At 55.6% G+C, this 113,748-nt stretch overlaps 2 protein-coding genes and 1 non-coding gene across 4 annotated transcripts; 1 reads left to right on the top strand and 2 right to left on the bottom strand.

Annotated features, from left to right (window-relative positions):
- Positions 1-29,442: 29,442 nt before the first annotated feature.
- COMP (cartilage oligomeric matrix protein) lies at positions 29,443-37,000 on the top strand. Its single transcript, XM_047096028.1, has 19 exons — positions 29,443-29,521; positions 29,765-29,850; positions 30,258-30,309; positions 30,768-30,937; positions 31,628-31,765; positions 32,024-32,098; positions 32,193-32,351; positions 32,450-32,554; positions 32,642-32,749; positions 32,978-33,137; positions 33,712-33,830; positions 34,020-34,072; positions 34,176-34,357; positions 34,522-34,700; positions 34,814-34,862; positions 35,157-35,353; positions 35,974-36,146; positions 36,571-36,710; positions 36,796-37,000. Exons 1-19 carry the CDS (start codon positions 29,443-29,445, stop codon positions 36,840-36,842), a joined length of 2,271 nt encoding a protein of 756 aa, XP_046951984.1. The 3' UTR covers positions 36,843-37,000.
- A 5,408-nt stretch (positions 37,001-42,408) lies between these two features.
- On the bottom strand, positions 42,409-113,500 carry CRTC1 (CREB regulated transcription coactivator 1). Of its 2 annotated transcripts, XM_047096063.1 has the most exons (15): positions 113,375-113,500; positions 71,728-71,844; positions 70,487-70,534; positions 68,823-68,960; positions 67,760-67,821; positions 65,834-65,928; positions 63,741-63,826; positions 59,794-59,834; positions 59,086-59,306; positions 54,247-54,380; positions 50,718-51,029; positions 48,455-48,559; positions 45,332-45,418; positions 44,532-44,712; positions 42,409-43,156 (listed from the first exon to the last, which is right to left on the bottom strand). In XM_047096063.1, exons 1-15 carry the CDS (start codon positions 113,498-113,500, stop codon positions 42,945-42,947), a joined length of 1,965 nt encoding a protein of 654 aa, XP_046952019.1. In that variant the 3' UTR covers positions 42,409-42,944. The 2 variants fall into 2 exon arrangements, with proteins under 2 accessions (XP_046952019.1, XP_046952020.1); XM_047096064.1 differs by lacking the exon at positions 70,487-70,534.
- Positions 63,452-63,553, bottom strand: LOC124525212 (U6 spliceosomal RNA). Its single transcript, XR_006965433.1, has one exon. It is a non-coding gene; the product is annotated as a U6 spliceosomal RNA (small nuclear RNA).
- Positions 113,501-113,748: the final 248 nt, after the last annotated feature.

Below are 113,748 nucleotides of genomic sequence, written 5' to 3'. Positions count from 1 at the left end.
ATCATGGAGGCTGGCCCAGGGCAAAGGTGGTTGCTGCTGCTTTTTAGGACAGTAATCATCATAACAATAATGTTAATATATTAGCTATACTAACGTTATAATGCTATATTGCAATTATTAATTACATTAGTTATAATTACATAATTGTAATCGTTATTCAGAGGTAGTATATGGCAAAGTTGATCGGGAGCACTTGCTCTGGGGTGAAATCCAGACCGAGACACCTTCTGGCTGTGTGACTTTGTACAAGTGACTTCAACTCTCTGAGCCTAGAGTTTCCTCCCTGGGGAAAGGTTAAATACTATCCATTATGATAGGATGAAGAGGAGCCCCGGGCTGGCTCAGTCGGTGGAGCCTCCGAATCTTGATCTCTGGGTTGTAAGTTTAAGTCCCACGTTGGGTGTAGAGATTGCTTAAAAATAGAAACTTTAAAACATATAATAAAGCAGATGGGATGAAAACTACATTAAGGAAAATTCCACATGGACAGGGATTGGCTTTGTTCACATCACACAGTCTTCCCCAAGGGGATAATAATAACCCACACATGGGTGCTAAGTAAAAGTTTGTCCCAGGCTCAGCTACTGGTTTATGAACTTAACTCCAAGCTTCAGCTTCCTTTTCTATATAGTATCTCAGAGAACCTCCCCACCTCCAATTCCCTATTTGTCCCGAGATTCTGGGGCTCTCTAAATGCTTGAAGTCAGTTCATAGGGCTCCTGGTTTGCACAGCTACACTAAAGTTCCTGATCCTGAATGGTTCTTCATTTTCCAGTACTCCTGTCACTACATGATAAGAGGTTCCTTTTTCTTTCTTTACATCTTTTCTGGCCTCCTACCATGCACTAAAATGTGGGAATACAGAAATTGAATAATTAGGTCCCCTCTCCAGGAAGACACAGTTGAAGAGGAAATCCCAACAAGCCAATGGATGGTTTCAATAAAACATAAAGCCCTCTTTGGAAAATATCCAATTGAATTGGTAGAAGCATTTAAGACCAATCTGGTAACACCCATCAGAGTTTTAAACACATCCCCTCCCCCTCGTCCTTTGACCTAGCAATTCCACTTCTAAGGATTTCCTCTTATTTTCTACATACAGTCACATCTGCAAAATGACATTTGGATGGTACACTAAAACATTAACACAAAAGAAGTTGGTAATGGAGGAATTGGTGGAGGGAGAGACACAGACGCATAAAGAGCCAATAGCCACATGGCAGAAATAAGTACTTATCGGTAATTATTTAAATGTAAATGGATTAAACTTTTCGCTAAAAGGGCAGAGATTATCAGATGGATTTTTTTAAAATGATCCAGGGGTGCCTAGGTGACTCAATTGGTTAAGCGTCTGACTTTGGCTCAGGTCATGATCTCGCGGTTCGTGAGTTCGAGTCCCACATCAGGTTCTCTGCTGTTGGCACAGGGCCTGCTTCAGATTCTCTGTCTCCATTTCTCTCTATCCTTCACTGCGCATGCAAGCTTGTGCGCACGCGCTCTCTCCCTCTCTCTCAAAAATAAACATTAAACACATTTAAAAAAAATGATCCAACTATATGCTGTCTACAAGAGACCCACTTTAGGGGTACCTGGGTGGTTCAGTCGGTTAAGCCTCTGACATCGGCTCAGGTCATGATCTCACGGTTCATGAGTTCGAGCCCAGTGTTGGGCTCTGTGCTGACAGCTGTCAGCCCTGGAGCCTGCTTCTAATTCTGTCTCTCTCTCTCTCTCTCTCTCTCTCTCTCTCTCTCTCTCTTTGCCCCTTCTCCGCTCACGCTCTCTCTTTCTCTCAAAAATAAACATTAAAAGAAATTTTTAAAAAAAGAAACTCACTTTAGATTCAAAGACACAAATAGGTTGAAAGTAGAGGGATGGAGAAAGTCCACGCAAACAACAACCAAAATCGAGCTGGATTGGCTATACTAATATCAGATAAAATAAATGTTAAGATTAAAATTGTTACTCAAGACAAAGAGCACCATATAATGATAAAAGTTTCCATCTATTAGGAAGATATAACTATAAACATATATGGACTTAACAACAAAGTCCCAAAACGCATAAGCAAAATGTGATAAAGTTGAAAGGAGAAATAAACAATGTAACAGTCTCTATGGCTTAGAGAAAAGTCAAAGGCTTACCAGAGGTTAGAATGTTAGAGTGGATTGTAATTTAAGACAATCCTCAGAGGGTCCAGAGGACACACCTTCCACTGGGACTTTGAGAAGTGAATTTGCAGGGAGGTGGGGGAGGGGCCCAGCGTCCTTGAACTCTCTGATCACTCATTTCTGCAGACCAGAACTTACAGTGGTGACTGCTGCCACTGAATTGAGAAACCTAAATGAAATGAGAGTAACTGGACTCTAGTGGTAGGGGCCAAGTGGTGGCACTCAACCACCAAAGGCAAGGCAGGTATGGTTACCATAATGGATAGCAGAGTCAAAGCAGCCATGAGAAAAGTCTGACCCACAGACTATTCTGTGGCTTTAGCTAGCTGATCATTCTACTCCCAGAAGTGAAATAAATGTGAAGCTTACTCAATTCTTATTTGCTCTGTACAAGCAGAAGAGTTCTAGATCAAGTGAACAAAAGTCCATCTTGAATCATAAAAAACAGAGTCGCAGCCCCTCAATCAACTTCCAGACTTGAGCCAGTTCACAAACCCAAGTCCTTTGAATGAAGGGGAGGCTGGGTCACCTTGAGGAAGGACTCCAGCACACTAGTGAAAATTTATACTGTTCATCTTTCTCTCAGCCTTCCACCACAGGACCTCTGGCCCTTACCAGGGTGACTGTGCATTGGGGAAAAGGCAATAATCAGACCTTTCAGGGATTACGGGACGTTGGCTCTGAACTGACATTAGTTCCAGGAGACCCGAAATGTCACTGTTGTCCACCAGTCAGAGTGGCCCTCCATAGGCCCTTATGGAGGTGAGATATGGGTTCAGTGGTCCCCAAAACCATCCTGTGGCTCTTCACCTGGTTCTGGAATGCACAACTGGAATGCACACTTAGCAGCTGGCAGAATCTTCATATCTGTTCCCTGATCTGTGGAGTAAGGGCTCTTATGGGGGGAATAGCAGAGGGAAAGCCGCTGGAACTGCTTCTACCTAAGAAAATGGTAAACCAAAGCAATACTGCATTCTTGCAATTCCAGAGATTAGTGCTGCCACCAAGGACTTGAAAGAGGCAGGGGTGGTGATTCTCACTACATTCCCATTCCACTCTCCTCCATGGCTTGTGCAGACGACAGATGGAGCTTGGAGAATGACCGTAGATTATTGCAAGCTTAACCAGGTGGTAACTCTAATTGTAGCTGCTCTACCAAAGTGGTTTCATCGCTTAAGCAAATTAACACCCTCCCCTGGTACCTGGTACGCAGCTATTGGGCTGGTAAATGCCTTTTTCTCCAGCCCTGTCCATAGGGCCCCCCAGAAGTAGTTTGCTTTCAGCTGGCGAAGCCAGCCATACACCTTCACTTTCCTATCTCAGGGGTGTAGCAACTCTCCAGCCTTATGTCATAATTTAGGTATCAGGAATCTCGATCGTCTTTCCCTTCCACGAGATACCACACCAGGCCATTACACTGATAGCGTTATGTAGATTGAGCCTTGTGAGTAAGAAGGAGAAAACGCTCTACACTTATTGGTAAGACAGTTGCATGTCAGGAGATGGGAAATAAATCTGACAAAATTTCAGGGACCCTCTCTCTCTGTAAAGCTTCTAGGGGTGCAGCGGTGTGGGGAACGTCGAGACTCCCCTTCTAAGGCGAATGATAAGGTGTTGCATCTGGCCCCTACCACAAGCCAAAAAGAAGCACCATGTCCAGTGGGCCTCCGTGATTTTGGAGGCAACCGATTCCTCCTTTGGGTGGCCCACTCCGGCCTGGGTGACTCAAAAAACTGAGTTTTAAGTGAGGCCCAGAACAAGAGAGAAACCTAAATGACGGCCCCAAAAGTTGCCCTGCCACTTGAGCCATGAGATCCAGCCATCTCGATCATGCTGGAAGAGGCAGCGGCCGATAGAATTTGCTGTAAGCAAATCGCAGTGCAGGCCCTTAGGATTTGAGGGAGAGGCCTGCCGTCCTCTGCTGATAGCTACTCTCCTTTTGTGAAACTGCTGTAGGCCTGCTACCGGGCCTTAGTAGAGACTGAATGCTTCACCATGGAGCCACCAAGTTACCATGTGACCTGAGCAGCCCAGCATGAACTATATATTGTCTGACACATCAACCTGTAAAGGTGGATGTACACGGCAGCCCTCCACCATCATATGGGAGTGGTATATACACGATCTGGCCCAAGCCGACCCCAAAGGCACAAGTAAACGCCACAAAGAAGCAGCCGGTTGGGGCACCTGGGTGGCTCAGTCAGCTAAGCGCCCGACTCTTGGTTTCAGCTCAGGTCATGATCTCATGGTTCATGGGTTTGAGCCCCGTGTCGGGATCTGCGCTGACAGCACGGAGACTGCTTGGAGTCTGCTTGGAGTCCCTTCCCCACTCACTCTAAGTAAATAAATAAATAATAGGGGCGCCTGGGTGGCTCAGTCGGTTAAGCATCCAACTTCAGCTCAGGTCATGATCTCCTACTCCGTGAGTTCGAGCCCCGGGTCGGGCTCTGTGCTGACCGCTCGGAGCCTGGAGCCTGCTTCAGATTCTGTGTCTCCCCTCTCTCTGACCCTCCCATGCTCATGCTCTCTGTCTCAAAAATAAATAAAAACATTAAAAAAGGTTTTTAATAAATAAATAAATAAGTAAATAAACTTAAAAAAAAAAAAGTGGCCCAAATGCCCCTGCTCCCCACCTCTGCTATATGGTCTCCTCTCGCCTGTAGCTGTATCTACGGCCTCATATGAAGTTTATTATGATCAGCTGGCAGACCAAGTGATATCGGGTCTGGATTATACAATTTGCAGGCACCACCTAAAGGGGACAGCTGCAACACTACCGTCCCTCTGGGACATCCCTTAAGGACAATGGTGAAGGGCAGTCTGCCCAGTGGCAAGACTTCAAGCAGTGTACTTAGTTGCTCATTTTGCTTGGAAGGAGAAAAGGCCAAACATGCAATTTTATGCTGATTTATGGGCTGTGCGAATGGTTTGTTTGGATGGTCAGAGAATTGGAAGGAAGACAATCGGAAAATCGGTGACAAAGAAATCTGGGAAAGAGGTATGTTAATAGGCCTCTTTGGACAGGGGACATGTGAAGATATTTACGTCCCACGTGAATGTTTACCAAAGGGTGACCTCAGCAGAGGAGGCTTTTATTTTGTTTTAAATGTTTATTTATTTGAGAGAGAGAGAGAGAGCAGGGGAGGGGCAGAAAGAGAGAGAGGGAAAGAGATTCCTAAGCAGGTTCCACAATGTCAGCACAGAGACTGACGCAGGGCTCGATCTCATGAACCGTGAGATGGCGACCCGAGCGGAAATCAAGAGTCAGATGCTTAACTGACTGAGTCACCCAGGAGCCCCAGCAGAGGAGGATTTTAATAATCAAGTGGATAGGATTATGCCTGTTCTGTGGATACCAGGCAGCCTCCTTCCCCAGCCACCCCTGCCCATTATTCAGTGGGCTCATGAACCATGTGGCCATGTGGCAGGAATGGAGGTTATATATGGGCTCAACATGAACTTCCACTCACCAAGGCCGATCTGGCTTTAGCCACCGCTGAGTGTCCCATCTGCCAGTAGCAGAGACCAACGCTGAGCCCCCGATATGGCACCATTCCCCGAGGTCATCAGCCAGCTACCTCGTGGTAGGTTGATTACAATGGTTCCATTATGGAAAAAGGAGCATTTTGTCCTTACTGGAATGATACTTACTCTGGATACGGAATTGCTTTCCCTGCATGCAACGCTTCTGCCAAAACTACCATCTGTGGACTTAACAGAATGCCTTATCCACCATCATGGTGTTCCACACAGCATTGCTTCTGACCAAGGAACTCACTTGCCACGTACAAAGTGCAGCGATGGACCCATGTGGACGAAATTCGTTGTTTTTTCCCATGCTCCCCACCACCGTGGAACAGCTGGTTTGACAGAGCAGTAGTGGAACAGCCATTTGAAGACTTGGCGGGGGGGGGGGGGGGTTGCTAGCAAGGTAGCAATACATTTCCGGGCTGGGGCACGGTTCTCCAGGAGGTTGCATGTGCTCTGAATCATCGCCCAGTATGCGGTGCTGCTTTTCCCACAGGCAGGATTCACGGATCTGGGAATCAAGGGGCGGAGATGGGAGTGGCACCACACATTTTCACCCCCGGTGTCACCCTCACAAAGTTTTTGCTTCCTGTCCCCATGACCTTCCGCTCTCCTGGCCTAGAGGTCTTCATTTCTCTTTTTTCTCTTAATGTTTATTTCTTTATTTTGAGAGAGAGAGTAGGGGAGGGACAGACAGAGAGAGACAGAGAATCCCAAGCAAGCTCCGTGCTGTCAGTCCAGAGCCTGACGCGGGGCTCGAACTCAGGAACTGCGAGCTCATGACCTTGAGCCGAAGTCGCAAGCTCAACTGACTGAGCCACCCAGGTGCCCCTAGAGGTCTTCATTTCAAAGGGAGGAATGCTTAGACTGGGAGAAACGACAATGATTCCACTGAACTTGAAGTTAAGATGACCACCCAGCCACTTGGGGTTCCCCGTGCCTTGGAGTTAATAGGTGAAGAAGGGAGTTACTCTCCTGGCTGGGTTATTGATCCTGACCACCAAGGGGAACTGGCCAGCTACCTCACAATGCAGGTAAGGAAGAGTGTATATGGCATGTAGGAGATCGCTGAAGTTTTCTCTAAGTATGACCATGCCCTTAGGATCACCATGAAGGTCAATGGAAAATTACAACAACGCAATTCAGCCAAGACTACTAATGGCCCAGACCTTTGAGGAATGATTTGGCTCATCCCATGAAGTAAAGAACCATGCCCACTCAGGTGCTTGCTGAGAACAAAGGGAATATGGGATGGGTGGTGGAAGAAGGTAGTATATACCAGCTATGGCCACATGACCAGTTATAGAGATGAGGACTGTCATTGTCATGAGTATTTCTAACTTCTTTTGTTCCGCATGTGTGTGTATAATGTATACAGCAAATATCTTTGTTTTCTTCCTTATCTCCTCATCACGGGATGTGATGTATTGACTTTATATCATAGTATTTAAGTATGGTTAGCTTTGCGTCATAGTAATCAACTTACAAGATATCGAGGTCAAGAATAAACATCCCCCAAAGACTTTGCATTCTTTCTGGAGAAAGGATTAGTTCATTCTCAGTTGTACTCAGGAGAATTGTATCATGTTTTGTGGTAACAGCCCAAGCAGACGAAGATAGCACCCTTCTTGAAAATCAACGGATCACGAACTTCAGGCTTTATTTCTGGATTCCCCAGCCTATTGCATTAATATATTTGTTTGTTCTCATGCTAGTACCCCTCCATCCTGATTACCATGGTTTTTTAGTAATTTCCAAAATCAGGAAGTGTGAGTCCTCCAATTGTTTTCAAGGTTGTTTTCTGGAGGAGAAATGTCTATTCAAGTCCTTCGTCTCTTTTAAATTATTTATATTTTTATTAGCATTGTAAGAGTTCTTTCTGTATTCTGGATACAAGTCCCTTGTCAGACGTGTGCTTTGCAAATGTTTTCTCCCAGTCTGTGGCTTGTCTTTTTTCACTCTCCTGACGGTATTTGTCATAGCAGAAATGTTTTAAATTTTGGTAAAGTCTACCCTACCTGTTTTCTGTTTTGTTGACTGTGCTTTTTATAACCAACTAAGGGACTATTGCCTCATCCAAGGTCACAGATATCCAAGGTCTATATGGTAGGGGTCCAACCTCATTCTTTTGCATGTGGACATCCGGATGTCCCAGCACCATTTGTTGAAAAGATTGTTCTTTCCCCACTGAATTGTCTTGGCACCCTTGTCAATGTTTTTTTTTTAGTTTTTTTTTAGTTTTTTTTTAGTTTTTTTAAGTATGTGCCATGCAATATTTGGAATACGCTTAGGCTACAAAAATTATCATACGTTCATCGGAAATTCAGATTTGCCCTGGGCGTCCTGTATTTGTATTTGCTGAATCTGGCAACTCTACACTGGCATCTAGTGGGTAGAGGCCAGGGATGCTACTAAGTGTCCTACAACCCACAGGTCAGTCCCCTCAACCTCAACATGAAATCTGGCCCCAAATGTGAAAAGTGCTATTCTCCTGCTGTGAAACAAACATGGGGACAGCATCGCCTGATGACCAGCGAGTTGGTGGCACTGGCCTGTTTTTCCGGGAGTGGAAACCGAGGCTCAGAGCAGTGAAACACACTGCTTTTGAAATCCAACGCTAGGGGAGTTGGGGGTGGGATTTGCCTGGATAGTCTTAAAAATGGTCCAGGAGAAATTGGCCCAGAAGGGAACCATGAGGCGTTTCAAAGGGGCTGGGTATCCCCCTTGCTGCAGGCATCTCAGATTTGAAGGACTCAATCTCCAAGGAGCCCACCCCACCCCCCACCAGGCACTCAGATTGAGAAGGTTCTGGATGGTCCCAGATACCTGCATTGTTAACACTGACCCCTCTGCGCCACCCCCCCCCCACAGCCGAGGGCTTTTTTTTTTTTTTTTTTTAGGATGTCACATGAAAAGGATGAGAAAAAATAATGCTTGGTTTGGCCATATTCTCATCACTGGGAGTTCTGCGACCACTTTTGTTGACTTGGTTACTAGTTGTTTAAAAATCTAACAAGTGGGGCGGCTGGGTGGCTCAGTCGGTTAAGTGGCTGACTTCGGCTCAGGTCATGATCTCACGGTTCGTGAATTCAAGCCCTGCATCAGGCTCTGTGCTGATGGCTCAGAGCCTGGAGCCTGTTTCAGATTCTGTGACTCCCTCTCTCTCTGACCCTCCCCCGTTCATGCTCTGTCTCTCTCTGTCTCAAAAATAAATAAACGTTAAAAAGAATTTTTTTAAAAAATAAAAATCTAACAAGCGAAGGATGCCTGGGTGGCTCAATCGGCAAGCGTCCGACTTCAGCTCAGGGCATGATCTTGCAGTTCATGAGTTTGAGCCCCGCATCGGGCACCACACTGACAGTGCAGAACCCGCTTGGGATTCTCTCTCTCTCTGCCCCTGCCCCGCTTGTGTGCACATCCTCTCTCTCTCTCTCTCTCTCAATAATAAATAAACTTAAAAAAAAAACCTCAAACAAGCAAAAATTAACATTTGCTTCCTATAATAGGTTGAATGGTGTTCCCCCAAAAGATATGGCCAAGTCCTGCCCCCCCAGGACCTATATGGATGTGACCTTATTTGGACAAAGGGCCCTTGCAGACCTCCTTAAGTGAAGGACCTCTAGAGGAGATCGTCCTGGATTTAGGGTAGGTCCTGACTCCAATGACAACTGTCCATATGAGAGACAGAAGAAGAGACACACATAGCGAGAAGGTCATGTGGACACAGAGGCGGAGTTTGGAATGATGGGACCACAAGCCGGAGAATACCTGGGGCCCCCACAGGCTGGAAGAGACCAGGAAGCATCCTCTGGCTTTGTCAGGAGCACGGCCCTGCTGACACCATGAGAGGATAAATTCATGGCCTAAAAGCCACCCAGTCTGGCGTGACTTGTTACAGCAGCCCCAGAAAACTAATACCCCCACCAGGTACCCTTCATCTAGAACCCTCCATTCAACTTATGCTCTCTTGGGAGGGGGGGGCGGGTAACTCTATGTGTTACTACAAATGCATGTCCATTTTTAGCTGGATTGTGTTTAACTTTATAAAGGTCATCGTGCTATCTGTGATCTTAGGGACACTTACTCTTTCTCACGTGGTGATTCTATTTCTGAGCTGTGGCCATGTTGGTGCCCATTTCTCAAGGCTTCTGATGGCTTTCTGGTCTCCTCTGATCAGCATTGAGCCATGTTTGCCCAGCTGTGGACACCTCCAACATATCCAGCAACTTCTCTCGGCCAAATTGCAGGGCAGGTGAATATTCCACTGGAAGAGGGGGAACCGGCTCCTGGTTCAGCAAGGCCACCGTAACACCAGCAACCCCTTCCGGCCCCATCTGTGAGGTTCCCCAGGACCCCCATTCTCACCACGCTGGGTATCATCTCACTTGGTCATTTTTTCCAAACAGCTGGATGCGAAGTGGTATCTCACTGAGATATTCAGGTTATTCTGACGCAACTTTTTAAAAGATTGAATTGACAAAATTCACATAACATAAACTTTACCGCCTTAGCAATTCTAAAGTGGACAATTCAGTGGCATTTAGTGCATTCATGACGTTGTGCAACCATCGGCTCTATCCAGTTCCAGAACATTTTCGTCACTTTAAAAGGAAACCCTGGGCCTTTCATGCAACTTTCAAGTAAAGCTAAGCAGCTGTTCAATTGGCATTCAATCTTTGTTTGTTTTTCCTATTTGGGAGAAAACCAGGTTTGTGTGTATGAGACAGAGGGTCCCTGACTGTGAAAGTAGCATATTCTTTTTTTAATTTTAATTTTAATAGTTTAAAATTTGTTTGTTTATTTTGAGAGACAGAAAGCGAGCGGACATGTGAGCAGGGGAGGGGCAGAGAGAGAGAGAGAGAGAGAGAGGAAGAGAGAGAATCCCAAGCAGGCTCCACGCTGTCAGCACAGAGCCCAATTCGGGGCTCGATCACACACACTTTGAGATCACAACCTGAGCTGAAATCAGGAGTCGGACACTCAGCCGACAGCCACCCAGACGCCCCTAAAAGTCATTCTCAGTATATTCTTTTTTTTTTTAATTTTTAAAAAATGTTTCTTTACTTTTTTTTTTTTAATTTTTTTTTCAACGTTTATTTTTATTTTTGGGACAGAGAGAGACAGAGCATGAACGGGGGAGGGGCAGAGAGAGAGGGAGACACAGAATCGGAAGCAGGCTCCAGGCTCTGAGCCATCAGCCCAGAGCCCGACGCGGGGCTCGAACTCACGGACCGCGAGATCGTGACCTGGCTGAAGTCGGACGCTTAACCGACTGCGCCACCCAGGTGCCCCTGTTTCTTTACTTTTGAGGGAGAGACAGAGCACGAGCAGGGGAGGAGCAGAGAGAGAGGGAGACACAGAATCTGAAACAGGCTCCAGGCTCCGAGCTGTCAGCACAGAGCCCGACGCGGGGCTCAAACTCACAGACCGCGAGATCATGACCTGAGCTGAAGTTGGACGCTTAACCTTCGACTAAACCACCCGGGTGCCTCCATTGTCAGCATATTCTTGATGCTGAGAAAGAAAGAAAAAATCAGACAACACAGAAGAGTGGAATATAAAACCACCTGGAGCCTCACAACCCAGGACACGAGGTCGACCCTGATCTCCTGCCCGGACGGTAACATGAAAAAAGCTGACAGGAGGAAGTGATGGCAAGGATGAGGAGAAACCGGAACTCTCTGGCACACGGGCTGCTAGAAACGCAAAACGGCCCAGTGGCTTGAAAAGGCAGGTTGGCAATTTCCGCAAAAGGTAGTGACGGACCCACCACGGGGCTCGACTCTTCCCTCCTTGGTGTCTCCCTGACAGAAACGAAAGCGGGTGCCCATCAGAGATCTGGGACATGAATGCTCACAGCATCGTCCCCTATGGGAACAAGCCCAATGTCCGTCATCCGGGCAATGGATGAACCACAATGAACTAGGGACACTCACCACAGCGCAGATGTGCCTTCAGGGCATTACGCAGAATGAAAGAAGCCAGACCCAAAAGGTCACGTACTGCAAGGTTCCGTTTATTTGCCATCATAGAAAGTGGAACGTCGGGGCGCCTGGGTGGCGCAGTCGGTTGAGCGTCCGACTTCAGCCAGGTCACGATCTCGCGGTCCGTGAGTTCGAGCCCCGCGTCAGGCTCTGGGCTGATGGCTCGGAGCCTGGAGCCTGTTTCCGATTCTGTGTCTCCCTCTCTCTGCCCCTCCCCCGTTCGTGCTCTGTCTCTCTCTGTCCCCAAAAGAAATAAACGTTGAAAAAAAAAATTTTTTTTAAAGAAAAAAAAAAAAGAAAAAAGAAAGTGGAACGTGATGTCAACTGCCAGAAAACAGATCAGAGGTGGCCCGAGGAGAGGCGAGAGAGAGGCACGACAAAGGGCAGGAGGGAACGCTCGGGAGTGACGGCTGGGTTCACTGTCTTCGCCACGGGGACAGCTACGCCAAATGCATCAGATCGTTCACTTTGGCCACGGAGGGCAGCCCGTCGGTGAGCTAGCTAGAGCAGGCCCGGATTCACATCCCTGCCCCGCCACTGGCTTGCTGTGTGTGTGACGTCTCTCCCATGTCTCCGCCTCCCGATGCCTCACCTGTGAAATGGGATTCTAGTGGCCCCAACACCCCACGGAGTATAACTTAGGGCAGCACCTAGCCCGCAGCCATCAAGCACTGGCCCGTGGCGAATGCTCGGCTCTGCTTTGCTTTGTCCACATTTTAACAACTCATCATTGAAATTTAAAAAAAAAAAAAAGTCATTTCAGACCATGCCAAAGTCCCATCGGGTTTCCACCACAGGTGCGTATGGTGTCTCTCTCTCTCTTGACCCCTGGCTGGGTCCCCCCCGTAGGTCTTGGCCAGTCCGGGCCCATCCCACTTGGTGACTTAAGCCAGCGTGGGCTGCACTCCTGAATCCACCCGTCAGTCCCGAATTCAGAGCTCTGCCCCACATCCTGGTCCAGCCCCTCCTCGAGTTCCCTGCCAGCCTGCGAGTCCAGGAAACTGGAATTCTTCTCTCGCACCAAGAGAGGTCCCTCAAGGGTAAGCAGCGGCCGTGGCCACAGGGAAGTTCCACAGCTCTGGAGGAAGGCTACTTGGGATTGCAGCCGCCAGCCTTTTTTGCAACCCCCTCTCGTTGGGGTCCCGGCTTCCGCAGTTGTGGCCCTCACCCTGCCCTTGCTGAGATGGGGCCAGCTCCAGGAAACCTGGACCCCAATTAGGGCCCCCCCAAGAACAGTGGGCTCTTGTGGGTTTCTGTGGGCGCCCCTCTGGGGCCCCATTCTTGCTTCAAAGGAGTTCTTTGTGGAACATGGGTGTGTGGCCAAGGCCCCAGCGATGCTGGTGGGGAAAAGAAAAATAGACATGTGTGTGTATTTTATAGCTCTTCTCTGCTCCCTGAACGGCCTCTTTGAAGGTGACGATGGGTCACAGCAGGCCTCGGGTGGGAGGACAGCTGGCGGCCACCTTGATTCTAATTTGACCATACGTTGCTTTTTTAGGGGATGTGCTGGGGTGTCTGGAGAGGTGGGTTTTGGCTTGGCCTCGAAGCTCGGTTCCCACAGAGACTCAAGGCTCCGATTGTGGGTGGCAAGGCTCCGAGGAGGAAAGGCCGTCCCTGGGGACCCCCTTCGAGCCTCGCACGAGGCTGCAGGCTGGGAAATGTCTGGGCTGGGATTCCACTGTGGCCATTTTAGAAGGTGTTGGGGTGGGAAATTAGCCCCTTCTCGTGGGCCCCGACGGCATGTCACTGCCACCGGTCCCCAGAGAGCTGTGTGGCCTCTTCTAGCAGAGAGATGGATAAGCAGGGTCCTCAGAAGCCAGGAGCTGGTGTATTGTGTTTGAGGGGTTACCAAACGAATCAAAAGGAAAACGGACCACATCACACCCACTAGGACGATCATCATCTAAAGCGGAAAAGACCCAGCGTTGCCTCCCGGAAGTTTGTCTGTTGGTTGGTCGGTTTTAACATTTATTTATTTTTCAGAGACAGAGAGAGACAGAGCACGAGTGGGGGAGGGGCAGGGAGAGAGGGAGACACAGAATCGGAAGCAGGGTCCGGGCTCTGCGCCGTCAGCACAGAGCCCGACGAGGGGCTCGAAGTCACGAACGGTTAGATCATAACCAGAGCCGAACTCGGACGCTCGACCGGCTGAGCCACCCGGGCGCCCCTGAATCTTCTGCTTTAAAATGGTGAATTCTGGGGCGCCTGGGTGGCTCAGTCGGTCGAGTGTCCGACTTCGGCTCAGGTCACGATCTCACAGTTCGTGGGTTCGAGCTCCGCATCGGGCTCTGGGCCGACAGCTCAGAGCCCGGAGCCTGCTTTGGATTCTGTGTCTCCCTCTCTCTCTGCCCCTCCCCACTCACGCTTTGTCTCACTCTGTTTCTCAAAACGAAATAAATGTAAAATGAAAAAAAAATTGTAATGGTGAATTGGATGTTATGTAAATATCATCTCGACAAAAAGAGGACAGAGAGTGCTCGGAGAATCGATAAGGTGTTACCTGCAGGATATGTTGTAAGTGAAAAAAGAGTCACGGAGCATGCCGGAATAGAGGAAGTGACCCCCCCCCCCCGCGAACCCCATGTGCGCAGAGGTGTGAGACGTGGACACGGGTCATTCCGAGAATGGATGATGTCTGTGGAAGGACCTTATATCCAGATGCACCTAGAAGGGAGTAGATGTGCTAGAGGTTTGTGGGAGCTGATGGAGGCTGGCAGGGCCATCAGACCACTCAGCTGCCACCCCGAGAAGGAGGGGAGGAAGGGAGGTGGGGAGAAGCTTGGGGTGGGAGCCATGAGAAGGTTCAGGCCAGGTTGAAGGAGTGCTCCTATTCCGGCCCTGCTCTCTGTCGCTGATAAGCAGGACTATTCCAGAAGCAGTGGTAGCCGGATCATCATTGTAAGCGGGAGTGCCTCCTGCTGACCTATGCGTCGCCCATTTCTGCCCCATGACCCCTCCGTTCATGAGCCTCTCACGTGACAAATGATAAAGGCAGCCAACATCACCTGGCTGAGTCATGTGGTCTGTGTGGTTGCTCCGAGCCCCTTCCTGGTGGATGCTTTCCGGAAGGTGTTGACGCTGATACGAAAATCCTCACACCTGGTCCAGTCCCGTTCGCCCGTGGATGCCTCTACCCCTGACTTCCGTGTCTCTGTCCTTTTCCTTATGGCCCCGGCCCAGGAATCCATGTAAGCTCTCATCCTAGGTCACCTCCCCCTCCCACAAAGTGGGGGGCTCAGGGGCTCCCTCACAGATCTGCTTACAGGGAAGGGTGCCTTTCCACTGTCCTTCAGGCCCCCCTGCACGAGGCTGGACAGCAGCCACTGGCTTGTGCCTATGTGCTCAGAGCAGGCTCCAGGCTCTGAACTGTCAGCACAGGGCCCGACGTGGGGCTCAAACCCACAAACCGCGAGATCATGACCTGAGCCAAAGGCAGACGCTTAACCGACTGAGCCACCCAGACGCCCCTCAATTTTTTAATTTTTATTTATTTATTTTTTTAATGTGTATTTATTTTTGACAGAGAGAGAGAGACCGAGTATGAGTGGGGGAGGAGCAGAGAGAGAGGAAGACACAGAATCTGAAGCAGGCCCCAGGCTCCGAGCTGTCAACACAGAGCCCGACGCGGGGCTCGAACTCACAGACTGCGAGGTCATGACCTGAGCCGAAGTCGGACGCTCAACCGACTGACCCACCCAGGCGCCCCTCAGTTTTTTAATTTTAAAGGCTGCTCAAGGAACCAGCCCTTTGTTCCAGCAATACCTGAAGGCAAGCCCCGTCTCCCAGCCTCTGGGAGGCCTCCCAGCCTTTGGGGGGTGTAGGAGCGAAACTTCAAGAAGCATCCCTTAGCAAACCCAGATGGGTTTCACAAGGACCAAGCCCTCCCTTCTGCCAGCTTTTTGCTCATTTCTCTGTCTATGAAGCCCACTTCCCTGTTCCCCCATTCTCCCTGTGAAAGCCAAATTGATGTTGAGGTCATGCCACACTGGGCCCTTTTCTTACTGCAAGAGTATGTCCTGACTTTAGCTAGGGTCTGGCTTCATCTTGGACAAGAGGGAAACTTCAGTTTTGCCCTTGAGACCTTTCAGCTTACTGGATGAGGCCCACCCCAATTCCTTAGGGCCAACTGGTGTGGATGTTAATCACGTCTACCAAAATGTCTCCACGGCGACACCCAGGCCGGTGTTGACGACTTAACAGCTTAGCCACGTTGAGATGTAACAATGTCCATTGCACTGTCTTGGGATCATCAAAGGGCTCTGGCAGGATGAGTCCCTTCTTCTTCTTCTTTTTTTTTAAAGTTTATTTTATTTATTTTGAGAGAGAGAGAGTGAGAGAGAGAGAGAGAGGGAGAGCACAAGTGAGGAAGGGAAAGAGAAAGGGGGGAGAGAGAATCCCAAGCAGGCTCCGCACTGTCAGCGCTGAGACCTATGTGCGGCTCAAAGTCCTGAACCATGAGATCATGGCCTTAGCTGAGATCAAGAGTCAGATGCTTAAGAGCCACCCAGGAGTCCCAGGACGGGTCCCTCTTGTTCCCACTGTGTCCCCAGCACCTGACAGGGACCGGTGCACAGCGGGAGAATAGCAGGTGTTTGTTGAGTGAATACACAATGGAAAATATAGCAGCTCCCGCCTTTAGCCCAAGCCTCTAGGGAATTGTTCCCCAGTCTGGGGGACAGGGGTGAGGGGGGTTTGCTTAGCTGGAGAATCTGCAGAACCTGGGCCTCCGAGGAGGGCAAAGGAGGGCGGGTGGGGGTCTGAGCCACTCTGCAGAAGGAACAGTGGGGTGACAAGGCCTTTCCACTCTGCGGTCAGACTCCTGGCCTCGAGAGCCATAAAACAGCCCTGCTTGGGCTGGAAACATTTTCCTTTAATATGTTCCTGGAGGCGTTGGCAGGGCCTGTAAGGAAAATTCCAGGGGAATAAGGAGAGAGGTCTTCAGCATCCACTGAGGGCTGAGAGGTGGTGGCTAGACCCGGGGCTTTGGGGGGACCCAACTGGCCTGAGGGGAGTCCAAGGGACCCCGGGCAGAGCCAGGCAGCTGTCAGTGCGTTATCTGGGTTCTGGGAGGATCCCTCGGACTGACGGACCTCCCTGAGCCTTGTGGTGGCGGCGACGGCGGGTGGCCTCACCGGTCGGAGACAGCTTTCCGCAGGAATTTGCATAAGGCTGTTTGGAGATGTTCTCAGCAAGCATGAGCATGTTGAACCCACAGGGTGCTGAGGTCTGGGGAGGGAGCCTCCCAGGGCCCGGCACAGGGCCACGGGGGTACGGGTCTTATGTGCCTTCTGCTCATTCACCTCCTATGGCTCCCCACTGCCCGGGGATGGAATCCAGACACCGTCATTCCGCGTGCTGCCCGACCACCCGGCTCCACTACCCCAGGTGAGCTGGGCCCCACCAGATCCAAGAACGCCTCCTTGTTCTCTGTCACCTCCAGGCCTCTGCTCACACTGACGCCTACCACCCCAAGCACCCTCTGTGGCCTCTGACCTGGCTTACCCTTACCCTTCCTTCAACTGGAGCTTACAGGTGCCTCTTCCTGGCCCCCCACGGCTACCTGTGTATTCCCCATCACAGCTGCACCCACCCTGGCAAGTACTGAGAGCAGTTCTTGGTTATAAATCCTGGGGTGTTGCTGCGGGGAGTGAGGGGACCTCGGAGGGGTAGATGCCTCTCCAACTTTGTCATTGGGACCGGTATGTCCCTTTGTGCCCAGGAAGACACAACCCCACCTACAACGTGCCAGGCACAACGGGATGCACTTGGGCGGGGCCGGTGGGGGGGGGGATGGTAAAACACAGTGTGTGTCGGCATGAACATACAAAGATGACAATTTCAAAGACTGGAGAGTATTTGGAAGAAAGTTGGGTGGTGGTATTTATGCGCAGGGGTTGGGGGAGACCTCCTGAGGTGGTAACATTTAAGCTAAGATTTGAAGGATGATAGGAAAGTATCTTGTAAACATAGAGGATGAGCATTCCAGATAGAAAGGATGACTGGCTCGTGGGGCCCCGGGGCAGGAAAGGGCTCTCGAGCTGGAGGAACAGGGAGGGGGCTGGTATGGCTGGAGCAGAGTGAGTGAAGGCGGAGGAGACAGGCCAGAGGGATGGGCTGAGGCCACGTCACGTGGGGCCTTGCAGGCCACAGAGAGAACGTGGGTTTTATTCTGAGAGAAATGGGGAACCATGAAGGGTGTGTGAGCGGGAGGGAAACACGATCCGATTCATGATTTTGAGACATTCCCTGTGGCTGCTTTGGGGAGGAGGCTGGGGCAGCGTCCAGGCAGGAGTCAGGAGGGCAGACACCGGGGCCGGACGGCAGAGGAGGAGAAGCGGTTGGATTTGTGTATTTTGGAAGCCGAGGGGACAAGAGCTATTGAAGTACTGGACAGAGGGGGCCAGGGAGGAGTCTCAGACGCCACCCAGGTCTCAGGCCCAGCACCGAGTGAATGGTGGGGTCGCTGCCTGAGACAGGAAGACTTGGAGAGGTGACGTCAGGGACCAACAGCCCCACCTTGGCCGTGAGCTTGTGGTGTCTGGTTGGACCCATGTGCCTGGGCTGGCTGGCCAGACTCCAGATGGAACCGTGGGCTTTGCAGGCAAAGAATGGCCTTTGATGTCTGGGCCTGGATGGCGTCCACCGGGGAGAAGCAGGCAGGGGGCACGGGCCAAGCCCTTTACGCCCAACTTTTGTTCAAGCAGGCGGGGCCCGCCCCGGGCCCTTTTATTCCAGCTGGAAACCGGGACCAAATTGAAAAGTCCAGATGTGGAGTTGGACGCAGTCCCGTGACCGTGCGGTCTGGGGAGGCCCAGCGGCCAGGCGTCCAGTGGGTCAGGCCTCCGTGTGGCCTCGCTGGCCACCGCCCGGCCGGGTGTGGGGGGCAGGATGGCTTCGCCTTGAGTCTCTGGCTGCAACAAAGGTTAAAAAAATAATCACCAGCCCCGAGACCTCGCCCCTCCCGTCATCAACCCCAGCGCCAGGTGGAAAATCGGGCCCCGGGACCCCCGCCAGCCCACAAGGCTTGAGACTTGCCCAGGGGCCTGTTCAGGAGCAAGGGCAGGGGTCAAGAGGGCAGAAAGCTGGATCCCAGTCTTTCTGTACCCATGAGAGGTGATTCAGTTTTCCATCTGGAAAATGGGGCATTGTTCTAGAACCACATCATCCTCAAGTTCTGAAACACCTACTGTGCACTAAGCCCGGGGCCAAGTGCTGGGGACTTGAATGTTGGACAAGCCAAGGCCACTTCTGCCCTCACAGCTTCCTAGGTGGGCTGTGGAGGATTCGTTGGGGCACCTGGGGGGCTCAGTCGGTTGAGCGTCCGACTTGGGCTCAGGTCATGATCTCAGGATTCGTGGGTTCGGGCCCCATGTCGGGCTCTGTGCTGACAGCTCAGAGCCTGGAGCCTGCTTTGGATTCTGTGTACCCACCCCCCCCCCCCCGACCCCTCTCTGCCCCTCCCCCACCTCTCAAAAATAAATAAACATTAAAAAAAAATTTTTTTTAAGATGAAGGATTTGCTGGACAAGGGCTGTCACACCCTTGGGACTTGGTTGTTCCATCTCTATGATAGGGATAAGAATAGCCGTCAGTCACCTCTGAGAGCCACCATTATTCCTGGGACAGCTTCTTCTCGCTGGACTGTGTATGACCCAGCTTGGAGCACCACGGTCAAGACCCCCATGGTCCCAAATGTTCCAGGCCAAGGGGGCAAGTTGACTGTTGAAAATCAGGTCTTCTGCGGTGCCCGGCTGGCTCAGTCAGTGAGCACGTGACTCCTGATCTCGGGGTTGTGAGTCCGAGTCCCATGTTAGTTATAACGATTACTTAATTTTTTTTTTTAATTTTTAATGCTTATTTACTTCGAGAGAGACACAGACAGAGCGTGAGCGGGCAAGGAGCAGAGAGAGAGGGAGACACAGAATCCGAAGCAGGCTCCAGGCTCCGAGCTGTCAGTACAGAGCCCGACGCGGGGCTCGAACTCACGGACCGTGAGATCATGACCTGAGCCGAAGTCAGACGCTTAACCGACTGAGCCACCCAGGCGCCCCAAAGCTAATTTTTTTTAAAAGGGCGGGGTGGGGTGGGGGTGGAAGGTAGAGATTGGAATCAGATCCGCCTCGTGTTGACTGTGTGGTCCTGGGCAAGTGTCTTACCCTCTCTGGGCTCCCTGCCTCCCTCCCTCCCAGCTCTGGATCATGGTCACCAACCTGATCTTAATGATTCCCTTCAATTGCACATTTTCCCATTTCAGCCCTTTGGGGCTTGAGGCAGGGCTGGGAGCAAGGGAGCCAAACATCATTTGAGCTGCCTTGGAACTGGTCATGGTGTGAGAAGGCCCCTCCTGTGGGCTCCTCCACTATTCGCCAGCCATTGGGAAATAACAGGCTGGCGGTGCAGCCGTTCTGGGCGAAGCCCGTTTCCGGTGATGTTCAAGGTTGCCTGGTACCCGGGAGAGGTCAAGAGGCCACCAGAGCAGGGAAGGGCCTTGACGGGGCCTGGAGCCGCCCTCGGCGGCACCCTTCCGGCACCCTTCCTGGGTCAGATCTGGGACTGTCCCCCTTCCCAAGGGCAGAGGGAGGTGGAGGACGACTTGGCACACCGCCAGGGTCGTCCCCATTAAAGCAGGTCAATCTTGGGACGCCTGGGTGGCGCAGTCGGTTGGGCGTCCGACTTCAGCCAGGTCACGATCTCGCGGTCCGTGAGTTCGAGCCCCGCGTCAGGCTCTGGGCCGATGGCTCAGAGCCTGGAGCCTGTTTCCGATTCTGTGTCTCCCTCTCTCTGCCCCTCCCCCGTTCATGCTCTGTCTCTCTCTGTCCCAAAAATAAATAAACGTTGAATAAAGCAGGTCAATCCTAACAGCTTGGGATCCAGAAAGCCCACGGAGGCAAGAGTGAGGGGTGGGGGATCCAGTCTCTACCGTTTGCCTACTCAGAGTGGCGCCCAGGAGGGGCTCACCGCCACCCCTAGGAACACGCACTCACACCTAGAGAGGCCGGCTCAGCCCAGACCACAGTGATTGGCTCGGGGAGGGGCATGGGACGCGAGCTGGGCCAATGAGAGTCAGCCCTGAGACCCGCTGGGCCTATCAGAGGAAAGATGCTCTGTTTCCTCTAGACCTTGGCTGGGACCAATGTAAGCCTGGCCCACCTTGCTGCCCCAAGGGGCCTGAAGAGCACCGACCAGGGAGGTGCAAATCAGAGCGACGAGGAGATACCACCTCACACCCGCTAGGATGGCCATAATCACAAGCCTGAAAGCGAGTGTTGGCAAGGAAGTGGATAAACTGGAACCCTCGCGAATGGCTGGCGGGGCTCGTCAAGTGGCGCGGCCACCGTGGAAAATAGTGCGGCAGCTCCTCAGAAAATTAAGCATCGCGTTGTAGAACCCAGGAAATCTCACGCTCAGGCAGGAGACTCAAGAGAACTGAAAACAGGTATCCAAACAAAACTTTGCACAGACACGTTCCGGGCATTCGTTATTCGCAATCGCAAAAAAAAAAAAAAAAAAAAAAAAAAAAAAAAAAGGTCCAACAAACCCAGACGTCCGTCAGCTGGAGAATGGATAAACAAAACGCGTCTATGCGGATGATCTCGCGGTCTATGCGGCCGATCAAATGCTATTTAGGCATAAAAAGGAATGAGGCTCTGATACCTGCCGCAACACGGATGAACCTTGAGGACGCGCTCAGTGAGAGAAGCCAGACACAAAAGGACACATGTTGTATGATTCTGTTTATAGGAAATGTCTAGAACAGGCAAATCCATAGGGACAGAAAACAGATTAGCGGTTGCCAGGGGCTGGGAGAGGGGTATGGGGGGAGGGGTGCCTGCTAATGGGTACCAGGTTTCCTTTTGGGAGGAAATGAAAATGTTCTGAAATAGATAGAAGGGATTATCGCATGGCATCGTAGAGGTACGAAAACCCACTAAATTGTACACTTTAGAACGTCGAAATGATACATTTTACGTCATGTGTATTTTACCACAATTCTTTTTTTTTTTTTTTTTTTTTAAGGAAGAAGAAGGCAGCTGGCAGAGAGATCCTGGAGGCTTCGTTTGGGGCTCTAGATCCAGCCATGCCTGAAGGCAGCCCTGCCGTTGAGGTAAGGCAGCAAGAAATGGGCTCTCTCTCTGCCTAAAACTTGGCGTTTCAGAAAGTCGGCTGTGTTTGTTCTTGCCCACGTCCCCATCGTGAGGAGAAGAGCCTCACCGAAGGTGCTGGGGGCCTCAGGAAGGGCCAAACCCCACTCCCTGGCCCTCTGCTGTCCCATCTATAAGAGGAGAGGGGGCAAGGTCCCGCCATGCCAGCAACAACAGGTCCCAGTATGGACTCACTATGGGGATGTTTCGTTGCCCATCACAGGCCTGTGAGCAAGATGTTCTGAGCTCAGCGAAGGGAAGAAATGGAGGAGGCCCACGTTCCTGACTTCCATGCGGTGCCACTTTTGGAAGCAGACTGCTGGGGCCTCAGGAGGAGGGTGGCTGGGGCCCCAAGAGGCAGCCCGGCTAGGTGCTGATGAGCTCGCACCTAGCCTCTGATAGCTGTGGGTTCAAGTCTTGGCTCCGGCCCTCTGTGATCCTGGTCCTGCGGTTTCTACTTCTGGGCCTCAGTTTCCCCTCTCCAAAACAGACTGGCTGTTCTGGGTATCAGGTGCAGCGTCTGCTGGGTGCATAGCTGCTGTCTCAGGGGAGCTCATTAATACATGGATGTGCCTGGTGGAATCCGAGCTGGGCTAGGACTGCTGGCATGGGCAGAGGCGGGTGCTGGGGGGGGGAAGGAGGGGGGACAGCTTACCAGTTTACTGCCACCCGGAGGGGGATGAAGCCAGGGTACAGGGTACAGCCTCCCCTCCATGCCGTGTTGCTGTTGGCTTCCGAAAGGATATGGATGTAGAAGTCACTCCTTGACTCTTTTTCCACTTGTTGCCCAGCACTCAGCGTTCCGGCGCGCCTGGCCGGAGGCTGGCACTGTTTCTGGGCACCTGGACAGCCTCACTTGGCCCTGAGACCAAGGCCTGAGCCGTCACTGAGTGGCGGCTGGCGGGCTCCGGGCGTCGGCAGTGGCGTGGCCCTTCTCTCCTGTGGCTGCTCCAGAGCTGGGGAAAAAAGGGCCTCGGAGCTCCCGTGGCCTCCCGGGGCATCCTTGGGCAGCCGACAGGTGAGGGTATGGCCAAGAGGGAGGTTCTGTTAGGGTCAACTCGGAGACTCCATCCTGTGGCACCTCAGATGTGGGATGCCCCAGTGCCATGTCTCAGCCTCCCTGGGGTCCCGTGGCTTCCTAGAGCTCTGTGTTTTCATTGAATGGTAGCCACGTCACCCTAGGTCTGTGGCTCCGCACCATCATAGCCCCGTGGCTCGAGGGTCCCCACGATCCTACGGCTTTAGCAGACTGTGGTCCCACGGCCCCATCAACCCATGCTGTTATGACTTCGTCCCTCCTTAGTTCTGTGTTTCCTTGTTCTGTGGTCCATGACTCTTGGATTATTTGCAACTTCATGGCTCTAGGAAAAGGTGAGTTATTCAACCCAGTGGGAAATAGACTCAGGAAGCCTCAAGGGGTGGGTGTTCCAGTGACCCCCCCCCCACTTAGCACCATGTGGACCAACAGCAACACTGACATCACCCCTTTTCCAGAGGGCTCCATGTGCTTGTCACCGTTCTACAACTCCCGCTCAGAGTATGCTGACGGTTGCTATGGTCTGGCCGTTCCTGGAGGGTTTTATTAAACCTCAGTCTCCCTCTGTGGCGCAGGAATATGGACACACAGAGAGCCTGGTCTGGCCTAAAGGAGTGACCTTTAAGTCAGGGTAAGTAGGGGTCAGCCAGGTAAAGAGCCAGGTAAAGGAAGAGTGCTCCAGGCAGAAGGCACAGCCTATGCAAAGGTCCTGAGGTGGGGAAAAGCCTAAAAGTAAGAGGCACAGAGAGGCAGCCAGTGAGGCTGGGCTGAAGGCTAACTGTTCACCTCCCCCTTTGTCTCATGTAAGGCAAAGGGGGCAGAGAATGGACAAAAAGCTCCTACTGTGTGCTTCAATTTCATTCTCTCATTGACTCATAGTGATCTCTGAATGGGGTGGCCACAGAGCCAGAGAGGTTCCCGGGGGTCCAGCCCGCCAGCCACCCACCGACCCATCCAACTATTCACCCACCCACCCACCTATCCACTCACTCCTCCATGCATCTGCCCACCCATCTGTCTGGCAATCCATCCATCCACCCAGTCATTCCATCCAACCATCCATCCATCTACTCATCTACCCGCCCATCCACTCATCATCCTTCTATCTGTCCACCCATCCATCCATCTATCCATCCTTCCATCCATCCACCTATTCACCCGTGGACTGCAAACATGGCTCATGGCTCTGTCCCTGCGCAGGGACACCACACCCCTTCCTGTGTTCCAGCCCTCCTCCCCCTCCACTGCTCCCTCACCCCTCTGTTCCAGCCACGCCTGCCTCCTCCGTGAACCTCCAGTCCATCAGGCTCGTCCCACCTCTGGGCTTTTGCCTCTGCTGTGCCCTCTGCTGGGTGCCCCTCATCAGCCGGAACCCATTCATCTGCCCTGGTCTTGGCACCAACATCGCCCCACGGTGGCTTCCCTGACCCCTAGGCTCCATTTCCTCTGGCCCAGCCGGCTCCTACCTCTGTGTGGCAAGCGCTCCGGGCCACTGTATGCACTTGTCCACCCTCAAGGCCGCCCACCTCGGGGCTGAGAATCGGAGAGCACCTCCTCCCTGTTGGCTACGAGGCAAAGGGTCTGTATGGTGGATGAAATTATTTGCTTTCACCCCACTGATCGATAATCATTTATTTGGCCCCCATTGTGTGCCAGTCTTCCCACACTGGGGCTGGGGCTCCTCCCCTCCCAATAACCTCCCTCCCCAACTGGCCCATGCCCTGGTCTGGGCCTCTGCCTGCCAGGCAGCTGGTGAGTAAACACACCCCGCCCTCGGCCTCCTGCCCCATCCATCACTGACCTGAACAAGGGCCTCCTGTTAATGAGCTGGGGTGGGGGCCAGAGAGGGGCAGGAGGACGGGGAATGAAGAATCAGGATCAGGGCTCTGGTTCCTGTGCTCCCTGCTGCCCACCCACCCATCGTCCCCAGACAGCTGCAGAACTCTGGGTGGGGGACCCTCTCCCTACAGCCTTCACGGGGAGGGGAGCGTGTGACTTCCTTCTCTGAGCATCCAGTGCCCAAATCGAGGCGACAGGACAAACCTGCCTCTCTGAGCCTCCGTTTGCCCATCTGTAGAGTGGGGGCATTAATGACTGCCACCGTGGAAAAGTCTTCACTTTTTATGGAGTAACTTACTCACTTCTGGTGACGACCCTAAGATGTGGGGGGCTCTTGTCCCCCCATCTCATCTGGGTTTTTACTGCTCCTGTTAAAGTGTGCAAAACTTTAGGTATTTCCATTCTCCACTTCATTAAACAGAGAGAGAGAGAGAGAGAGAGAGAGAACAAAACTTGTGTAGTTAGCCACACAGGCGGTCTCTCTCCCCGTAACACAGACACAGGTTTGTTTTACTATTACCTACAAAACTCTCATTAAATGTCAGAGGAAAGGAGAGAAGGGCGGGGGGTCATTTGCCCCTTCCACAGCTATCTCTGGAAACTTATGAAAATAATGCCTGTATAATTTCATTCTCTAAAATCAATACCCATTGAATGCCGCCATTGGTAAATTCCAGTAGGTTCTTAGTAACGCTCTTTCTCTCTTGTAGCAACTCTTCAGTACGCTGGCTGACCTTGAGACTTAAAAATTTACATTATAATAAGCGTTTGAATGTGGCTCTTCTCCCTCTCCCCCCCCCCGCGTCCCCCCCCAAAAAAGGAAAGGAAAAAGAAGGAACTGAGGCACAGGCAAGTTAAGCAACCTGCCTCAGGCCTCACAGCAGAGCTGGGGTATGAAACTCAGGGTCCCCATGCCAGAGAACAGGACCTTCATCACTGTGCCCTGCTGCCCCCTATGGTGATGAGTTCCTGCCTCCCGGGGCTGGGAAAGGGGGAGCAGAAAGGGGAACCCCACAAAAGTGGTATGGCAAGGCTTTTGAACGTTTGGCACCTGCTCAATAAAATTGTAGCCACTATATTTATTGTTGTCTCCTTTCTCTATCGTCACCTTCCTGGGAACCTGGGATGGTATGGGGACAGGGTTGGGGCAGATGGAAAGTGGGAGTGTAGGCAGGGCTTCTTGAAGTTCACAGTGTGAGTCAGGGTGGGTCTGCCCGACTCCAGTGCCTGGATGTCCCCCTGGCGCCCATTCCCGCGCCCCCAACTCCTTGGTCCTTCTGGAGAGATGGGTCCAGTGGGGCCGTCCGAGGCAGGCTGGGTCAGGCTCCTCAGTTATGGATGTAGCAGTGGCCAAATGGCTTCCCTCACTGCCCTGATGAATTCCCCAGACCCTGGGCCTGTGGCCGGGCCCGCCCAGGGCAGGGCAGCTGCCTTCCCGACATACTTTCCCTCTGGATTCACGAGGAGAGGCGGCTGGGTGAGCTGGGGGCGCCCGCATGTCTCCTGGCCCGGCAAACCCCTGCCAGGAAGGGCCCCGGGGCCCCATCACACAGGCACCAGCCCCTCTGCCCCAGCCTGGCCAGGCTCCCGGAACCACTGGGTCTGGTGTGATGGGAAGGGGAGCTGGCTGGGGCGCCAGCCAAAGAAAGGCTCGGGCCAGGAGGTCCTGGGCAGCAGAATCTTCACAGCTAATGAGGGGCCTGGGCCAGCATTTCTCGTCTGGATTCTGTGGCCAAGGGCAATGAGGGGGGTGTGAAGGCCTTAGGGGTCCCGCCTTCCCCAGTTCTAATTCCTGCTGTGTGACCTCGAGCTGTCTCGTCTCTTTTCTACGGAAAATGTGAATAAGGACAATTTGAGGTATAAGTGACAGTGTGTAAGTCCCATATTGTATGGCAAGGCTAATACCGCAGCCAGACGTCGGGCACCCGGTAGCTCATTCAATTCTCTCAACACCGATCGCTCCCGTTTTCTAAGCGAGGCACAGAGGGATCACGCAACCTGCCCGAAGTCACACAGCAAGGCTGTGCCCAGCCAACGTTTGAACCTAGACCACGTGTCCCCCAAGTCTGTCCTAAAGTACAGTGGTGGCAGTTACAACTATTATTAATAGTAATGATGTTCCACTAATGATAAGGAATAAGAACACGATATGCTAATCCTAGTAGGTAACTTCACAGCTCGCCAGCCCCTTCTCTCTCTGAACCGGGAGATCCCCAGGCTGTGAGAAACAGAACAAAACACAGACAATCCCGGGGCGCCCGGGGGGCTCAGTCGGTTACGCGTCCAACTTCGGCTCAGGTCGTGATCTCACGGTTCGTGAGTTCGAGCCCCACATCGGGCTCTGTGCTGACAGCTCAGAGCCTGCTTCAGATTCTGTGTCTCCCTCTCTCTCTGCTCCTCCCCAGCTTGGACTCTCTCTCTCTCTCTCAAAAATAAACACTGAACACACACACACACACACACACACACACACACATATATACACACAATCCCAGTTCCCAGAGTCAGGGCATCCCAACCTTCTCTGCCAAGAATGGCCTGCCAGGGGTCCCAGACGGCTGTCTTTCAGCCAGCCGCCAGCCCCTGAGCCCTGCCCAGGAAGAGCAGGGAGGGCTTCACGGAAGAGGGGGCATCAGAGCCCAGACTTGAAGGATGGAAGAAGGAGCCCATCTGTAATGTGAGGCTGTGTGTGGTGTGCATGAGAGAAGGAGCCACTGCCGGACGGGGGATCTCAGGGTTGGTGAGATCCAGGAGGTAGGAGCACGAACCCAGACTGCTCGTCCCTGGGCCCCTGTTGTTTGATCTGCAGGCTGGGACATCCTCAGGACCTCTGCCTTTGCCGTTCCCCCTGCCCGGAATGCCCTTCCCCGCATTTCCCCGTGGCCTGGCCATGAACAAGGCCACGTGTGTCCAAGTCTCAGCCCCGTGCCCAGCCTGTGGCAGGGGCCTGGTTTCCATGTGCTCTTGTCTCAGCTGCATGAGGCGCACACAAGCCCACAGGCCCCGCCGGAGTTTGTGGTTTTCCCAAGAATTCCAGTGCCGGCCGGGAGCGGCCCCCAGGTGTGCTGGACGCCAAGGAAAACAGGAGGTGAGCTCATGGCCCGGCTGCAGGCAGCAGGCAAGGTGGGCACTGTCAGGGCACAGGCTTCGCTAGAAATGCCCAGGTTGGGGCTGACTGTTCCCACCCAGCCTCCCCACCAGGCCCGCTCCTCCTCCCTCACCCTCTGTGGCTCCCTATTGCCCTTGAGGACAGCCTGAGCTCCACACCACTGGCACTGCATCTCCTGACCCCCAACATCTCTCCACCCTGAGATCATTCCTGGTAACAGACCAGACTCCTCTCTGTCTCGGAATCTTCACATATTCTGTTCTACCTGGAATGCCTACCATCATTTTTTTTTTTTTTTTTTTTTTTTGCCTGGCCATGTTCTCCTCACCTTCCTGGTCCCAGTTTAGCATTCCCTCCTCCTCTGAGAAGCCTACCCAGATTCCCCCCCCACACCGGGCTGGGTCCAGCACCCTGTTGGAGCTCCCACTGCTCTCCGTGTATCCCCATCACAGCTCTGGCCCCTTTGGGTGATTATGCAAGCGGCCTCCCCACCAACGTGGGCTCCCCTAGAGGAAGGGGCCCCCTCTGGCTTGTTCGTCCTGTGTCAAGAGTCCAGCGCAGGACGTGACACACGGTAGGTGTTCAATGTGTGTTTGCAGAGTAAGTAGATGTGTCTGAAACGCCCCCCTTCCCCAAGCCACACGTGCTTCACTATGTCAGAACTGTCTTCACTTCGCTCTGCTGATCTGAGTCCTTCTTTTCCTTTAGGCTTCCCTTCCACCTCCTCCTCTGGGAAGCCCTTGGTGACTTCTCTGGAAACTCCCAGGAGAACAGACCGGGCTATGACCCTGCTCTGATTTCACCCTTGCCCCTTGCGGTGGCCTTGGGCTAGCCACTTCCCCTCTCTGGGCCTCAGTGTTCTGATCCATACGACAGAGGCTTTGAGCACTTGGAAAGCGGGTGGAGAGGGTTAACTCCAGAAAGTCGAAGTGTTTTGTAGCTCAGGAGCGAGGCTGAGCTGGGAGGGACGATTTTCCTGATTAGAAGTAATTTTTATTTTTATTACAGGCTGTTCCCACAGCAGCTGGAGCGGAGCTCGGAAGGTATGGCGAAGTCTCCGCAAACAGAAGTCCTGGCCACCCCCCTCAGACCTCCTCCAGCTGGAGCCCTTTAATTTGCGCACTCCTCTGCTGGGGATGGAAACAGGCACAGAGAGATGTCATTTGCCTCATTTTGAAGCAAGTGAAGAGGGAGTGGAGGGCCAGTCGGCCTGACTGAAAGCAGAGTCGGGGGTGGGGGTCCTAACTTTTAGCGTCTCTTGACTGGTTCCCCAGGTGTGAGCTGAGGGGAGCCGCTGTACGGATTGCTTCGTACTCAGGTCCCAATCTTGGCATACAGCAGGCACTCAATAGAGAAGTGAGAGAGAGGGCTGGAGGGTGGTCCCACTGGACTCCCTGCCCTATCGACCCCTACCCCGGCTCCCCGTGACTCAGTTTCCCCGCCGTGTCCGGGTTCAGCAACACCGGGCGGGGCCTCGAACGCAGAGGCCAGCGCCATCTGTTTACCTTGCGGCTGGACGCTGGGCAGGGCCGCGGGTGGGCCGTCCCCGGAGCCGGCTGAGCCGCCGGGATAAATACGCCCCGCGGGCCTCGTGGGCAGCAGAGAGCGAGCTGCAGTCCAGCTCCCCGCCGCCGCCATGGTTCCTGCCGCCGCCTGCGTTCTCCTGCTCACCCTGGCAGCCCTCCGTGCGTCGGGCCAGGGCCAGATACAGATAGGTAAGCCGCCCCGTCCCCCACGCGTGGCCTCGACCCCCAACCGTACCGGAGGACCCGTGAGGCCTGGGGTCGCGGCTTCTTGGGGGCTCAGGGACTGCTCGTCGGGGCATGCAGGTCGGAGAAACCAGGCAGCAGGGCGGACGCTCAAGGAATGAGGGAGTCCCAGGGCCCTGCCGCGGTAAGGACTGGTGTGGCGGGGGTCCCCAAACCCCGACGCCCCACCAGCGCCCCCTGTCGGCGCAGGTGCAGATCTGGGCCCGCAGATGCTTCGGGAACTTCAGGAAACCAACGCGGCTCTGCAGGATGTGCGGGAGCTGTTGCGGCAGCAGGTGCGGACCGGGGTGGGGGGGGGGGACGGGGAGTGCGGAGGAGGGGAGTGAGACCTGGAAGAGGAGGAGAGGCAGGGGGATGGGAGAAGGAGGTGCCGGTGGAGATGGAGAGGATCGTGGGTACCAAGGTCCAGGGAGGAAGTTGTAGAAAAGAGGGAGAAGGGAGTCCCAGGGGTAGAAGGTTCCGCGGGAGATGACAGGGGTCTGGGGGGGGGGGGCGGGGAAGGGAGTCCCAAGGAAGGAAGAGAGGTGCTGGGAGGATAGGGAGTCCGAGGGGGTGGAGGGAGGGTCCGAGGGGAGTGGGTGGGTCTGTGGGAAGGGAGTCTGGGGGAGGGGAGAGGAGACTCAAGGGAGGAAAAGAGGGATGGGGCCTCGCTGACTTCACCCCGTCTCCCCCTGCACCGCAGGTCAAGGAGATCACGTTTCTGAAAAACACAGTGATGGAGTGTGACGCGTGCGGTGAGCACAGCTGGGGCGGCAGAGGCGCGGCAGGCGGGGAGATCGAGAAGAGTTGGGGAGACAAAGACGGAGACAGCGAAGGAAAGACCGGGAGGAAAAGGGACAGGAAGAGACGGAGGCTGCCAGATGGAGAGATTGGATGAGGGATGGAGAGAGACGAACAAGGAGGGGGAGACAGAGACTATGGGAAGGGAGAGGGGGACACACGAAAAGAAGCAGAGGCCGTGCGAGAGATGGAGGGAGATGCAGAGACGCTCTGGGAGAAGCAGAAAACTGACGCGCGCGGAGATGCACAGACTGGAAAAGCCTAGCGGGCTTGGAGCGGGGTCCGGGGCGGGGTCGCAGAAAGCCCGGGATCTCGCCACGCCCCCAGGGGCGGCCCTCCAGGAAGGGGCGTGCTCCTGATAGACTCCGCCCCCGGGGCTGGGCCCTGACCAGCCCCACTTCACCACCCGCAGGGATGCAGCCAGCGCGCACCCCAGGCCTGAGCGTGCGGCCCCTCTCCCAGTGCGCGCCCGGCTTCTGCTACCCAGGCGTGGTTTGCACTCAGACGGCAAGCGGCGCGCGCTGTGGACCTTGCCCCGCGGGCTTCACTGGCAATGGCTCGCACTGTGTCGACGTCAACGAGGTGCGCCCGTCCCCCCACCCCACCCCGCCGACGACCCCCCTATAACACCGGTCCCTACAACTACCGACCTCCCCAACGATTTCTTCCTCGGCTGAAAGTGCTCACCCGGAGGCCCTCTTCACCTCCGGGGGCGCCCGTCCGGACGACCCCCTTGACGCCGGGGGGGGGGCACTCATCCAGACCACTTCCCTTACCATCAGTGACGCCGGTCCCGCCAACCCCCTCCGTAGCCAGTGACGGCCGCCGCGACCACTCTCCTACAGCCGAGAGTGGTCCGCCCCAAAGGCCCCCCTCACCTCCGGGGCTCGGAAGCCCCAACGACCCTTCAACCACCGCGAGGAGCCCGCTCGGACGACCCTCCCACGGCCGGGCACGCACGCCTCGACGGCCACTTCCCCCCTCTGCTGGGGACGCCCGCCCTCACAATTCCTTCCCCCGCCCTTGAGCACCCAGCCCATAGGCTCCCAGGAACAGCCCCTCTCTCCGCCAGGTCGCTCCCCTGCCCCCATCAAGGCGAAGTCGCGTCTGACCCCTGGGATAATGGCCTTTGCCCCACAAGCCCCCCCCCCCCAAGTGCTGGCTAATGGCCCTTGAATTTTCTAAGTTCAAGCCCCCAAAATCTCGAGGCGCCGTTCTCGACGGGGCTCTCCTCCTGCGTTCTCTGACCCTCCGTGGCCTTTCCTCCCCCAGTGCAACGCCCATCCCTGCTTCCCGCGCGTCCGCTGCATCAACACTAGCCCCGGCTTCCGCTGCGAGGCTTGCCCGCCCGGGTTCAGCGGCCCCGCCCACGAGGGCGTGGGGCTGGCCTTCGCCAAAGCCAACAAGCAGGTGAGGGCCGTGGAGGGGTGGGCTTCTTCAGGGAAATGGTCCGCTAGCCTTGCGGCTATTTTCCTGCCTGGCTTCAGTGGGAAGGGGTGGAGCCCGGGGCCCGGGGGATGGATAGAGGAAGGGTCCTCATCAAGATGGTGGAGGTTGGGGGAGGAATGTAGGTAGGGGAGAGGTAGGATGCAGAGGAGACGTGAACCGGGTGGGAGGTATGCGGGTTTCTGAGCGGGGGCGGTGACCTCTGCGCTCCCTGCCATCCAGGTTTGCACGGACATTAACGAGTGTGAGACCGGACAGCATAACTGCGTCCCCAACTCCGTGTGCGTCAATACCCGGGTAAGGCACGGTAGGAGCGGGGAAGGATCGAGACACTGGGGGAGGGTGAGAAGTGGCAGGCAGCCCGAGCTCACTGCCCGCGGCCCGGGCCCAGGGCTCCTTCCAGTGCGGCCCTTGCCAGCCCGGCTTCGTGGGCGACCAGGCATCTGGCTGCCATCGGCGCTCACAGCGCTTCTGCCCCGACGGCACGCCCAGCCCGTGCCACGAGAAGGCCGACTGCATCCTGGAACGCGATGGCTCGAGGTCGTGCGTGGTGAGTGCGGGCGAGCAGAAACGACCTTGGCATGGGGTACGAGGGGGTGGGGTGGGTGGCGAACACGCCGGGGCACCTACTCACCACCCCACCCGCAGTGCGCCGTTGGCTGGGCCGGCAACGGCCTCGTCTGCGGCCGAGACACGGATTTGGACGGCTTCCCCGACGAGAAGCTGCGCTGCCCGGAACGCCAGTGCCGCAAGGTGGGCGGGGTCTGAAGGGCCAGAACGCGCGGTGGTGGGCGGGGCTCCCTAGCCACGCTCCTCACGCCGGCCGTGCCCTCCCCCCAGGACAACTGCGTGACGGTGCCCAACTCAGGGCAAGAGGACGTGGATCGCGACGGCATCGGAGACGCCTGCGACCCGGATGCCGACGGGGACGGGGTGCTCAATGAGCAGGTGGGGCAAAACGTCGGGGCCTAGGTTAGGCAAGGTGGGGCTGTGGCTTGGGTGAGGGAAGTGGCCTCAGAGGATGTGGACTGGGGGGGGGGGGCGGGGTCCAGGAAGGATGACCGCTGCTCTGCGGAGGAGGCGGGGCCTCGGAGCTGGTCTGGTCTGGGCAGTGACATTTGCCCCTCCAGGCCTGACCGGCCCCCCCTCCCCCCGGTAATCGGCCCTGTCCCCCAGGACAACTGTAAACTGGTGCGGAACCCAGACCAGCGCAATGCGGACGGCGATAAGTGGGGTGATGCGTGCGACAACTGCCGGTCCCAAAAGAACGATGACCAAAAGGACACAGATCAGGACGGCAAAGGCGACGCCTGCGACGACGACATCGACGGCGACCGTGAGAGCAGCAGAAGGGAGGGGGGGGTAGGGAAGGGCAAGCACCGAGGGGCGCGGCTTGCCTGAGGGCGGAGCTCGGCTAGTTTTTGAAGCTGCTGCGGGTGAGCTCGCTCCAGGGCTACAGGGACCACGGACTGTGCTCCTGCGGGCAGAAAAATAAGGCAGGGACACGACGCGAAGGGGAAGCGGCAGGAACACTTGGAGGAGGGGAGGGGGGCCCTGTGTCAGATGCTGCAAGGAGTAAGTAGTTGAACAGAGACGTGAGCCTGCAGTTTAGGGCCAGGGAGGTGCCAGGTTTACACCTGGGGCAGACACTCAGCATGGTGCATTCCCAGGGCCAGCGGAGGGTCCAGCTGAGCTTCCTCTGTGAGTGAGAGCCAGTCCCTTCACCCGCCGTCCATCAAGTCTCTGAGGCTTGGGCCAATGCCCTACTTGATTTAACTTTGTAGCGCTGGGAGCCCCGAGAGGCGCACGACTGTGTCCCAGGCTAGCCCCAGGTTTGCTGCTGCCTTGCCGAAGTTAGCCTGGTCCCGCCCCCAACCTGGGATCCTGTGCTGTCCCCCTGCTTCTCGCAGGGATCCGAAATACGGTGGACAACTGCCCAAGGGTGCCGAACTCAGACCAGAAGGACAGCGACGGTGATGGTGTAGGGGATGCCTGTGACAACTGCCCCCAGAAGAGCAACGCAGACCAGGTGAGCGCCGGAGGCACCCGAGCTGGGTCAGATCCCTGAGGTGAGCTCCAGACTAGTTAAGGAGACTGAAGCGCGGTCTAAGCATGGTTCCTTGGGGTCAGGAGGACCTTGGTTCTGGAACTCGGGGACGGTGGGAGGCTTCTGAATTCCTCTGCCTTGATTTCCGACTCATGCATCCACCTTCCCTAGAGTGATGTGGACCACGACTTTGTGGGAGACGCTTGCGACAGCGACCAAGACCAGTAAGGAGGCCATCTGGGGTGGGGGTGGGGACTGAGGGTGGGCGACCCCGACGCAGCCCTCTGGGAAATCTCACTGTCTCTCTGTCCCACCCACCAATTCTAGGGATGGGGATGGGCACCAGGACTCAAGGGACAACTGCCCTACAGTACCAAATAGTGCCCAGCAGGATTCAGATCACGATGGCCAGGGTGACGCCTGCGACGAGGATGATGACAACGACGGGGTACCTGACAGTCGGGACAACTGCCGCCTGGTGCCCAACCCAAATCAGGAAGATGTAGACCGTAAGGGCAGGGGGCAGGGCCTGTGGCGGGTTAGAGGCTGTTGTGGAGACCTTGGCACGTATGGGAGGGGCTGGGACGTGGTGTGGGCGGGACCTATAGCAGATGTGGGCGTGACTAGGCCCTGGGCGGGGCTGGCGCTGACTCCACCACGCGGGGTCTCTCAGGGGACGGAGTGGGCGACGTGTGCCAGGGCGACTTCGACGCGGACAAAGTGGTGGACAAGATCGATGTGTGTCCGGAGAACGCCGAGGTCACCCTCACTGACTTCCGGGCCTTCCAGACGGTCGTGCTGGACCCCGAAGGCGACGCTCAGATAGATCCCAACTGGGTGGTGCTCAACCAGGTGGGGACAGGGCCCCGCGGAAGGTGGTGGTGGGGTTGGGTCCTCAGCTGGGGGCGGGGGAACCGAGGACCCATGCGGCCGACCTGAGGCCCTTCTTCCTTTGACCCCATCAGGGTATGGAGATCGTGCAGACGATGAACAGCGACCCTGGCCTGGCTGTGGGTGAGACACGGAGAGGGGTCCAGGCCGTACAGCTAGCCGACTAGGGGGCGGGGCCAGGGGCGGGTCTGAAGTTAGGAAAGGCGGAGCCAGGTTGAGTCTGGGCTCTGGGGTCCAACAGTTCTGGACTCTGAAGGAGCGTGACCCAAGGCATGTCACAGGCCCAGGGATGTGGTCGTGGCTGGACTCGGGGGCGGGGATCTGGGCCTAGGGGCAAGTTGGACTCCAGAGGGGCGGGGCCGGGGGGGAGGCAGGGCCCCAATGGGGAGAGCCCCACTGCTCCCTTCTCTTCCCCAGGTTACACGGCCTTCAATGGCGTGGACTTTGAAGGCACGTTCCACGTGAACACGGCCACGGATGACGACTACGCAGGCTTCATCTTTGGCTACCAGGACAGCTCCAGCTTTTATGTGGTTATGTGGAAGCAGATGGAACAGACATACTGGCAGGCGAATCCTTTCCGTGCAGTGGCTGAACCCGGCATTCAGCTCAAGGTGTCCGCGGCCCTGCCTGACCTCCCTCAGTCCCTGAGCTCTCTAGGAGGCCCCAAATCCTCCCAAGGTCTCCCAAAGCCTTTACAGCCCCCTAGCGTCATCCTGTGGACCTTAGAGTCCTTTCAGCACCCCCTGGATTCCTACAGGCCCTCAAACACTCCCCTAGGGCCCCCAAACTTCCTTTGGGCCCCGAAACCTCACGGAGCCCTAAACTTCCCCTCGGGTTCCAAATCCTCCTGCAGAACCCCTAGACCCCAGTAAGTCACTGAAACCCTCCAGCAAATTCCCCAAATCCTATAGAGCCCAGTTTATCCCATGGACACCCAAAACTTTCTATGGGTCACTAAGTCATCTCGCAGACCCCTCCAAATCCTCTCAGACTCCAAACCTGTCCACGGACTCCCAAATCCTCGCGTGAGCTTCCAGACCATCCCTGCCCCCCCCATACCCGACCCGCAAATCTCCACGTGGCCCCTAAGAAGGCTTCCTTGCAGGTATCCCATCCAGGCACCCGAGAGCCTCCCACCACTGCCAAAACCTGTCCCACCAGGCAGTGTTCTGCAGGGCTCCGATAGCCTGGGCAGTCTCTGACTCTGTTCCCCTGTCCCTGGGCATGGCAGGCTGTGAAGTCCTCCACAGGCCCCGGGGAGCAGCTGCGGAATGCACTCTGGCACACGGGGGACACAGCGTCGCAGGTGCGGCTGCTGTGGAAGGACCCCCGCAACGTGGGTTGGAAGGACAAGACGTCCTACCGCTGGTTCCTGCAGCACCGGCCTCAAGTGGGCTACATCAGGTGGGGACCTCGCCCCTTGCCAGTGGACCAGAAGTCCCTTGCTCTGTCCTGGCTCCTGGAGGTTCAGGGGACCTCGGTACCCTTACCTGTAAAATGGGAATGATACAGGCAGGTAGAATTAACTGTGTTTGGCTCTGGGACATGACACTTCTCCTAGGACGCAGGACACAGCAGGTCCTCAGACGGTGGGGTCCTACTTGTTTCTCAGTCCCCACTGCACTGCCAGGAAGTCCATCCTGTCACGCAGGGAAGCTGAGGCTCAGGTCAGAAGCCCCACCTGCCCTGAGAGTGGCCCAGGCAGGGGGGGGGACACACGGCCTCCACTCCCAGAGAGGAGGGGACTCGTCTTCCAGGGCAGATGCCAAGGCCTCAGAGGGGAGGGCCTAGCCCAGGGCCCCACCTCGCTGTCCCATCCTCCCCCCAGAGTGCGGTTCTACGAGGGCCCTGAGCTGGTGGCTGACAGCAACGTGGTCCTGGACACGACCATGAGGGGTGGCCGCCTGGGGGTCTTTTGCTTCTCCCAAGAGAACATCATCTGGGCCAATCTGCGTTACCGCTGCAATGGTGAGGGGAGAGCCCTGCTTGGGGGGCGGGGGTGGGAGTCCATCCTGCCCAACCTCACCCCCTCTCGTTGGCCCTTTCTCCACAGACACCATCCCTGAGGACTACGAGACTCAGAGGCTGCTGCAGGCCTAGGGATGGGCGTGGGGACCCACTGCTGGAAGAAGGTCACCCCCAGGGCTGCCCTCAGCACGCCAAGCAGGGAGCTCAGTGCCCGGCTCCGAGGGGTGGCTGGACTGGGGGAGGGAAGGCTGAGGGGCTCAGAGAGGACAAAATAAAGTGTGTGCGGTGGAGTGGCTGGCTGTGGTCTCTGCTTCAGGGAGATCGTGGGGTGGGGCCAGGAAAGGCTGGGCCGGGGACCCCAGACCTGCTAATGACTACCCGTCCCCTTGCCCCGAGTGGCTGGGGACCAGCGGCCTGACTAGGAGTGTCCAACACTGACTGGGGAGGCCCCGGGCCTGCCACTGCATCCTACCCACTTGAGGTCACAGGGCTGGATCCCCACCACTGAGTGCCTGCCCCCAGGATCCTGGGGTCCCTCCCCTTCCAGGCAATAGGCCCAACTAGCTGGCTAGGGGTGGGGGTGAGGGGCTCACACCTGGGTGTCCACGTTCGTGTGTGTGTGTGTGTGTGTGTGTGTGGCGGGGGGCCTGTGTGTGGCTCCCACTTGATATACCTACTGGCCCACGTTCCATCCCCAGTGTAGGGGAAGGGGCAGGAAAAAAGGAGAGGAGGCAGGGACGAAAACATTGGATTTTTATTATGTTTCATTACAAAGGATGCAAAGGTACAAAGACAAAAGCGTCCACGCCAGAGAGGATGGGCAGGGGCCGGCCGAGTGCGCCCTGAGCCGCCCGCCCCCACCCACCGTGGGCACCCAACCCACGGCCCACGGACATCCACAGCAGAGTGTACATGCTGGGGGCAGGGGCAGAGCCAGCCTGGGGACAGAGGGAAACAGGTGGAGCAGGGCTTGGACCGGCAGGTTTGCATATATCAGTGGTGCCGCCCAGCCCCTTGGGGGGCAGTTTCCTATGGGGGGGGCACAGCGGGGCCAGTGGACCTTGGCTGCCAAAGCCCTCCCTCTCAGGGACTGGTGGCAAAGGCCACAGCTGTGTCCACTTGTCCCGAGTGGACAAGAGGTCAGAAGTGATGGGCTAGGATGGGCTGGGCACTGATTGGCCCCAGAGTCCAGAGCCCTGCGAGATGGGGGCAACACCACGCCCTGCATGTGCCACATGTCCCTGGCATCTTGGGACGGGGTGTTGAGGGCTGGCCAAGAGGCCAGGTGGAAAGAACTATTTGGAGCCAGCATCACTCTGACGTCCAGACCTTAGCCCCCTCCCTGTCGGGGAGGACCCTGAGGCCCGAGACCCATGGGTCTGAGTCAGTGACAAGAGGGAAACTGAGGCCCAGGTCACAAGGGTCTTTTTCTCACCGCCGCCCCACCCCCACCCCCACCCCCCGCCAATGCCTTTGATGAGTATCCCAGCGCCCAGGCCTGGGGATACAGGTTACCCCATCTCCCTCTCCTGGGAGTGGCCACTTTGGAGAGAATGTGTCTGTGGCCAGTTGCCTGTGGCTAAGGGTTATGAAAGGGCACTGAGCCCCACCCAACCAGGAACCTTGGAGGCCAAAGGCCAAGAGAAACCAAGGAGAGTCAGCTCAGGCTGAGGTGGTTGGGCAGGGCCTGATGGAGGAGTGTACCAGGAACCCCTAGTCACACACTGTGAGACCCCCAGAAGGTAGAGGCACAGGTTCCAAGGAGAACGGGAGCAGAAACAGACCTAGCTGCCCACTCACCCCGGGCAGGCCTCCAGCAGTGGGGGGGAGGCACACAGTCCTCCCCACAGTTCTGCAAGCCAAGTGGGAAGGGCTCAGGGGGCCACAGCTCCCTCTCCGGGAGCATCACCTGCAGGGGTGATGGGTCAAGACCAGGGGCACCGGATACCCTTGACCTTGTGGCCCCCCTACCCTATCCCCACAATGAGAGCCTCTGTGGCCTCTACCTACAGGTCCATCAGAACCCAGTGAGGGTGGTGGGTGCAGGTGCTGCTTTGTCAGGACTGGGGGTGGGGAGTGGAGGGCTCCCCAATAACCGCCAGGCCTTACCACACCCAGACTGTACCTAGGAGTGGGGATGCTTTCTTTGGAAATGCAGAAAACCCAGAATCCAGATGGGGCTGGGAGTTTGGAAGGATGCTTGGTTATGAACCAGCTCAGGGTCGGCTGAGATGTGGAAGTCTGGGGAGGGGGCACGTTCCCATGTGTCCTTGGCTGCCCTGGGGGCCCCTCTAAGGATAGTCCCTCATGGGGGCTCATTGGGCCCAGGATGCTGGACGGTGGGGAAGGCAGTCTCTACTGCTTGAGCCCCACTCAGCCCCCCAAAGACCCGGCGCCTGCTCCCATCCTGACCGGGCCACAGCTAGCACCTGGCATACGGCTCAAAAACTGGACACCCACCGCTGGACATACGGATGGACACAGAGCCTCTCACCCTCCGTGTGGGGGTCTCAGAGTGTTCGATGTCCATTCTCATCTGCCCCACTATGACACACGGGCCTCACCACAGGGCCCACTTGGCTAGCCATCCTCCGGGGAGCTCAGCCACCCAAAGAAATCATGCCAAACACACGGACATCAGAACCCTCCTTTCCCAGCCCCCCAAAACCCACAAGTAGACAAGAGCAGAAAGAGGCTGCAAAGGCCAGCCTGAGTGTCTCGGGACCCCTGCGCTCAGTGCACACCCTTGGGGCAGGCAGGTGGCTCAGAAGCCAGCAGGGAGGTCTGGGTGGAGGTGCTGCTGGGGAAAGGCCCCAAACACACACGGCTGCCCTCCCCTTAGGCCTTGCTAGTCCCAGGGAATCCTATGGACAGCAATGGCAGGGGGGACTGGACCCACCACAATTAGGGCTCCTTCTCTGGCTTATCCCCCACAGGAGAGTGTAGACAGTTTTTGGATACTGTCAGCTGTGGCCCCTAAATTTTGCTAAAGGGTCAACTTGCCCCCTGAGCTTTCCACTGAGGGTCTCAGGGCCTCTTGCCCCAAGGGGTCGCCCCACCCCACCCCACCCCCACCGCTTCCTGCCCAGAAGTATGTCAGAAGGAAGCAGGGCATGTGAGGAGAATGGCGGGGGTGGGGGGAATGCGGGATGTCCCCGAAGAGTGCTGCCTGTTTTCTCCCTGGTAAGGACGTAGTGGGGAAGGAGGTTGGCATGGGTACCTGTGACAGGGAACACGATCCCGACAAGACCCCTTCTCCTCCCCCACATCAGCCCTGGACACTGCGTGTGGGGGGTGACTTTGATGGGTGGTGGCATAAACCCTCTTCTCTGAAGGACACAGAGAGGGGCTGATCCCGGGCTCTACTTTGGCCCACAGCCTCTGTGGGGGTAATAAACTCATTGCCCTGGGGGCTTGGAGGACAGAGGGTAAACTGAGGCAGGTGGGAACACACTGTTCGGTTTGTGTTCCTGGGGCAGAAATTCGCACAGCTGTAGGGGACTGAAATCAGGAGCACTCAGGGGGCAGCAGTGGGGGGACAGACAGGCCTAGCCTCTGACTTCATGTGGGCTGAGCATCCAGGCCTGTCCAGAACGAGCGAGCGAGGACACAGGCGGCGGGGTCTATATACAATATTCAGGGGCCCCGGCCCACCCCTCACGGCGCAGCTCGCCTGAAATCACAGTATTTTCACATCACAAGTTAAAGGGCTGGTTCCCTTAGGCTGTCCTGTTTCAGGAAGTCTTGGCAATTCAAGAATATTTAGTAGAGAAGCAATATTTAAGAAATAAACAAAATCCCCTGTTGCAGACCTCAGGAGGTCTGCCCAGGCCCAGGCAGGGGTATGAACCCTTTGAGGACACAGGGATGCCTGGCCACTGGCTCCTGGCTGGGACCCCCTCCCTGGGAAAACTGCACCTATGCCCCTCATGAGCCGAAGTGGCCATGTAAATACAATGTCGCCTGTGCCCCTGGCCAAGAGGATGCTGGAAACAGGCTGCAGGGGTGGACACCCTCCCTCTCCTGCCCATCTGCACTGAGAACTGGGTGCCGGGCAGACAGGAAATACGGGCTGACGAGGCTCCCACATGGGGTCCACGATGCCTTGTTTGAAAATTGCATCCAGGAAGGTTTATAATTTTATTAAGGCCATTTTTTAAAAAGTTCTACATACAAGTCTAATGGTAATCAAACTCTTCTATGTACATGTAGTTTTCTTAAAAAAAAAAAAAAAAAAAAAAGTCTCACTCTTTGCTCCCAGCCCCTACCTCAGTAAGAGGCTGGGCCCTTGACCTGGACGGACTAACCCCGGACTAACCCCGTGTCCCTTAGCCCAGACCAGGGTATCAGGGGCCAAATGACTGAGGAGGGGGCCTTCTTACACCTGTGGCAGCCCAGTCACTTGGCCACGTGCTAACAGCCCGGCCCAGGAACAAGAGAGATGGATGTCATTAGATCAAATCTGGCTCCCACGGACAGAGGCGAGGGCTCTTGAGACCCAGAGGCAGTGGCTGCGACGCCACAGAGAAGAATCACACCGAGCAGAAGGTGCGGGCCCGGCCTGCAGGCCAAGGAGCCAGCAAGAGCTCAGGATGCGGCTTCGGAGGGACTGCAACAGAAGTTCCTATTTCAGAGCAGCTGACGGAAAACAAAGACAGCCCCGTCACCCCTCCCGGGGCCTGGAGGGTACAGGGACAGCCCCCGGCACGGTGGCCGAGCCCTGATGGTCACCACGGCCTCCGGAGGCACTTCAAGAGGCACCTGGAAACCTCCCGCTACGACAACACTGCTCTTTGCCCCCCGAATCCAGCCCTGCCGGGAGGAACCATGAAAGGGGTAGCTGAAGGGGACGAATGTCAGCTGGCTCTCGGGGTGGGGGGCAAGAGGACAGCCTCATCTTGGGGATGTCAGGACAGAGGGGCTGCAGTTGCCACCAGTCTCGGGGTCTGGGACTAGTCCTCCCTGAAGACCAGCGGGCACCTTGAGGATGGCCAGGCAGAGCTGGGTCTCGGAGAGACCCTTAATAAAAGCCGTGGCTCCCTCCCGGAATTCTGCCTCTCACGTGGCTGGAGCGGAGGCACCTCTAGCCACCTCAAGCTTCTGCCAGAGAGCCTACCAGGCCCAATCCGCCCTCACTCAGCCCTTCCGTTTTGAGATAATGTGGGCCTTAGCTAAAACGGCCAGAGACACAGCTCAGATCCGGGCAGGCAGCAGACTGCTTCCAGTTAGCTTAAAAAATATATAACATGGGATTTCTGGAATAAAAACATGCTCTCAGGCAAGTATTGGATCAAAAGAGTCAGCTACTTGTCTACAACCAAAGTGTAAATACAAACCAAAAGAAACAAACAAACAATAACACAACAAAAATGCCCTGGCCGCCCCCTCCCCACCCCATTCTTTAAATAACAGTGACAGTGACCAAGGTACAGAGAAGAAAAGATGAAAACAGGTTGAGAGATGAAAACAACCCCCAGAAACAACCCCTGCCTCCACATGCATCCCCTGGAAGGCCCTTTCGTCCTGGCCGGGCGCTTCACTTTCAGGGCAAAGGCGGCCACAGAGGGACCTGGCTGGGGGTGGGCAAAGCGGGAGCAAGGGCCCCAGGAAGATTTAGCTGCTTTGCATGCTCTGTTCACACCTTTTATATTCTACCTCCATGGGATGGATTCTAGCATTCTCTGAATGTGCTCAGAAATATAAAAGACAGCAGTCAAAATAGTGTTTATTTCGCTTTGTGTCTGCCCCTCTCTCTGGTGCCTTCTCCCCTTGGCAGGGTGGGGCTGGCTCTCTACCTAACCTCGGGCTGGGGGTGGCGGGCAGGTCGGGGGACCAGGAACGAAGGAAGGCAGTGAGAGCTGGACAACAGTCGGAAAATGCACCTCAGCCCACCGCCGCCGTGGACCACAGCGCCCCCTCCAGGCCGGCGGCCCTCCCCAACACGCTTTCCGCATTTTACAGGGGGACGGCTCATGGCCCAGGGTGGGGGGCGAGAGAGCACGCGCAGGGAGTCTCCGCGGGGGTGACACGCGGCCTCCCAAGGGAGGTGGACAGCTGGGGGGCGGGCGGGTGGGCAGGGGGCGCTTGGCGGCATTGCAAGCTCAGAATCACAAGCTCGGCCGTTTGCGAAGGACGGAGCGCGGCCGTCCCTGGGCTCAGGGAGACGCCGTCGGGACCACTGACCGGCGGGGTGATGGAGCCGGGGGCTGGGCGGCGATGTGCCGGGTGTGCAGCTCACAGACGGTCCATCCGGAAGGTGTCCTCGGTGGCCGGGTCGGCCAGGACCATGTCGGGGTCGTTGAGCATGTGCAGTCCATCCAGGGTCAGGGGGTCAATCTTGAGTTCGTCCAGGGGGAACTGGTTGTCCGAGTCGAAGCTGACATCACCGACCCCGGCCAGTGTGCTGGTCAGTTCTTTAGAGAGGCTGGGAGGGGACTCTCCCGTCACTGGAGCCGGGGGTAGGGGTGGGGGGGGGACACAGGACAAACAAGTCTCAGCGTGGCCCTGGCTCTCTGACCCCACGCCCTGTGCCTCCGCGGCCCCTGTCAATGCTCAGGGAAGAGGGGCTTGGGCCACACCAGGGGTGCTTACGTGGGGGGTTGCCCTCTAGGGGACACTGGCAATGTCTAGGGACATTTTTACTTGTCATGACTAGAGAAGAGGGAATGCTACTGGCATCAGGTGGGTGGAGACCAGGGATGCTGCTCAGCACAGGATGGTCCCACCACCCCAGAGAAAGATCTAGCCCCTCGTTATCAGCAGTGCCAAGGCTGGGAAGCCCTGAGCTAAGAGCCAGGTCAAATGTTTAGTGTGACCTGGCAGGAGCAGGGGCCTTTCCTGCTCTGCCAGGAGGTCTCCTCCATGTACGCCACTGAGAAGCAAACCGGGGTGTGTGTGCACGTGTGCATCAGGGACCCTCCCTGTGGGTTGGGGGGATGTCTGAGTTCTCCCCAGAGAGACCCGGATGCAAACCTAGGCTCTCTCCTCTACTTGCAATGAGACCTTAGGCCTTAGTTTCCCAGTCTGAGACAGGGGTATAAAAGTCCTTCTGGGCTGTTGTGGCCATCACAGGAGCCTGATCCTTCTTTCGAGTCTGAAGCTTCCACCCCCAGAGCATCTCCTGCAGACCACTGCTCACACCCCTGGGGTAGGGAGGAAGCACTAGGCCTCTAGGGGTCCTGGCCACGGACTTCTCCGTCCTGGAGATGTCAGTGGGACCACCAGGGGGTGTCACCCTCAATCCTGAGACAGTCCTGGCTTATAAGAAAATTGCTTCTTTCTTCAATAAAACCCACAATCTACAGGGTGGAGCAGAGGCAGCAAAGGGTCTGGGTTCTATGCCACGTGGAGCAGGGACTTACTCACGTGTGCTATGCATGTCCCTAGGAGCCTGGGCGCTGTGCTCGTTGGGATGCTCATTGCTGTGTGGCCTGCCGCATGTATGTTGGCTGCATGTGACAAGCCCTGCCGTGCAGGGCCCACCCCCTAGTCACCTGCAATCCCACTATTCTCAGCTAATGGGGTTCAGGGACCTGGGGAGCTGATGCGGGGCCGGGTGAGTGACTGGCTCTGTCCTGTTCTTGCTCTGAGCACGGGACACTGGAAGCCCGGTTCAGGGTCCGGCGTGTGTCCCCCTGGCCTGTCCCACAACCCGGCAACGAGTCAAAGTTGGTGGGGTCTGGCCTCCTTTGGCCCAGTCCTGTCACGACTCATCGTGCAGGGCGGGGGCGCCGTCTCTCCCGGGGATGAGGCCTCTCGCAGCTGCCGGGCCCCCCACTCTGCCCAAGACCCCCGCCCGGGATGCCACACACGTGGCCTCACCTGTGAGGATGATGTTGGGGATGCTGCTATGGCTGGGGTAGCCAAGCTGCTGTGTGTCTGGCAGGCTCCCGTGGCTGCCCGTGAGGCCCATCATGGCCGCCTGCGAGTAGTTGAGCGTCGAGCCCGGGCTGTACAGGCTGCTGGAGCTGATGGCGTTCTCCATCATGTTGAACTGCTCCAGCTGCCAGGGGAAGCACACGGGCGTGAGGCCGGCCCTGCTGAGCCCCTGGCTATTGCCGGCTGGCCTGCCCTGTGGCAGCCGGGACCACCTCCTCTGCAAGACGCCCAGCACCCACGCTCAGACACTCGGGGCTGCTGAGCATGAGATTCTATGCCCAGGGTCTCCCCCTCCGCCCTCTCTGAACCTGCCGAGGCCTGCCTGCACACGGCCCCCTCAGGGCTCACTGGATGGATGGATGGATGGAAGGAGGGACGGGTGCGTGACCTGCTCCAGGAAGCGGCCAACCCTTCTCATGCCCACACGCCCCAGACCCTGGCCTCCACGCGGAGCCAGCTCTACCTCCCGGTAAACCCACATGCACGGCCCACGCTGAGGCACCGATGCTACAGCCACTGCCTGTCCCTGACAGTGTTCACCGCCCACCCTTCCTCCCCCTCTGCTGTTGGCCTCATTCTGTGGGCCAGGCACAGATGCCTGGGGAGGCATAAGCCAAGCCACCCTTTCCAAGGCCTGGAGACAGGAGGGAGCCTTAAGAGCGAAGCTCACGCCCGAGGGGCGGGCGGGGTCCGGGTAAGCGTCCGGGTAAGCTGTGGGCGCTGTGACCCGGGCACCCGCTCACCTGGTGGGACAGAGCATTGGCCTGCCTGGCCGCCATCTGCTGCTCATAGTACGAGTCCCCAAACACGCTGCCCAAGGTGGAGGAGTGCTGCAGACAGAAGAGAGGCCTGCTGTCATCACGGTCCCCAAGACCAGGTCGGGGGCTTGCTGGGGCTCAGGCTGGTTGTGCCCACAGGGAGGCCCCTGGAACTTCCCGGAGGATGCTCAGGATAAAGAAGGCTGAGAGCATCTACCTCAGGCCTCTTGGGAAAGCCCACAACTTCCAGGATGGAGGGGTGCCTGGCTCACTCTGAGCAGGGTGCTCCCCAATCTCAGGATGTTTCTTTCCGCCACCTGCTCCTGGGGGGCCTCAGTATCCCAATAGCCCCCAAAGAGCCATCCTCCATCTCCTCTACTTGAACCCAGGAATGGGTGACCTGGTTTCCATCAGATGGAAGACAGGGGGGCCACAGGGATTGGGAACCCCGCCTGAAGGGTTCCAGAGTAAAATATGTGACCGGGGCCAAGGCAGTAGGTGCTCTGAATTTCAGGATGAGAAGTGTACTTGGTGAACCTTGTCAGGCCCCCAGGGAGACATGGGACATGGTAGCAGGCCATACATGTGGACAGGACAGGCGCACAGAGCCAGATGCTGGCCAAGCGAACATAAGACAGGCACACAGAAAGCCCCGTCTACCTATCTGTCCATGGCTGCCTGCCTGGGGGACCCGAGGACCCATGGGTGGGCAGGCAGCCCAACTCTCATTCTTCCACGGCTAGCCGGGAGACAGGTCTGCTCCCAGAAGAGCAGGGGACTGGGGACCCTCATAGGCAAAAGAGATACCAGAAACAAGAGCTTGGAGCCCCTGCTTATTCCTATGATGCCAGAGAGAGAGAGCAGGGTGGAGCCCGGTGGGACATGGACGGGAGGAGGGACAACCAGTGCATCGTGGCCAGACCTCACATGAGGCACCAGGCCGCAGGAAACAGATCCCCAGCCCGGACACAAGTCTGTTTCCTCCTTGGTCAGTGGGCTGAGAGCAGAAAGAAAAACGGCCAATGTGGCAAAAATGCCACCTTTGCCCTAAATATAGCCAGCTTCAGGTTTGGAAAAGGGGGCTGCAAGGTTGTGGATGGGTTTCCCTATAGAAGAAGCAGCAGGTCTATTCTGGGGTACCTGTTTCCATCCCCGTGGCTTTGGACTCAAAGAGGCCCAACACAAGCAGGGGACCCAGGCTAAGGTTTTGTTTGTGAGGCTGCCATCAGAGTTTGCCAGAAAGGTCTGCTCAGGGTGGAAGGGAGGAGCACAGCACACAGTACCAAAGGCCAGCTGCCTAAGGCCCAAGGTGCAGCCAGACAGACACAATGTCCACTCGAGGCCGGGGAGGTGAGGGGAGGCCCCGGCCCACGGGGCCACTGAGTGCAACCTAGGGATCCAGGTGCAGCATGAAGCCAGGCCTGGCGCCGCCCACCCAGCATGGTCTGCCCCCTAGTGGGCCTCTTGGCCATGTCAGGCCCATGTCTGGCTCGGTCCAGGTAACGTGACAGCCCTGACCTCACAGCCACTTGAGCGGCCCACCTCCCTTGCCAGCACCCAGCGGATGGATGGACAGACCAACACACAGACACAGGCTTCACAAGACGGCAACACGCTTTCTGCCGAGGATGGACCAACCCGCCTTGGTCTAGGCAAATCTCTACTGAGAAATCTGCTCCACCCCCGAATTCCTCTCCTGCCTCCTGTACAAAAAGAGACATTATTCAAGGACCAGCCTCAGGAATAGGCCCCACTCGCCATTTCCCCTGCCTGGACCAGCTTCTCCCCCCCCTCGGCATCCCATGACACCACGTGACCAGACTAGACACTTCTCGGGAGCCACCAGGGCTCAGAACCGGTGTCGATGTATCCAGAGCCCACAGATACCAAACTGACCTCTGGCCTGCCCTGAGCTCACTGATGCCCTCCCCACCTGCCTGTGGAGCAGGAAGCTGCACACAGATGGTCCCAGCAGGACCCAGGCCACTGTTGGGTGGTGGAGGAAGGATCCTAGGAGAGCTCCTCCTACAGCAGATGGAACCATGAGAACAGCCTTTCCTGAACAGGACACCTGCCATCTCAACACACAGGGCCCCATGTGGGCGTACTTCTGAGAGCTGGGGAAATGGGGACAGCGGGCCACACGTCCCCCGGACCAGGGAACTCAACACTGTTCTTGCATGGTCCTGCCTGGTGAGACAGCTCTTCTCCTTCTTTAGGAGGGGAGGAAAATCCTTTCTCTTTTGTGCCCTGAACCAAAAATGAGGCTTCAGGGCCTCAGGCACTGCTAAGAGGCTCCTAGGAGCTTCTCAGCTTGGTGACATTTTGGGGACGGCGTGGCAGGGTCCTGAGGAGGCTCTACAGCCTGGAAATTTCGGGCCCTGATGTCAGCTCTGTGGGCACCTCTTCTCTGGTGGAATGTTGCAGACAGAATTTGGTTATAAGCTGAGAGTTGTGCTAAGGGGACTCCTGAGGAACCCAGATGAGGGTATGTTGCATGTATGTGTGTCACAGGTTGGGGTCCAACCGCGTTGGGGAAAAAACCCAAATCTGATGGATGTGGTCGAGTCCCGCCTGTTGCCTGGGGCAAGCCGCAGTCTCCTCATCTGTGAGATGGGGACATGGACCCCACTCAGAGAAGCTTCCTGTGAGGACACACCCTTCTGTGAGGCAGAGGGAGAAGAGTCTGAGGCGTCAGAGCCCCAGTCACAGGCCGGCCACCGCCTCAGCTGTGCCCCAGAGCAGGTGGAGCCCTCCTCCACTCTGGGGAGCCTCGGGCGGGCAGGCCCGCGTGGGGATGTGTGCACAGGCTGTGGGACCCCGGGGTGACCCTGGCAAGAAGCCTGGGGGTGTGGCCAACACCGAGGTCACGAAGGCAGGCGAGGAGCCCACCGCCTCCAGCTCGGGCTCCGCACCGGCCACAAAGACACGGCGGGAACGTGGCAGCTCCTGAGCCGGGCCTGGTGGGGCGGCGCCTTCTCCTCCCCGCCCCAGCGGAGTGGACGAGATGGGATGGAGCGAGGCACAGATGGTGGGGGACGCGGGGGGGGGGGCGCGAAGCAACGCTGGGGCGCGGGGTGCCGGGAGGGGGGAGGCGGTGTCCCTTACTTGCGGGGAGCTCCCGGGGGAGAAGCCTTGATTGGAGACAGGTGAGGTGGGAGACTGGTTAGCCGGGGAGCCGGCACTAGTGCGGTACTGCTGCAGAGCCGGCGCCTGCGACGACAGACAGGTCAGGACGCGCGAGGGGCCCCGGGCCTGGCTTCCTGGGACTGGCCGTTCCCCGCCGAGCATCCCCCCGAAGACCCCCCCGCCCAGCGGGTGAGCACGGTACCAGGAGCACCTGCAAGTGGTGCGGGTCCCTGAGCCCTGTCGGAGCCCGGGGCCTTTCGGGCACGTGTCTCCAAACCCAGCTCCCGGCTGGGGGAGGGGGGGGGCGTGGTCAGAGAACCCAGCTTCACGGAATCGCGCCGGAGGACCGTGGCGGGGGGCGGAGGGGTCCACCTTAGCTTGGCAGGCTTCAGAGCACCCACACGAACACACACCCGCACCCACATACACACATGTGCACACAGCCATACCTGTGTACACACAGACACACCCACACGCACGTGGGCAACACAAGGCCCAGGGCCGGGCAGGCAGCCGCCGCCTTCTGCTGCCGACTCTGGGCAACAGCACATCCTGCCCACCTCGAGGGGTGGTGGGACCGACAAACAAGGCCATGCGGGGCACACCGCAAGACGTCCGGTACCCGGCAGTCACTACACCGGCACCGCTTGGGACGAGCCTGATGCATTTGCTGTCCAGAGACTTCCCAGGGGCGGCTACCTCCTCACCTGAAGGACAGAGGGCCTTAGCTTCTCACCAGGGGCAGGACGGGCTGGGGCAGGACCTGGATTTAGCCCCTGCTCTGGTCCCAGTCCACCCAGGACCTGCTGTGTGCCTCTGGGCAAGCTCCCTGACTTCTCTGGGCCTGTTGTTCACTGAGGCCTGGCTGACCAGCCCAGGGCCCCATAAATGCTCGGTCTCCTCCATTTCCTCAGTGGCCTGTTCTGAGTAGTCTGGAATAGGGGTTGAGCCTGGGAGGGGCACGGGGGCACAACAGGCAAGGTATCAGTGTGGGAGGCGCCAGCACGGTCACTTGGCAATGACCGGTTCGGGCCTTCTCAGAGTTGGAAAGAGGAAACTGTCCAGAGGGATGTTCTCCTTGCTCATTGGAGGCTGCACGAACTCAAGAAAGAGGCAACCAGAGCCCTTGCCCCCAAGGGGCGCAAGGCAACAGCGAGCCCTGGGGGTGGAGGGGTAACATCTGTGCACCTGGCCCAGACATCCCTGCCTCCATTGTCTGCCCAGCTCAAAAGTGAGGCATCACCGCTGGAGGGCGTCAGGGAATGAGGTACTCCAAGCAGGCTCCGCCATCAGAGCTGCCCCCACACCAGCCATGTTTCTGACAAAGAAAAGGCTTGTGCGCATTCTTGTCCGGGGGACCCCTGGGGTTTGCCCTCTGAGGGGTCAGAGCAGCTTGGAAACAGGTCTCTCTTCACCTACCCCACCCAGCTCAGGGGGCCTAGTCTCTGCAGAGCACATCATGTTTTGATGACACTTATCTTGGGGTTGGCAGCCAAGGGCTGAGTGGAGAGGGCTTGCTGTACCCTAAACGTAGTCCCCATTGCTCTAAATATGGTCAAAGATAGCCGAGACCACTCCCTTCCCACCAGGGCAACCAAGGTGAAAGTCTGAACACTCGAGAAGGTTTGGGGGTGCAGAGGTCAAAATCAAGCACCCATTACCCTGAGCCCAGGTCCAGGCAAAGGGTCCCATGGTCTGAGCTGTAGGACCCCAGGCCCCAAGCAGGGAGTCCCAAGGTCTAAATTGCACGTCTCTGGCCCAGGGCACTGTGCTGCATGAACCACAGGGCTGGATTCATCCCTTCTCCTCCAAGTTCAACTCTGTCCTCCTAAGTCCCAGCAGTCTGTTCCCCAGGCCCTGAGAGTTCTGTGTCCTCCCTGCCTCCAAGGGAGCCGTTTTTGGATGGGAAGGGTTGAAGTACTGGGCATCAAAGGGCATGGGAGAGGCTTTGCAGTCAGACACAGTATAGTCCATCTTGGGTGAAGTTTGGGACAAATGATCCCTGCTTGTGTCTCAGCTTCCCCATCAGTACAAGGGATGACAACCTTGGCCCGGCAGTGCTCGCTTCAGCCCTGACCCCTGGCCAAGGTGGTCTTGAAGGGGAGCCGTGAGGAGGCTTCAGCCAGACACACCTAAGTCTTTGGGCCTTGGGAGCCCAATGAGGGTCTCCCACAGCCCCTGGGATCCATGAGCCACCCCCCCGCCCCGAGCCAGGCCCCACACGACCCCATCTTAGGCTTACCGAGGTGATGTCGATCCCCATTGGCGGCTGGCCCGGGTTCTCTGGGGGGGACTGGGGGAGAGAGGACGGTACCGTGACCGCGAGCGGGGGCAGCTGGGGCCCCCGCGTCAGGCTGGCGCTTGGCATCAGGGGGCCGCCTGGGGGGAGGCCGACGGGCACCTGTGGGGGTGGCGGGGGCGGCTGCTGCTGGGACGCAGGTGGTGGTGGTGGAGGGGGCTGTGGCTGTGGCGGTGGTGGCTGCTGGGAGCCCGCCTGGGTGAAGAAGGCGTAGGGCAGCTGCTGCTCCAGAGACAGGGCATCCATGGCCACAGCCTGGGGGAAGAGGAGGGCGTCACGTGGGAGGCCACTGGGCAGAAGAGGCCAGACTATGAGTACCTGGTCCCCAGGGGGGCCCCATGGCCTGGCATGCTCAGCAAAGATGTTATGGATAAACAAAGGGACATCCAGACCTTGGACCCCCTAGAGAGGACAGGCCTTTCCCAGGGCCACAGAGGGTTAGGCTGCACCTGGACAGGACCTGGGCTTCTAATCCAGCTGTTTGTGCCCTGCACCCAACGAGCCTTTCCTTTGCCACACGCCGAGAGGCGGGCACTACCTTCCATACCCGCTCAGGCTCAGGGCTCCACACTCCGGCAACCCAGCAGGCAGCCTGTGCCTAGACCACTCTGGGTGATGGAGATGGTGGTGTGGCCACTCAGTAATGATCAGCTCAGGCCTTCTTGGAGTGGAAAGAGAAATTTTTCCTGGTTAGAGGGAAGTTTTCAACATTTGTGAGTCTATATGGACAGTTCCTGGGGCAGGCTGGGGCTCCTGCCCTCTCAGGGAGGTTGGATGTGACCAGGAGCTACAGGATATAACACAGAACAGAAGGCCCAGCCTCTAATAAGTGGCGGTTACATGAACAAAAAACAGTTTCCAGAAAAGGCAGGCAGGTCTAAGGGAGAAGGCACAGGGGTCACAGATTGAGAGACTGAAGACACATTGCCAGAAGCTACCCATGGCTCTGTCTGGATCCTGATCTGAACAAGCAGGCGGGAGACACAGAGGGGAACGGGCTGAGGCCAGGCAGTGGAAGGGATGCCTATCAGTTGTGTTATAGGTAGACAGTGCCATTGAGGTTATGTTAAAAAACAGACAACAAAAATATTACCTATTAAGGATTTTTAAAAAAACAGGCAAAACGGACAAATTCCTGGAAACACACAAACTACCAAAACTGATCCAAGAAGAAACAGAAAATCTGAATAGACCTATATAGCAAGAAAGGAGATTGAATCAGTCATCAAAAACCTCCCAATGGAAAATATTTGGAAATCACATACCCAATAAAGGGTTAGTATCCAGAATATATAAAGAACTTACAAAATTCAACACCCCAAAACCAAATAATCCAATTAAAAAATGGGCAGAAGACATGCATAGACAGTTTTCCAAAGACATACAGATGGACAAAAGACACATGAAAAGATGCCCAACATCACTCATCATCAGGGAAATGCCAATCTATCACCTCACACCTGTCAGAATGGCTAAAATTAACCACACAAGAAACAACAAGTGTTGGCAAGGATGTAGACAAAGGGGAATCCTCCTGCACTGATGACAGAAATGAAAACTGGTGCAGCCACTCTAGAGAGCAATATGGAGTTTCCTCAAAAAGTTAAAAATAGAACTAACTACCCTACAATCCAGCAATCCCACTACTAGGTATTTAGCCAAAGGATACAAAAATACTAATTCAAAGGGATACATGCACCCCAGTGTTTACAGCAGCATTATTTACAATAGCCAAATTATGGAAGTGGCCCAAGTATCCATTGATTGATAAATGGATAAAGAAGATGTGGGGGCTCCTCGGTGTCTCAGTGGGTTAAGCATCTGACTCCTGATTTTGGCTCAGGTCATGATCTCACAGTTCGTGGGCTTATGCCCCAAGTCAAGCTCCAGGCTGACAGTGTGGAGCCTGCTTGGGATTCTCTCTCTCTGTCTCTCTCTCTCAAAATAAATTTAAAAACTTAAAAAAAAAAAAAAAAGGAATACTATTCAGTCATAAAAAAGAATGAAATCTTGGGGCACCTGGGTGGCTCAGCTGGTTGAGTGGCCAACTCTTAATTTCGACTCAGGTCATGATCCCAGGGTCACAGGATTGAGCCCTGTGATGCTTAGCATGGAGCCTGCTTGGGATTCTCTCCCCCACCCCCAACCCCCGCTCAAGCAATCTCTCTCTCTCTCAAAAAATGAAATATAAATAAATAAGTAAAAATAAATTTCAACGTTTATTTATTTTTGGGACAGAGAGAGACAGAGCATGAACGGGGGAGGGGCAGAGAGAGAGGGAGACACAGAATCGGAAACAGGCCCCAGGCTCCGAGCCATCAGCCCAGAGCCCGACGCGGGGCTCGAACTCACGGACCGCGAGATCGTGACCTGGCTGAAGTCGGACGCTTAACCGACTGGGCCACCCAGGCGCCCCTAAGTAAAAATAAATTTAAAGAAAGAATGAGATCTTGCCATCTGCAATGACACGGATGGAACTAGAGAGTATCACGCTAAGTGAAATAAGTCAGAGAAAGACAAATACCGTATGATTTCACTCATACGTGGGATTTAAGAAACAAAACAAACGAGCAAAGGAAAAAAAGAAGAGAGAGAGAAACCAAGAAACCAAGTGTTAGCCACAGAGAACACACTGATGGTTGCCAGAGGGAAGGCAGATGGGGGGACGGGGGAAATAGGTGATGGGGATGAAGACGTGCACTTGTGATGAGCAGCGGGTGATGCATGGAATGCTGGATCACTGTATCATACACCTCAAACTAATATTACACTGTGCGTTACCCACCTGGAATTTAAGTTAAAACTTAAAAAAAAAAAACCCTCAAATTTCCCAACAAGGATAGGCTAAGACCCAGGGGCTTTGCTGGTGAATTCTACCAAATATTTAAAGAATCCGCACCAGCGTTTCTCAAATGCTTCCAAAGAAACAAAAGAGAAGGGAATGCTTCCTAATTTAGGGCCATAAAGGCCCTAAATTGACTAAGTAAAAAAGAGAAGAATCAAATTACTGAAACCAGAAACAAAAGTGGGAACATTACGACCAACTTCAAAGAACAGAATTAGGAGTGCTATGAATGATCATGTGACAGCACACTGTACAATCTAGATGAAAGAGACCAACTCCTAGACACATATGAGCTACCAAAAAAAGCAGAGGAAACAAAATTATGGTAAATTGAAAAAACAAAAAACCTCTCTAAACATCTCATTTTGGAGAAATTCAACTAGATCCTCAAGAAGGGAAAGTGACATAAAGAAGGACACCCAGTCACACAAATCTGCCCATGACAGCTACAAGAGACTCCAGGCCAGTACTTAATACATTTTCATGCGCTTGAAATTTTGACAAATAGCCAGAAATGTTGGGAATGTTTGTCTTCAAGGTTCTATAGGCCCCTGGAAGGAGAGGGAGGCTTCCCTGAGGGGCAGAGCAGGCCACTCCTCCCCGCCCCACCCCACCACGCCCTCACACCTGAGTGATGGGTGACAGCTGGGAAAGGGTGGGCGACACCTGCTGGGCCTGCTGTCTCCTTGCCTCTGTGTTCAGGGACAATGGGCTGACACCAGCTGGACGGTGCTGTGGTGAGGAGCCTGGCGTGCTCATTCCTGAAAGGGAGAACAGGAGAGAAGGGTGGGCATGACTCTGGCCTCCAGAGGGCTGCTCACACACCTTGGTCACTGCTGGGAGCAGCCCAGTCACTCAGACAGAATCCATTGTGTCCTGATCACCAAACCCAGGGTGCCCCCCTCCAAGGCCCCAATACCTGTGTAGACTCTGTTCTCTTTCCTGCTCCATCCCCATGCTGGCTTGCACTATCCCACTGATCCTGCCATCCCTCCCAGGGACGTGTCCCACAGGCCCTGCCAATCAGCACTTCCCTGCCTCTGCACCACCACATGATTGGCCCCCAGATGGGCATGTGACCAGACTGGCCCAATGAGAGCCTGCCCTGGGACTTCTGGTGGAACTCCAAGAAAGGAGGTCTGGAGCTGTGTGAGGAGAGCACCATATGGCCGCAAAGGGAAGAGCCAGCTGGAGAATCAGGGGCTGAGGAGAGGCAGCACCTGAGCTCTAGATCCAGCCACAGTGGTGCTTCCTGGTTTTGGGAGATTATCGGTGCCCCTTTTTTTTGCCTAAACTGGCTTGGGTTTTGGTTAGCTTCAAGCAAGCTGGTCCTGCCCAGATGCTGCAGTTTCGTCTACAGCTTCATGCTCTCAAAATTGTACCACCCTGTAATGAACTATTCCTTCAGCCAGACCTCCTTTCAGCCCCAGACCTGTGTATCTGGCAGCCCCTCCCCCATCTCATGTCCACAACCTTCTCCTCTCACCTCATGTGCTCTCCATGCTGGACCATCAGCCCTGCTGGGCTGCCCAACCTAGAAACTCAGTTACTCTCTACTTCCAACACCCTTGCTCCTGATCGAGCTCCTGTCAGGAGGGCTCCGTGTTGCCCCTTCCGTCACCCTGGCCCCCTCCCCCTGGAATCCCATCCCTGGACGTGTCTGTTGTGAAGGAGCTGAGTGAGGTCAAGTTCAGTATGGAAGCAGTTGGGGCCTGCTGGGTTATCCTGGGGCACGGTGCCAGGGAGAGGCCTCCTGATGCTTGCGGGAGCCCTGGGGGATTGGCTTGATCTCCCAGTCGGTCTCCTTGTCCTTGAGATGGAAACGATAACAGCCACCCTTAAGAGTTCACTGTGAGGCCCTAATGAGGTTGGGAGCAGGCTCTCAAGACAGTCTGGCCTGCAGTCAAGGCCGGTGGTGTGGAAGCCTGACTCACCTGGGGTGGCTGGCCCCATTCTGCCGAGGGCCGTCAGATTAACCTTGTTCCAGCAGGTGAGACGGCAGGTTCACAGGCCAGTGGGAATGCGCCCAGCACACACTGAGGGGAGATGACGGGCGGCCTTCTCTCCGCCCAGGGCGGCTGCTCACTGGCTGTGTCATCTGTGCGAGGCAAGCCTGGTCACGCCTGCACTTCCCCTCAGTCGCCCTGGCAGCTCCACTTAGCCGTGCACTGCAGGAGGGCCTGGCAGAGTGCTCCCAAGGCAGAGCCCCGGGTTCCAAGTTATACACAGAACTTGGGCCCCAGAATCAAGCTGCCGCAAACACAGCAGCATCAAGGGGGGCACGGACAAGAAGCCTGAGCAGGAAGAGTCCGGGAGATGCCTAGTCAGGGAACACACTCCTCTTCTCTGAGCACCCACTGCCTCTGACATCCTTCAGGTTGTGAGCACTCAACACCCAGGGAGCAGACGTCAGGGCTCAGTGAGCAGCAGAGGCAAATACCAAGAGAGGGTCAGTGGGGCAACAGGGGCAGGAGGGGCCTGTGGCATACGAACTTGACCCACCACTGCTGGGCCTTCTGATTCTTCAAGAGAAGCCAGAAGTCTAGAGTTTTACACACACTCTCCTGATTTTCAGATGTTGATTCAAAGCATCACGCATGCAACCATGGGCCAGACAAAACACACCGGTAGGCTGGATTTGGTGCTTGGGTTGCCAGCCTCTGTCTATCTTGAGTACAAGGGAGTTTTTAATCCTCCGCTGGGCTGCAGAGTGAGCTCCTGGGTCTCACACTGGGCGACCACCACCCCAGGAGAGGCCAGTTGGGCTGGGAGGGCGGACGGACGCCTTGCTGTTGAATTCCTTTTGGCAACCTGGATCACCTTTGGGAAAAGGAGTGAGGCCAGCTGGAAGGGAAGTCTGGGGCGGGCAGGGAGAGCTGCCAGGGGAGGGCAGGCCAGGTGGCAGGGGCCCAGCCAGAGGCACGCAAGCCTCGTATGCGGGGCTGGCAGGCCTTGGAGCTGTGCCAGGAAGGAGGACCCGGGCCTGCCCTCCTCCAGGTTCTGGCCAACGACCAGGAAAACGACCTCAGCAAATGTTTAAGAGAACGAGAGGGGCCGCTGTCTCCTTGGAGGCAGAAGCCTCCCATTCTTCCTCGAGGGGCTCACGTTCCAACTGGCGGGTGGGCTGGGGGGGGCCATCTCCACGTGTGCCAGGGGCCAGCGGCTCGGCTTGATTTAAAATGCGCCCAGAAAGCGGAGCCCCTGCCAGGCGAGCAGCTAGAGCGGCAGGTTCGCAAACAACCGAACACATGTCAGACATTACTGGGCTGACGCTCCCAGCCAGGCGGGCCAGGGTCTGGGCCCCACGCTCGGGGTCTGCGCTTGTTCCCGCGTCTATGGCTTTCACATGTGTTGTGTTTTCCTGTGCTTGTTTAGACTCGGCATGGGCTGGAGGTGCACAGCTCCTGGGCGGGTGCTGGGGGGCTGCCAAGGACCCTCTGGAGGAGGGGGTGGTGCTCTGGAGGCCACAGCAAGACGTGAGGAGAAAAAAAGGGGGCCAGGAAACAGTGGTGCCTACAAAAGGGGGCCCCTCCAGTGTCCCCAGAGCCAACCTGCTGATTTCTTGCTTTGCATAGGCCTGTGTGGACCCTCTCTGCCCACCCACCTCTCAGGGGGCCATGGGTCTCAGGATCCCCTGAATCTGCTCACTTTGTCCCGGGGATGGGGGGGACAGTGGAAGCTGACGCCCTCCGCCTAGTGGCTGAGCCTCGGTGGGCACGGGGCCAGGTATGTACACGCAAGAACAGAGCCTCAATGCTCTTAGGCCAGGGTCCTGCCCCGCTTTTCACTGTTCTGGCCTCTATTTCCTAGTCTAGAAACCTAGGAACACTTGCACTGTCCTTAACACCCCTCACCTGCCTCTGGTCCTGTCAGCACCAAAGCCCGGAACAACTCCGGCTCAAGTGCCTCTGTTCCCTGTAACGTGGGCCAGACAACTTCACCTGGAAGTCTCTCTACAGTGTTCAGTGGGGCCCTGCCCTGGCACTGACACCCTTCTTGATAGCCTATTCTCCCTGGGTGGTTAGAAGGGCTGTGGCAAATGTGAATTAGAGCGTGCGATTCTCTCTCAGAAAACCCTGCACGATGCTGCCCACCACGCTTGGGACAGAGGTAAGACAGGCAGATGGACTGGGCGAGCATCGGCTCCTGGGCAGGATGCAGGGCAGCAAGGTAGCGCTCTCACCGGTCACCAAGTCCTGACATGTGTGGACTCACACAGGGGTCCACATTCTGCCCATCCCACCATGAGGCTGTTGGGGCTGCCTTGTGTCCTCTCTGGATGCAAACCCACACATCCCACAGTCAACATGGGTGCAAGAATCACACTGGGGACATGCGGGTCATAGTGGGGATGTGGGAGAGCCAGGCCTGGCCCAGGGAACAGATGAGAGCAAAGTAGTGACTCAACAGCAGCAGGGTAAATGAAGAAAAGCAAGAGTGAGCGGCTGGAGGTAAGAGTGTGGGCAGGGGGCCACGATGGCTCATTGAGAAGAGGTGTGAGCAGGGATGGGGTGGGCGAGGGGTCCTGCAGCCACCTGGAGGAAGGGGACTGTGGAAGAGAGGTGGCACATGCCAAGGCCCTGAGGTGAGCTTGCTGGCCAGAGAGGAGATGGTGTGGGGGGCGGGAGACAAAGTCGGAGGGTGAACTGTAGTTGATCTCCCGGGCCCCAGGGGTCTCAGGTTTTCACTGGGAGGGAACCGAGGACCCGTGCAAGATCCTGAGCAGACGAGAGCCATGAGGTGATGGCCATCCTGGCTGAGAAGAGGCTGAGAGCTGGTGGGGGAGGTGGGCAGGCAGGTGGAGGCCATGTAAGGTAGAGAAGGTCCAGGTTGGCCCAGGTCCCAATGGTGGGGCTGACGGGATGCATCAACAGGTCAGGGCAGGCAAGAGAACAGAAGAGGCAAGCCACTGGGAAACCGTGCTGCTCGTCCCCAGAGAAGCAGGGTTGGGCAGCACTGGGAGATATTAGGAAGGTGAGGGGCCCATGGGATGTCCCCATGAATGTGCCCTGGACTGGAGTGTCCCAAGCAGGTGGAGTGTGGGGGGAGCAGGTCAGGACTGGTCCTGGCCCTCCACGAAGAGCTGAGGACAAGGAGAGGTGGGGGGAAAGCCCGGCACACCCCGGCCGGGTCAAACTCTTGGGGGCTCCCCTCCTAGAATGTTCTGGACTCACCCAGACTCTCTGAAGCCCCCAGTACACCCTCAGAACCACTGTCTGATCCCTGGGGACACCGCTGAGTTTTCCCACCCCCAGGCCTTCACCAAAGCCGTGCCCTCTGCCTGGGATGCCTTTCCTGGGCAATACTGGGAAAGCCCAGCCCCTGTGGTAGGTTCTGCCTCCCACTCCATGCCCAGCATTTTGGATGTCACCCTGCTAAATCTTTATCCAAACCCATGTGTTGTCTTCACTAGCTGCTCAGCTCTGCCAGGGAAGGAAGTTCTCCCGCCTCCTGGCCTGGCCTTACCCTGGTTGGCGCCGCCGATGCCCAGATGAGTCAGGTTGGCCGCGAGGTTGCCGGTGCTGCTGGAGCTGCTGAGCGCGGGGAAGGTGGGCTCCTCAGGGTCCAGTGGGGTCGGGAGGGGGGAGGGGAAGTGTATGTTGGTCAGGTCAGGCAGGGAGCCCCCTGTGTTGTGGGTGGCGGGGATCAGGGCTGTAGTGTTTTCCTGGTCAGCGGATGGAAAGATGCTGGGGGGAAGGCCAGACAGAGGGGGGAGGTGAGCTCTCGCCGGCCCATTCTTCCCCAGAAGCTGTGGCGGGGGAGCGAGGTGTCGGGGGAGACTGGTGCGAAAAGATTAGGTGCTGCCATGCTCAGAAAAGGACTGTCAGCCTACACCTCCAATGGGACCTTAGGAAGCAGCCTACCTATCTATGCAGGATAGGAGGCTGGGGTGAGGGTCCTCCTGCGGCTCAGGGACAGGGGGTGTCTGAGGAGCGGGCAAGCTGGAGCTGAGCAGGGGTGGTGGAGGCGGGGCTCGGCCACCTCAGGCAGGGAAGGGGAGCAGGGCCCCATGTCCCCCCCCGCCCCCTGTGAGGCTTGTTGACTGGCGGCCAGCGGCGTGGCGCCCCTCTTGTCAGGACTTGCAGCCTGTGAGCTAGCGGACGGGAAGCCCTGGGGTCATCTGAGCGGCCCTGACAGCCCTGGGCATGCAGGGTGGGCCCTGCTGAGACTTACTTGATCCCGGGGACCTCGCAGGACTTGGGCCTGGACCCCGTCTGAAAGAGAAGACAGCGGACACTGAGCGGGCCTCCTGGCGTGCTGTGGCTCCTCAGGGCATGGCTGACCATGCCACAAGGGCCGGAGACGCTCAGCAAGAAGGGAGTTTATCAGGTCCTGGAACGTCTCACAAACCAGAACCAGGCAACCTCAAAGGCAGAGGGGCCTGTCCCAGACATGCCCAGGGGCAAAACCAAGAGTTATGTGCAGAGGGGTCTCTACAGCCCCCACCTCCAGCCCCTGCCCTTGGTGGCAAGCAGGCACATCCAAGCCTAGCTGTCTGCCCATAAGCTGGGCACAGCAGAGGAGTGACATGGTCCCTTGTCAGCAGGCATTTGGGGAAGACGGTGGTTTGTCCGGTCTATACACCCGAAAACCCCAGGCACCACCTCAGCAGTGGAGCCACTGGAAACGTGGGCACCCCAAACCAATCCCCCATTCCATTCCTGGATCAGAGTGGGAGGGGATCCTGGGGCAGGGGCCACCTCTGCTCAGCACCCACTTGTCTAAGGCAGGAAAGTACATCATGTGGGGCAGCATGAAGAGGCTCAGACTGGGCACCATGAACACACAGAGGGCGCTCCCTGCCCCTAGCTGACCCACCTTCCCGTGGTCCCTCAGCTATGGCTCCCACAGGGACCGTGGTGCTGTGTGTGCTCCCACGCACCCACCACCTGAGGATGAAGACTTTGCCTGCCCTGTGGGGCTGGGAAGGGGGTCCCAGGGAAACCCTGTTGGCATCAGGACCCTGGCTGGTTTCCTCCTCTTCGAGCTGGGGCCACTATGCCAGCCAAGAACTGTAGGCTCTAGGCAGAGCCCCTAGACTCTCATTCAAGGACAAAGGAGGAAACCCGCGGATGGCGGCAGACATGACCGGACAGAGCCCGCGTGCTGACGGAGGACTCGGGCTGTGTCACCTTCCCTCATTCTCCATCCGCCTCACAGGCCCTCAGGCTGATGTGTTCTTTAGGGATTATCAGATAAGAAGGTGGATGCACTGGCGGAGGGCTGTAGACTCCATGTGCACACCCAGTGTGTGTGTGGGGGGAGGGGCTGGGGGGGCCCCACGGTGACTGGGGACCCTGAGGGGTGGTGTGCGGCCAGCAGCATTAAGCCTCTGCAGAAAATGCCAGAGGGACAGGTTTGTACTTGGCCACTGGCTCCTTAATTCTGTGAGTAAACACTTGCTTCATTACCGGATTTTTTCAAAGCGTGATGACAATGACTTTCTAAAGAACCTTTCAAAAGCATTCCACGAACATTATGGAGATAACAGTGGATTTCTAAACAGTATTAAAACTTCACCCATCGTTGCCCCCCCCCCCCCCGCCTACCCCACTGCCCACAAATCCAGTGGAATTCCCTTACTCACATCCTTGCAGCCACATCATTTTGTGTGGTAGTCAAAAGTTTAGCCATGATGCTGGGCTCTGCCGCCCTCTTTTCTCACTCCCAGGATGTCGAGTGTGTTTGCACCAACCCCCACCATCTTCCCCGTCTTCATGGTTCAGCAGCACATTCGGCTGCTTGTAACCCTGATGTCTTTCTTTACCCACTCACCTCTCTGCGACTAGGTGTTTCAGTGGCTTCCCGATTTTGTTCGGGTTGTCAGAATTCTTTTCGAATTATTTTTTTCCCCCGAATATGAAAATCCTATGCCTTCTTTGTGCAAAACTGGAACATGCAGACACGGATAAAGGGCAGACAATGGCGCCCGCACCTGACACTCGAGGGGACACGCCCCGTTTGCACGTCTCCCCTGGGACGGGTCCTATCACACCCAGGCATCTGTGTGTACACCCTGGCATACCTTGGAGATACTGCAGCTTCAGTTCCAGAACACCCCAATAAAGCAAATATCACAGTAAAGCAAGTCAAGTGAATTTTTTGGTTTCCCAGTGCACAAAGAAGTTATGTTTACACTATCCTGCAGTGTAAGTATGCAATGACAGTGTTTTAAAAAAACAAGTTATGTGCCTTTAATTAAAATACTTTACTGCTGGGGCGTCTGGGTGGCTCAGCTGATTAAGTAACGGACTCTTGATTTTGGCTCAGGTCATGATCTCATGGTTTGTGAGATCGAGCCCCGCATAGGCCTGACAGCGTAGAGCCTGCTTGGGATTCTCTTTCCTTTCTCTCTGCCCTTCCCCCACTCATGTTCTCTCTCTCTCTCTCTCTCTCTCTCTCTCTCTCTCTCTCTCTCTCCCCTTTCTCTCAAAATAAATAAATAAACTTTAAAAATACTTTATTGGGGTGCCTGGGTGGCTCAGTCAGTTAAGCATCCAACTCTGGGTTTCAGCTCAGGTCATGATCTCACAGTTTATGAGTTTGAGCCCTGCATCAGGCTCTGCGCTGAGACTGGAGTGCCTGCTTGGGATTCTCTCTCTCCCTCTCTCTGCCTCTCCCCTGCTCATGTTCTCTCTCAAAGTGAATAAATTAAAAAACAAAACAAAACAAAACAGTTGGGTGCCTGAGGAGCTCAGTTGTTAAGCATCTGACTTTGGCTCAGGTCATGATCTTACAGTTCATGAGTTGGAGCCCCGGGTGAGCCCCACTTCTCTCTCTCTGCCCCTTGTTCACTTGCACCCTCTCTCTCTCTTTCTCGAAAAAAAAGAGTTAAAAAAATTATTTCTAAAAATGCTAATCATCTGAACTTTGAGTTGTGATCATTAATCAAACGTCACATAATAATGAAAAAATATGAACAATTCCAAGAATTACCAGAATGTGACACAGAGACACAAAGTGAGCAAATGCTGTTGGAACAATGGTACTGATATTCTTGCTCAACACGGGGTTGCCACAAACCTTCAATTTGTAAAAAAAACGCAACACAATAAAGCAAAGCGCAATAGAATGAGGTGTGCCTGTCTATCTCGAAATGTTTGGTGCTTTATCCTGTTCTTTCCACAGAACAGTACCATCATGAGTGTCACTCATGCCTTTAAAATTCCTTCAAAAATCCCAGCTCACCATGTGTGGAACTTTCCACATGGGGGACTGAGGATGCTTTCATCCTCAGTTATAAAACCCCCCTACTGTCGAACATTCAAGTTCTTTCCAGTTGATTTCGAAAGTTCTGAACACCTGCCTTTGAGGAACACATCACTGTTTGTTCATTTGTCACCTCCCTACGATTTCCTGGGGGGGGATGAGCAGTGCATGTTGCTGCCCCTTTCACCACACCCTGACCAGCAATGGGTTTTAGTCTTTTGTTGTTTTTTTAATATTCAAAATAGATTTGGTGTTAAGTGTATTTTGTTCTATTCAAATTCTTTGAAATTTGTACTCATGGCACAAATTCTATCTTACCGTAACTAGACATTTTATAGGTTGTTGGGAAATTTGTTTCTGGACCTGGAGGTAATACAGAGATTTCAACTCAACTGAAAATTCCAAGTAGACTTAATGGAAGTTTAAGGATGACTGTAACCATGTATAAACAGTGACAATTACCCAATACTATGGGTTAGCAGAAAGATCACAGGCTAAGAATTAGGAGGTATAGGTTCTAAACCCTGAGCATCTTCACAGACTTGGACAAATAGGTTCACTATTTGTATGTACTGTGCAATGATCACCACAGTAAGGCTGGTTCACAGCCAACGCCATACATAAAAATACGGCGCACTGCATGAATCTGCGTGTCATTCTTGTGCAGAGGCCATGCTAAGCTCTCTATGGTTCCAATTTTAGTATATGTGCTGCCACAGTGAACATGGGTTTTAATTCTTCATGGCTTCTGACCAGTATAGCAGGTCTATTTAACCCTAATGGCAGGCCTGGTCAAATCTGAGTGAGGTTCACACTTCAGGGAAGGTGTGCTATTTCTCTACCTTTGGCTAGGCTTTAAAAAAAAAAAAAGATCAAGAAGGAAAACCGTTTGAAAGCCCTTAGACTCTTACCTTCTTGGTATCCCATGCTTGCTTGGGAAGATTCTTATCTGTCTCCGATGTGGTTTCCTCCATTCCTGGGACTGTTAATAGTAAGACTGGGGTGGGGTGGGAAGAGAAAGAAAATCAGAACCTTTTCACTTTGAAGCTATGTGGCACCAAAGTGGGGAGCTTCCCTGACATACACAGGGTCATAACCATGACACAAGTGTAACTGCCCCAACAGTAACTTCTGGGGACTGCACTAGAGTACAAAAAAGGGTTTCATTCAAAACAAAACAAAAAACACTTAAAAAACAAAAAACAAGCCAGAGACCCTGTGATTCAAAAAGAAATGAAAACGGGAGCTCTGGAGCTGAGGACATGTATCGATTCTGCCTCCCATGGCAGGTCCTGGAGGCCTCAGGTTGGAGAGAACAGCAGAGAATTTCTCCCGGCCTCCTCACCCTACCTGCCTCTTTGTGGTCACCTGCATCCATGCTGCTCAATATGAGCCGGGGCTGGCTGGTCTACTCATGGTAGCTGTGGCCTCATGAATTAGTTGCAATGCCAGCCAGCCCCAGAGGAGGAGCGGAGGGCAGGGAAGGTCTGAAGGACTGGATGGGCATCATTTAAGGCCCTGGAACCAGCTGTGCCTGAAGGCCCCTTTCTTAGGACCTTTTGGTTAAGGTGAGATTAAACACTTTCTTTATGAGACCCAGTTTCTTTACACCTATTGGAGGTTCAGTCTTTCACTTTCAATAGAGCCACACTGAACACAGCCAGATGGGTCAACTCCTCCTTCTTAAAAACCAGAGAGACTGAACTGTGGGGGGGTGGGAGGGAAGCCAGGCTAACCACCTCCCCCCCCCCGCCCCCATCACTTCTTGGGCCCCTCGTGGACAAACAGGGGCAGGTAACATGTCTCCCCTCTCCCCAGGCCAAGGATAACTGGACTCTGAGCTGCCAAGGGCCTCCTGGGTTGCAGCTCCTTTCCATGGTCACAGAGTCCCAAGAGATGACACTTGCCCTGGAGAGCCTACCCTGAAAGTCCCATTTTCCTGGGGAACCCACCAAGGAGACAGCCCCTTCAAGAACAGCTCCCAACATTGGGAACAGGAGTGAAACACCAGATGCCCTGTTCTCTTCACCCCCGGACATTTGGAATCCTCACTTTTATTATAGAGACAGTTCCTTCTGCAAATCTCACCTTTGCTGTCTGATGAACAGGGATCCCAGGAAGATGGCATGCGGAGACCCCCCCCCCCCCCCGCCACCTCCCAAGGGGCGAAATTCTGGTTGATAATCCTTACTCTATAGCAGAAGCTCCCTGGTATGTTTACATGTTCACACAGTGCAAGGCTACTCCAAAATGGGTGTTTGGACCTTAACTGTATGTGATCAATTCTCTGGTTTCAGTGCCTCTGGGCAGATCAAGCCTGCTGGGGTTTCCTGAGGCCGGCCACACAGCACTGTCCTTCTCTTTAGGTGATGGTGCCCCAGTTTTTCAGATGGCACGCACCGTCCTAGAAGGTCCTGGGGACACTGTCCCAGTGCCCAGCTCTCCCTGAGGAGAGACCAGGGGCCTAGGCACCGATCTGCCCCAGGGGTGTATGCATGGCTCGGTCAGAGAGGAGCCTGGGGAAGAGGTGGGAAAGCAGCAGCCCCTTTCCCACCCACAGTAGGCAGAATGGGCACATTCTGTGTGAATCAAGAGGGTTCTGAGCAGCAAATCCAGGAAGTGTGAAGCCCTGGATAGAGCTGCACCTAAAGCCGAACCTCTCTAGCTCCGGACTGCTTGGTCATGAGCTGATAAATGCCTCCTTCTGCTTGGCTTGCTGCCCACTACAACTGACAGAACGTGGAAGGCCCCCATCTGTGGGGCTATGGCCTGAATCCATGAGTGTTTGCAGAGGCTGTTTTCTCTGCCTAGAAAACTCCTGGGTACTCTTTAAAACCCAAATCAAGCAGCACCATCTCTACAAGTTTCCACACCCCTCCCCTTGTCCCAAAGCACCCACTGACTCCCCCTTTGCAGGTCTCTCCATCTTTGAGCTTGTGACCTCTGGGAGCACAGGGGCCACCCACTGGACTCGCCTGACCCAAGGAACGATGCCCGTCAATACCTCTTTTCTGGTGTGCATCCTGGGACCCGCCCGTAAAGGGCTCTGGTTGGGTGGGTGTCATTGTGCTCTGGTGCAGGGCAGAGTCAGAATTGGTCCTGAGGAGAGGAGAGAGACAGTGAGCCTTGGCCCCAAAGCGGACGATGGGACAGTCCTGGCTCCACTCTATCCAGGACATGATCAATGGGACAGGGTGGGAATAGTGGGTCATTTTTGTGAGCTGTTGCACCTGCATAAAACCCTAAGGACATTGTTCTCAAAAGAACCACAGGAGTGACCGTTACTTTGATCTGCAAAGCCGTTGAAGACAAAAGCTGCAGCAGAGATGTCCCTCCGTTCCTAACCAGCTCCTCCCTACCCCCATCCCCTCTGTAGGCTTCTCAGCTTTGGGGAAAGGACAGTGCCTTCCTGCTGATACTCTCTAGAGAAGGGGCCCAACGGTCCCACAGTGGCCCAGTCTTGGGGGTACAAGTCCCCAGGCCATCACTGGGTCGCCTTCTGGTGACAAAGACCAACGGGCAACCCTGCCCCCGAGGATAATCAGTTACAAACCAGGTGTAATAGGCAGGAAGGGGAGGCAGTGATATGAGGCTCAGAGAATGACCCAGAAAGAATGCAGCCTCTGGGGAGGGGAGGTGGCATGAGGGAATATTTGAGGGGCAAGGTCTTGGTTCAACCAGCCCAAAGGCTGCCAGGAGCCCTGCCTTCTGCACTGGGGACAGAGTAACTCAATGTGCTTCCAGCTGCCAGCTGCAGGTGCCTGCAGAGAAAGTCCCAGAAGACCGCCTCAGGCACCCAGGAAAATGTGGGCACCCACGGGGAGCTGAGCAGATGAGCAAAGGTGGATCCAGCCACATGGCTGGCACTCTGGGGATGAAAGTAAGAGCAGCATGAATCCAAAAGGGACATGCCAGCCGCTGAGAGTGACATGGAGGAAACGATTCAAGGAGAAGAGCAGGCTATAAAGGACTAGGCTGGCTGAGTCTCTGACCCTGGGGCCAGCCCAACAGTGAGAGGCTGGTCTGGATCCTGGCTCCCCTACCGGCTGTGTGTCCCTGAGCAAGTATTCTGACCTCTCTGTGCTCAGTTTCTCTATACTGAAAATGCAGAGAATAAAAGCTCACCTACTCCACAGAGCTCTGTGTGTTTTATGTTACTTAATGAATATGATGGTTGAAATATGGCCCGATATATAATACATGCTTGGTAGGAATTTAATTACGTTATTGAATTACACATTACATTATATATCGTATTTCACACTTTTTTTTTTTTTTAACAGTTTGCTTACTTTGGTCTTTGTTTAATGAAATCATTCATATATATTTATATATATATCTGTATATATCCACATATATATAGATATATATATCACAAAATCTACCATTTTAACCATTTTTAAGTATACACTTCTCTGGTATAATTGTATTCAGACTGGTGTGCACCTATCACCCATTATTTATTATAGGTATTAACTATGGTATTATTATTCTAGACCTCTGCAGATGAGGACATTATTTTTTTTTCCTCTTTCAGGTACATTTATGTGTATTCCTAATCTTCCGGTAATAAATATAGAATACTTTTATAATCGCACTTTCAATGACTGTTCAACAATGTGGGAAACCACTCAATATAGTATTAAATGGAAAAAGGCAAGTTACAACACTGAATATCTAATGTAATCTCAACTCTGTCTATGAAAGAAAAAAAAAAAAAAAGTCATGGAAGGAGGAAAAAAAATTCCTGGAAGACTCCAAAGCTATGACCTTGGTGTTACAGGGATAGAGCTGATTTCTAGAAACTTCTGGATACTTCTTAGTTTTGTCATCTTAAAGTGACTGCATATTGGTTTTCCAAGCACAAGCATGATGTAAGTTTGTTTTTGTTTCCAACAAGAGGGCTGAGGGCCGGCTCTGGGTCACTGACCTTCTCCAGCTGGTGTCCGCGGGCGGCGAGAGGTACACGGTGCCGTATGGGCAGCTGTCCGCTTGAGTGTGAGTTAAGGGGACAGCGCTGTTGGCTCAGGCCCCACCCAGAGCCCCAGGAACCTCGTGGCCAGGCTGCTGGGAGCCTGTGAACAGCTGGGGCCGCAGGGCGGGGGCCTTTCCTGCCTGGCTGCGAGCAGCCCCCGGGGTTCAGCCCTATCCACCTAGCACTCAGCACTCACCCCCTGCAAGCACACGTGCAGGCTGCACCCTTTCCAAGAGGGGCCTCGGCTGTGAAACTGGGGCCCATGGGGGGCAGTGGGGAGTCTGGTTCAGTTGACCTGGGTCTTGACTCTTAATTCTAGGCTGACAGGGCGGCTCCCGGGGCCTGAGGGCTCTGTCTGAGGCCCAGCTGGTCAGGCTGCCCCAGCCACGGAAATGAGAACCGGGAAAGAACAGGCTTCTCTGTTCTAGAATGCTGGGGGTCCCGAGAGCAGCCACTCAGGTTCCAGTGATGGTCGGGGGCGGGGGGCCTGGCTGGCCAAGCACCAAGGGGCGGCCAAGTCTTAGGGGGTGGGGAGAAACTCCTGACGATCTCTGCTTGGCCAAGGTGCAGAGGCGAATTCTCTGTCTTCAGATGGAGCCTCCCTTGGATGGGTCTGGGTCTGGCTCAGACCCCCCTCAGCCCCACTGCCTGGGCTGGGCTGCCTTCCACATGGCCCCAACATGTGGACACCCTGCTCACAGCCTTTCTGGGTTCCACTGCCCAGACAGACGTCCAACACAGTGTGGTCCGACCTCACGTTACCCGATCCTCGCCTCACGCTGCGCGCTCCAGCGGCCTGTGTCCCCGTTCCCTGTGTGCCCCCCAGCCCCCAGCCACAGGCTCTTCAGGCAGCCACACTGCCTGCCTCCTCCAGGGTGGCCCTGCAACTGCGCCCTCTCCTGGTGCTGCCTGGGAGGGCTGGGACAGCCCTTACTCCATCTCCAGAGCTGGCAGCTCAGTCACCTAGACTCAGGGTCCTGCAGTCATCCCCCACTCCCGTCCTCTGGGTAAAAGATATCTGCCGTCCATGTTTGTCCACTGACAAGGGCCGGCGATGTGGGGAGCCGAGCCGGCCACGCTCTCGGTATACTCTGTCCACCAGCCCGTGGTGCCGGGTGGTTCGGCTGGTGTCCAGGCCCGAGGACTGGAAGGGTGTCTGGGCGAGGGGAGGGGTAGGGGAGAAGGAGACCAGAAAAGAGAGAGAAACCCAAACAGTTATCAGCTGTGGCCTAAGATCCAACCCAGCTCTGCCCCCAGGATCTGACCTCAGGGCCCCCCGCTCCTGAGACACCCTTTGTCACCACTCTGCAGCCCAGACGGGCTTCCTCCTGCAGCCAGGGCCCCCAGCCTTTAGCACTGCCAGGGTAGGGGCGAGCTGGGGATCCTGGGTGCCGGGTGGCAGGCGTGCAGTGCGGCCGGCATGCACGGGCCAGGCAGAGCAGCACAAGCTCGGGGCCCGGTGCCGGCTGGGGTGCCAGGGGTGCAGACGGCCCAAGCGCCCCCCAGCCTCGCCAGGTGCAGACAGGCCTCCGCCTTCTCTCTCTGGGCCCGGCTGGCCTCCTCTCCCCACCTACGTCATCCCCGGAGGGGCCTGCCAAGAGACAGCCCCCAGGGCTTCCAGCCGAGGACGTCAAGGGGCCCACCTGGCCAAGTGCTGGCTCCCCAGAGGCTCCTTATTGAGCCCTGGCCGGTTTTGATTGAGATAAGCCCCCACTCGCCCTCCCCCAGCACCTCATCCCTTTACCACTGGAGCCAAGTGCAAGCACTTTCCGGAGCCCTGGCCCACGGCTTGGTGGAAGGGGCTTCCTTCCAGCACCTGGGGCTGGCACGAGGCCCCCGGCCAGACCCTGCTCTCTCTCCCAGCTCCATGCCCCTGGGGCCCCTGGGAGCCTGCTCCCTGCCTTCCCTGGTGCCATGGGGCTCCTCACCACCTGACTGGGGCGAGACTGGCAATCTTAGCCAGCTCCGGAGGCAGCCGGTCCCCCCACCCGGCCATCTGGCCCTTGAGCCCTTCTGTCTTCTCTGGGCAGCCAGGCAAAAGCAATTTCCTTCCGGAAGACTGCCACTGGCTGGAATCACTGCTCTTCCCTACCCGTCCAAATGCCTGAGCCAGTGTTCAGGGCTGACTGCTCTCCCTGGAGTCTGGGGCCCCCTGTCTTTCTCTGACCCAGAAAGGACCCTGCCAGCTTGGGTCTTTTTACACTTTTTGCCGCCAAAGGGCCTTGGGCCTGAGAGACTTCAGTGGCCGAAGGAAGGTGGGAACCTTGCCATCCAGGCACAAACAACAGAGGGCAGGGGCTGTTCATCTCCTCCCAGAGACGCCTAGAAGGCCAGAGGGGAAACCAAGACAGCTGAAGCAGAGCCAGAGGCAGAGAGAAGCTCGGGCCCGGCCACAGCCCAGCTCACCAGGCTGCACCTAGGATCCACACACACGTTAAGTGTGCATGTGTCACAGGAACGAACCATGCAGCATTGATGCCCATGCTCGGATCCCCCAGGCGGGGGTCTCTCGACGCAACCACACGCACTTCCCCATACGGGGCAGGGGGAGGTGCAGAGTGGATCCACTTCTGTTTGGCGGACAGGACACATCCCGCCAGGCCACTGGGGGACCACGCAGTGATACCCAGCACCCGCGCACGTGCCAGGGACGCCGAGGCCTCAGCCCAGGGGCTCATTTACCAGAGAGACAGGAGCCGCTGCCAGGGCCTCCCCCAGATATCCGCTGGGCTGAAAATGCAAAGAACCGAGACTTTGAGACACTCCTGCCTCATCCGGCCCCCCAGTGGGATGCCCGCCAGGCCCCAGTATACCCTTGGCCCGAGGGGGCTCTATGCCAGCCCTAGGCAGGGCCGTACTGGGGGGCCGCCCAGAGAGATGCTCTCCTTGAGGGAGAAGGGGATGGGGGAAACAGAGGAAGAGGAGAGGCGGGAAGAGGGGAGAAAACTCGAACTAGGAAGGGCCTTGACAAAGAGGTCAGGCTCCTGGAGCACGTTCAGGATCAGCGCAACGGCTCCACGTGTCTGCTCCAGCGAGGAGGCCATCTGAGGAGGGTCATGCTCCGAGGTGCCCAGGGGAGGCAGAGCTGAGCCAGGTGGACCCAACCTGAGTCCAGGTGCCCTGCTGCACTCCAGCAGCGTTGTGGGAGGAGTAGGAGCTGGGGAGTGACTCGGGTGGGTGGGGGACTGAGCTCCATGAGGGACGAGTCTGGCTACACCTGGCCTGTCAACACATGGACAGACGTGGCTGTTTCTGAGGCCCTGTCCCAGCAAAGGGGCGGGTGTGTGGCCGTCTGATGGACCTGTCCCTACAGAGCCCAGACAAGCTGGGGATGGCCCCGGCTCTTGGCCCTGCTCCCAGGCCCACCTTGCCCCTGCTTCCACCTGCAGACCAGGGTCAGGGCAGAGCTTGGGGTAAGAAGCCAGCCCTGAGCCCAGGCAATGGGCCTTATCTCTCATTATTTATGATAAGGACGTGCACAGCGGCTGTGTGGCCTCCGGGAGCCGCGTTGTGTGCGCCTCTGCCAAGAAACGTTCGCAGACAAGTGGGGTCAGGCCACAGGGCCTCCTTCTGAGAATTGCTGGGCTTGCGGATTAGTGAGGCAGGATGGAGCCAAGCCCCAGAGGCCCCGAGCGGTTCCCGATGCCGCACAGCCGGCCAACAGGTGTAGCGGCTGCCGAAACACTCTCGGCCAGACCACAGCCTTGCTGTGGGCTCTGCTGACAGGGGACAGGCAAGGGCCAGGCCATCTCGGGGACAGGAAAAGAGTAGGTGGGGGCAGGGTGAGGCGGGCTGCGGCAACTATTTGGTGACCCCAGCTATCCACTGCGGCCGACACACATGCTTTCTTGCTCTGTGACCAGGGTGGGGCCCAGATGTGACACGTACCAGGTGGGAGGCTGTGTGGGGGCGTGGGGGCTCACCTGGAAGGGCAGATCCACGGTGCCACTCCCGATCTGGTTCACGTTAGGCAGGGACCCGCCGTAGTACTGGCCACGGCTTGGGCCCAGCTGCAGGTACTGAGACTTCTGGAGCTGGAGCTGCAAAAGAAGCCCGCAGCTACAGTGGGGGCTGGAAGCCCACCCGTGCAAATCATGAAGAGCGCCACCCCAGGGGCCCAGAAAGGAACCGAGCGGTGGGCCAACGGCAGCAGTCGCAGAGGGCGCGGGACCCTTTGACTCGGATACTCAAAGGAGCCAGGTGTCTCTCCACCCAAAATGGCAGAATCAGCAACCCAGGATGCCCCAGGCAGCTCTCCCTAGGTAGGGCAGTGTGCCCTGTGGGCGGGGGGCTGCCTCCATGAACTTGGGGAACCTTGCTGGTTCACTCGCACGATTTGTGAATGAGCAAGAGAGTATCGGGCAGATCTGGAGCCTACAGCCTGTGGAGGAGGCCCCTCACCCACCCAGGGGAGCCATTTCTCATCACAGCCAAAGGCTGCATTCCCGGGCGCGGGCCAGAGGCTGCGAATTGACACCCGGACACAGGAGAAACTGTCTTTCCAATGGCCTGAATCAGAGGGGCCGTCTCAGAAGCACAGCTCTGGCTTTCAAAGCGCAGGATGTGTGATCCCTCCGGCAGCACGCACAGGGCGGGCAGGTCTGCCAGACCCCGCCTGAGTTCTAAGGGGTCCTGCCCAAGCCCCCAGGCTCCATCTGCCTGTCTCGCGGGCCTCGCCGGAGCTGGGGCCAGTGGAGGGCCTTCATCTGGGATGGCCCAATGCCTGCACGGGCCTCTACCCGTCACTCACGTGGGGATCTGTCCCACTGGGCCACACCTCAGAACCAGCAGCCCAGCCCCCTGGCCGGCCGTGGCTGCCTCGGAGTGAGGCTGGGACCTGGCCTCGTCTCCCTTGAACAGCCGATTCCACTTTCCTGGGAATAACAGCAGATGCCCCTGACATGGTCAGTGCCACTCATGGCCCCCAGGACTGAAGGCTGAAGGTCCACGACGCCTGTCACGCCGGCTCTGAGAGACAGACGTCATGTCCGAGGGGTGGTGGCTGGGCATGCAGGGAGGGTGGGCGTCTGCTCTGGCCCCGGCTGGGGCGGTTGCTAGGGTCGACACTGTGTACACAACAAGGCCGGCTCACGTTCCTTCACAAACAGCTCCTGGCAGCGCTCCGTGAGCTGGCTGCCCGCGCCGCCCCGCTCTCCCACGCCGGCCCCTGCTTCCTGGGGGGCCTGGGATACTGGAGAGGGAAGCGAGGCTCAGGAACTGGCCGCCCGCCCAGCAGAGCACCTCACCCAGGTAAACAGCTGTTTCCTGCAAGCTGTGGTGGGGTCAGAAGGGAGAATGACCTTGTTCCATCCTTCGCGGGTGGTTCTTGGGGTCTGCGGGGCCCAGCCCAGGGTCTGTCTCCAATGGCTGGAGACGCTCACCGTGAATACCCCGCTGTGTCCCTCTCACCCCACAGTCATGCAAGATGAAACAGGCCAGCCCCCAGCCAGGGGGAGAGGGAGACTAAATACAGGGGGCCCCCACTCCCGCCTAGGCACAAGTCATCTCAGACCCAAGACACTCCACATGCTTCCTTGTGTCTGAGCCTTATGGCAGAAGCCTGCACTGCACCCACCTCTCAAGAACCATGTGGCCCCCTTCTTGGCCTTGGTTTCCCCCTCCCTCGTTGTCCAAGAGTGTGTAGGAATGCATGGCATGTGACACAGAAGTGCTTACACTACATGCATTTTTGTCACAGGCTGAGCTGCCAGCTCTGGGACCCTAGCATCCTGTCCAAGCACTCCACAAAGCTGCCATGTTCCAGGCCTCTAGAGAGCCTGGCGTTGGGGATGACCTACAGGACTGGGAACTGACAGGATGCTCTTGACTCACACGCTGCTGCAACACCAGCCCTTCCAGGCCCCACCTCTATCTGAGTCTTTCTTTCCAGCAGTGGCCTCCCCACCCAACTCCCCTTTGCTATAGGACTGTCAGGCTTTGGAGTACAGCCTCTGGGTTTGGAGTAGAAGCTGTGTGGGGCCCTGCTCTTCCTTTGGGGGACCTTGTGCCTGTCCTTGGTTGCATATTGGCTATGTAGAAAAGGCCTAGAGAAGTCTGACCTTTGTCCCCAGCTCCTGGGAGGCGGAAGCCCTCTGAACATCCTGCCTGGCAGGACTATCTTTGTTTGCCTGGGGTCTTGGGCCACACCGGGTGGTCTATGCCGACAGTGTGATGTAGGATCTGGCGCCATGTGGAATCAGCTCGCCCTCTGCGAGGACTAGACGTGGAGGTCACCCATGTGGCAGTCAGCCAGGTCCCTGTGAGTCCAGTAAAAACCCTGGACGCCGAGGCTCAGGGGAGCACCCGTGGCTGGCAGTACACCATGCGTGTTGTTCACACTTTGGTGCTGGGAAAAGTACAAGCTCTCCACACGACCCCACAGAGAGGGGACGACTGGAAGTTCCATGCATGGAACGCTCCTGGATACCACCCCAGACACCCCTTCCCTCTGCTGACTGTAATCTGTGTCCTTTCACTCGTAATAAACCGTAACTGTGAGTGTTAACAGCTTCCGGTGAATCCTGAGTCCATCCTCCCGTTGACCTGAGTGTGGTCTTGGGGACCCCCTCACTTTGCAAGAGCTGCCTGCCCTCCTGTGCCTGGCCAGGAACTCCAAGGAGCAGAGTACTGAGGTGCGAAGATGCCAGCCTAGGGCTCTGCCCCAAGGACCTGCTGCCTCAGAGGGTGCAAAGGAAGGAAAAACAGCAGAGTGAAACCATCAGGCAGGACCTGATGAGCTGCTGAATGTTAAAGCTCATGCCTCTTCCTGTTGCCAAGCCAGTCTCTCATGCGTCCTTCCACACAGCAGCCCTCACTCTGTGCCCCCACAACGGCACTTGCCCCCGACCTTGCCAAAAGAGCTCTATAAACCCAGCATCCAAGCCAGGGCCTGTCGCTCAGCAGCACCTGCTCGTGGAACACACAAGTGTACGAACATGTTAGGGAATCAATGAATACCACTGTTCCTGCTCTCAGGGGCTGCCTTTCACAAGCCAGGGGACAGCCCATCTGGAGGCACATAGGGCTTTTCAGAAGGCCAACACAACTCCCCAAACTATTAGAGGCTCAAGGTCAAAATAGGGCTTGGATGCCTTCTTCTCCCCCTACCTCATCCTCACGGCTGTTGGAAAAGGGCAGTGCAGACAGCGAACTGAGGCCCAGACAAGGCTGTCATATGCTGGAGGCCACCTGCTACAATAGGAGACCTGCATCTCCCAGGGTTCCTCCCTGATTATGGCCTGTGGGTCAGATAGCCCAGGGTTTGAGTCCAGGCTCCCCGATTATGAGTGGACCCCATTCCAGATATAGAGAGCCTGGGCTGAGGGTGTGTGGGTACCCCATTACCCATGCTTTTGCCATAACCTGACCTCTGCTCTCCCCATTCCTTGGTCCCAAAGCACCCTGAGTTTGTACACCCCCAGGGCCTTGGCCTGTGATGGCCTCCCTTCCATGCCCATCCCACAGGGCCTCCCTGACACCCCACTCAAGGAGCAGTCCCCCCTCCCCCCACCCCAGTCACTATCACATCAGCCTCTGGTTTTTTAAGTTTATTTTGAGAGAGACAGAGTGCAAGTGAGGGTATGTGGGGAGGGAGGGGGAGAGAGGGAGAGAGAGAGACAGAGAGACAGAGAGAGACAGAGAGAGAATCGCAAGCAGGCTCCATGATGCCAGCACAGAGCCCAACATGGAGCTTGAACCCACGGAACCACGAGATCATGATGTAAGCCGAAATCAAGAATCGGACACTTAATTGAGCCACCCAGGTGCCCCTGTTTTTGTTGGTTTTAATAAAGTTTTCATTGTAGAAGTTTTAGATTTACAGAAAACCTGCAAAGATGGTACACAGTTCCCCAACATCCCTCACCCAGCTTTCCCTAAAAGCCATCCTCCTGCCTTACTGGGGCAAAATTAAGAAAGTGACAGTGGGGCAGCACCCCTGGATGACCCAGACCCCACTCATGTAAAGCCTCCCAATTTGTCTAATAGTGTTTGCTGTATTGGAAATGCCCTTGACCCTGTCCACCAACTCCCTCTGGTCTCCACCAGACAGCAGGTACCCAACACTCATGGTCTGCTGGTCACACTGTGTCCAGTGCCAGGCCTCTGTGTAGTCATGCTGGACCTCCAGTAAGTACTGCCACATGTCTGCCTCACCTCCCACCGTCACTGGTCCTTCCAGAACAATATTCCAAGACCAGGCCTCTCAAACCCTCTTGCTCTCAGGTTTGAACCAACTGACCAAGCAGCATCAGGCCCTGGGGTCAGAGGTATCTCAGGGCTGAGGCCAGCAGGGCCACGATGGATGGCCAGGAAGCACAGTGCAGACCTCGGCTACCTTGTGCTCAGCATCTTCCCACTCCAAGCATTTCAGATGGCACCCCAGGGGTCCCTGAGCCCCCCTCATGGGCACAGAGCCCTTCCCAAGTCTCAGCACACTTACTATCACACGAGTCCTACCTTCCGTGTCCCGGGGCTACCATAACAACTGACCACAAACAAGGTGGCTTGAAACAGGGTAGCTTAGAACAATAGGAATTTACCCTCTCACAGTTTAGGGGGTAGAAGTGCAAAGTCAAGGGGTGGGCAGGGTTGGTTTCTTCTTGAGGCTCTAAGGGAGAGTCTGTCCCAGGCCCTGGTGGCTCTGTTGTTCCTGTGCTTGTGGCCACACATTCCTTCGGTCTCTGCCTTTGTCCCCATGTGGCCTCCCCCTGTGTCTGCCTCAAATCTCCCTCTCCTTTCTCTAACATCTGTCACCAGATTCAGGCCCCACCCTAATCAAGAATGATCTCGGGGTGCCTGGGTGACTCATTCGGTTAAGCGTTGGACTCTTGACTTTGGCTCAGGTCATGATCTCATGGTCATGGGATCGAGCCCCACATCTGGCTCTGCCCTGACAGCATAGAGCCTGCTTGGGGTTCTCTCTCTCCCTCTCTGCCCCTCCCCTGCTTGCTTGCATGCCCCCCCAAAAAAATCAATAAATAAACATTAAAAAAAATGATTTCATTTTGAGCCCCTTAATTGCATCTGCAAAGACCCTCCTACCAATAAGGTCACATTCCCAGGTTCTGGGATAAACACATAGACACACCTTTTGGGGGGACGCAATTCAGCCCTAAGACAAGTCCTCCAAGGGGAGCACCAGCACACTCCACTTTCCGGATGTGAAAAGTGAGGCTTGGCAGGCAACGGGACTGTCCGAGGTCACCCAGCTTGGAGGCGACTGAGGAGGGCACAGACTCTACTCCTGGAACTTAACCCCTGCATGACCCTGCAGACCAGCAGGTGGCTGGCACCACGGAGTGTCAGAGGAAACGTGGCATCGGGGATGAGAGCACACCAGCTCCTCGAAGCTTCCAGTCAGAGCATGAATCGCAAGTCCACACACTGACTCCGTCAAGGTGGGATCCAGCACAGACTTCTCTGTAAAAAGCCCCTTTGGGTCCTGCCTCAGCCCAGGGCCCCTTGTTTCCAGGCAGGGCACCCCCACCTCCTGATACAGCCCGGGCCTGGGACACCTCACTCCACTAGCCCACACAAAGTCCTCTCTCCTCTCTCCCACACTGACACCCATTCCCTGTGCAGAGCCCTATGTAAATGGTGGCTTCTCCAGCCTCTCCCAGCCCCATCTTGCTGATCCTCGGGCACTGCGCACATCCCCCACCTCCGTCCATGCCCACACCCCTGCTGGACGCCTCCCCTCATCCCTGGCAGAGTGGAAGCCACAAAGCTGGGGAACGGGGGTGGCCAGGAGCCCTGGGAAGGTGTGCCATGACAAACACAGACACTTCTCCAGGGCAGCCCCCAGGCCTCCAGGGCCCTGCAGACGATGCAGATGCACCCCTACCTGCCAGCCCCTCCCGTCCTCTCTAGATGAAGCTGGCCTTGGCTCCCCCCACCCACCACCCCTCCCAGCAATTGCCATGGCAACAGGCTGGCCTTCTAATGAGATTAAGGGGAGCGGGCATGCTGAAGGCTGAGCTCTGTCCTCCTGCAAAGCCAAGCAGGCTTGGGGGCCATACTGCCGAGGGCCAGGGAGGAGCTGTGTGCTCTGAGCAGACCTTAGTTTCCCCCTCTCACCAAAAAAAGGCCTGCACAGTCTGGCCCTCTGCTCGCCACCAGCCAAGTAAGACGATGCCTCAGGCTGTTTGCAGTGGCACTTCCTCCTCCACTGGGTCAGCCCAACACTACGCACCTCAGCCCCACCTCCACGGGATCGCCTCCTCCACAGTTCACTGTCCAAAACCTCCTGATGGAGCACTGCCTGTCTCCTCTCATCAGACCGTGGTATCCACATGAGGAACCTGCTGTCTGGATGAACATGTGAGTATACAAACAGCTGGTGGATGCACTCAGAGTCCCAGGCAGGGATGATTTTTCTCCTGCATCCACATGGGGAGTACCTGCCCCCTCTCAGGGAAACTGAGGCCCAAGGGAGAAGGGCCAGCTGCCCAAGTGCGCAGGCAAAGAACCACCCACGCGAGGAAGGTAGCGAGTGAACGCCTTCTCGAGTGCAAGACACTTCGGGGACCAGAGCACAGAGCAAGACCCCAGGAGGTACACACACCTGGCCCAAAGTCCTGCACCTCAAGCCTCCCCTGGTGGAGCCTTCAGAAGGCTGCCAACAGCAGAAAGGCCCCTGAATGGGCCACCTGTAGGGGATGCTCCCTGAGACGAAGGGACCAGAGTTTTGGCAGGTTCTCCCAGCAGCCGTGGTGGCATGCGGACGGAGCCCCCGAGAACCCCTAAAAGGATGTGATTCTGAGTCACGTGGAGCTGCCAGTGGGTTTTCTGGGGTCACGGCTCCCTGACACGTGTGCACACCCCAGTCTGTGTGGCTACGTCCCTCCAGGCTCCTTCCAAGGCCTGACCCCAAGAGGCTCCCCAGTCTCAGCTCAAGCACGAGGCAGTGAATTTGGGGAGGGCAGACAGCCCCTCCCAGGCTCCACTCATCAACCTGGGTCCCAACACTGCACAGATGATTTCAAGTGACGTGTGCTGTGGACACCTCATTGAGGCCACAGAGGATGGACTCCAAACACCCCAGGCAGAGTCACCCCGGGGAAAGAAGAACCAAGGGCCGCTCGCTCCAACCAAGGACTCTCAGCCCCTGCCCTGTGGCCACTGAGAGACCAGCAGTGTGACCACTCATGTCACATGTCCATGGGACACACCATCTCTCCCATGGCTCCCCACGCCTCCCCAGCCCTCTCTGGAAAGGACCGGAAACCTGGGGTTCTGAGGGAGACAGCTGTGCACACACAGGTGCCAAACCAAGAAGGCCCACGACTGTTTTTTCTGTCTTCCGGAACTTTTTTATCGAAGTAAAATTAATATAACGTAAAATAAACCATTTTAACATGTACGATTCAGTGGCACACGGTTATATGTTATATATGAGGTCATACGCAACCATCACCTCCATCTAGGTCCAGAACACTTCCATCACCCCGAAAGGAGGCTCCATCCCATTGCCTGTCATTCCCTCTCCTCCTCTCCCTCCCCCACCCCGTGGCAACCACCAACCCGCCTTTAGTCTCTATGGATTTGCCTGTTCTGGACATTTCACATAAATGGAATCACATAACGTGGCTTTTTGTGACTGGCTTCTTTCACTTAACACAACGTTTTTTGTTCTTGTTTTGCTTTTTAAAAAATAATCTCATGCCCAACGTGGGGCTCAAACTCATAACCCCAAGATCGAGTCACTCACTCCGCTGGCTGAGCCAGCCAGACGCCCTCACTCAGCCCAGTGTTTCTAAGGTTTATCCATGTTGTAGCACGTGTCAGTGCTCCGTTCATTTTTGTGGCCGAGTTATAGTCCGTGATACAGATGGACCCCATTCCGTCCACCAGTTCAGCTGTTGAAGGACATTTGGGTCATTTCTGCCCTTTGGTGATTGTTGACTGGTGCTGCTGCGAATTGAACAGGCGAGTACAAGCGTCTATTTGAATCCCTGTATTCGAGTCTCCAGGTATATAGCTAGGAGTGGAGTGCCTGGGTCATATGGTAGTTCTGTATCTATCTCGTTCAGGAACTGCCAGACTTGTCCACTGCACCATTTTACATTCCCACCAGTAGTGGTCAAGACTTCCATTTCTCCACATCCTCACCAACACTTGGTTTCTGCCACCTGATGAGTGTGAGGTGGTCTCTTGTAGTGGTTTTGATTTGCATTTCCCCGATGACTAATGGTGTGGAACTTTGCATGCACTTACTGGCCATCTGTGTATCACCCTTGCAGAAACGTCTATTTGAGTCTTTTGCCCATTTTAAAACCGGGCCGTTGGGGTGCCTGGGTGGCTCAGTCAGTTAAGCATCCGACTCTTGATCTTGGCTCAGGTCATGATCTCAAGACTCATGGGTTCGAGCCCAATGCCAGGCTCTGCGCTGACAGTGTGGAGCCTGCTTGGGATTCTCTCTCTCTCTCTCTCTCTCTCTCTCTCTCTCTCTGCCCCTCCCTCGCTCATGTTCTATCTCTCTCAAAGTAAATAAATAAGCATTAAACAAAACAAAACAAAACCAAACAAAACAAAACAAAACTAGGCTGTCTTTTTCTTGTTGAGTTCCAAGAGTTCTATATATATCCTGGATATTAATCTCTCATTGGCTACGTGGTTTGCAAATATTTCCTCCCATTCTGTGGGTTGTCTTGTTACTTTCCTCGTGGTCTTCTGACACACAAACATTTTTAATGTTGACAGAATCCAACTGGTCTATTTTTCTTCTGTGGCTTATACTTTCAGTGTCCTGTCTAAAAACCCATCACCTTATCCAGGTCCGGGACTATTTACACCTATGCTCCCTCCTAGGAGTTTTAGAGATTCAGTTCTTACGTTTAGGTCTTTGGTACGCTGAGAGTTAATTCCCGTGTAAGTCTGCTGCTGCCCCACTCTCACCCACTGCCGGCCGAGAGGGCTCTGCGGCAGCGAGGAGCGCCAGGCTGGCCCCGCGGAAGCGTGCTGGTACGCTGGAGTTGCTCATCAAACGTCTGCTGGGCGCGGGAGGGAATGCTGAATGAATGAGGGAATGAATGAAAGCGTCACAGGCGTGTGGCCGAGCGTGGATTCCAGGCTGAGTCACCCCTGCCCCCGGCCCCCTGGCCGACTGAGACACTCCCCAGCTGCCTCCTCACTCGTTCCCAAAGTGTAAATACAGACCCAGATACACAAACACCGAGTGCGCCTCGGAATGCCTTTAATCAGGCTCTGTTGCCGCTGCCAAATTCCCAACCCTGGCTGAATCAGAGGGTCCTCTGTGAGCACGTCTTGTTTCCCTCGTTGGTGGCGGTTGTTGAGCACAGACGTTCCGGCTGGGATGTGTGAAGGGTCTCTCGGGGCCTGCGCGCAGCACAGCTGGCTCACGGGGGCCTCTTTCCCTGTGAAGGAGACCCCGGCCCTGCCAGCCGGCCGCGAGCCAGACCTGGGTGGGGACCTGCAACCGCTCTGAGACGGGGAGACACGGCTTCACCTCCATTTTGCAAGTGGGGGAACTGAAACACTGAAGGAAACACAACGGGCCTGTCCCGAGGTCACCCAGCGAGAGGAAGGGGCCTCAGTTACAAGCCAGGGTCTTTCTCCCGCAAATCTCAACCTCCCACGGGCGGCCCGCAAGGCCCTCCCCTGCTTTCTGCCCCCGGACCCTTGCACCCAATTCATTCTCTTCTGGAACCTTCCATGGAGCCCCTTCTCATCATTTAGGTTTCAGCTCAAATATCGCTTCCCCCAAGAAGCTCTCCTTGACCCCCGACTTCTAAAATAACCCTCTGTATTAACTCTGACCACCATAACTAAATACCACAGACTGGGCAGCTTAAACAACAGACACTTATTTCTTCCAGTTCTGGAGGCCAGGAGTCCGAGATCAGGGTGCCGTCTCTGTGAGAGCCCTCTTGCTGGCTTGCAGAAGGCCCCCTTCTCCCCTTCTCCCTGTGTCCTCACGCGGCCTTTCCCTGTGGTGCGTGTGGGTGGAGACAACTCTCTCTTCCGCTTCTCATAAGGACGCCTGTCCTATTAGATCAGGACCCCACACTTATGACCCCAGTTCACCTTAGTCACTTCCTCCTTGCAGACCCCATCTCCACACACAGTCACACTGGAGATGAGGGCTTCTAATAAATGTGAATTTAGGGGACACAATTCAGTCCACAGCACCCTCTCATGGATATGTTGCCTGCCTGTGTCTGTCCGGCGGGCCGGCTTGCCCAGACAGCTGGGGTCCTGCTTGTCAGGTCTCTGTGGGCACCTCAGGGATGAGTGCCTACCTCCAGGAAGTGACCGGGGAGAGCTATTATCTGGAACTGGAAAACTCAGCCTGAGTCCTCTGGGAACACCACCCACAGCGAGTCAGTCCCAGGCAAAGCCCAGGGGCCCCAGGAATGACCCAGCAGGAGCCCCAAGGGTCCCGGGTGGGGGGGCCTGTGGGGAGAAACCTTCTCGGGGCCTGGCCCTGGAGAGCCCAAGAGTCAGTGAGATGAGGGTGACAAGCAGTGTGTGCTCCTCCAGGGCTACAGGGCTACCAAGACACGATGGGTGGAAAGTCAGGGCACCATTTCCAGAATCAGTTGCCCAAATACAAAATAATGCACCTGCTCACCAGGGTCGCGGGCTGGCAGATGGACGACAGTGCTGGACAGCATCTCGGGCGGCTACAAGGGAATGTGACAAAGCAGGAACAGCCCAAGGTGAATCGGCTCAGCCCCTGTACTGGACTGACCAGTGGCCCCCAAAATTCACACCCACCTGGAACCTCAGAGTGTGATCTTGTTTGGAAATAGTTTTTGCAAATGTAATCAGGTAAGACTCTTGAGATAAGGACACCCTGGATTTAAGGAGGTCCTTAAATCATACTACCAGAGGGGCACCTGGCTGGCTCAGTCGGTAGAGCGTGCGACTCTTGATCTCGGGGTGGTTGAGTTCAAGCCCCACATTGTGTGTGGAGATTAGTTTTTCAAAAAGTCTTGAAAAAAGAAGAGGACACAGAAACAGGGAAAAGGCCACATGAGGATGGAGGCGGAGAGTGGGGTGACACAGCCACAGGCCAAGGAACCCCAAGGACTGCTGCAGCCACCAGAAGCTGGAGAGAGGCCTGGGACAGATTCCCCTCCGGGGTCCCCAGGAGGATCCAACCCTGCCCACGCCTTGATCTTGACTTCTAGACTCCAGAACCGTGAGAGAATAAACTTCTGTCGTTTGAAACTTCCCAGTTTATGGTTCTTTGCTATGGCAGCCCCAGAAAACTAACCCACTGGGGCTCCGGGGGAGGCAGGGCCAATCAGAGCCAAGCCCACGGCAGGTGAGGACCCTAAAAGTAAACAGTTGGGGAGGGCCGACCATGGGGACCCTCAAAGAACAAGCTAGTAAGGGTCCGGGTAGAGGGAACAGCAGGGGCAGAAGTGGAGGCCCAGGGAGAGAGGGACAAAAGACAAGGCCAGGTCAGCTCTGGGAGGAAGTCACTGCGGAGGGGCAGGGAGGGCGACACTGGAGCCCAGACCAGGACAGCACAAGGGGTGGTGAATGCCCGGCTGGCGGCTCGGGGGCTGATGATACCACAGTGGGCTCACCAGGCAGGGGTGGCTCACCACAGTGGCAGCTGCAGAAGGGCCCATCCCCAAGACACAGCTCCCCGTCGGCTCGTGGGAGCACTCATCGTGACCTCACACCAACCCCACCGCCCCCGAGATCCTAGGGGTCGCACCACGTGGAGCACCTGACCAATACCAGAGCTCAGCCCTGGCTACACATGCCTCCCTCTGGCCTGTGTCTGGGCACCACGTCCTACGGGGCTGGGGTGGGATCCAGCGAGCAGGGCCCGGGCAGCACGACTTGCCCCCGCCGCAGCCCCTCACCCACATATCGACTGCAGGGCTGCGGCACATCAGTGTCGGACCCACAGGGGGCAAGGCACAGCAGGCCAGGAGGCTCCGGTGCCACTCACCCACCTCTGCCTTGTACGAGGCCAGGCAGGCCCAGGGGAGGCGTGAGGGCCCCAAGTGGGAGACGGGGTGGTACTTTGCGGGGTCCACACACGGCCCAAAAGCAAAGCCCAGTGCAGCCAGCAGAGCCAACTGCACATGCAGGCTGCCTGCTGCCGTCATCTGGTGGAGGCCATGGATGACCCTGGACTGCTGAGGTGGCTTTTTACATTTCAGATTATCTGTTCCCCCTGGTTCCACGTCATGGTGTCCACGGGAGAGGAGGCCGACTGCCCCACAGGGGACAGGATGACCAGCACATGAGAGCCACCCCACACCCCATCTGTCTGAGCGCCAGGTTCCCACAGCACAACGGCGCATGCTCATTGTTGGCCAGCATCTCCGGAGACAGGCGGCCGACCCTGGCACACATCAAGGCCCCGTCCAAAGGGCCAACAGCAGCTGGCTTCACCTGTGACTTCTGGAAGCTCTCCCGGCCTCCCAGGGCCTGCCCGGCCCTGGCCCAGCAAGAGGCTCCGGGGAGGTCACAGGGCTAGAGGGCTCATGGCCAGAGGGGCTTCGAGAATGAGGCAAACACAATCAAGTCAACTTCTAAAGAAGACCAGGCTTAAATAAGTTACTTGGAGTTGCCAGTTATGACTACGTTCTACTGTTACTTGCTTTCTGGTGCTGATAAGATCTAGATCTCTGATATTTTTAAGTCCAAACCGCTTGGACACTGCAGCTCTTTCCGGGTTTTGCTTACCCACAATTCATTCTGTACAGCTAATTAAGCTGAAGAAGCCTGGGAATAAAGTTTCGAACAAGGTTAATAAAGTTCCTTGCCTAATAACAGAGGGGCGGGGGGGAGAGAGAGGGGTGTCAGGACAATGTGGGTGGCAGGGCACCAGGGGAGGGGGTGCTTCTCCAAGAGCAGAAGCCCTGACCCCAGAGGCTCTCTCCATCCACCCCCACTCTTGGACACTGTACAAGTTTTCTGGGGCTGTCATAATAAATGACCACAAACCAAAGAGCTTAAAACAACAGGAATTTATTCCCGCACCATTCCAGAGGCCAGATGACTGAAATCAAGGTGTGGGAAGGATTGGATCCTTCTGGAGGCTCTGACGGAGAATCTGCCCCAGGCCTCTTTCATCTGGCTGCTGGTGGCTGCCGGCAGCCCACGGTGTTCCTGGGCTTATAGACACGCCAGTCCAATCCTGACCTCTATCTTCACATGGCCTTCTGCCTGTGTGTCCCTGTTTTGTCTTCTTGTAAGTCTCTGGATTTAGGGCCCATCCTACCCCAGGAGGACCTCATGCTGACTTGATGACATCTGAAAGATCCTATCTCCATAAAGGTCCCATTCACACGTTCCGGCTGGACATAAATCGGGGGGGTGGGGGGGACCCACAGAGGTCCCATGCTAAGAACCTCCCACAATGGCCACACCTTAAACCTCAAGCCCCAGTCTTTCTCCCATAGCCCTTGGGCCCCCCAGGTGGCACTCTCCCCTCCTGAGTCTCCGTTTCTCCCACTGTCACCTGAGAGCTGAGGGGTGAAGCCAGGTGGCACATGGATCCACCCGGCACACATCAGCCACAGCAGAAACCACTGGGATCTTGACAGGCAGGTGGTCAGCAGCATCTGCGGAGTCATTTGGCAGGGTCTGCATGGAGCCTGAACAACGTTCCTGCCCTCTGACCCAGTAATCCCACTTCTGGGAAGCTCTCCTGAGGGAGATCGTCCAAATAACAGATTTATGCGCAAAGATGTTCCTGCATCATCAGTCGTCGGAGCAAGGAGCTAAACTGTGCTGCAGGATCAGGCCAAGCCAGGGCGTAGCCTCTACTCTGGAGAAGTGCAGAGGACACGCACCCCCGAGCTGGAGACGGATGGTAGGGAAAGCGCCCTCTGCTGAGATCAGTCCACGCGGGCACAGGCAAACCTAGGATAAGGCTGGGCCGCCCCCATCCCAGGACATCCCCTAGTGGGGCCGGACACTGAAGTACAGGGGGCAAGGCGGGAGAGCAGGGTAGCCAGCAGCCCCATAAATGCCCCCTGTAACAGGAAAGGAATTCTCCAGAACAAAAGAAGGGCTGTGGAGAACCACATAACAGGGGTGACAGAGGCACTTGAGTTCAAAGTGGGGCCCAACACTCCATGTTATCCCCCCAGGACAGAGACTGACACAAACCCAAAAATAAGCCATTGCAATGATCTGGACAGTGAGGGGTCCTGTGAGAATGGAGAAGGCTCCCTAGAGACCATGGGGAGGGACACGCCAGTTGGATGGAGCTGGGAAGGCGGTACTTGGGGTGCAGAGGCCCCACAGAGGTTAGAGAGGAAGTTCTCCCTACTCAGGCCGAGGGGCCTAGGGAGTGGTGGGTGATCTCACATATAGATAACTGCTCACAGACATCTGCCTGGCGTAGTCAGGACAGAGGGGCACCCCACGCTCTGGGTAGCCCTCTCCCCAAAAAGGGCACAGATATCATGGGATGAAGAAATCTTCCTGTGTTGTGTGGGGGGGGGGCACTCAACCAATGACAAGTGTCCTTATACGAGACACGCAGGGACGAGGCCATGTGGAGATGGAAGTAGAGACTGGGGTCACATGTCACAAGCCAAGGAACACCAGAGCCCCCAGGAGCTGGAGAGGCCAGGAAGGATCCTCCCCTAGAGCCTTCAGAGACAGCAGGGCCCTGCTGACACCCTGACTTCAGGTTTCTGGCCTCCAGAACAGTGGGAGAATAAACTCCTGCTGTTTTAAGCCCCAACGTCCCCACCCCTCCCTCCCCCCCACCCCCACTCCGGTCTCTGGTCCTTGTCACAGCAAGCCCAGGACGTACAAACCACGGCTCCCCTGAGCCAGGACAGATGCCACCATCTCCCCTTCCCAGGAGAACCTGAGGCCAAGTGAGCTGTCTCTGAACCCCAACCTCATACCAGGAAACCCACTCTCCCCACCCTCCCCGCCCCAAGCACAGAGAGCACCTCATTACCTCTTTCTTTTCATGTGAAAATGAAATTGAATTCCAGTAAGCACAAAAAACAACATACCTCCACCCCAGCCCAAGACCTAACAGCTGTCACTACCTCGTCATCTCAGACGCTCCTCCTGCAAAGTGGTGGACGAGGGGGCCCTGAGAATGCCGCCAGAGGCCTGTCTGTGCTTCCCTCCAGGTGATGCTGGATGTCATTACTGTTGATGCACTGACTCACGTCCTGCCTTCCAGGGGTTCTGAGGGGATGGCGGCCAGGTGGCAACCCTCTCACTCCATCTGGGCCCGCATCCTTCCTCCTCAGGAGCCCCTCTGACCATCCAGAGCTCACAGCTCTTTTAGGCATCCCCAACTCCAAAGGGCCCTAAGGCAGGAAACACCAAACAGATAAGCACATGCCCCAGGGTTCCCCACAAGGTCCTCTGTGCAGCCGGCACCAAGCCTATTGCTGGGAACGCTGCCCTGCACCTGCCACATCACAAACATTGGACACTTTAAACTGCAGTGTGGTGGCGCTACACGTCCCCAGGGGCCAGACAGCCCCACAGCTGGGTAGAGCTCCACACTTGCTGGCCTTGGTAGGATGGACGCCTGCCCTTCCCAGGGCCTCTTGCATCCATTCCTGGCTCACAGGGGCTCCTGAGGCAGGAGGACTGGGGCAGACAGGGATAGATGTGGGGAGACTGAACGTCAGAACGAAACCAATGTATAAACTGTAGAACCATTCGTAACTGCCCAAAGGCAGAAGCAACCCAACAACGAAGGGGTAAATAAAACATGGTCCGTCCATACAGTGGAGTATCACTCGGCCATAAAAAGGAAGCAAGCACTGACTCACGTTACAACACGGGTAAGCCTCAAAAACATCGTGCCGAGTGAAAGAAGCCAGACACAAAAGGCCACGCGGTGTATGATTCATTTATATGAAATGTCCAGAACAGGCAAATCCGTAGGGACAGAAAGTAGATTAGTGGGTGCCAGGGGCTAAGAGTGAAGAGGTAGGGGGAGCGGGGAGTGACTACTAATGGTGACGGGGTTTCCTTTTGGAGTGAAGAAAATCTGTAACTAGCCAGACATGGCTACAACACCATCGTGAATATACTAAATGCCACTGAACTGTTCACTTCAAAATGGTGCATTTTATCTCGGTTTAAACATTGGTGGCTCTTGGCCATCCTTGGTGTTTCTTGGCTTGTGGCTGCATCACTGTAATCTCTGCCTCTGTCCTCATGTGGCCTTCTTAGAAGGACACAAGTCACTGGATTCAAGGCCCGCCCTACTCCAGATGATCTCATCTCCAGATACTCAACTTAGTCACATCCTCAAAGACCTTTTTTCCATCACATATTCTAGGGGTTAGAACCTGGACATATGTTGGGGGGACACCATGCAACCTCCTCCACCGGGGTTGCTGTAAGGCTGCTGGGGAAGGGGGTGCCGAGCGGACACATGGCCCGTGTCTGTGGAGCACAGCCCAGTTCGTAATCACTTGGCCTCAGTTTCCCCAGCTGCAACACGGGGCCGGGAGTGCCTCCCTGGCAAGATGGTGGGGCGGTCAGTAGGATTCTCACACAAGAAGTGTCACACGGTGCCTGGGACACGGAAAGCCTATGCACAGACACCAGGGGCCCGCCGTGCACGTCCACAAAACCCACAGCTCTGCGCCCAAACACTAGAGACCCCCACCCACCTTCAGCAGAGCCCCTGGCCTCACCGTGACCCAGGTACACTCGTGTGCTTGAATGTAAGGTGGGGTACGTCACTGCACCTCTAGGGGAGCTGGAGCCTCACTGATGGCCAAGGGACCTGCCTGGCAGAGGGTCTGCAGTGGGCTGAACGGTGTCATCCCAAAATATGCATCCACCTCCTAACCCCTGTACACCTGGGAATGTGACCTTATTTGGAGATGTCTTTGAAGAGGACGTTAAGACAAGATCACGTAGGAGTCGAGTGGGCCCTAATCCCATCACTGACTGGTGTCTGTAGAAGAGGAGGAGAGGCTGACACAGACGCACGGACACACAAGAGAAGACCATTTGGAGGCGGAGGCAGAGGCAGAGATTGTGGTGGAGCAGCCACAAGCCGAGGAACGCCAGAGCTCCCGGAAGCTGCAAGAGGCAAGGAAGGGCCTTCCCCGAGGGAACCTTCGGAGGGAGTGCGGCCCTGCCAACACCTTGATTTGGGACCTCTGGCCTCCAGAACTGTGAGAGAATACGCTTGTGGGTTTAAGCCCCCCGCTTTGTGGTTATTTGTTACGGCGGCCCCAGGACACTAAGATGGGCACAAGACCCTACCCATGCACGCGTAGAGAAAACTCTGAAACGTGTCATTTCTCCGCCTTGACTCTGAACACGCCCCTCGGTGTGCGCAGCCCCTGCAGCGGGCGAGCACACGTCTCTACCTGTAGCCGAGGGAACAGACCCCTTGCAGCCTGATGCTGAATCTCGCCACCAACTGGGTAACACAAATCACCAGCCGGAATGCCGGTCACGAGAAGCAAGCGGCCCCTCAGCCCAGGCAGGGAGCCGGACAGGGACACCTGCCTCCGTAACAGGTCTTGCATCCCACCTTGAAAACCTCAGGCTGAGTTTCTGACAGGGGCCCGACGTGCCGCAGGGGAGTGGGGTCCCAGACTCGGCAAGGAAGCCAGCATTTCTCTTGCCGGGGGGTCAGAGCCCGCGGGCCTCCGGTATCACAGGTGCCACAGGGCGGTCTGCCAGCAGCTGCCTTGGGCTGATGGCAAACAAATGCCTTTCGAAAATGGCATCCACATGCTGACACACGGCCTTGCTCGGGTTCTGGGTTGAAACCACCTTTTGCGAGCAGCTCCTTCAATGCTGCCTCCCCCCAGGATGGCTGGCAGGGGCCCCGGGAAGATAAGACAAAAGCGAGATGCCCTCATTACCATGGGCCCAAAATAGCTTTATGCTCCATTTTTTAGACATAGCACAACTATGGAGTTACATAATAACAATGAGAGCCATTTTGTGGTCCAGACCCACTCTGTGCCCCTTGGGTGCCTGCCCTGAGCCCCCCAAACCCCCACATATCCTGGGCAGCAACTGCTCCAGGCATGGGGACAGGGCAGGGTTGGCCCCTTCACTGCCTCACCGCCCTCAGACCACATGCTCGGCTTGGTGATATGGGCCCTGCACAGAACCGTGTGTGGCCCAGTGGACACTTCCCACAATAGGCCTCACCATGGAGTAACTGTGACCTGTCCAGGGCCATGCCCCCCAGGGAAGAGAAAGCAAAGACAAGGATTCAGAAAGGTGAACACCATGGTCTTATGGGGAAGAGACCACTGGTGGCTCCGGTGACTGGACAGGTGAAATGGCAGAGAGACTGTGAAGAGGTCAGGCCACAGGGATAGCCAGGACAGTCTGGAGCAAGGCCTGAGTGCTGGACTGGGGAGCTGAGGCCCTGGCAGGGGGACACTGCAGAGTCTCCTCAGACCCCCCTTTCCCTCTCCCCCTTGTCACTTCTGTGAGAAAATCCCAGCAGCTCAACCTCCAGGGCCGTGTGTGACCCTCTCCCTGGTCCCAGTCCGTGTCATCTCACACCAGGACACCCACACGGCCTCCTCCCCAGTTCTCCTGCCCGAAAGCCTTCTCTGCACACGGCTGCCAGGAACCCTTCCTTTCCTTTTCTCGATTAATTACGTTCAAGTCATCTCACCCTCCTGTTTTAAACACACCAGTAGGTTGCCATCCTATTTAAAATAAAACCCGACCCCAGTTTGGAGGTTCTGGAACAAGTTGAACTGAGTTACCACAGGACACGGCAATTCCACTCCTCGGTATACATCACAACAAAATAAAGACTAATGTCCACATCCACACTTCCACACACGTGTTCACAGCAGCCACAAGATGGAAACACCCCAGGGGTCCATCGATGGAAGAACACATAAACAAAACACAGTCCATCCATACAACGGGACGTATTTATTCAGCCATGAAAAGGAATGAAGCTCTGAGACACGCTACAATGTGGATGAACCTCGAAAACATCGTGCCGAGTGAAAGAAGCCAGTCATAAAAGACCATGTGCTTCATGATCCCATTTACACAAAACATCCAGAACAGGTAAGTTCATAGAGACAGAAAGCAGATTCGTGGCTGCCAGGGGCTGGGGGTGGGGGATAAGGAGTGACTGCTCAAGGGGACAGGGTATCCTCTGGGGGTCACAGAAATATTTCAGGATGAGATAGTGGTGACGGTGGCACAACACTGTAAATGTACTGTCATTCAGTTGCTCACTTTAAATGGCTAATTTTATGTTATCTGAAACTCACCTCCATGATAAATAGATCATCAATGAAAATCAAACCTGACCCCGCCGCCAGGCTGGCTGGGCCATGCCATCCTCTCCCTTGCCCCCTGCCCCACCTCCTGGGTCGTCTTCTTGCTCCCAGAGATGGCCAAGTCCCTCTCCCCTCAGGGCCTCTGTCTGTGCCAGCCCCTCCTCCTGCCTGAGCTCCCCCCAGCTCTGGGGATGGCCACACCCCACCCTGGGGTGGCATGCCGAGCCCCCTCCTCCAAGAAGCCTTGCCTCACCCCAAAGCCTCATCTGCTCCCTACCCAGTGCACGGCCCTGACCCGTCCCTTGGGCCCAGGAGGACCGGAGCAGTGTCCACAGCTACCTGGGGCCTAATGGGGGATGCCACCGAAAAGAGGAACAGGATGTGTTCAGACACACCCAGGTGCCCAGTGCAAACACGCACACACTCTCGTGTGCACAGCTGTTCACAAATACGTGTGCTCACTCACTCGTGAACATGGACATGCGCGCATTCACGTCCTCCCCCAGGACTGCGTCTCTCACTGTCGCACCCCCAACTGGCTCCCACATCTGCTCTAGCACCAGGCCCAGCTGTCACCTTCTCCCACCTCGATCCACCTGGTCCAAGCCCCACCATCTCTGGCCCCACAAATGTATAAGCCTCCTGCCTGCGTGCCCAAATCAATTCTGCAGCCTCCAGTCCTCTCTGCAGCTGGCAACCAGAGTCTCGCCAAACCGCCAACCTGAGTAGGTAGGTCCTACAGCGCCTCTCCTCACTGGACCTTCTGGTCCTCACTTCCCTAGCAGCCTCTACCAACACACAGGCCCTGCTCCCCACCACGCACCCCTGCCCTAGGCTCCAGAGGAGCTGCATCCCAGCACCACCTCCAACAATGATCCTCAGACCAATGATCTGCAGGACCCACGAGGGTGGGCCACGGCTCACCATGGAATGAATAATCCTCAGCGTCCCCAAGGCTTCTCCCTGCCTGCAGCCCGACATGGGACCTGGCCCTCAGCATCATTCCCCCTCGGTGACCACCCCCCCCCCCATCTCACAGCTGCACACGTGCCCAGGGTTATGACTGCAAGAATTCAGGTGGCAGTTCCAAAGAGCAGCAAAGCGGAAGCTACAGTAGGAAGGAGTATCAACCAGGGCAAACCCGACTAAGGAATGCGATACGGCGCTGAGCAATGCTGGCTTACTCACTCCTCTACTGAGACAAACCTCAAAACCCAGTCCAACTCAGAGAGACGCCAGCCCTGAGGGTCCATGTGAACACAGGCAAATAGCACTCTAGTCTGGGATACAAAAATACCATGACAAGAGCAAAGGTGCACGGGTATCCTGGAGGGTGTCAGGTGATCGAGGGGGAAGCGGTATCCCCTGTGCTGGGATCAGAGCTTTCACTGAGGTGTTGCCTCATGCACATATCTTTCTGTTGGGGGTTGAATTATGTACCCCCAAAACGAGACGTCCAAGTCCTAACCACTGTACCTGGAATGTAACTTCGAAAACGGGGTTATTTGCAGATGTGATCAAGTTATGACAAAGCCACGATGGAGTGGGGTGAGCACTAACCCAATGATGGGGGTCCTTATAAGACAGGACAGACATGGGGCACCTGGGTGGCTCAGTCAGTTAAGACTCCAACTCTCGACTTCGACTCAGGTCATGATCTCACGGTTCATGAGATTGAGCCCCGCAGCGGGCTCTGTGCTGATGGCATGGAGCCTGCTTGGAGTTCCCTCTCCCTCTCTCTCTGTGCCCCTGCCTTGCTCATGCTCTCTCTCTCTCTCTCTCTCAAGATTAAACAAATAAACTTAAAAACAAAACAAAACAAAAAACCAAAAAGGGTGATAGGACAAAAAGGAAGGCGGAAACTGGAGACATGTGGCTACAAGCTGAGGACACCCAGAGCCACCAGAAGCTGGAAGACACAAGAAGGCTCCCACCTGGAGTTCCCAAAATGAACCGACCGGCCCTGGCGACACCTTACTTTCAGACTACTGGCCTCCAGAATATGAGACAATAAATTCCTGTTTTAAGTCACCGGGTTTGTGGTCATTTGCCGCAGCGGCCCCAGGAAACTAATAAACACAGTGCCTGAACTGTCCCTGAACACTCCCAGGGGACCCTCCGCAAGACTGCCCTCAGCCTGTGTGCCCCAGAGCACAGTGGGAGCAGGAGGGGCCCTGCCCTCAAAAGGCACTGAAGGAGGGTAAGGAAGGTGCAGGCAGCGGGCAGCAAGATGTGGCCAGGGGGATGGAGACCCCTGAGGTCATCACCACCTCTGACTTGGGAACGATGCCCCAGTCGTGCCATCCTGAAAAGCTGAAAACTCTGCAGAAACCCTTCTGATGAGCGTGGTACAAGCCCACCAGCAGTGACATCTGATCTGTGGATGGAAGGCTGCCTCTGTCTGTTCTCAGAGCATCAGTTTTGCTGCAAACAAATTACCAGGTCCATACCATGAGGCTGCCCAAACTCCACTGAGGGTGCTCCCTAACGTCTGCATGTACACTATGCCATCGTCCTAGAGATGGAACCAGTATGATTTCTGGAGCACCCGTGACCCCTTGCTTCAGGAGGTCTGCCCGCGTGAATGGCTTGCCTAGCATCGTGGCCCAGGCTGGAAGCCAGTGGGGAGTCGTGTGGGCCCTGGCGAGCACTTCCACTCCCAGGCCTCTGGGTGGGCCCCAGTGCAAGCAGAGGAAGCCAGCACAGGCCGCCCACAGGAGGCACATGGCTGCTATTTTCAGGGTGGGTTTCCACACTCACAGGCCCTCCCTCTAGGACAAGGAATGGACTGTGTGGGTATGGGGCACAGCTAAGCTGGGGACTCACGGGCAGCCGTGGCACAGGCATCCAGGAGCAACCCCTGGGTACACAAAGGGGTTCCCCGCTCTGGTCCATGCCCTGGGGCTCTGCCCTGGGCGTACTCTGCAACGTCCCTGGGCCTTCGCTTCTTAGCACACGAATGGAATATTCCAGATGCACCAGGACACAAATCCCAGCCTTCATCGATTCCTTGGACACTGAACTAAGACTAACCAGCAGCGAGCTTTACAGTTACAGGGCCACGAGCAAATGCCACAAACCTCGACAACGTAAAGTAGTAACACGGCCAATAGAACCAGGAGTGAGTGGGGAGTGGAGGGGAGACCCATAAGTGGGCACAGAACCCCAGCTCCCAAGGAGGGATGCAACCAAGAACACGGAAGAAGTGGTTTACAAAACCAGTCTGCTCTTGGAAGACCCTCAAAAAGTGAAAACACAGAATTACCACATGACCCAGCATTTCCACTCCTAGATATAGACCCAAAAGAACTCAGGCGTCCAAACAAAAACTTACATACACATGTTCACAGTAGCACTCGTCACCAATTGTCAAAGACTGGAAACAACCCAAGTGTCTATCCATGGATCAGTGGACAAACAAAACGTAGTTTGGCCATGCAATGGAATATTACTCAGTCATAAAAAAGAATAATGAAGCCCTGACACAGGCTACAATGTGGACAAACCTCAAAAACATCACACTGAAAGAAGCCAGACACAAAAGGCTGTATGTTGTACAATCCCATTTATGCGAAATATCCAGAACACACAAATCCATACAGGCAGCAAGTGGTTTCCAGGGGCTAGGGAAGGGAGGAGGGATGTGACTGCTAACAGGGACCAGGTTCCTTCTGGGGTGATGGAACTGTTCTGGAACCACAGTGAGGTGGTGGTTGTACAACGCTGTGAATGTACTTAATGCCACTAAATTGGGTCACTAAAAAATGGTGAATTTTATGTTACGTGAATTTTACCACAATAAAAAAATACAAACAAGAAATGAAAAGCATCCTCAACGTCCTGGCTCAGGACAAAGCACACATCAGCGTGAAGGTGAGCAGCAGGCAAGGCCCAGAGTGTCTCATCTCAAGTCTGTGCCTTTGGGACAACAGCATAGGTAGGGAACTGTCACTGAGCACAGTGTCCCTGCCCTCAGAGCAGTATGATCAAACTGGGAAGCCACTATGGCCCTATGTGTGTACCCAGAAGAAGAGCATGGCCTGTCAGAGACCCTCGGCCACGTGGCTTCTTGACCGCACATCCCCTCTGCAGGCAGCCCAGGAATGGGCGGATCCACACGGCACCCATCCCAGGGGTGGCGCGGCCGCCTGTCCACTGCAGCCCAGACAGCCTCGGGGTCCACTGGCCCACATCAGAGCCTGCAACCTGGCAGGCAGGAGCACGGTGGCCGCAGCTGCGGCCTTCCTGAGGTCTGAGAAGCATTTTAAAGAATGTGAACTGGTGGCCAACTTTTAAATTTTTTTTTGAAATTAACTTAAACATCAGAACTGCTGGCTTCTCCTGAAACACCAGAAGTGCCAACAACTTAGGGCCTGGATTCCTGGCTGGTGAATTTTTATCAGACAGAGCAGGGCCAGGCATAAAGGCACCATGGGTCCCCTCACACCCCACACCCAACCCCAGGCCTCCAAGAGGGTCGGCACAGCCTGAGGTCACCCAGCTGGCCGCAGACCCAGGGCCTCCAAGCCTAGCTCATCCCTGCTGCCCTCACTCCAGCTGCGTGGCCTGACCCAACGCCTGGAGGGAGGAAGCCCCCACCCCACCCTAAGAAGCAGGCCAACTGGGACGGGAAGGTGTGGAGCTAGGATGCTGCATGTGGGCCAAGCAAGGCCCGGAATGCAGGTCTCACCCTGAGCCAAAACCCCAAAGAAATCCACTGTTGCCTGTTCAGCATTTAACCATTAGCAGCCCAGCCCTGAGTGGATGCCAAGAGGCCTGCAAAGCCCTAAGGAGGGGACAGCAATGAAGGCAGAGGGGTCAGCAGCCAGGCCTAGGCATAGGCTTGCTCAAGAGCCAGAGGTGCCTCAAGGGCAGCCCACACTACACCCACACCAAAGCACCCACCTGAGAATAGCTCAACACAGCCCAGGAGCCCAGGCTGCTCACACCGGCTCCTGTCTTTGCCCTCCAGCAGTCCCTGAAAATCCTGCATGTCTGGCCCAGCCACCAGGGCCAGTCCCCTCCAAGGAGGGTCCACAGGGCATTGCCTGGGGCCAGCAGGATGGGAGACCTGGGCGGGCAGTTGGAGAGAGAGGGAGCCCATCACCCAAGGGTGCTAGAAAGGAGGCTGGCAGGGGAAGCCAGCAGGCCCATGCTGGCTGGGGATAAGCTCTGCAGGCTCATGAGCTTGCCCCAAGCATAAAGCACAAACAGGTCCTGGTGTGCTCCAGGCAGAGAGACCAGTGGAAAAGAAAGAAGGCTGAGGATTTCCGAGTGAGAAGGCCTGTGTTGAAAACAAGCAGGAAATGGGGGGGGGGCGTGCGTGGGGGGAGCAGGCAGGTGGCCAAGGAGGGGACACTGGAGCTGGGAAGAGGACTCCAGGCAGGAGGCCCAGCGAGTGCAAAGGCCCTGGGGTCAGAATGAGCACGATGGGGGGAGGACCAACATGGAGGGGACAAGGGGGCCAGACCGCCCACCAGTAAGCAAGGAGGTGGGGGGAGGAGGGCTCAGAGCCTTGTGGGACCTCACTGAGTATGATGAGAAGCCACTGCAAAGATTTAAGCTGAAGTGACCTGAACCACCTTCCCCTGCATAGAGTCCTCTGTGCTGGGAGGAGCTGGATTGAGGGGCCAAGTGGGGTAGGCAACATGGGAGTGGGTGGTCCATCCTTGGCCGATAGGGCACAGACCAGATGGGGATGGGACCCCTGACCCCACCGCCTCCCAGGATGGGGCCCAATGAGACATCTGGACAGGTAGTTACTGTCTAGGTACAAGGAAGACTGCCTAGGCAGACAGAACCTGGAGACACTGGTCCCAGAGACTGAGTACTCCCAGGTCGCACCCCTGGATGTACTTATAGCTTCCCAAAGGGTCCGAGGACGGTGTCCACAGCCTCTCTGAACACAGCCCCTGCCTAGGACACTCTGTCCCTCTCTCATCCCCCATGCAGGTGCTAGACATCCTTCCTCCTGATGTCTCCCGCCTTCATATCCAGCCCCAACTCAGACCATGTGGCTAGTAGATAATTATGAAAGGTGCTGCAGCTGTTCTCAGTTCCTGTCACTCTACCTGTCCCCTCAACCAGAGGCTGTGCCCACTGCTGTAGGCTTCCCACTGCCACACTCGGATGAAGTCCATCATGCCTGCAGGAACATGAGGCCAAGCCAGGGGCACTCCCAGCATCCTGTCCCCTTGGGCTCTACCTTCTCACGCCCACGCACCCCACAACAAGCCTCTGCAGCTGCCGTGCCCCCTACCAGGTGCACCTTCTCCTACTGCCTGCGCAAACCTCACTCAGGGTACCTCTGTGCTCAGTATGGCTGCCCCATGCCCCATCCGGCACCTACTGCTCCAGAAGTGGCTGCCACACCTAAACCTCCAAGCACCAAGCAGGCTCGGAGCAGGTACTGGTCAGACGTTTGTTGACCAGAGGAGCCTCTCCAGCCTGGCACCCGTGGCTGCCCTCATAAGGGACGCCCTCCCTCATCCTGCTGCTCCTCCTCCAGCCTCTGCCTTGTGATCCCCCCCCTAGCTCTTTCGAACATGATTCTGCGTGCATTCAGGCCTCTGCGCCCCTCATGTGTCACCCCACCTGGGGAGGCCCCGAATGCCAAATCAGCCAGCAGCTCACGAGCGCCACCTGCCCCTGCCCTCAGAATGCTCTCCAATGCTGAGGAACCTCCTCTATCCCAGCAGTCCCCACCAATCCTCCCCTCCACACTCCTTCTCCTCCTGGCCCGGGCCAATGGCACCATGGTCTTCCTGTGTCGCAGCCTGTGCCTCCCTCAGGCTTCCCACACTCACTGGCCTGGCAGGCACCTCTCAGCTCCTGAGCCCCCCAGGACCCTATGCCTTCCAAAGCCGGTCTCTTGCTCCCCCTGACCAATCTTTTCTCAAGCTCTGCCTAAGACTCAAAGCTAATCTTGGGTCTGCCCCTCCCTACCCCATCAGCTAGTTTCTGGATCATGTCCAAGCTCCCCAGCTTGGCTCTTGAGGCCCTTCCAGATCTGACTCCCACCCCTCTCTCTCTTCTCTTGCCACTCACCCCCTTCCCAGATTCACCTTATAGAACAGTCATGCCCCTGACAACCCCCCTCCAAGCTTCTGTGCCTCCATACATGTCATTCCTCCTCTTCCCAAAGACCCTTCCCCTCTCTACCTCCCTCCTGTCCCACCACAGAGCTCTCCTCTTCCAGGCAGCCCTCCCAGCTTGCCCCCCCCCCTCCTGCAGCCTCTTCTCTCCTCTAAGTTGGTAGCCTCTGCGGGGCAGTCAGCAGACACAACTTCCTACATAGAGCACCAACTGCACACAGGTATAGTCCTAAGGGCTATCCATGCACTGACACAGATGACCCCCTCCACAAGTGCACCTGAGGAGTCACGATGGGGAATCTGACAGGACCCGGGTATATGCTTGCCCAGGGTCACACAGCTGGGAGGACAGCAGGACTTCATGTTGTTAAGAGGCAACACTGCCCAAAGTAATCTAGAGTCAATGCAACCCCTATCAAAATCCCAACAACGATTTTTGCAGAAAGAGAAAAATCTACCATAAAATTCATATGGATCTCAAAGGACCCTGAATAGCCAAGACAACCTTTAAAAAAAAAAAAAAGAAAGTTGGCCGACTTACACTTCCTGACTTCTAAACTTACTACAAAGCTACAGTGATAAAGACAGTGTGGTACTGGCATAAAGACAGACATAGAAACCAACGGCATAGAAAGCCCCGAAATAAACTCTCACATACATGGTCAAATGATTTTTGACAAGGGAGCCAAGACCATTCAAAAGAGAAAGGACGGTCTTTTCAACAAGCGGTGCTGGGAAAACTGGATCTCCATAGGCGATGAACGGAGTTGGACCGACACCTTATTCCATATATAAAAATCGACATGGATCAAAGGCTGAAAGCTAAAACTATAAAACTCAGGAAAAAAAAAAAAAAAACAGAGGAAAGACTTAATAACATTAGATTTGGCAATGACTTCTTGGCTATAACACCAAAAGCATACTCCACAAAAGGAAAAATACATAAATTGGACTTTATCAAAATTAAAAACACTTGTGTAACAAAGGACACAATCGACACAGCGAAAAGGCCCCGTTCTCATGGAACGCGAGAAAACATTTGCAAATCATAAATCGGATAAGGGATTAATATCCAGAACATCTACAGAACTCCTAAAACTCAACAAAAAAACAAATCAAAAACGGGCAAAAGTCTTGAATAGACATTTCTCCAGAGAAGATCTACAAATGGCCACAGGCACATAACAAGACGCTCAATGTCACTAGTCATTAGGGAAATGCATATCAAACCACAATGAGATACCACCTCACACCCATAACGATATAATAAAAAACACTATAAAACAACAAGTGGTGAGGATGTGGAGAAACTGGAACCCTTATACCCTGCTGGTGAAAATATAAAATGGTGCAACTGCTGTGGAAAACGGGGCAGTTCCTCAAGAAAAAATTAAACAGGGAACTGTCATATGATCCAGCAATCCCACTTCCGGCTATATATACCCTGGAAGCAGGGATTTGTTCACCCGTGTTCACAGCAGCCAAAAGGTGGAAGAGACCCAAGTGCCGACCGAAAGATAAGTGAATAAACAAAATGTGACACATACATACAACGAAATATTATTCAGCCTAAAAAAGAAAGGAAATTCTGACGCCGATGTGTCCTGTAACACTGAGGACAGCATGCTAAGTGAATTAAGCCCATCACAAAAAGACAAATACTCTGAGTCCACTTATATGAGTGGTCCGATACACAGAGACAGGGAAGTAGAAAAGTAGGAGCCAGGGGCAGGGGGAGAGAGGACGAGGAATTAGTGTTTAATGGGGACAGAGTTTCAGTTTTGCAAGATGAAAAAAGTTCCAGAGATGGGGATGGTAGCACCACCACAATGTGAATGTGTTTTATGCCCCTGAACCACACATTTAAGAATAATTAAGATCAGTAGGCCCCTGGGTGGCTCGGCCGGTTAAGCGTCCAACTATTGATTTTGGCTCAGGTCATGATCTCACAGTTCGTGAGTTCAAGCCCCGCACCCGGCTCTGCACTGACTGTGGAGCCTGCTTGGGATTCTCTGTCTCAAAATAAATAAGTTGACTTAAAAAATTAAAGTAAGGGGCCCCTGGGTGGCTCAGCTCAGATCATGATCTCACTGCTCATGAGTTTGAGACTCTGCTGACAGTTCACAGCTTGGAGCCCGGAGCCTGCTTCAGATTCTCTCTCTTCTCTTTGCCCCTCCCCCGCGCGTGCTCTGTCTGTCCCCCTCTCTAATATAAATAAACATTAATTTTTTTAATTAAAATAAAGTAACAATTTTTAAGATGATGAATTTTATGTATGTTTTACCACAATTTAAAAAAAGGAAAACTATAAAAAGACAATTGGCACTATGGGATTCCTGCCCAAAACCCACCACCTCAGCTCAACTGCAAGAAAATACCAGAAAACCACCCTGAGCAACAAAAAGATAGAGCAGTTCTCATCAAGGGGTTGAAGGTCACAGATGACACAGAAACCCTAAGCAGTGGCCCTGGATCAGAGACCAAGGACACACGACGACCAAATGCGACATGGGAGCCTGGACGGGATCCTGGGCCAGAAAAAGGTCACACTGGTGGACATCTGGGGAAATCCAAAGGCAGTCCAGAGTCTAGTTAATAGAACCGTGCTGACACCCTCACTGACACGTGACATGTTCAAGGTGGTGAGGAGGTAATGAAATGGTCTGTGCTTCTCGCTGAATCCAAAACTATCTCAAAAGAAAAAGTGAAGAGATGAATAAGCCCACTGCCCCCCCACAAACAAATCTGAACAGCCATGTGGTGGCATCTGTCACATGCCAAACCATGGCCCACGGGTGCAAAGGGTGAGACCCTGCCCTCACAGCTGTCCCACGGGGCACCCTGATGCCAGTCAGGCACAGAGCTATGTCCTAATCTGTACAACTGTACAGATGGGAAACTGAGACACCGAGAAGTGGAGTCATTTGAGGGAAGCCAGCAGAGGCAGGGCTTGAGCCACAGAGAGCCACTTGGCTAGTCGCTGGGGTGATAGCGGGGGACACAAGTGGTCCCCAGCAGGGCCCTGTTATGGACCCTCAGGGCTCCTCCCTCTGCAAGTGCTGAGCCAGCGGTGAGGGAATTAGCATCTCCTTGCCACCTGCAGGCAAAGACTGAGGCTGCCGGGCCTACAAATCACTCCCGGGGCTGTGCATTGATTCCGTGATGATTTAATGAGCCGCTCCCGTCCTAATTACAGCTATCAAACCCCGCCTGCCTGGGAGGACAGAAGGAATGGAGAAAGCACGATGCTCACAGGTGCAAAAGGACCCATAGAAGAGGGCAGCAGGTTCAGTTACTTGAGAAACACTGAACTTACTGAGAAAAGCTTTTTAGCCAGGCTGGGCGTGGACACAGTGACCCCTTTGCGAGACATGCTCTGCTGCCCCATGTCCCCAGCCCTCGGGTCCGAGGACTGGCTGGCCCTGCAGAGCTAGCCCCAGGCACTCTGCCTGGCTGGGCCGACACTTCCTCCCAGAGATTTCCAGGCAAATGACCAGCTGGCAGTCACCCCCCCGCCCCCCCCACCCCTCCTGCGCCCAGGTGAGCCGTGTCAGATGCACGGAAGAAACAGGAAGTGCTTTAGGTTTTCTGTTTTCAATTTTCATCAGTTTTGAGACATAAATGATTTTTTTTTTTTAAGGGAAAAAAAGGTGTGGCGGAGAGCTTCCCTGCAAGCCCAGCAGCAGGGAAGGCAGGCTGCAAAAGTTCTCAAGGGGCTCCACCCCTGGACAGGGAGCCCTAGGCAATGAGGGAGAGACCATGGAGCATTTAGGCTGTATCTGGGAATGAGTGCTGGTCCACTAGCTGACTCAGGAAGTCTGTCCTTCCAGGCAGAGACTCACCTCTCTGGACAGAATGCCACACCCCAGCTTTGGGTTGAAGCTCCCATGACCAGTGGGGTGTCAAGCTGGGACCACAGAGAAAGAGGAATTTACGTATGAAATTAGGACTCCGGGTCTCTTGCAAAAATGCCTTTCCTCAGTACAGGGGCCACCAGAGCACAAAGTCAAGGCTATTTAATATACCCTCCCCCCCCACCTCATCATCTGCCTGGGGAATCAGATTCCTGATTCTTAGCTGAAAGAACATGTGCCAAGTCAGCAAGTCCTGGTTTGTAATGAATCTAGCACCCATGACCTCTGGGGGGCAGGGGGCGTGCGTGGAGGGAGGAGACTCCTGCCCCAGTCTCCTCTCATGTCCCTGCAACCCCTCATATGGCAGTCAGAGGAATCTTTGCTAAACCTACATCTCACATCACAGCCCTGCTTAAAACCTTCCTAGAGCACCCCACTACCAGACCCTGACCAGGGCCCACAAGGTAGCATTCCCTGAGCTCGATCAGGTCAGGATTCCCCTCTATGACAAGCTTCAGGGTCTCCATTCCCATGGCTCGTCCTCATCCCCCGGGCTCAGTTCAAACATTGCCTCCCCCAAAGGGTGCCCACCCCATTTCACTCTCTTAGAGCCATGACCTCAGGGCTGGGGACCAGCTGGCCACTGTTTCCAGTGACTTGTTCAGCAAGGCATCCCCACAACACAACACCAGGTAGGTGCTCAATACATACTGACTGGAGCAATGGACCTTCCAGTCCAAACTGGCCACTGCAGAGAGACCTCACTGGGCAACCTAGACACTTCTTAATGCTGTTTCCCAGGGCATCATGCTGCCCCAGGCCCACTGGCCCCAAGCCCACATACGTCTGCAGTCCATCCCATAATACACCACGCATGGTCAATACTCAAACCTTCTCCCTGAAGTTGTTCAGGCAGACTGAAGCTCCAGAAAGACCACCATGTTCCCACCTGGGTCCTTGGCCCCTCGGCACCATGCTATGTGTTCCAGATTGATAACAGGAATACACAACACATTCTTGGTATTTAAGGGGGGTAAGCTTGGGGCGCCTGGGTGGCGCAGTCGGTTAAGCGTCCGACTTCAGCCAGGTCACGATCTCGCGGTCCGTGAGTTCGAGCCCCGCGTCGGGCTCTGGGCTGATGGCTCAGAGCCTGGAGCCTGTTTCTGATTCTGTGTCTCCCTCTCTCTCTGCCCCTCCCCCGTTCATGCTCTGTCTCTCTCTGTCTCAAAAATAAATAAAATGTTAAAAAAAAAAAAAAAAAAGGGGGGGTAAGCCTGACTGCGTGGTGGGAAGTTGGCCCTTTTAAAGGACGCTTGCACCTAGGCAATTCCAGAATGAACTGGAGACAGGCCTGCCCTCAAGGAAGTCACAGTCCAGTGTCTGCTTAGCACCTGCTGAATGCCCACTACATGCCTGCTGAGTATCTGCTGAGCATATCCTGTGTGCCTGCTGAATTCCTGCTGAATGCTTGCTGAACACATACTGTGTGCCTGCTGAATGCTTAAGTACTTATTGTGTGCATGCTAAATGCCTGCTGAGTGTCTGTGGCGTGCCCACCAAGAGTCCACTATGTGCCTGCTGCCAGGTACCTGCTGAGCACCTGCTAAGTACACACAGTGTGCCTGCTGAACACCCGCCGCCTGAAAAGTGCCCACTGAGCGCCGCCATGCGTTCACTGTGCACACACCTCCAGGAGCTCAGCAGCAGCGACCACGCAGTGAGCATCTATGTGCTGGCCCGATTCTGGATGCCTTACGTGCATTAACCTAAATCTGACCACAGAGTGACCAGAGACCACCGTGACCTCTGCTTCACAGAGAGGAAGTAGAGCACAGAGGAAACTCACCCGGATCTAAGCTCACCCAGAAGGAAGCAAGGAGAAGCCTAGCAGCCATGGCCCTGGGCTTGGCACCAGGTGCTACAGAATCCCCCCACATTTTCTGTACTTTGTTTCCATTTGGCAAATAATAAATATTGACTCTCTCTATGTCCTTGGCCCGTGAGGCAGGCAGTGGCTTCCTTGTTTGTGCACCTGGACCCCCATCCGACCGGCAGCACCATGGCTACGCCCAGCCGGGGCTGGGCACCCACCTCTGGCATTGGGCTGGATGTGGTAGCAGGAGGAAGGAGAGGGGGTCAGAGACACCCCAGCCAGAAACAGGGGGCCATTCCATCCCATGAGCTCCAAAGCAAAATAGGACTCTCCCACCCCCACCCCTGGTTCTCTGTGGTTCCCCCATCACAGTGAGCCCCACCTTGCCCTCCTTCCTCTGACCTCCTGATTAACTCTGTCACTATTACCCCCTACATGTCCCAAATCAGCCCTCCCTTTGTCCTCACCATGGCCCACCCTAAGCTGCTGCATTACCCCCTCCCTGCTATGGAGCACAAGGACACACAGGTAAGGACACACAGGTGAGGCCACACCTGGTGCGTGCATGCATGGGGACAAATGTGATGAATGTCTGGTTTGCAAAAACCCACGGACAACCTTCATGATCCTCAACAGATGGATATGAACTAAAGTCCAGCATACAAAAGGGTCCCTCTATGCCTACGTTAAGAAAAACATGAGCCCCAGAATCAGGCATGGGTTCAAACCTGGCCCCTCCACACACAGTGAGCCATATCACCTCTCCCACCAGTTTCTCATATCTGCAACAGGAAAAGCAGCAGCTCTTTCTCGTGGGTTACTGCAACAACCCACTGGCCATACACACGTGGGCTCTAGCAAGTCTGGCTCCTGCCACTCCCTGCATCTTCATGTCACTTATGTTGTCATCCTGCTGGAACCTTCCATGGCTCCCCATGGCCCACATGCAGGGTCTGGCCCAGGGCTCTCCACCACCTGCCCCACCTCCCTCGCCGCTGCTCTGCCCATGAAAGTCTATGCTCCTAGAGCACAGGGTTCTAGGAGCCCGGAAGGCTCTGCTCCACCCTGACCGGCTGGCAAACTCCCAGAGCAGCGTGAAAAGAAAGAAAACATACAGGACACTGGGTTAGTCCAACTCGGATCGAACCCCAACTCACCTGTTTCTAATGCTCTGTGACATTCTCCAAGCCTCAGTCTCCCCCTCTAGAAACTAGGGAGGATACCATCGCTGCCCGGGGGTGTTGTTACCTGTTGCCAGGCTTGACGCTCGTATCTCACGGAACCGGGGCTCCACCCAGCCCTTCTGCGCCCGCACAACCCCAGCATATCGAGGGCTGCAATAGCAGGGTTGCTCAGCCTTAGCACCGCAGACACCTGGAGCCAGATTATCCTCTGGGAAGGGGCTGTCGGGGTTGGGGGGGCACCACAGGTGGGGTGGGGCTGTCAGGGCACTGCAGGGTGTTGAGCAGCATCCCCCCTCCACCCACCAGATACCAATAGCATAGCATCCTCCGGCTCTAAGTCCTGACAACCAAAAACATCCCCAGATGCTGCCAAATGCCCCTGGAGGCAGAAATGGATGGGGTGAGCACCACGCATCTTTGATGCTTCCAGGCCACATCCCACCCCTGACATCACCACGGCATTTTCCAGAGGGTCCCATTTGAAAAAACTCCCTAGCACCAAGTACTCTGAATCCTAACCGCTGAGCCTGCAGAAACAGAAAGCCCCCAGCACCAGAAACCAGAAAGCCCCCAACACAGAAAGCAGCAGAAAAGGGCTGACACTTAGCCTCCCACAACACCTGCAATGGCCCAGCTCTGACCCAGAGAAATCTAATTAATTCCAACCAGGACCAGAAGGCCCACTGCAAGGACAGGAGTCACTTTGCACTGTACCCCTGGCCAGCTTTAGGAACAGTGACAGTGGAACACCTTCCTTGGCTCTACGGACCAACAAATACCACCGTGCCACCAACCTACCGCCAGACAGCTGGTTCACACCCCTGACCAAGGCTGGCCCTCTCCCTCTGCTTGGCACAGCCCTGGTGACCGCAGTGCACAGGCCTCTTGGAAAGGCCTTCACGACAAGGTCTTCAGGTCCCCACTCAGAATTCAGGCTCCCACAGTGGATCTTCAGAAGCAGAATCTGGGAGGAGTCCAGGAGTTTGCATCCTTCATCTCCAAGGTGGTTCAGGGGCCCCGGAAAGTGAGAGAACAACTGCCCACCATCTTCCCAACCTTCCCTGTTGCTCTAAGTCAGCAGGTCTCAAACTGCGCAGGACAAACCCATTGTCCTGGGGCCCACAAACTCCTTCTACAAAGCGCCAGACAGTACATATTGTCGCCTCTGCAGACCAGGTGGTCTCCGTCAAAATGACTCAACTCTGCCACAGATGAGACATAAACGAATGGGCGTGGTCGTGTTCTAATAAAACTTTATTTACAAAAACAAGCGCAGCTTACTGATCCCTGGATCGGCAGGTTAAAAAATCAATTCAGCGGGTCCCCACTACCATTCTACGTTAAATAGAAGAAAACTGATTATATCTACTTTCCCCAGGTGTTGACAGGGTCAACAAAGGGAGGGCTGGACTCCTTGGAGAAAGTTGTTTTGATTTTATGTTTGCTGCTGGGTGCTGGGAAGCCACAAAACACAGATTTCTAATCATGAGTCAGTCAAGGAAGTGAGCAGGTATCTTCGGGACTAAGCCCTCAGCTCTCATCCTGTCCCTCAGCCGGTCACACACTCCTCTTGCCCAGCAAGTGTTTGCTTAAGCCCATTTTCACTGTGCGGGCACATGCTCAGGAGCGGAACTGCCATGTGTATTGATTCAGCAGGTGGTGGCAGGTGGTGACAGGGTGCTGTGGTAGGGTCCACCTGTTCCGGGGAATCCAGGAGGACTTTCTGGACCTGTAGTGTGCATGGAACCAGGGGTGTCTGGGACCGGACATGAGCTCTGGGAAGGGTTCTCTGACCAGGACCTCAGGCTAGTTGGGGACACTCAACAGTCACCTGTGGGAAGTACGCATGGAAAGCCTGGAAACAAGGCTGGGGCTCCCTCCTTTCAAATGACAACTTAGAAGCTGGTCTCTTGCAGGCTGTGGAGACTGCAGCTCCCAGCCTGATCTAGGAAATGACTTTCATAGGGAGAAGAGCCATGGGTCACACACAAAGGGCCATGTGACGCACCCCAGAGCCACCACTTCTGTAACAACAATAGTTAATGACAGAAAACATGTATTCCCGGGTCTAAGCCGCCAGAGGAACGTGGGTTTGGCTGCAGAAACAATCACATCTCAGAGAAGCCAAGACCCAAGTGGGACCAAGCATGCTCTGGCAAGCGATAGAAGGTTCTAGTTTATGGTTTTAATTCCTTGTTTTGGACACGTTCTGTGCGATTGTCTCAGGGCTGAGCAGCAACTCTACTTCCCAGCTAGGACACCACTCTGGGCCTCAGTTTCCCCATCTGCACAATGGGGAAGACGACACCTCCTCTCTGAGGGGGACTGAGCATCAAGGATCAGGGACTGAGTAAAGGCCACATGGTGCCAGGCAGGGATCAGGAACCAAGGGTGCAGAGGGCAAACTCTACCCACTGCCTTAGGATACAACCCCAAATACTCATCTCGCCCCCCGGGCCTTGCTCCTGGTATTATCCCTCTGGTTCAGTCACCACTGGCCTGGGGGCCAGCAACGGACTGTGGGTCTCCAGTTCCTGATGACAGACGAATGAAGGGTGCGCTCTAGGCCACACGGCCTGTGCCAGTGGGCCAGAGAAGGACAGATGTGTGCATCTGCAGACAGCCCCCAGGCCCACTGTCCCAAGGTGGTTTCAACAAGGCACCCAGACTCTGCCTTAGCCAGGGGAGAGAGTGACCTGGGGCCGCCGTCACAAACGACCACAAACTGAGAAGTGTAAAACAAGAGGACTTTATTCCCTCACAGTTCTGGAGACCACACGTCTGAAATCTAAGTGTCAGCAGGGTCGCATTCCTTCCGGAGGCTCTAGGGGAGGATCTTCCTTGGTCTCTTCCAGCTCCTGGGGGCTCCAGGCATCCTCGGCTCACGGGTGCAGCACTCCCGGCTCTGCCTCCGTCATCACATGGCCTTCTCCCGTATGCGCCTGTGTGTTCTCCTCTTATGAAAACACCAGTCACTAGATTTAGGACCACCCTAAATCCAGTATGATCTCATCTCGAGTTCCTTACCCTGATTTCATCTACGTCTTTTCCAAATAAGGCCACAGCCACAGGTTCTGGGGGGCAGGACGTGGGCAAATCGTTTTAGAGGCCCCTATCCTGTTCAACTCAGTGTGCAGCTCACAACCTGGAGAGCAGGAGACTGCTGGGGCTTTCTGGGGGCGGGAGATGGCTCACTCCATCCTCTCAAACAGAGCAGCTCGGGGAGTCCTGCGTGCGTGTGTGTTGAGGCTGCAGATGGCACCAGACACTTGAAGCAGCCGGCACAGAGGCAAACAGTGCCAAAGCCAGGACTGGGGCCAGGACCGGGGGCGGCCTTCACGCTCAGCTAACCCGAGCCACCGCTGCGCGATGCCTGCCGCCCAGGGACCCGTTTTCCTCCAGCCTGTGCAGAGCCACCCCCATAACAGGGTAGGGCCAGGAGAACACCCTCCTTCGGTGCAGCCATAACCGGCAGCCCTGGCTGGGCCGCCACGGACTGCTTGGCGTGTGGGCTCTCTCTGGCCCAGGTGCTGCTCCCTGGGATGCTCAGTGATCAGTCACACGCAGAGCCTGCTGTGTCCTGAGTCCCGGGCAGGCAGGTGACACACCCCGTTCCTTCCCCTGGCTCCCGCCACGAGATCTACCCGCACATTCAGACGGCTCTGTTGCCGAAATATCACCAAAAGCCACCGATCCTGGTCACTGCCACAGACACCTCCTTGCTCAAGTCACCTCTGCCCAGTCCCCGACGTAGGTGCTTAAGCAGCCTCTCACCAGCTGCCTGCCCTTGCCCGTTCAGCTCACAGCCATCTTTGTGAGACACGAAGAGTCCTCGAATGGTGAAGCGGGGAGTACTCTTCAGCCTAACACCTAGTTACTCTTCGGCCAAGCACCTCCGTTCCTTAATACACACTCAAGGGAGAAGACCCATAGCCACGCAAGCTCCTGGGCGCGTATGTCCGCGACAGCGATACTCACAACGGCCAAAAGGCGGAAACAACCCAAATGTCCCTTGATGGATGAATGGATATATGGAAAGGAGCGGAGCCACAAAATGGAGTATTATTCAGCCTTAAAAAGGAAACGACGCACAGGCCCAACATGGTGGATGTACTTAATGCCGCTGAGCTGTATGCACAAAAAGGGTGAAGGTGGTAAATTTTATGGCCCGTGTATTTTACCACAATTTTTATAAAAGGAATGAAGCACTGAAACACACGACAATGTGGATGAACCTTGAAAACATCGTGCAGAGTCAAAGAAGCCAGACACAAAAGGCCACACCTTGTGCGATTCCATTTACATAAAAAGTCCAGAACACACAAATCCATAGAGACAGAAAGCAGATTAGTGGTTGCCAGGGGCTGGGGGAGGGGGCATGGGGTTTCCTGCTGGAGTGATGGAAATGTTCCCAAGTTGACTGGCGATGGCTGCACAACTCTGTGAACATACCCCAAACCCCTGAATAGTACGCTTTAAGGGAGTAAACTGAATGCACCGGGAATTGCACCTCAATACGCAAAGGCTCGCCATTCACCATCACAAACCCTCCCAGGGCCCCTCCCTTGGTGAAATCCAGGGCTGGACAAGCCACTCCGACCTCACCTCGACTCTTGTTCTCCCTACATGCCAGCCTCACAGCCTTCTCATGTGTTCTCTCAACCTCACCAAGCCCTTCCCACTTGAGGGCCTCTGCACCTGCCTGTCCCCCACCTGGGGAACTCTTCCCCAGTGTGAGGGGCTCCATCTCACCACGAGGATGTCAGCCCCCCACCCTCGCCAGTACTAGCACATCACTCTGTTGCCTCTCTCCAAGAACATATGTCTTGTTCATTTGCAGGGATTCTCCTATCCCCCCTAAAACCACACTCGCTCCCCCAAGAGCATGGCCCTCACATGCCTCGTATGCTGCCGGCTCCCCAGCACCCGAGATAGTCCCTGAACAGTCCCTGAAATGTGCCGCTGCAACTTTACAGGTCAGGATTCTGAGGCCCAGAGAGGTTAAGAGACCTGCCCAAAGTCACACAGCAGAGCACCACCGCCCTCCCTGCACCTCGGGCCGCCCCAAGTCTGAGGACAAGAATGGAATACTCATGCATCCACCCCTCTACCCTGCGATTTCAAAGTGGTCTCCCTGACATCACACCCCATGCCAATACCAAATCTGGTCCTCGGGGTCCCTGTCCCCGGGTGAGGTGAGACAGCATGGATTTATACAAAAAGGCTGCATGCCTGCTTTCACACGATACTGACATGCCTACCATCACCAAGGACTGTAGGCTGACACATGGGAACTTAAGTAGCCCTGCTCATTCCAAGAGTGGACATGCTGTCAAAGAATTCACGGGAAGGAGCAGGTACCAAACTGGCCATGTGCCGCCTGTTCACATGTAGAGGTGAAACTTCAGCATCTATCACAAGGGAAGGCGGTGTGGAAGGCTGCAGCCACGGGCGGGCAGAGGGGGTGCCTGAATCAGGTGTGTTCACTTCACCTGCACCAGGCACCGCAGATACGCCACTCATCACATGCAATGGCCAAACGGGGTTGGACAGACTTTGCTCATCCTGGCCCCAGGTGTGGGAAAAGCCATGAGCCTGTCCAAAATGGCACAGCCATACAGGTGGGTAGAGAGCTTTGAACTCTATCTGCCCAGGTGCAAAGGTTGCACCCCTGCTCATTCAACCTTTCCTCCAAACTGAAGGATTTTTAGCCTAAGCACTGCTGACATTTGGGGCTGGATCACTCTCTGTGGTGGGGGACATCCATGAATTTTGAGGTGCTGAACGGCATCCCTTCTTTACCTACTAGATGCCAGTAGCACCTCCTCCCCCAGACGACACGACCCAAATGTCTCCAGACATTGCCCAATGTCCCTGAGGGACAGAGTTGCCCCCAGTACAGAACATTGCTCTGTCTCACAAAATCCAGTGTAAGCTCACCTCCACCCAGGGCTCATACCCAACTCCCAATGTAAAAGAAGACAACAGAGAGGGAGGTGGGAGACAGAAATGGTTCCCAGGACCGAGAGAACTCCTATCCACGTATCTTAAAAATCTCTTCTAAATCCATCAATAGATGACAGAAAAATAAATGTGGCCCTCCTAGTCAATGGAGTATTACTCAGCCATTAAAAGCAATGAAGTTTTTTTGATAATATGCTACAATGTGCATGACCCTTGAAATTATCGTGCTGAGTGAAAAAAGCCAGACACAAAAGACCACGTGTCATATGATCCCATGTATATGAAATGTCCAGAACAGGCAGATTCATAGAGACAGAAAGCAGACTGGTGGTTGCCAGGGGCTGGGGGAGAGAAAAATGGGGGGCTGGGGGAGAGAGGAATGGGGAGTGACTGCTGGTGGGGATGGGAATTCTTTTGAGGGTGATGAAAATGTTCTGGAATTCGCCACCGGTGATGGTTGCACAACTCTGTAAATACACTAAAAAACACTGATTTTTACGCTTCCAACAAGTAAATTATATAGTACACGAATCAATAAAGCTGTTATCTTAAAGACACCTTTTTAACAACAATAATACATTTCCAACCCCGACACAGAACCCAGACCTCCAATCATGAAGACAGACATCAGCCTTGTGTGACCCCCTTCTTCTTCCTGCCACACTACGTACAGCTGAATGCGAACACATGCTACATGCTGGAGACACGACGAAGTAGACATTCCTGCCCTCAGAAGCCCTGAGTTATGGGGACACTCGAGGCGCAAGCTTGCTTGCTTGCTTGCTTTACTTCATTCATTCATTCATTCATTCATTCACCAATTATCTCTTCTTCGACATCCTAAGCAAAAGCACAAGTGGCTGGAGCAGGAACAGGCAGTACCCGGTCAATGGTGGGCACCCCATCAATAGGTGCCAAACAAATACACAGAAATAGAGATTCACATTCTATAGCCCACACAGTCACGACCTCACAGACAAACAAGCAACTAACTAGTAAATAACGTGACCCGAAAGTTGCACCTGAAGAATCAGAGACTGAGGCTCATGTCACAGAGGTATGTCTGCCTGGGACAGTCAGATCAGAGGCCAAATCCGGACACCGGCTATATAGGGGTCTGCAGCTCCCATCCACACCCTCCCCAAGGCCCCAGGGTGCAGGACAGGGGGAGGGTCCCACCCCTCTGCAGGAAGCAGCAGAGAGTTACTGTCACCTGTGCGAAGCGTGCCCTCCTCCTTGAACCAGAAGGAAGGACTTGCTAGGCACCCTTGACAAAAGAGGATACTGAGGCCCGAGGAGACTGGCACCTCAGTGCAGTCATTGGGCCGGAGAAACGGGCCCAGGAGAAAAGACAGACCTCCAGCTCCCACCCTGCTCAGGGCCCGCAGTGGCTTCCCAGGTGAGGTTAGTAACCTGGTCTGCCCCTGCGTGCCAAACACACCCATCAACCTGAGGAAGAACTGTCCCTCCACCCTGGTCCTGACAGGCCAGGAGCCATCCACGGCCAGCTGTCTCTTGTCTCAGTGGGAGGAACACAACCTGGTCCCCACCATATGGGCTACACGGGGAAGGGGTAGCTGTCTCCACTCCAAGCTCTAGAATGGAGGACAATCTGCCTTCCTGACCACCCTCAGGTCCCCACAGGAGAGGACGCCAACAAAACTTTCCCTCGGGTAACCCAAAAGAGAGAGGTACCGATCCCACCTCAAGTCTGCGAATGGGGATATACCTGTCCTTCCTCCAACACCCAGGGAGTGAAGGCACAGGTGACAAAGATGCAGAGACACCTGTCCCTTCAGATAGCAATGATGTCGGGGCAGCTGTTCCCCTCAGGCGGCAATGATGTGGGGGCACTGGTCCCACACCAGGTACCAACGATGCGGGAGCATGTATCCCCCTCCCCAGGTAACAATGATGCGTGCAAGCAGCGCCCAGTTCATACACCTCAGTGTCCTCCTGCCTCCCCTAGGTAGCAGTGATGTGGAGGCACCTGTCCCCCTCAGGTAGCAAGGATGTAGGGACACCTGTCCCTCCTCAGGTAACAATGATGTGGTGGCACCTATTCCCTCCAGATAGTAATGATGTGGAGGCCCCTGTCCCCTCCAGATAATAATGATGTAGTGACACCTAGCCCATCCTCCAGGTAGCATAGATGTGGGGGCACCTGCACCCTTTCAGGTATCGGTGATGTGGGGGCACCTGTCCCGCCCACGATGCCCGGGGCGTAGGGACACCTGTACCCTCCGGCTGTGCCAAGCCCCGCCCCACGGCGCGCGCCCCGCCCCCGCGGCGCGCGCCCCCCGCCCCGTGCACACGCCGGACACGCGCCCCCTCCCTCCCTTCCCGGCCCCGAAGGGTCGACGCGGGCAGCCCCCTTACCCGCGCGGCCCGCGTCAGGCTCAGGTCCTTCATGACCTCCTCGAAGGCCGCCGTCTCCTCTGCCTGCTTCTGGTTGTGCAGCGCGATCTTCTCGCTGAATTTCCGCGGATTGTTCGAAGTCGCCATCTTCTCGCCGCCACCTCCTCCTCCTCCTCCTCCTCCACCTCCTCACCCCCCCCCCACACACTCGCCAGTGGCACCGCGCAAGCGCCGGCTGGGCCCGCGGGCGGCGGGCAGTGCGCAGGCGCCTTAGCGGTCGTGAGTGCGGCGCAGGCGCATGGAAGTAGCGCGCGGCGCGGGGGCGAGAGCGCATGCGCACGCCCCTCCGGCGCGTTCGTGTCCAACAGAGGAGGCGGGGCGGGGGGGGGGAGTGC

Source organism: Lynx rufus, unplaced genomic scaffold, assembly GCF_022079265.1.
Source record: "Lynx rufus isolate CCGP_SWC_20201006 ecotype Redwood Valley unplaced genomic scaffold, mLynRuf1.p SCAF_4, whole genome shotgun sequence".
NCBI classification, from domain to species: Eukaryota; Metazoa; Chordata; class Mammalia; order Carnivora; family Felidae; genus Lynx; species Lynx rufus.
The sequence above is the reverse complement of the archived record's forward strand: the minus strand, read 5'-3'. Positions and strand labels throughout refer to the sequence as shown.

Coding starts and splice junctions, on each gene's coding strand:
- COMP (XM_047096028.1), top strand. CDS start 29,443: ATGGTTCCTGCCGCCGCCTGCGTTCTCCTGCTCACCCTGGCAGCCCTC. Junction 30,938..31,627: donor ACTGTGTCGACGTCAACGAG/GTGCGCCCGTCC, acceptor TTCCTCCCCCAG/TGCAACGCCCATCCCTGCTT. Junction 32,555..32,641: donor CGGAACGCCAGTGCCGCAAG/GTGGGCGGGGTC, acceptor CCCTCCCCCCAG/GACAACTGCGTGACGGTGCC.
- CRTC1 (XM_047096063.1), bottom strand. CDS start 113,500: ATGGCGACTTCGAACAATCCGCGGAAATTCAGCGAGAAGATCGCGCTG. Junction 67,822..68,822: donor TGGACAAACATGGACGGCAG/ATATCTTTTACC, acceptor ACTCACACTCAA/GCGGACAGCTGCCCATACGG. Junction 48,560..50,717: donor TGGGGATCGACATCACCTCG/GTAAGCCTAAGA, acceptor CTGTCGTCGCAG/GCGCCGGCTCTGCAGCAGTA.